Source organism: Nelumbo lutea, chromosome 8 (assembly GCF_056320005.1).
Source record: "Nelumbo lutea isolate HS-2025 chromosome 8, American lotus-T2T, whole genome shotgun sequence".
Taxonomy (NCBI): Eukaryota; Viridiplantae; Streptophyta; class Magnoliopsida; order Proteales; family Nelumbonaceae; genus Nelumbo; species Nelumbo lutea.
In genome coordinates, this window is record NC_142691.1 from 8,030,353 (window position 1) to 8,156,876 (window position 126,524).

A 126,524-nucleotide genomic window follows, 5' to 3' on the forward strand; every position below is an offset into this window, starting at 1 on the left:
TACTCCGGGTCTGCTCATACTCGGGCTGGGCCCTCAGGCTCGGGAGCTCAAGGGGAGTTTAGGAGCGTGTTGACGCCGAACTACGCTCTTCAGAAGAGTAGGGACGCTACTTTCCCCGAGGAGGTCGCGGCGTGGACCGATCTTCCCTTGAATCAGGTCGCTTGCCGCGCCGTAACCCATGCCATGGTGGTAAGTTAGATTCTGTCTTCCTTTTTTATTCTGTTGCTTCTGCTGTCATTTTGCTCACTTGTTTCTTTTGGTAGGTGAGTTCTTCGATTCATGCCTTGGCGGCCCAAGTGGAGAGGAGCTTGCGACAGGCGCGAGCTGCTGAGGCTGCCGCTCATGCTGCTGAAGAAGCCTTCCGTGCTGCAGAGGCAAATACCCAGGCTGCTGAGGCGGCTGCTTATGCTGTTGAAGAGGCTGCTCGCGTCGCGATGGCCAGACAGGCGATGTCTCAGCGTGACGCCGAGGCCATGGGGGTAGTTGTCAAGCATATGGCGGACTTGAAGTTGGATTTGCAGCATCAAGTCGAGTATCTTCAGGAGGACATTAGGGAGAGAACACAGATTTTTTCCCAAGGCATTGAAGATGCCAAGAAGAAGGCAGTTGAAGACTACATTGCCTTCCCGCGTTTTGACGATCTGATGGTGGACTCTTACAAGAGGGGGTTCAAGTTGAGCCGGTGGATGATCCGGAATACATACCCTGACCTCGATGTAAGTGCCATAACCACTTCGCGTATAACTCAGGAGATGGCCAATGCTGTCGATAGCGAGCCGGACTCTGAAGGAGAGGCAGGGCCTTCGAGTGTTGTTGAAGTGCCTTCCGATGACGAAGAAGTGGCTCCGGGCATGTAAATTTTTTTTTTGACAATGTACTGTTTCTTGCAATGGTGTGTCTTTTTACTCGAGCTGTTTCTTTGCCGGGTTTTTAAATTTCCGTGGTCTTTTATGCCGCGAACTGATTTTTTGTCGAGCTGATAATGTGCTGTCTACGCCGAAGTTCCTCGGCTTGCCTTGTGGCACAAAGGGCCTGATTTTGTCCACTTCGCTAGGTGGTTTATAGGTAGTATCGCCTCAAGTTCACGATGTTCCACGTTCGGGGTACTCGTTTGCCTTCCAAGGTTTCGAGTTCGTATGCGCCCCCGAGCGCTGATTTTACTTTATAGGGCCCCTCCCAATTAGGTCCAAGCTTGCCGATGCCGGGTTCGAGCACCATAATCTTACGAAGGACCAAGTCGCTAACTCGGAAGCTTCGTTGCTTTACTCTGCTATTGCAGTAGCGAGCTACCTGCTGCTGGTATGCCGCTGTTCGGATGTGCGCGAGGTCCCTTACCTCATCCAGTAGGTCGAGGTTGGTGCGTAACTCGTCTCCGTTTGTCCGATCGTCGTATGTTTCTAATCGCAACGTTGGTATTTCGATTTCCGCCGGGATCACTACTTCAGTGCCGTATGTGAGGTTGAAGGGGGTTTATCCCGTGGCTGCTTTTTCGGTCGTTCGATGAGCCCATAAGACACTTGGTAGCTCTTCGGCCCACAATCCCTTAGCTCGATCCATACGTGCTTTCAGTCCGCGCAGGATGGCTCTGTTCATTACTTCCGTCTGTCTGTTTGCTTGCGGGTGCGCGACTGACGTGAAATTTTGTCGAATCCCCATGTTCTGGCACCACTCTTGGAACTTGATATCCTCAAACTGTTTGCCGTTGTCAGAGATTAGAACCCGAGGTAACCCGTACCGACATACTATGTTCTTCCAAAAGAAGTTCTGTATGTTTCGAGCCGTAACAGTTGCCAGAGGTTCGGCTTCTATCCACTTCGTAAAATAATCTACCGCAACAACTAAGAATTTTCTTCCTCCTGTTGCTGGTGGGAATGGCCCTAGGAGGTCGATGCCCCATTGTGCAAAGGGCCACGGGCTGACGAGGTATTTGAGGTCGGAGGCAGGTTGATGGTGGATGTTAGCGTGCTTCTGACAAGCTTGACAGCTTCTGCCTTCACCGTTGGCCAGTAGTATCCTTGTCGAAGTGCCTTTTGGGCGAATGCTATGCCCCCCTTGTGTCCGTCGCACAGGCCTTCATGAGTGTCGCGGAGTACGAACTCGGCTTCGGTAGGTTGCAGGCACCGCAAATAGGGGAGCGTGTACGACCGTCGGTATAACCGTTCGTCTATTATGACGTATTTGGCCGCCTGGCGCTGCACCCTCTTGGTCGCATTGCGTTCTACAGGGAGGGTTCTGTCTATCAGGAAGCTCGCGAGTGGATTGATCCAGCTCGGCTCTTCTTCTAAGACGGGAGCGACCTCCTCAGTCCCTGCGAGAATACTAGGCCGAGGTAAGTCCTCTATGTACACAGTTCTCATATTGTTGTGACTCGTACTGGCTAACCGGGACAGGGCGTTGGCCTCAATGTTTTCTGACCTCGGAATTTGCCTGATGATGTGTGACCGAAAGTTGAGCAGGGCTTCTTTTACTTTGGCCAAATATGCGATCATGGAGAAATCGCGTGCTTCGTATTCGCCGGTAACTTTGTTTACCACGAGCTGAGAATCGCTGCAGATGACCAAGTGTTTTGCCTTAACCTTTCGCGCTAGGTCCAGCCCGGTGATCAGTGCTTCGTACTCTGCCTCGTTGTTGGATGTCGCGAATTCAAAGCGTAGTGCGTATTCTACTTTTGTGCCGCTCAGGCCGCACAAGACTATTCCAGCTCCGCTGCCTTGCCGGTTCGAGGAACCATCCACGTGAAGGATCCAGGGCTCCTCATCCCAATTCGCTCTTCGCCTGACCAAGAGAGATGCCACACCGGCTGCTACTTCACGGGGTTCGGACTCTATGGGCTCAGGAGCTCCGGGTTCGCCGCAACTGGGGACCTCGGGCTCGACCTGTGGGGCTTCGTGGCTGAAAGTGCACTCGGCAATAAAATCTGCCAAAGCTTGGGCCTTGATAGCGGTTCTCGGTTTGTACTGGAGGTCGTACTCGCTGAGTTCGATGGCCCATTTCGTCAGTCGATCGGAGACTTCGGGTTTGAGTAAAACTTGTCTAAGAGGTTTGTTAGTTAGGACGATGACGGTGTGAGCCTGGAAGTACGGGCGGAGTTTCCGAGCTATTATTACTAGGGCGTATGCTAGTTTTTCTATCTCCGGGTACCTTGCCTCTGCTCCCTGTAGAATTTTACTAACATAATATATGGGTCGTTGGACCCGGTCTGTTTCTTTTATTAGTACCGAACTGACTGCCTCGTCGCTCACCGGGAGGTACAGTTCTAAGACCTCACCCACCTCGGGCCGGGCTAAGGTTGGCACACTAGCGAGGTAACCTTTTAGTTCGTCGAACGCGAACTGGCAGTCTTGGGTCCACTCGAACCCTTTGCCTTTGACTGCCTTGAAGAAGGGTAGGCAGCGGTCTGCTGACTTGGACAAGAAGCGGCTTAGAGCGGCTATGCAGCCGTTTAGCCTCTGAACCTCTTTTACTTTCCGAGGTGGTTTCATATCTAGAAATGGCTTTTATTTTGTCCGGGTTGGCCTCAATACCGCGCCGATTGACAATGTAGCCTAGGAACTTGCTCGAGGTGATGCCGAAGACACACTTGTTGGGATTCAACTTCATGCTAAACTGACGCAGGATTTGGAAAACAGAATCTAAGTCTTGTATTAATTCTTGTGAAAACTGAGTCTTGACGACCATGTCGTCTACATAGCACTCTATCTTCGTACCAATCAGGGGCCGAAATAGCTTATTTACAAGTCTTTGGAAAGTTGCCCCGGCATTTTTTAGTCCGAAGGGCATGACTTTGTAGCAATACAGGCCGAACTCGGTTATGAAGCTGGTTTTTTCCTCATCGGATGGGTCCATCCTAACTTGGTTGTAGCCCGAGTAGGCGTCCAGGAAGCTTAGCAACTCGTTTTCCTAGGTCGCGTCCATTAGGCGGTCAATTCTGGGGAGGGGGAAGCAATCTTTCGGTTCAGGTCGGTTCAGGTCGGTATAGTTGACGCACATGCGCCACTTGCTGCTTGCCTTTTTTACCAACACCGGGTTGGCCACCCAGCTCGGGTAATGGACTTCCCTTATGAAGTTTGCTGCGAGGAGCTTCTCGACCTCCTCGTCAACCGCTCTCCAGCGTTCTGGGGCTAAGTTGCGTTTCTTCTGTCTAACGGGTCTGACTACAGGGTCAGTATTAAGTTTGTGAGTTATCAGTCCGGGGCTAATGCCGGGCATGTCGGCCGCGAACCAGGTAAAAATATCTAAATTTTGAAGTAAAAAACTCACCAGTTCGGCTCGTAGGGGGTCTTCGATGGACGCTCCGATGCTTAGTGTGCGAGCTGGGTCCGTAGCTGAAGTCGGGATTGCGACTGTTTCCTCCGTGGGCGAAGCTCGCTCCTCACCTTGCTCCGTCGGCCGCTCCAGTTCGAGGTTCGTCGGCCGCCTTGGTTTTTCCCTTCAGGGCGGCAACGTAGCACTTGCGGGACTCGAGCTGGTCGCCCCGCGCTACCCTATACCGAAGTCCGTAGGGAACTTCATGGCCAAATAGTAGGTGGAGACCGCCGCCCGTAGGATATGCGTGATCGGCCGCCCTATTATGGCATTGTATGGGGAGGGGGTCGCGACTACTAGGAAATCATGGTTGAGTCTGACCGCACAAGGCCATGTGCCGACTTCCACAGGGACAGTTAATTTTCCGAGGGCCCTAACTTCCTCTCCGCTGAAACCTACCAGGGGAGTGTTCGCGGGCTTCAGCTCGCTCCTCTTTAACTGTAGCTGGTCAAATGCTGATTTGAAGAGGATGTCCGCTGAGCTGCCCGAATCTATGAGTACGCGCCTGACCTCGAAGTCGCTGATCCTTAGCTTAATGACAAGCGCGTCATCATGGGGGTAGTGGACTCCTCGCGCATCGTCCTCCGTGAAAAAGATTGGTTCTTCGGTCTTTGGTCTCTTTGGGGGGTTCCGTTCTTCGAGGGCCGCTTCGCGAACTGAAGTTCGGGCTGCTACCGAGGTACACCCCGCTACCACCGAACCTCCCACTATTACATGGATGGTTCCCCGAACTGACCTCTCTTCCGAAGGCTGCTTCTGCAACGCTTTGGCAGGTCTGTTGCTAGACTCGGGGGCATCTTTTTCGTGCTCCCTTTGCCGACATGATTTATTGTTATTGCTGTGTTGTACAAAGTTTCTCAAGTATCCGCGACGGATGAGTCCCTCTATCGTCCCGGAGGTTATTACACTGTTCGGTGCTATGACCATGGTCTCTATGGAAAGTACAATACAAATTCTTGTTTCTCTCGTTCGGATTTCCTTTTAGGCGAGGTGGCCACTTAACGTACGGAGCGTCTTTGATCGTCATTAAGATCTCTGTCCGCCTCGTGTTTAACGGCGTGTAGTCCATCTGAACTACTAGGGGGGCCCGGAAGGACTAGTTTGGCTTCGGCTCCCAGGTCGGGTTTTTTCTATTCACCGGGTTGGAGAGCTCACCTTCTCTCTTTCTTTTCTCGTTCCCGCCTTCGGTTCGTTGGTTGATTTCTTCCTCTGTCCTCATGAACTTATCCGCGAGTTTGAGGAATTCGGCCACGGTCGCGGGCTGGTTGGCCACCATGTGCCATTTGAACTCTTTGTGCGTCACCCCTCTTTTGGCCGCCGCGAGCTGCACTGCGGGGTCCAACCGCGGTATTTGCAAGCATGCTTCGTTGAACCGCTTGATGTAGCCTTGAATAGATTCTCCTTCTCTTTGGACCACTCTGAAGATGCTTTCCTCTGTTCTGGGGCACCGTCGGCTGGTGACGAAGTGTGTGGTGAAGACTTGCACGAACTGGGCCCAACACTTTATCGACCCGGGGGCCAAGTTCATGTACCAAGTGCGGGCTACCCCCTGAGGGTGGTGGTAAAGGCCACACACATGCACGATTCGCTAGCCCTGGCGAGGTGCATTTGCGACTGAAAGGCATCAATGTGGTCGTTGGGGTCGAAGGATCCGTCGTACTTGTGTAGAGGTGGGAGCTTGAAGTCTCTGGGTAAGGGGACCGCCAGGAGTTCCGATGTGAGGGGGGAAGGAACGGAGAGAGCCGGGGCAGCCCCTACCTCGTCCGAGCTCGTGTCTTTGCCTCTTAATTTTGACAAGGCGCGGGTGGCGGTTTGGCGACTTTGCTGGCGCCTTCGCCGTTGAGCGGGCCTTGTGTTGGCGCTGCTGGCCTCCGTGTTACCGAGCTCGATGGACCCGGAGTGCTGGTAGTCTGCCGCCAGGGCGCTGAATCGGTTTTCGATGAGCGGGAGCTCAGGCTTGGAGCGCTGGGGTGCCGACCTCGCGGGCGAGGTTCCCGACCCGCCTGCGGGTTGCGAGGCGGGGATGACATTTTTCTCTCTTCGGCCTGGGGACGAGGCCTGACTGTTGGGGTGGTTCTGGGGCCGGGAGGCCTTCGCCTGGCGGGGGCGCCCATCCTGCGGGGAGGCCTTGACCGGCCTCAGAGCGGGGTGGCGAGGTGGAAGTAGTGGTTGGTTCAGTGGCAGTTGGGGGAACTGCTGTTGATAGTGATACTGGGAGATGTTGTGCAGCACTTGGTGCTGGTGAAGCTGGTGTTACTGGAACTGTTGCATTTGGGCTTGCATTGCCCGCATGCATTGCATCAGGTCCTCCAATCGGTTTTGGCTAGCTGCCAGGGGGACGGCAGTTGGTTCAGTGAAGGTTGTCTCAATGGGGAGAGGAAAGGGGACGTTTGTGGTAGGAGGGTTTACGGGTGCCACTGCTTGTGGCGTGTTCAGGATGGGGATCCCATCCGCCGAAAGGGGGATGGTGAACTGTCCAACGCACACTACGGGGACCTGAAGTTGCTCCCCGGTGGTGTTTGTCTCCGTGCCACGTCCGGTGTTGCTGGAGGAGGCCATGAGTGTTGGGTTTTTTGAAGAGAAAAGGGGGGTATCGAAGTTTGGAGGGAGGCTTTTTGAAGCGTTTTCCCACAGACGGCGCCAATTGATGGAGCGCGATCCGGCCGGTCTTAGCTGTCCGCTGCCTTGCTTCCGAACGAGGTAGCAGGGAACCTAAAACGGAGGAGATGGGAAAGCTCCGGGAGGAACCCGGTGTAGAGGCTCCGAAGCTCAAGTTAGAATCTTTCAAAAGCAAGGTAATACCAGATAGCGCAAAGTTTGCATACCTCCGTTGTCGGGGGGCAGTGGGCTCTTATAGTCACTTCGTGTAATCGTCCTGAGGCCCTTGTCAGATCGGGTATGATTACCCTTGTGCTTGTCAATTCGACCGTCGTCCTTTCTGCTGAGACAGAACCATCACTGCCTAACCGTCTAACTGGAGATGGCTGCGTCAGTGGCGGTGGCAGGTGACCGTTTAGAGTGCTGCTGCCAAACGTCAGATCCCAAGTTAGTCAGGCGTGGCGCCCTCGGGCACGGACTTCCCTAGTGTCAGGCATGGTACGACTTGTTTGGCTTTGGTGCCCAGAAGATGATGCGAAGTGCTGAGCGAGGCAGTCTTGAGCTCAGAGGTATCTATAGGGCAGGTCAGTTTCGGCGAGGTGTATCCCGAACTGTTACAAGGTGGGTCAGTTCGACGAAGTGTATCCCGAGCTGTTACAAGGTGGGTCAGTTCGGCGAAGTGTATCCCGAGCTGTTACAAGGTGGCAGTTCGGCGAAGTGTATTCCGAGCTGTTACAAGGTGGGTCAGTTCGGCGAAGTGTATCCCGAACTGTTACAAGGTGGCAGTTTGGCGAAGTCTATCCCGAGCTGTTACAAGGTGGGTCAATTCGGCGAAGTGTGTCCCCTTGTTCCCGCCTAGGCTTGGCCCCTTTTGTCAATCTGTCATTTCTGCCACGTATCACATAATAGAGAGTTCGAGCCAAATCTTCCTTCATGAGGAGGAATTGATGTTGTCGCCAATTATACATCTCTATTATCTAAATGCTTGCCAACTCCTAGCTTCATTATAAGAAAACCAACCAGACGTAAAGTAAATACAAATACAAACAAACAAAAAGTGGTGATGAGTGATGATGATTTTAAGAGGTTTGTGGTCTGTGTGACCTGTTGTTACTGTTAGTGCGAGAGAAGTTGATACACACACATATACACAAACTGCGTTGTCGCCATTATCCAAGTCTAGGTTGATTCCCACTGCTAGCTGCTGCGTGCATAATACGATCATTGTATTCAAGATGAAGGACAGAACTCAGAAGGGAATTGCTGATCATTGATCAATTGACCATCTACGTCCACTTAATTAATTTACAGACCCTAATTAAAGTACTTTTCTCAGCTGTTATCTTTAATTTGCATATTCCAATGAGACGAGGAGGATTGGATTCACCATTCATCACATTCACAATTACAAGGTCTCTCTCTCATTGAGAGGCGACAAGATCCGAGAGTGGGGCCTGGACCAAAAATAAACAATGGGAAATTGTGCCTTCGGGTTTGTGCTGGTACGACAAATACAGTCTGGATGATTGATTGCTCTCCCCTTTAGGCTCTAACAATAATATAATTAAGTAAAGGCCTTACATTCTTACTCTATACTTTTTAAGGTAACGGGAAGCTGCGTGGTTGCTTAATCTAATAATATATTATAGGTTGTAGTAGTAGTAGCAGTAGTGGAGGGTCTCTACTATTGCGATGGTGTTCATTATTAACACAATTAACAGAAGAGAGCTCTGCCAGTGCCATCACATTTCAGTTCAGACTTCAGACACGCCTTCCAGCGCACTCCACATGTAGATCATAACACGGGGACAATGCCCGTGTCCAGCGGCCCCACCCTCGTGTAACCCTGCTACCCCCACTTCCACTTCCCCCTTCCTTTCTTTAATATTTATTTCAATTATCAATATATATGTCTCAAAAACTTGCTTCTCATCTTTTCGTTTTGACTACTCTAGTCCGGTGAAGTCTCTCCACAATGTTGTTTTTTACTCTTTTTTGTTTGTTTGTTTCAGGCAATCAGACTGGCTTCTTCTTTCCACATTGATTGCCCTCAATTTTCTCATTATTTTCACGTCCTTGCTGCTTCGATTCGAGATGGGATCGGATATCCTCTGGGTCTGAGATTGTCCTACGTGGATGAGATCACCCATGACCCAACCAGCCAGATCCAGCCTTTCTGGTTCTACCATTAGCAACGCTTGAAAATACAAATGGAAACGACAAATTGGAATTTACTCCTCACACAGCGCGCGTCTCACGCAACGAATACGGTAGATGTTTCTAATGTGAGGTCGGTGTGAGGAGCCGATCCGGACTCAAACCATCACACGAAACATCCCCCCTGGCCCCTGCGAGGGTTTTCGCTTTTTCAGTCCAGTTAGAGCAGTTTCATATATATTTTATATCGATTACATCCAGGTTGTTCCTTGTTTGCTTTTTCTTGTGGCCTCGTGGCCTTGTGGGTAGTAGGTAGGTTGGGGCTTCTGTTCAGCGTTGGTGCCCTTTACAATTGTTCTCTGTCCACGTGCCGGACTACCCAGAAGGCCAGACCATCATGGACTAAATACTAACCATTTGATTGATAATCAACTGATCCACGGTGCCCCTCCCTACTATCTGCCTTATCAACCATCTTCAGTCTTCACACTGTAGTTGCCATATCCACGGTGTTGATAATATAGACCGACGACACGACGTCAACGGTCAACCATGATAAAGCGGGTGGATGTTTCACTTGTAGCCTACTCAGGTCAAGAGCATGTACCGAAATTCGTGGATTCAACACCATACTTTTGATAAAGCAGCAATCCAATATCTAAGATTTCTTGACCGCAGATATTATTCTCTCTGCAATGCATAGCCCGTGCAGCCGTTACGACCGTCTGATTATTAGACCCTGGCCTTCGATTAGTCAATCGTCCACACTTCCCGTTATTAAGTAGAGTACAAGAGTTTTAAAGGCTCGAATTTCTAAGGCATGGACACGTCAGTGTCTGTGTTCAGCAGTGTCGAGTCTTTCGGTGGGTCGGATTCCACTATTCCAGTCGCATTTAATTACCATGATACCCGGCGTATGATATCAATGTTATGTTATCTAAGTGTTGACTCTCATTAATTGCGATTAGCATCATATAAAACATTTTTAGTCACCGTTCCTGAATTAATCCCCCTCAACTGGCAACATTGATTTTTATTGCCACGTGGCAACTGTCATTCTCCCTGCCAGCTCCTTGCAAGCACTTGTGCCTTTCTTTACGCCAAATCGCCAGCTCCAGCTCATTCATATGCCGAAAACCTAGAAATTTCCTCCTTTCACTCATACAGTCAGATAGTTTTCCAGATGACGCAAATGCCCCTTCACGTTTGTTTCACTATAGCTTTCAAAATACAAAATTACAAATCAGATGATGGATGACTGGTAGACTGAGGCTATTTTGGTCATTTTCAAAGGCTAGAAACAAAGTTTAAAGGGTATTGTGGGATTTGTTGGGCATTCTGGTAGTAATTGTTAAAAGGAGGGGCGTTTAGTTAGTTGATTGACCCGAAAAATCTCCCGGAGTTTCTATTTCTTCCTCATTTTACCCCTTTCCAACTCGTCGCTTTCTCAATTTTACTCTCTCTACTGCTTCTCCAGTTGGCGTTGGGGGTGTTGAAGGTCTGAATGAATGAAAGGGAATGCCGAGTTTACAGTCCCACCCTCTCTGTCCTTCAAACACCCCTAGTACTTGGTACTTCTTTCCCTCTCTCTCTCTCTCTCTCCATTCACTAGTCGTGGTCTCTTTTTTTCAATACTTCTCTAGATTTAGCGGAACCTTCTTCACTTCTCCACTATCCAAAATTTCCTTGTCTTCCAGGCTTCAACTCTGAAATCTTCCTTCTGTACTCGAGTTTTACTTACTTTTTTGCGAACAACTCTATTTTTCAGGCTATTTCGCTTCCAACATCGTCTAGTTCTAGCCTTGACTTCACTAAAGCTGCCAGCTTTGAGTACGGTCTCATTACTGCTCTGTGTTTACTTCTCGCGATTTCTTCCATTTTTTATCTTCAAACTTCTGTTCCGGTTCTGCTTACTTGTGCGATTTTTGGTTTGAGATTCCGTTTTTTATTGAATCAGCTCAAATGAAGCTCGTACAGACCTCTTTCTCGATTCTAGTCTTTCTTCTGAACCTGCACTCTGCCTTTTCGTATCCTACGCCGTTGAATTGCTCGGATACCACCCGCCTCTGCACTTCATTTCTCGCCTTCAAGCCAAATCAGAACCAAACTCTACCCATCATACAGAGCATGTTTGATGTTCTTCCAGAAGATGTGACGGTCGAGGGGAACAATCGCGATTATCTATTCATTAAGAAGAACTGTTCTTGTGCTGCTCCGGCTAAGAAGTACATGACCAACACGACTTTTACGGTGAGGGAGGATAACGGATCGGTCTATGACCTGGTTATGGAGGCGTACGGCGGGATTGCATTTTTACCCAATTCCACGCGCAGAGCTCGCGCTGGTGCGGTAGTTTCCTTGCACCTCCTCTGTGGCTGCTCGAGCGGGTTGTGGAATTATTTGATGAGCTATGTCATGCAAGACGGGGACACGATCGAGTCGTTAGCTAGCAGGTTTGGTGTGAGCATGGACAATATTGAGATGGTCAATGGAATTTCCAATCCTGATAATGTTTCTGTTGGGGCCCTTTATTATATTCCGCTGAACTCAGGTGAGGCTTTTCCCTACATCTGGTTCTTCTTTCGTCTGAAATTTGCAATTCCTCTGGACTTAGGTGGCGTTTGGCGACATTCCATCGGAAGGTCTATGGTGCTCTGGGAACAAACAAGCAACTATTTCTTTTGTTCCTAGGAAACATTAGAGACTTTCCAAATGAACGTTGTCAAGCGTCGCCTGTACTGCACAATCTTCAGCAGAGTTTACTATGGTGCAATTGTTAAAAAAACGTCACCATGTTGCTCTTGGTCTACAGCACACTTTGCCCAACCTAATAAACTTGCAAATTCCGAACCCATTTAGTAAATAGGGGTAATTATGCCGTTTTTCCTTTCAGCGTGAAATCAAGTTTGGAAATTTATGGCCTACATAGATTAAATTTAACTGCTGACCAGGCGAAAATTTTCCCGGATAGTACAAACTACAAAGCACACATAATTTTTGCACAAACCCAAATTGCAGCCTCCTTTTATGAAATCATACATGCCATGCTTGGAAAAACTTGGGACTCTTTGGTATCTGGGGATTGGTAAGCGTTCCTAGAGCAATGGAGCTTGGACGGGATTCTCTTGAGTTGTGCATATACCATTTTATTTCCAGGAACCAACATGCTATTTTTTTCTTTTCATCAGGAGGTTATGTTAAGAAATGCATTAAGTATCTGGATTTCCTACATTCTGGCTCTGAAAGTTTCCTGAGTTTTTTTCTAGAAACACAATTTTGATTGTTACCTTGTCTTTCTTCTCTGGTGACGGTCCAAAATGTCAGCAATGACCGGTATTATGTAATGTCCAGAACAATAGGATATCCACATTCTTACAATTTCTGCATCGTCACCATGTTAAAATACAAGGATTTATTGTTCCTTTTTCTTCATCAGCAATAAAAACATATATCATATCGTCATCAGAATTGGAAATGAAAGAAACCAGAAAATGGAAGTGTTTACCAACTTAAGATGGAGGAATCATTTTTTTAGATGTTGATGGACTAGGCAAAGAAGTACATGGACAGAAAAGGTCTGAACAGATTCAAGGGGACTGTAGAAAATGTTGTCATTGAAAAGAAGCTTTGGTTGCTTCTTACATTCTAGTTTAAGTTGACAAGGTTTATTATGAGATGCCACTTCTAATAAATGTTGGTTTCATTAGAGATAGATAAAGAGTATATCGACATATAGGTGCAGCAGCACGAAGAAGAAAATAAAGAAAAAAGAAAGAAAGATAAAAAGGAACTCAGAAGAATTAAGGGCATGTAAGAGGAGTACATTAGAAAGGTTGAGTCTTATTTGTCAAAGGAATTCAAGCACATACCCATATATTTAGGATACAGAACTGAGATATCAAGAAGAATATCAGTCACTAGCGATGACTGCCAGTGCAATGGGATTTGGAAGTTTTGTCTTAGTATGTTGGAAAGTTAATATGATATGGTTGAAGGAAATAGGCATAGGCATTTTAACTCTTAGGGTATATTAGGCCTGAGATTTTTCTTATTCCCTGGATCATTTAATTTCCAAACCGGTATATGTAGCTCTATGTTCAGTTTTCCATTTGGATTGAAAATCCATATGCATTGACAATATTTTTTATTACTGAAAAATACAATAGGTTCAAAATGGAACAATGGGCCTTCCTGATCATTATCTGTTTGTTCCCATTCCCAAATATTTTTAGTTCAGTGCCAACCCAGAATCTCCAAGGAATTCTAAAAGTTCTTATATGTTCATTCCAACCTTCAACCCCTATTCTAGGTTCATTGATATTGAATCAATTGAATATGTGTATTAACACTTTTTCCATGTCTGGTAGACCCTACACGTCAGAACTCGATTTTTCATATATAAATACAACTATACTCTCTTGTAAAGGATTCCCCATATTAACAATGAATGGTTGCTCTTAGAGTGTCCATATAGGGGTTAGATAACCTTACTACTAGGGAGTCAACATGAAGAATTATAATCTGATAATTGATTAGGTGAATACCTTGTTCTTATCAATTTGACTTGATTTCTTTTTCTTTCTTTCTGAAGTAACTTTCATCTATAATGGTGCGAACTGTTATGAGTAATTTTTGAGATGACCAATAATGCAGCATGACTTATCAGGGGGTACCCTTGAATGCCTCTTTGGAGATATCCGGTAATGTAAATTGTGCAAATGCATATAGGAAGCACAATTTGAAGTTTCATGTTGATGGGATGGGTTTTCAGTTGAGTGGTAAAGGTTTAGTATCTATCGGTTAACCAAAGAGGATTTTGATGCTCAGTGATACAGTGATGCTTTTTTGATTGGAGAAATGCAAGTCTATTTTTCTTACATGGAAGCAACAACGGACTGACTAATAGGTGTTATAAAGTAGTGGAGAGGTAGCGCAAATGCTATTATGATGCACAGTTAAATGCTTCATCTCATTGACGAATTTTCTAGGAATCTAAGTTGTGTTTATGGTACAAGCACAGGATGGGCCAGGCCATAATAGACAAAGCACTTAGGTCATGTTTTTAGTCTTCCATTATGGTGGAATTTAGGGGATTTTGGTTTCCAGACTTTATATTTGATTCAACCCAAATAACATTTCATCATTTTTCAATGTATAGTTTATTTTTTTACAGTTGACTTCATATCTTTATTTATATATCCTTATCCTGTATATGGGATTTCTATCATTTATCTTTAATTCTTTATTTTTGTAGAATTACTTCTTACTTAGTAGGGGGCAGGGAAGGTGTTTAATTAAAAAGATACCTAGATTGCCATGCCAGCGATAGCAGTTATTCTCCATTATATTTTGCAGCTTCTCCTTAGGCTAGATCTTGAACATTGGCACCATAATGTCTTCTTTTTTCTGTTTTAAAGAGGATATTTTACTCCCCATGTGGATTCTCTTAACAAATTCAAATATGCTAAAGGAAATTCTATTTCCCTACAGAATCTTGAAGCCTTGAAGGCTTGATATGCCTATAGTTGTTAAAACACCTTAAAATGCATGATAGTATATTGGTGGGGAAAATGTAAAATAACCTCAAAGGAGATCTCACCCTTGGAGTGAGAAAGGAGGATAAAAATCTAAAATAAAGGAGCATGTATATGCAGCTTATTGTTTAAGTGGTAGTGTACTACATGTTGTGGATATTTAGTACTACAAGGAAATTTCTAATTATTTCATTGTCTAATTGGAACAATTGGATGTCATGCCAACAGTATCCCTTTAGTATGCAAGTATTCTGTATGCATAAATTCTCATCTACAATGTATGTGCCTTATGTATTATTTTTGTTGGTAGTTCCTGGTGATCCTTATCCACTAGAGAAGGAAATTTCTCCCACCCCAGCTCCTGCACCATCTGTTTACACTTTTGCAGGTATGATGCTTTATATTTTAGTTCATTGTTTTCAGACATTCTCTTGAAAACGGTGGCTGTAAATATTTTTGTCAAGTTATTAAACAATATAAAGCAGTTCCTTATAGTATGATTATTTGAGAAGTCAGACAAACTGGTCTTGCAATTGGGTTCTGACAATCAGGAATTATCCATAGCAAAAACTTGTAAACAAATGTAGTAGAAAAACTAAACAAATGTTTCTTCAGAAGCCTTTTTACAAGCACACTTTGCACAAGAGACATGGCTGTCTTGTTTTCTTCTTTTTTACATTCAAGGTCTTTCCATTCCTCTAATGTAATGTAAAAGAAGCCTTCTCATTCCTCTTTCCAAGATTTATATATATATATATATATATATATATATATATATATATATATATATATATTTTGGTAAGAGAAATGAGAAGGCTAATCAACGGGGCCTCGTGCGGCGCTCGACTGTTTTGAGAAAGCCTACGAAACAAAGCAACAAGCAACAAAGGCAACAACAACGACACACAAATTAGTCAAAAGGTTCTTTGTATTGCATAAAATGGTGGCAAGCACAAGCACATGTAGATGGTACCTACTACCTCATGCTTAACCTTTACATGTTCTTAGTTCACTCGACTACCTACCTCCCCTCAAAGAGTAAGTTAAGCTTTTGGGGGAGTGACAGAAGGAAACATCAAAATGGTGAAAAATCATACTACATAATTATAACATTGCCATATATCTATATATATATATGGATCTTCCCAATTAAGAATCAACTTTGATTCCAAAATGTTTCCAGGAGTTGAAAAGATGTTTTGCCATATTTACAATTTTGTTTTAATTTATGCTATGGTGCCTCAGTTTTATTGTTAAGATTGATTTATTTGCACCTGTTTTGCAGGAAATAAGGTGAACCATAAGGCTCATTTGCCATATGGGTGGATTATAGGGAGCTTAGCAGTTGGCACTATTCTGATATTTGTGTTTATATATGTCTGGGTGTCACTGAAGTCATCAATATTCTCTGCACCTGGCCCAGCTAATCATGCAAAAGATCCTGATGGAAAGGTCTCTCATAAGTTCCATATTCTTCGAAAAACAAGTTTCTGTTGTGCTTCAGGGAGGTCCACCTGCTGTGAATCAGGGAACCAGAGGCCAACTAATGGTGAAGTTAACAATCGCCAAATGAATATTCCTAAAGGTTTTACACTCTGGACAAAAATGTATAGCTGTAAAATTATTGAAATTATTGTTTCTTACCTTTCCTCAAATTATAGCCATATACATGTTTTCTTTTGTTCTGAAGGTTCTAAAATTGCTTGGCTTTGTTTCATTATTTACTTCATACTATCTCCTAAATTCAAAATTGTGTTAGTTGTTGACATTTTCATAGCAGTATGAATGAATGCTATTTAAATGTTCATGCACTCTGTAAACTGACTGACAGCTCTACTTTAGTGGCCCTAAAACGAGTAGTAACTGCAAAAGCATGAAGTTATTGAAATTGGCGCTATCTATATGAGTGATATCAGACTTTCAATGAAATGGAGTTGAAAAATCTTGTTCTAACAATTGATTCTTGCAATTAACAAGATAATAATAAGAATATTAAGAGCAAATACTGGCTTCATGCACATTAATGGGATGCAGGGTAAGCAAACACACTTTTGTGAGGTTCTTTGGTGGGGAGAGAGTCCTTTGTGTCAGCAATCCCTGAAATTGTATTCATTGTTCTAATTTAGAGTTCTTGTTTATTGGAAATGTCGTCCTTTTCCAAACTTTGTCTTGGGACTTTGATTCCAGGAGAGATCTTAGAGGACATGGAAGTGTTAAGGTTATCAATCTGTTAGACTGTTTCAATTATATCTTCCATGAACCTGTTGATAGGCTCTAAAGGTCGGTTAGCTGACCCTCTTGGACACTAATTTTCATATATAATATTCCTTTCCTCAGCAGATTTTTCTTGGGACTTTGGTTGTAGGATTGGTTTTAGAGGCCATGGAAGCGTTAAGGTTATCAATCTGCGGGAGTGCCTTAATGATATTTTCCTTAAACCTGTTAATAGGTATCCTCAGTGCACTAAACATCCTTGATGCTGTAGACTCAATACCTGTTTATACATAACATTAATATTTATATTGCCATATTAATTTAGTCTATTAAAATACAGCTATACACCAGTAAACAAAATTCAATGCCAATACTATGTTTTAATATATGTTAATGTCACTAGAAAAAAACAAATAAATTGAAGTTTCCTTGCCATACTGGTGAATGTGGGATGCATGGTCTTTTATTACATAGGTAAAGCACTGACATTTTGTAAATAACTTGTAATTGACAATTTAAATTGTAAAGAAATGAGTAACTCCCATTAAATTAGGGTACCTTTGCAGGCAAAGTTTGTGGACATGTTTTAGCTCAACCATGTCCCCTATTAGACCTGAGAACCCCTGTTTGCTGACCTCAGAGCTCTACCTACCCTCTCTGGACCCTAAATTGCTGATAGAGCACCGGAGCATCCATTAATTCTTGATCTTACTTTACCTGGATGGTTCCCAACACCTTAGTATGTGCTGCATAGATTTGCCAACTTTAACTACAGTCTCCGTGTGCACCCTTTGAATTCTTCCTTTGTTAGGACTCATCATGTAAATCTAATGGCTACATGGTCAATAGCTGTACCTATTTCTTCTAATCTTTGAAAATTCTTGCATTCTTTAATACCAAACACATCAAAAAATAGTTCCCTGGTCAACCCATGATGTCATCAGTTGAAAACAGCCCTCTTGAAGTATAGAACTGCTTGAGATTAGATGCAAAATTAGAAAACAAACAAGAGAAGATTAAGAAAATGAGAGAGAGAGTTGGCGCCAATGAGAGTTAGAGAGTGAGAGGTTCGAACTAAACCTCCTTCTAACACTCTAAAACATTTTATTAAGTTAATCTTTGAATTATTACAGAGAGGCCCTTGGGTGGGCAAGAAATTACAAAAACAGAGTATACAAGAGTATGGACCCAGAATAAGGCCCATTACAGAGGAAAACATAAACATAACATAGAATGATATCCTATAGGCCATTCGGCCCATCTCCTCTACACTCCCCCTCAAGCTGAGCATAGATGTTAACCATACCCAGCTTGCCAGTGTCATGTTGAAGCATTGCCTTGGAAATACCCTTGGTGAGGAAATCTGCTAATTGTCCTTCAGAAGTAATGAATGGAAGACGCACTTCACCGGAAGAGACTCCTTCTCGAATAAAGTGTCTATCAACCTCAATATGTTTGGTTCTATCATGTTGTACTGGGTTGTGATTAATGTTGATGGCAACCTAATTATCACAGTACAACATCATGGGTTTGTCATGATCAATCCCAAGTTATTCCATTAAGGGCCTTAGCCACAACAATTCAGAGACTCCATGTGCCATGGCTTTATACTCTGCTTCTACGGAGGATCGGGCCACAACTGATTGTTTCTTACTCCTCCAAGAGACAACATTACCAGCCACCAAACTGCAATACCCTGAAGTAGATCTTCTATCATCAATATTTCCAGCCCAATCAACATCAGTATAGGCTTCAAGTTTCAGATGACCATGCTTGGTAAATAGAATTCCTTTTCCTGGAGAGCCTTTCAGATAGCACAAAATTCATTATGCTGCTGCCATATGAGTATCTCTAGGGGCATGCATGAATTGGTTAATACAACTGACAGCATACGCAATATCTAGCCGAGTCATGCACAGGTACAGGAGCTTCGATGAATAACTCCCATGTCAGAGAGATACAAGGATAAACTCTTCTCAAAATACTCTTTTGCATTGTCAGATCTGAAAATCTTAATTCTGGTATCAAATTGAGTTAAAACAAGCTCATGAGATTGCCTCACAAGTCTTGGGACTTCATCACGGAATTTCATTAGGTATATCCAAGTGAATCTAGAAAAGTCATCAATAAACAGGATAAAATATCTGTAGCCCCCCATAGAAGATAAGTGGTAAGGCCCCCACACATCAGAGTGCACAATATGAAACGGAAAAGAAGATCTTTTATTGCTCACAGGGTAATTGTTTCTACAATGCTTTGACAACTGACATGACTCACAACTGAGACTGGACACACTGACTCCCTTAAACAATTTGGGAAGTAAACGACTTAAAGCAGAAAAAGGTAAATGGCCCAACCGACAATGACTCAACATAATTCGACTGACGGACTCAGAAGAAGTAGAACCAAAGGCAACATTCTTGGGATGATCAAAGCATTGGCTAGGAATGTCGAGCAAGTATATTCCATTTGCTTCATGGCCACTCCCAATCACCTTCCGAGACTCCAGGTCCTGAAACACACAGTGAGGAGGGAAAAATGTTACACAACAATTCAATGACTTGGTCAAGCTACTTACAGATAATAAATTGGTATTTAATTTAGGTACATGAAGAGTGGAAGATAAGAATAAGGAGTCTGTAGCCTTGACAGTTCCCTTGCTAGAAATAGAGGCAAGAGAACCATCAGCTAAGGTGATTTTGTCTCGACAAAGAAGCAAATCATACGAAATAAATAGAGTGGAAAGGTTGGTCATGTGATCAGAAGCACTTGAGTCTATGATCCAAGGGGTCTTAGGGTTACCTGAGGTGGATGCATGGTTAGCAGAAGCTCTTATACCTGAGTGAGCAAATGCGGTGGTGTCTGAATTTCCAGAAGGGTTGGATGATGAAGTTACACATTCAAGATGGTTGATCATCTTTCCAAACTTCTCATACTCAGCTTTCATGGCTGCTAACTGTGCACAGGCAGACTCAACTTCTGTATCTGTACCCATGGCTGCATTTGCACTCCCTGTCTTTCTATTATCATTTTTCTTCTGGAACCGAACATGGACAAGACTGGGATGCAATTTCCAGCACTTGTCATTGGTGTGTTTCGGCTTCTTGCAATATTCACAGACCACCTCCTTCTTTCTCGTGCCACTGGGAGCCCCTATAACCCCTTTGGGTTTAACCCCCATATTTGCAAAATGATCATTGATGCCAAGTCCTTGAACCTGTACTTGTCTTCTATTCTTTTCACTGCTGACCAAAGTATATGCTTGCGACAATGAAACACTTTCTTTGGACAAAATGTTATGCTTTGTGATATCATATTCAGGATTCAGCCCAGTTAGAAACTCCAAGACCTTGTTCATTTCAACTAATTTCCTGTATGTTTCAGCATCATTGGGGGTATCCCATGTTACAGCCTCTATCAGATCAATCTCTTGCCATAAACATTTCAGGGTTGAGAAGTATGCTGCAAGGGATTTCTCCCCCTGTCTTGATTCTTCACATCACTCTTCAGTTTATAGGCTCTGGCAACATTCAATTTTTGGGAGTAGGTTTTTGCAACACTACCTCGGATTTCCATAGCCAAGTTCATCCAAAGATAGTGTTGACTAATTTGTGGCTGCATTGAATTCACAAGCCACCCAATCATTGTGTAGTTCTCTTACATCCATCTCTCATAAGATGGATCGTCCTCTGGGGGAGCTTTCTTGCTTCCAGAAACAAACCCCCGTTTTCCTCTGCTACAAATATGGATTTTCATTGATTGTGGCCATGCCAAGTAGTTGGTCCCATCAAGTTTAACTGTAATTACAGCCAACATAGAATCGGCTGGGGTTCCCAAAGTCTGTCCATATTCAACAGCACTCTTGCTTTCAAGGTCTGAGAAGTCCATCATGAAAAGGTTCCAATTAGGGTTTTAATAAGTTTCTCAAAGTGCAGGGATTCTTGATGAACTTGGTTTGAGCTGAATCGGCAACACCACACAGCTCACAAAATCAGTTCAGTCTTGACAACCGTGACAACCAAGCTCGGTGGCAGCTCTTTCTAGAAGAAGAAATACTATTTCAGCCTTCAAGGGGTAACCAACAGACCTCCAAACACAAAGTATTCCAGGTCCCCAACAACCGTTGTCCCAAAGAGAAGAAATAACAGTCCACAGTCCTTAAGAGGCCTCTTAACAAACACTTTGTGTGCAGTAGTTAACACCCTACTGATAACTAGTAGAAACCACTTCAATAGTATTTCGTATAGGTCCAAGAAAAGGCTGGACTGAATTAGAGACTAATACCACTGAGTCCAAACCAGTTTCAGCAACTTGACAGTCCAACAACAATCGAACTGCTCCCCAAAATAACCCAGAAATCTCTGAGTTGAATCAGTCCAGCAACAGCCGAACAGTAGGGCAGAATGGAGAGGGGTTTCGAGTACTTTAACAGCCCTCCCAAGCAAAGAAAATAACTCAACAATAACTGCGGTAACTTACAATATGTGAATCTCTGATTTGAGCTTCAAATCAGGCCGAACACCTTTCTCTTTGATTCTTCCTGGTCACCGAACTATTCTCCAAGTGGGTAGAGACTTGGGTACCCTCCAATGACATCCAAGAACCAGTCGAATGACTTTAAACTTCCAACCCTAGAACATCCTCATGCGACTAGACTAGAACCACATGAGGGTCATGCCAAGTTCTAGCTTGCTCTGATACCAAGTTGAAAACAACCCTCTTGAAGTATAGAACTGCTTGAGATTAGATGCAAAACCAGAAAACAAACAAGAGAAGATTAAGAAGATGAGAGAGAGAGAGTTGGCACCAGTGAGAGTTAGAGAGTGAGAGGTTCGAACTAAACCTCCCTCTAACACTAAAACATTTTATTAAGTTAATTTTTGAATTATTACAGAGAGACCCTTGGGTGGGCAAGAAATTACAAAAACAGAGTATATAAGAGTATGGACCCAGAATAAGGCCCATTACAGAGGAAAACATAAACATAACATAGAATGACAGTCTATGGGTCATTCGGCCCATCTCCTCTACATCATCATATAAATTAAAATAATGCAAAAAAATAGCTGACCCATTGAGCAGGTCATACTGGCCATGTTTTAATGATCAGGTTGATGAGTCATTTACTAAATCAGCAGTTTCTTGTAATATATTTGGATTCACCAAAACCAGTTTTGTGACTGGGTAATTGGAGGCCAATGGTGGGTTGAAAATACTGGAACAAATGCATTTTTACTGTAGTTTCCTTGTTCTTGTTAATGACAAGAGTATACAAAATGTCACCTATAAACATCATTGAGAACTAAATAAGGGTATATAGTGGTTCCATATGGCTTTGGAGAAAGGAAAGTTCGGAAATATAATGGTTACCTGAAACAAAATAAGTAGAATTTGAGCAGAAATATTTGGGGAAGGGTTCTAAACATATTTGTTTGTGGGTTGTTTTCCAGATTCAGTTGAAGCTTTCTTGCTAAGATGGTATATCAATGACCTGAGTAGGCAAGGAAAAACTGTGTGGGAAGTAGCTCCTTTGGCTGTTTTCTGAGCTATTTGGAATTAGAGGAATACTTACATTTTTAAAAATAAGAGTGAAGAGGAAGTAATGGTGGCCAGTAAGATAGAAGGAATGCTATACTCTTGGTTAAGGGTTCACAAAGTTTTCAGAGGAAAACCATATTGTTCCTTTTTTTTTTTTAAAGGAGAGTCTTTTGTATAAACAGGGAGCTATAGGTTGCAAGGTTTTTTTTTCCAGGGCTGTGTTTGGTAAGAGTGCAAAAAGTAAATGCACTGACATGAATGCAAATTTGTTCAAATAGAAGGATGCAAACCTGGTTCAGTTTTGCATTGTCTTGTTTGGTTGTGATGGGTGCAAATATGAATCTCCAGACTGGAACCAACCTATTTTATATTTGACCAAGTTTGAGTGCAAAGTTTGCTCTGGTTCTGCATTTGCTTTCTTACCAAATGCAGTCTAACATACAGTTCCCTGGTGTACATGACTGCTGATTTACCTATACATCTGCTTATGATCTAATTACATACATTAGTTTCTTCAAAAGAAAAATGTTTTTGCATATTGATGCTTGACAAACCCAGCTTCTTCACACATCTTGATATTATGTTGGGAGATATACTATGATATTATATTAATTCATAAACCAAAAGCTTCCATTTTTTACCTTATCAAATATAAAGGTTAGAGTAAAATCTAAATAAAATAAAAATTCAATTAGTGACATCTCTTCAAGTTATTGTTCCCTTCTAAGCCTTTGCTTCTTTAGATAATCATCTATGCCCCAGCATTGGCTACCATTAGCATAGATCTATTGGCATGTTGCTTTAAAAGTTCTTCATTCTTTTAAAGATTTTATGTTCCCCTTTTATAGATACATGTATCAACCTTTTTTCCCCTTCTTGTCTTTCTGTTTCCGTCTTGTATCCTTATGGGTCTTAACCCTAGTCTTCGCATCTTATTTTTTGCAGTCGTGGGGCCTGATGTATTTGACATGGATAAACCTGTTGTTTTCGCATATGAAGAAATTCTTTCTTCAACTGATAGTTTCTCTGATTCAAATCTACTTGGACATGGAACATATGGTTCTGTGTATTATGGAGTTTTGCGGGAACAGGTTTGCATCATTTTGTGCTTTAAATTGGTCAGTACATTTTTCTAATTATGTTAAGTGATATGCATTATCTATCAACTAATGGTTAAAATTTGGATTCTTTAGGAGGTTGCAATCAAAAGAATGACTGCTACAAAAACCAAAGAATTCACAGCAGAGATGAAAGTTTTATGCAAGGTTCATCACGCAAATTTGGTAAACCCCCCTGTACCATGAATTAGAATTCATTTCTCTCAATTCTAAAGCTTATCTCTCACCAATTTTGACATTTTAAAGCTTTGACTCTTGGTTTGATTAATTTTGTCAAGGTAGAATTGATTGGCTTTGCGGCTAGTGATGATGAGCTATTCCTTATTTATGAATATGCACAGAAGGGCTCTCTTAGAAGTCATCTACATGATCCTCAAAACAAGGGTGAGAATTTTTATTTGGCGATGCAAAATATTTATATGGTAATAGTAATACCTGTAGCAATAATATTTTGTGCACTTATTCTAAGAGTTGTTCGCTCTTTCTAAAATCTACTTTGATGTTTTTCTTTTAGTAAAATAATGTGATAATAGACATTTGATAAAAAAAATGTTTTCTCATGCTTAGATATTATAATTCGCCTCCAATTGAGACCCCTTTATGGACGTGTTTTCACCTAATGTATGGCAGCCTCTTGTATGCCGGTGCTGCTTATTATCAAGCTATACCAATGAGTTTAACTGATGTTAATATTGTAAACAAATGAAATCTCCTGTGATCCCATAGAGAGAAGTCTATCTATTGGTACTAGATTACACCATTGGATGAATATTTGAATCCTATAATTATTCTGTGTTCTATTCTAAGTATTCTTTTAAGGAAGTATTTTCTCTGTTTCTATAGATTTCAGTTAAGCATGTTTATGTTCTAAGAATATCTTTTACCATTTTGAACAAAGAAAAGAAAAATGAAGAAAATAAATTGTACCACATTATTTTTCTCTTCTGTTGTCTTTAGTTAATACAAATTCCCATTTTAAGACCATTTTTTACTTCTTTGAAGTAGAAAATATATACTAGAGTCTTGAAGCCGAATAGAAGGCACAAGGTGAAAAAATCCGGGATTTGGTTTGTGAATCCTTTGAGGAGCTGATAAGGAGGGAGGCAGCAGATGGAAATTTGAGGAAGATTTGAATCTACAGGAGGCTAGCTAGAGAAAAGGGAAAGAAAGAGATGAGGGTGAGGGAATGGGGAAGCAACCGATGAATCAAGTGGCAGAAGAAATGGGTCTGAAACTGAAAGAAGTGGAGAGTGTTATAGTGTATGCTAAAAAGAAGGGGGAAGAAGGAAAAAGATTGTCCAAGAAAGAGGAAGCTATTGGAGGTAGAAAGATTAAAATCAGATGTTGCAGTAGACTTAGAGTTCAATGCTTGGGGGAAAGAAGGAAAGGGTTCAAGTAAGGGATGGTTGTTTCCAGGGTGAAACTTTAAGTGATTCAATGAAGATATTGAGTTGGAGTGTAAGAGGGTTGGGTAGTGCTAGGAAAAGAAGGATAATAAAGGATATGATTAGAAAGGAAAAGCCGGATATAGTTTTGCTTCAAGAAACAAAAGTGGCAGATTGGGATAGGAAATGGGTGAGAAGTGTGTGGTTCTCTAGAGGATTAAGATGGTCTTTTATGCCTTCATGTGGGGCTTCAGGAGGTATAGTGACAATGTGGAGTAAAGAGGTAGTGGAGCCAATGGAAGAGCTAATAGGTTGGTTTTCGGTCCTTTGAAATTTAAGAGTGTGGGAGAAGAATTTACCTGGGTGATGATGAACGTTTATGGTCCGAATAGATATGGAGAGAGAGGCAAAATGTGGGAAAAGCTCTTTGATATAAGGGGTTTGTGGGAGGGTCCGTGGTGTTTAGGTGGGGACTTTAATGTAATCAGGTTTACAAATGAGACCAATAATCCCAATCAAGTGATCACAATCAGCATAAGGAGATTCAATGAATTTATTAATGAGTGAACTTTTAGAAATCCCCCTCCAATAATCTGCCTTTACCTGGTCCAACCTACAATCCTCCCTGAGATGCTCTAAGCTGGATAGGATCATCTTTACTTCAGATTGGGGAGAACATTGGTTAGGGCTGTCAACTAGGGCCTTGCTAAGAGTCACTTCAAATCATTGGTCAATAAGAATTGGAACTAGGAACTTTTTGAGTGGAGATAAACCTTTCAGATTTGAAAATATGTGGCTAACACATCCAGACATAATAAAGAGTGGTGAAGTGAAGAAGTGGTGGGAACCCTTGGGATGGATGTCAAATTCCATAGGAAAATTCAGTGGCTAAAAGTGAAGAATTGAAGAAATTAAAGAGTGGAGGAGAAGAAATTAAGTGTCATCTCCCAAATTGAACTCTTGGATGAAAAAGGACACTGTTCTCTCTCAAAGGAAGAAAGGAACTTAAGATGGACCCTGAAGAAGTTGGAAGAAATAGTGCTTAGGGAAGAGATTTGTTGGAGGTAGAAATCAAGGCATCAATGGATTAAGGAAGGGGATGGCAATACTAAATTTTTTCATGCAATCGCTAATGGAAGGAGGAGAAAGAACTTTGTGGAAAAGTTAGAGATCAATGGTGAAGTTGTGGATAATCAAGAGGAGATTGCCAATGTTTTAATGAATCATTTCAGGGCAGTCTACAAAAGACAGTGTGATGTGAGGATTAGAGTGGCCTAGATTACCCTGAGGTGGAAAATTTACTGGAAAAGGATTTTGACTTGGAAGAAATAAAGGGAGTTGTGTTTTCAATGGATAGATCTAAAGTACCTGGACTTGATGGTTTCACTATGGCTTTCTTTCAAGATTGTTGGGATATCATCAAGTTAGAGGTGGAGTTTGTAGATGTTCACTTTATAAGTCTAGGGATCAACTCCACTTTCCTGGCCTTTATACCTAAAAAGGGAAATGCCATCCAACCGAAAGACTTTAGGGCCATCAGCCTAGTGACTAGCATTTATAAAATTATGGCCAAAGTGTTGTCATTAAGGTTAAAACTAGCCCTTTCTAATTTAATATGCCAATCACAAGGGACTCATTCAAGGAAGACAAATTATAGATCAAATTTTGATAGCAAATGAATGTGTGGAAGACTTCAAGAGAAGAAGGAAGAAAGGTTTTGTATGTAAACTGGACTTGGAGAAAGTGTATGACATGGTTGATTGGCTTTTTTTTATTAGAGTCCTTGAGGAACTTTGGGTTTGGAGAGAAATGGTGTGGTTGGATCGAGGCTTGTTTAAAACTTGCCATTTTTCAGTTTTAGTTAACGGAGTGGTTAGAGACTTCTTTCCAACCTCTAGAGGTTTGAGAGAAGGTGATCCCCTTTCTCCTTTCCTTTTCACTCTGGTACCTGACGTGTTTAGTAGGTTCATTTTTGAGAGCTGATGGTTTGGACATGTTTAGAGGATGGAGGGTAGGAAGAGAGGGCATTGTGGTGACACACTTGCAATTTACGGATGATACAATCATTTTTTTGTGAGACTGGAGATCCCTTAAAGGCTAGGAACTTGAAACGAGTAATAATGTTGTTTGAATGCATGTCGAAGTTGAAGGTCAATTTCGAAAAGAGTTGTGTAGTGGGAGTAAATTTGGATATGGAGGAGTTGAGTGAGGTAGTAGAGTCCTTAGGTTGCCTTACCTCTAGCTAGCCTTTGAAGTACTTGGGTATGTCTTTAGGAGAGAGTCCAAGAGAAGGAAGATTTTGGAATTCGATTGTAGAAAAATGCACAAAGAAACTGGTAGTTTGGAAGAGAAACTACATTTCCCTCGAGGGTCATATCACTTTAATAAGAGCTACTCATGTGAACTTGCCAACTTACCTTCTCTCGGTCTTTAGAATGCCACAAAAGGTGATTTTGAAGGTAAAGAAAGTCATGAGGGATTTCTTGTGGGAGTCAGGGGAAGGGAGGAAGGATCATGTGGTTAGGTGGGAAATAGTGTGTAGGAGGAAGGAGCAGGGGGTTTGGGATTAGGCAATCTAAGGAAGAAAAATACAGCCTTGCTAGGCAAATGGCTGTGGAGGTGACCTCTAGAAAGGGAAAGAGTTTGACATAAAGTTGTAAGGGGTGTGCATGGTGTTGCAGGCAATGGTTGGGATGCTGGTGTATCTCAGCAGGCTACACTGAAATCTCCATGGAAGGCTATTCATAGTATTCTTCCTGTTTTCTTGAATTTGATCAGGTATGACGCTTGTACTAGAGATAAGGTTTTGTTTTGGGAGGATGTTTGGATTGGTGACTTCACCCTCAAGGACCTCTTTCCCTCCTTGTATTCCATCTTGTGTTTTAAAAACGAGCCAATTCAAAGGTTTGTGTCCTCCTTTTCTTCTATCATAAATTGGAACCTAGGTTTTAGAAGAGATTTGAGAGATTCTGAGCTTGACTAGGTTGCTTTGCTCCTTAAAACTATTCATCCTGTTTGTTTGGACCCTTCTTCTCCAGATACCCATATTTGAGGTTCTTGTGCTTCTTTCTTTACTTCCTTGTGCTCCTCTCTACTGCCTCAACCTTTTCATAACAAGGAAGTTTGGTCCAAACCTGTCCCTCCAAAAATGGGAGCCCTTTGTTTAGAGGTGTAAATCAGGTCGTGCCACCGTGGCCCGGCACGGACCGGCCTGGCATGATCATGTGAGCTGTGATGGGCCTGGGGTTTTAGGTCTGTGGGCCAGGCCGAGCTGGCATGGCCCGCGTTACGGCCCATATATATTATTTTTATATTTTATATATATTTATATTTACATATATAATATATTTATATAATATATTTATAATATTATATAAGTTATAATTAAATAATAATATAGTATATAATATATTAATAAAATAAACAATTGTTTTCAATTTTATTATACTAATTTATTTAATTATTGCATATATAAGCATTTGTATGCATCAAAATTCATATAAAATTAAAATTTTAAGTTTTTTTCAATTTTTTAATTAAATAGTTTTGGCCTGATCTACAGACTGGGCCGGCCCGTGGCACAACATGGGCCTGCACGGGCTTGCTCCGTGGACCGTGTCGGGCCAACCCCCCAAGTTATCCTAAGGGAGGGCGGCATGGCCCATTTTACACCTCTACCTTTGTTGGGAAGTCTCCCTTGGAAAAATCAACACTTCGGATGTTTTGCAAAAAAGAAGACCTAGTCGTTGTATCTCTCTCATAACTGGTGTACCCTATGCAAAGCAAATGAAGAAAGTTGCTACCATATGCTAATCACTTACGCTTTTGTTGTAGGCCTTTGAGAAAGGCTTTTTGATATTTTTGGTTGCAGGTGGACAGAACTGGAGCAGATTTGCAATCTTTTTGACCCTACAAGTTTCAGGTGGCCAAAGAGAAGAGGAAGAGTTTTGTGGAGGTGTGCTAGAGCTGCTTTGGTGTGGACTGTGTGGGAGGAACAAAATGCTAGAGTCTTTAATGACAAGGAGAGGGATCAGACATGTGTGTTAGAAAGTATTTTATGTAGGGCCATAAGCTGGGTAAAATCCTTGGACATGTTCTCATCCTACTCTTTTGATGATATAAGTAGGAACTGGGAACAACTAGCCAAAAGTTCTGCAGTCATAAGCAAGTATTTGGTGGATTGGAAGCCTCCTGATGTAGGCTTCATTAAATCAAATTTTGATGGCAGTAGTTTGGGCAACCCGGGGCCATCTGGAATAGGGGGAGTCTTTAGAAATGCTGAGAGCCAGATTGTAGCTCTATTTTCTGGTCCTATAGGGATGGGAGATTCAGTTAATGCAGAACTCCAAGCTGTAAAACAAGGAGCAGAAATTGCAAAAGAGTTGGCAGTGGAGCATTTAATGATTGAAGGTGACTCCAAATTGGTTATTAGATGGCTAAAAGAACTGGAGATGGCAGCCTGGCCTTATAGAGGGGCTTTGAGAAGATAAGTGGCTAACATCAAATATCTCAGTCAGTTCAATGGAAAAGAAGATCGGCAAATGGGCTGGCAGATTTCCTAGCCAAACAAGTAGTACATAGGAATCAGCTCTTTTGGGCTCAATTGTAAGCTTTATGATGTAGTTTAGAGGCTGCACCTCACGCGTACTTGTGGGGAGTTGTATGATGTATACTGTGTTTTTATTCTAATTAATAAAATTATCATTATCTATCAAAAAAAAATACTAGTCTTTCTGTTTATAGGTGTCAGTTATACAAGTTTCTGGCTTGAGAAAATTTTACACTTCAGAATATGCCTTTTTGCAATATGTGGAATACAACATTACATTCTATTTAATTATTTATGTAACCTCAAGCAGATTAAAAAAATAGCAAATTGCAAGGTGAGAAATTGAGTCTAGCTATGCTTGTTGAGAGAACACTGTATATACAAATTTGGTTCTTACATTTTCAGACAACTGATGGATCTTCAGGTCATACATCCATATCTTGGATCATGAGGGTTCAGATAGCACTAGATGCTGCTAGAGGTTTAGAATACATCCATGAGCACACCAAAACACATTATGTCCACCGTGATATCAAGACAAGCAATATACTACTTGATAGCGCCTTCAGGGCAAAGGTTTTGACCACTTTATGCTCAATTGACTCCAACTCCTATTGTTCCTTTTTTATTGACTCCATCTTTTATGTGTAGATTTCGGATTTTGGACTAGCAAAGCTTGTTGGGAAAACTGGTGAAGGAGAGGCTTCTGCAACAAGAGTTGTAGGAACTTTTGGTTATCTGGCTCCAGAGTAAGCAAAACAGCTGTTGGCGGGTAACTTAGATTTACAATAAGTTCTTCTAGAACCAAGTTTATATTCACTGATCTTGTGGTGGTTCAACAGATATTTGAGTGATGGCCTAGCAACAACCAAAAGCGATGTTTATGCATTTGGTGTTGTTCTTTTTGAGCTAATATCAGGAAGGGAGGCAATTACAAAAACTGAAGGCGTGGTGATGAAAAATGCTGAAAGACGCGCATTGGCATCTATTGTAAGTCTTGTTGCCACTTGTAATGAAATGGCTTGTAAATTTACTGTGGATATAACTTTATGTTCAACAGCTTATTGTTGCTTGAGTTTGAATTTTCAAAATCAATCATCAGTCTGATCACAGATTCTACAAATCACTTTTGGCTTTGATTCAATGTATATGGATATGGTTATCTGTGAACTGTTTACTAGTGCTTCAGATTATTTCAAGGTATCTTCATCCCAAATTGGAGTTCACTTTGCATATCTTTTATGCCTATGGTCAAAATTCAAGTAGTTTTCTTCCTACTGTATCTATCTCCACAACCACTCACCACTCAAAGGAATTAACACCCTTGTTACAAATTGTTTTCTTCATCCTTTTTTAAATGTATGTAGAAAAGTCTGTTTTCATAGGGCATGATGATTGAAAGAACATTATGCTTTGTCTATTCTCTTCCTTGCAACAAGCTAGTTACTGCAACTGAAATTCTTAACAACGAGAGTTTAAGAGAAGGCCTTATCAATTACCCACAAAGAGGAGAAAGTTATTGTGGCATCACACTAGAGTAGCTATTCTCTGGAGTATCTAGAATAAATGGAAAGAAAGGATCTTAAGCCACAAGAACAGGATGTCAATACCCTTATTAATCTCATGATGGCAAGGGTAGCACATTGGGTCATGACCAAAGATGAATTCAAGGTTGTTTCTGTGGATTCCATTAAGAGATTTGGCAACAGTTTGGATATGCACCAACAAGGAAGAAAGATTTCGTAAATTTGACAAGACCAAAAATGGGAAGATTAATTCTAAATTTTGATTGATGCAACTATGAATCCTGGACTGTTCAGAAATTGGAGGTGATACCAGAAACAAGACCAGAACCATCTTACTAAGTTATATAACTCCATTGGGTGAAGCTAACTCACTGATAGCTTAAATACTGGCTTTCTTGCAATGGCATAAATTGGGTCACTTATCAGGTTGGACATAACTAACTATTAGGATACCGCCAGGTTATGATAGGCTGGCTGTCTTCAAAAGATGACGGATCCTGGACTATTTGAGACTTGATAAGGGAACCTAGGGTGGTGGAAACTCATATGAATTGTTTGTTCAATTTGGTTCCATGATATGCCAAAGCACGACGGGTTCCCTTGCAAGGGCAAGGATCTAATAGTCCATAAGGGATTTGTAAGTCGTATTACAATATGTTGTTGAAGCAAATATATTGAAATGGGGTCATCTCTTAGCTTTTGTTTATTTGTTTTCATCCTAAAAAATTTGGAATGAAGGGCATTTTATTTAATCAGTTAATGAAATCCAAATGTTGGAGTTGGTGATAGAAAGGCCTAGCAAAAATGATCATGATGCAAACTTTCCTGGGCATGCAGATTGACAGATTTCTTAAGCTAAAATGTTGACCAATCAGATTAACTGCATGGCACTCATGATAAAGTTGATTTTAACCATATTGAAAATTAACTAAAATTTTCCAAATTGTGCTGTACTGTTATATGAAAGATTCTGAATTTCTATATAAATGACTTCCATTTGCAATAAATGCTTAGGCTTGTTATGTATTTCTAAGGTCTCTAAATTGCAGTTACTTAGACCTCATTTTCTTCACACTGCAATCCATTGATAATAAGAATGTTCTGTTACACGGTGCATGTACTTTGTATTGCCTCTTCTGAACTCTGGTGTCTTTTGCAGATGTTAGCAGCTCTTAGAAACTCTCCCAACTCAATGAGCATGTCAAGCTTGAAGGATTGCATTGATCCTAATCTGATGGATTTGTATCCACATGATTGTGTATACAAGGTAAAATGAATAGAACGAATTCCCATCTGACCTAATTCTTTTTTTTTTTTTCTCTTCATGTCAACTGACAATACATCGCTTTGTTACATGTACAATAAAAGTTATAATCTTGACACATAAAAGATGAAGAATTGACAACAGCCTTGTCCACTAAGTAGTGGGAAGTGGGAAAATAAGAAATTACAAGAATTTGAGTGTAACCCATTTTTGTAGACTAAAATATGGAATCCAGCTTCTCTATTCTTAATCATACTGTCAAAGATACCATACATGATGCCTCACGGTCGAAAAGACACAAAACCAGGATTAACCCATATGCAAATAAAATAAGCTTAGTGATACTGTGATAATTTCAGAATAAGGAAGCACTTCTATATCTGTAAAAGCAAAGGATTTATAATGAACTTATGTACCTCTTATTTTACTTTGTTTTGTATCTGTTTGAGCAGATGGCCATGCTGGCCAAGCAATGTGTGGATGAGGATCCCATTTTACGACCAGATATGAAACAAGTGGTGATTTCCCTATCACAGATCCTCCTATCCTCGGTGGAGTGGGAAGCAACACTTGCTGGAAACAGCCAAGTTTTTAGTGGGCTGGTTCAAGGAAGATAGGTTATGGATCAGTTTCTTTTCCAACTCAGTACTATGACGACATTTTTCCTACGTCAACTTTTCCCTCTTTCCTTTGTTGTGTGTATAGTGTAGCACAGGAGATCCACTACTTGAGTGATCAAATATGTATGTTCGTCATCCAACCTTTCTGCGATTTTCTTTTCTGATATTGAAATATTGTATTCTTTTATATGTATGGTTTTTGTTCAAAAATTTTGATGTGCTGATATCCTCAAGTTAATTCAATCTATTTTGAGTAGATGATATCCAGTAGCATTTGGATCATTTTTTTGTCCTTTTTTTTCCTAAGATCCTTGTGGAATATAATGCAAATTGAGGAGTGGCATCGGAACAGGTTACTCTAAAAGAATGTCAGACCAAGTATACGTGCACCCTATGAGCATGAGTGATGTAATTTTACAGGTGGCTCAAATGCAACCCATGGTAGTAGATCTGTATTACACCTTAAGCTGGGTTTGTTTGAAATGCAATTTCATTTGTACTAGTACAGAATTACAAATCAGAAAAATGTAAATTCTGGTTCTTTTTTGCCTCAGCTAGAACGTCCCACTCTAGCGTGCGCTTCTATATGCCATTATATTAATGCTTGAATATCTTGTCTTTGAAGCCTTCCTCGGAATGATGTTTCTTTTCCAGAAGAATGGTTTAGCATTCATGTTTCTATAATCTAGTCAAGTTGATTTATTGCATAAAAAAACAACCGTCTCTCGGTTAAGAACGAAATTAATTGTTTGGCCCATCCATAAAAAAAAAAATAGTTGGGTTGGGCTTAAGGCTGTATAATTTTAATTAGAAAGAAAAAAATAGGAAATTAATTTTATGTTTTTGGATGGTCCATTTTCATCCCTCAATGATCCGAGGGTGAGTTCAATCTTCAGGTTCCCAAGCCCATCACAATCATTGATTGAAGCCTTGGATGATTCATTTTCATCTCTTGATGATCCGACCGTGAGTTCAATTTTCCGGTTCCCAAATCTATCACAACCATTGGTTGAAGCTCATTTACCCAAAAGCCAAGGTTGAGAGGACTTGCTTGTTCCTTATTTAGCACATCGGTGGATTCAAAGACACATATAGTATGATACGTATGGTTTTTAAAACCGAACCGGTCAGGGGTCTGGTTACCGGTTTGAATGGTCCAACCGTTCGACTTGAACAGCCAGCCCATTCTGACAAAAAAAATAAAAAAAATAAAAAAAATTAAGAAATTTGAAAAACGGTCAAAACTGTTCAAACAGTTCGAACGGTTAACCAGTTGGTTCAGCAGTTCGCTGACCAAAATCAACGGTTTTGGGGTCTAGTCTGGTCCGTTTTTGAAAACCATGATGATACGCATGAATATTTTTAACCTATTAGTCTTAAAATTTAATAAAGGAGAAAAATACTTACATCGACTACTATTGTATACTCATTATTAAGGCCCCGCTCGCTTTTCTGTAAGTTATTTATCTAGGTAAATGCACTTACCCGAGTAAGTGTTTCCCAGGAAAGACTTACCCAGGTAAATGCATTTACCCATGTTCTTTTATTTTCCAAGTAAATAAGGCAATGATCATTTTAGCTATAAAAAATCATTATTAAAAGGGGCATTTCTGTCACATTCAAGTACTAGCAACTTTCCCCCATGTGGGAAAGTTATTTACCAACCTAGGAGATAGGTATCACTTATTTGGGTAAGTGATCATCATGAAAATAAATTTTCCCTAGTCCCTACATAAATCTATACTGCTTTAAAAAGCATGAATAGCCACAAGAATATTTCTGAAATTTTTAAGGACAAAAGTTATCCCTCCATATTTAAATTTATTGATAAAAAATGAGGGCAAATAGGGTAATCAGTTATTGATATTAAATGAGTTGAAAAGATGTAAATTTAAGATATTCAATGCATTTAATTACCTCTCATTAAATCCAACATTTAAGGAATTAAATTGCATTCACCTTCATTAAATCATATATTTAAAACACTTTTGTTTCTTCTCATCATTAAGTTATATTAATCAAATCCATACATAATAAATTAATAATTCCAATAACATAAAAATTTATACTTTCAAAATATACATAGGAAAAATGGTGTTTTCATCTAGGTGGTGGTAAGAAATTAAACCATTTTGGATCAAATGGGTTAATCCATGCTGCCACAATTAAATAATAAAATTTAGAAATAGATAAAATGCAAAAATATAAAATAAAAAATAATTGGGAACATTTTATCATCATATATTTGACATATTAAAAAATAATGAGTATGATAAATAAGGAATATTTTTATTAATGGTGTAAGTTGAATGTAAAATGTAAAACTAATTGAATATATTCTCTCATTAAACCCTATATTTAAGATATACTTTTTTTTCATCATTAAATTCATTGGATTAAAGACACATTAATTTTAATAGTATCAAAATAAATATTTTGAAAAGTAATTTGAAACCAATTTTATCAAATACTTCTTAACAATATGAAACCCATGTTTTTTAAGGGGTAAATTTCTAAAACCTCCCATGAAGTTTTTGGCCATTGTTGAAAACCTCGCCTAAAGTTAGGTAATTGCAATAAAGGGGTGGATTCGAGCCAAGCCAAGCCGAGCCAAATACTTGGCTATTCGAGCTCGATTTGCAGGAATAGTATCAGCCTCGAGGTCGAGCTCGAACTCGATTCGAGCTAGATACTTGAGCTCGAGCTCGGCTCGGTTCATAACTCACAAGTTCGAGCTCGGCTTGGCTCGAGCTTAACTATAATCCAAGTTTTTTTAGAAAAATAAGAATTATATGTATAAAATTATTATTTTATTTTATTTTTTAGACAAAAAATTAAGAATTATAAAAACTATTTACTGTTATACATAAAAATTTATATTAATACAAATATTATTTTTTATATAATAAAATTATTTATTATATATATTTATGTATATTTATTATGTATGCATGTATATATATAATAAAAATTATTTACTTAATACTAGGCTCGCAAGCCTCATGAGTCGAGCTTCATTGGGCTCAAGCTCGACTCGACTACCAAATGAACCTATATATCGGCTTGAAGTTTGGTTTAAACTGAGCCAAGCTCAAATAGCTCGTAAAAGGCTCAACTCGTAGCTACCCTATGAGCTCCGAGAAGCTCATGGCCAGTTCAAAGAGATGGAATCGCCACCCATTTTTTAGAGGAAATGGGCCCTCATTTTCAGATTTGAAAATTTGATTTAAGTCTTTGATAGTGACTCCGTTCTCCATGGAAAAAGCACACAATCGAGAGATTTCGGGTCCCAAGGATTGGGAGAGGGAATGTATTAGGCACCTCTCTCTCCAAGCTAGTGTAGCAGCCCAAAACGGGAGTTGTTCAGGCTCAGTTTCTTTTGGAGAAAACATAAATGGTTGCAGGAATTTCTTAAATCTGGAGGAACATGCTTTCCAACTTCTCCTAAGACCGATTTTGAGGTCATGTTATCGGGTCTTAGGTATTGATTTCTCTAAGATCCTCGCCTCTCTACATTTGTTCTTAGTCAAGAATAAATTGCAAACGATGGTTCTCCAATATTTCATAACCCTAAGCAAACTAGAATAACTAAAAAAAAAAAAAAGACTTACCTTTCATATGTGCCTTGTCGAAAGTTTTCCAACAGCTAGGAAGAGATAAAATGAAGTTCAAATGGATTATTGAGCTAGGGAGTGCTTCTAGTTTGCAACAACTTTCACTTGAAAATGGAGAAAACAAATTTGAAATTTGAGGTTCAGAATACCTCCGAATTTCGGGTGAACAAGAGGCAGTATATGGGCTAGGAGGAAGCTCTCTCTCTCTCTCTCTCTCTCTCTCTCTCTCTCTCTCTCTTTCTCTAGGGGATTCTCCCGATGTCCTCTCTTCCCTCTCTTCTCTCTGGTCACCCCTTCCTCAAGTTGCCTCCCTTTGAGCGTGAATTAGATTTGTATTTATAGATAAAGGAAGGGGAGTCAGGTATGTATTTGCTCAGCTACAATGCATGGATTCAACAAAGGTTTTTCATACAAATAAGTAAAGATTCTTCAAAGAAATAGATGTTTAGTCAAGCTTTTTTGTTTGGTGAAACATTTTATTCGATTTGGGGGTGGTTTTCACAGGTTTTGTGCATCCAATGGGAGCTTAGGGCACGCCTGTCATGGTAGTCTTGTATTTGGGGGTGCTAGTGGCAAAAAAATGTAAAGTTAATGAACTTTTAAATGTAGTTTTGTATTTTCTTAACTTTAAGTGGGGATCTATTTGGTATTTTAAGCTTTTTAAGCCTATTAGACTCTGTTTCATTGGTTCAGGTGTTCTAATAAGTCAAGAATGAGTTTGACATCAGCCATCACCCTTTTAAGGCTTCAGGTTAGGATAAATGATGTAATAATTTAATCTGGTGCATCAAAATGATATCTTTCTAGTTTAACAGTCAAACAAACGAATTAAGATGTGAAATTTGATGTACTAGGTTTTTTTGGGTCTTTGAACATAATGGTTATGTCTTATTGGTCAAATATGGCCAGGATAATTGAGATCTATGGCTAACAAGCTTATGCATTTTGATTTGAGTTAATAATCTTTTTAAAATAATTAATTACTTTTAAAACTCCAGGTTTTCATTTTTTCTTATGTATGAATGTTTTTTTTTTTTTTACTTTTTTTTATTTGTTTTTTCAAAAAAAATCTGCCTTGCTTCATGTGGGCCATGCCTCACCTTGCATAGTGCACCTTGCACCTCAAGTGCTGTAAGGCTTTGTTTTGGTGCTTTTCTTGCACACTTAGTTTTTAAAACCCTACGAATTCCAAATGATTTTCTTGCACACTTAGCTTTTAAAACCCTAAATAGAGAAAAAAATGAAGAAAAAAACTTTGCACCCATAAAAAGTTTGTTGCACCCTTTCTTCTTCCACAATCCTTCTTATCCACTTTTCTTTTTACAGGAGTCTAACACACTTCAAACTCTTTCTCACAAGTGAATACTGCCAGCCCACATTAAGGTTGATGGTTCAAACTACAATATGAAAATACAAAGCTAATTTTGAGCTTTCTCAGCTGAAGCTAATAGAGGATCCCACTTGCCAAGGAAGAGGAAGTTGGAACCCAACAATTTTGGTGCATTAAGTTTATCTTAATCAAATGATTGGGGGGGCCTCTCTTTTTTCCTTCTACATCATTATTTTTACCATTAAGCTTATTTCCTGCTTGTTATCTAACATTCTCTTCAAGACTGAGCTTAGAGCATGTGAAGTTCTATAAAAATTACAAACTATATTAGGTTTGCATTTTTCACATATTTGTAAGCAGTTTTGACTCTTTTCCTCTTTTGTCCTGTATATCACTTGAGATTATTACTGTTTTCTGACTATTGGCAGCTGTATTCGGTTCATTCTGTTGCCTTGGTAAATCATGTTAATCTGCCAAGCAGAGTTTTTTTTTTCTTTTTTTTTTTAGATTTTGCTTTTAAGGTGATAGCCTTAGCCCGTATAAGGTCAGAGTCAATTCTTCAAAATAATGAACATGGCAAAAAACATTAACACTAATATTTCAACTTGTGTCTACACTTGGATGGCATGCCTTTACTTGGCATATAGCATGACACTTGTAATAATCCAATGATGTTCAAGCTGAAGTCAATAGAAAATTTGGCACTTTGATTTTTAAGTTCTTTTAACTTTTGTAATTATTATATTCACTTTATTTGATTTGACTATTTGTATAATCAGAGTATTTAGTTGCAGCCACTTCCTTATGCCATGATTTCTAGAGGTTGATGTTCCAGACTTTTGTGAACATCTTAACTTGGCACATGTACCATGTATTGAAGTCACACCCCTTAAGCTGGCTATTCTGCAGTTTCTCGGTTGAAAGTGCTTTTGCTGGATATGGGCACAACAATGGAATGTGTATCTTGATGTGACCCATTTTTGAGCTACAGTTTCAATTTTGAATGGCTAGTGCTGTCATTGCATTTCTATGTGTGTAATATATCTATATCCAGTTTGTTTTGGTAAACTGTGAGTCTGTGAAGTTAGTTTCAAAGTATATATTTGCAGCTATTTGTGTCCAACATCCTATTCATGATGATCGTGCATTGAGATTTTAACATATAGTGACTCATGCATGTAAAAAGAGAATATGGCTTGAGCGCTTTTTTGTTTCTTTACCATGCAAACCATTAAATTGATTCATGTTTATTCTCTTAATCTCTTTCGTTTGCAGATTGATGAATTGGTTGTGCAGGCATTCAGAGTTAAACTGACAAATAAGGAGAGAAAAGAGATTGAATCCTTTACCAGTGTCTTATCTGACATGCATTCTTCTTTAAAGGTTGTTCTGCTAACTGGTTTTGATAGCATTTCATAGTTTCATATACTTAGGGTTTTGATTCAATAAGAGGTCTGTCATATGAAGGGGCATTTTTCACCAGTGGATTGTTGTTGGATGGGAAACGTGATAGATATGTTAACCAGATATGGCAAGGGCAGGGCTGGACGAGGTGCTCCCTCTAGGCCTGCCCATGGGCTGCACTTCAGCCCAGGACTTGGCCCATTCAAATTTTGGCAAGAGATAAGCCTGAGCCCAGTCCACGAACAGGTCTGGTTCCCTCATGTGAAGGGCCCTTTATTGAATTGAAATCTTAATTTTTCTTGCAAGATTCCCAAGATTCCATTGGTACAGTTCAAGAATAAGACAGCAGAACCCTTATCCAGTAAAGCAATAGCTGCAAATGAGGAAATAACCAATTTTGTTGAGAGTCCCAAACAACCAGAAACTGGCTCCCTCGTCTCTCCTTCACCCCCTGTTTCTTGGCGTGCTGACTGCACTGTTGAAAGAGGAAAGCAATTATTTCTGCTCACACCACTTCCAATATCAAAAACTTTATCTTCCAGGAGTCAAGGCACATCTAGACCAGCATTTGAAAGAATTAATGATATGGATCCTCCAAATACTACAATTGGCCCACCTCCATCACTGACTATTTCTAAAAACAAGAATGATGATTTGCTGGAAAAATTAGAGTTGAAGCCAACACCAAATAAAAATCCTCGTTCTCCTGCTACCCAGATGGAAGGTACACTTGGATGTGGGCTAATTACTCCATCAAGATTTTTGAAGAAAGACCACTCTATGTTTCTAATGACCCCATGCTTAAAAATGTCACCTCCAAAATCTTGTTTGTTGCTTGAACCAATCTCTGAATCCTCTCACCGAGTCAATGATGAGTTTCCTAAATCAACCTCTTTTGTGGTTGGAATTGAAAATTGTGGTGACTAGATCTCTGAACTTTCAAGCAACCAAGTTTCAGAGAATTTGGTGTTAAAGTATCCAGAGCTCTTTGGACCACAGCCACCTCATAAATGGGGAACTGGAAGGAAAGAAGTACAAACATCCCCAGGTCGGTTTATATCACCTCCCCAAACTTGTGTGTTAATGGAGCCACCTGACAAGATGTTACCAATGCATTCAGCTGCTTACAGAGGGTCTTCAGGTATCATGCTCGATGAGCAAGCGAGTCTGAAAGCTAAAAGAGGAAAGGGTGTGCGGGGAGACTGTAACATAGCCAGAACATCATGTGATCAAGGTATTATCAATTAAATTTTCTTGTTTGTTTTCATATTTTAGTGTTCCTTCAAAATTCCAACTAAGGACATCCTTGAATTCACTACTCCCTGTTTTCATACTTCCAGAACATTTTGGTCCAAGCTTAGGACTTTTAGAAAGCACACCCATGTGGAAGGAGTTAGACAGTGTCAACTAAACTAGTAAGCACCCTGGCGAAAACACTTTGAAGAGGGAATTGTGGACTAAATTTGAAGCTGCAACCACAAATTCTATGCATTTTAATATATCAATTTTCCGAGAGACAGGCAGAAAAGGGTTTCTTGATAGACTTGATGAGGTTTCATGTGAGGAGGCACCATCATAGGTGTTGTGCATGATGCAAAATCTTGATCTGTAAATTGGGATGGCTCTATTTTGTATTTTTACTGCCACAGAAGCTAAAACTTATACTTTTGTTTATACTTGGTTGACAGATAATTTTTTTTGTTTTAGTCCTCGAGTTGAAGCTCGCAATGATAAAATCGTCATGCCATATAACTAACTAGTAACTAGGCACCCTCACTGTTTTCTTTTTTTTTTTTGTGTCTGTAGAACAGAAGGTGCTACACAAGACGGGGTAGCCCGTCCCCAGAAGTCAAAGAAACATGCAGATATTGTTCAAAAGGGCCATTGCTTGGTGTGGTGGTAAAATCTTGGGCTGAAGATCATGAAAAATATGGATTTGAGTATGAAAGTGGTTGTTTAATGCAAAAAGGGTCTGATTATGATATCAGAAAGGGAGGTTTGATTTCTCAAATCTTTATGCTGTTTGTCTTCATTGAGTTCACCTCTCTCAAGACACCAGATAGATGGGACTAGCATTGAGTATTAGTCTTTTTAATGCCATGATGTTGTTCATGCATGTTTGATGTTTCTACAATTTGACTATGATACATGATACTTGCAAACTGATAACCAATCAACTGGTATTAAAAAAGTGGTAACCAAGCTGAAGCCATCAAAATTTACAAGAACAGGAGTTCTGATTGGTCAAAGTTCTACCGGAAAGGCATCATTGAACTTGCCATGTTTCTAATATGATTGTATATACCATCTATTTTATTTGCCTATTTTGGGTCTGATCATGATAAAAAAAAGGCATGGTATTTTTTTGGTAAACAAAAAGGGCATGGCATCTAAATAAACTTATAACCAATCGACCAGTATTAATTATAAGGAGCTTTTTAGTACTTAACATGATAATTTTTCAACGTGGGATTTGAATCTGCGTTTCTGTTGGGACCAATGTTTTTAAAACCAAATCAGACAGAGAATGGGTCCGGTTCTCAGGTCGAATGGCCTGACCATTTGAACCGAATGGAAAGCTCATTTTGACAAAAAAAAAAAAAGTAAAAAAAGCCAAAAACCATTGTTTGGGATGACGGGTTGATGGCCCAAGTCAGCTATTTGCTGACCAAATCAACAGTTTTTGTCCAAAAAAGCGGTTCTAAGTTGAAATGAAATCACTTAGGTGACTGGTTCCTGTTTTTTCTGGTGTGATTTTAGAAACGTTGGTTGGAACTACCCAACAAACATGCCAACCAAGCCACTACTCGGTTGCTAATTATGAGGAAGTTTGCACTTAGAACCTTCTCCACTGGCCACTCACCACCAAAAAATGAAAATAACTTCAACTGCTATGCGTAAACAAGTGCATCTTTGGGCCACCGCTACCAAAATTGATGTTTTTGTTCCAGCCATGGTAGAATCTTGGTAGGAGGAAGGTGATGCCATTGACAATGGAGTGTTCACTTCGGTAGCCCTTCTATTGCTGAAAGATTATAGAGACAAAAAAAAAAAAACTTTTATTTAAATGTTTCATTTTGAAAATTTAAAGAATAATGATGGGTAAAATAGTATTTTTTTCTTTCTTTTTTTGGTAATGAATGCTAACAATAGTAGGATTTAGTCAATTCTCATAAAACTTGAGAGTACTTTTCTAAACAGTAGGGGTGAGAATTTTCTAAAACCTAGGGTACTTTAGAATATGACAATGGGAGATATTTCCAATGTAAAGCTGTAAGTTGAATTTGGTTTGTGTGGAAGCAAAAATAAGTTGAATTTGGTTTGAATATGTTTTTGAAAACATACTAATGATGATTTTTAAAACAGAAAAAAAAGGGAGCAAAAGGTATTATTGGATGAAAGCATTCTTTTCAAACCAAAATTTCAAGAACACGTTTTGAAAACAAAGCATATATATAGTAAAGAACACACCTTTTTTTTTATGTTTTGGTGTTGAGAATCAATTTGTAATTTTGTTTTGAAATAATATGTTTTTTATTTGTTTTTGAAACTCGGAACAAGAAAATCTATTCAACACTGGAGAAAACCCCCTTAGATTGGTTATCATTTTTTGTATCATTTTATTTGTTATTATCCCACGAGGGAATAAAAGATTAGCCTGAAATTATCATTTTTTGTATTCTCTTATTGCTATGATCCAACGTCTTTGGGTTTAGGCCTTGGGGTGGGTGGGACGTGGGAGGTAGTTGGAAAACCGTTATCTAGATTCTAGTCTAGACTACAGTGGGCCATCATCGTACTGTCCATCAGGCAACTCGGGTTGGACATTGCAGTTTGCTGGCTAGCAGAGTGTCAAAAGATGGCACGTCCATAATGAGCAAAGAAAACAAAGGTGTATGATTGCGCGACATACTTTATTAACATATAACAGGAAACAGTGTATAGAAAAAGTTCTTTTAAATACCCTTTTCTCGCGGCATCTCCTGCTGGTTCTAAAACCCTTGCTCAGTTGCTCTGGCATAAACCTTCCGAAAACCTTCGAAGTTCGAATCCTCCTGCACTACTGATGGCGAAACCAAGCTCTTGGGTCCCGCACATTGAAGCCTTCGTCGATTCCACCCGCTCCTCTAATCAGCAGGTTAAGCTCCACTTTTCTTCTAGTTCTGACATACTATCTTCCATTTTTTGTGTTTTGTTATATTTAATTTGTTTTTTTTTTCAATCTCGTCGACGTGGAAGTCATGAAATCTTCTTATTTTATTCTGGGAGAAATCTTCTTCTTTCAATATATTAATTTTGTGTTCGTTTATCTCGGATTGCTTGAGTTAAGTCTTGTTTTGCTTTGCAGAATGAAAGTCTAGAAGCACTTGCTTCACTTTTGAGGAATGATGTCCTAACCATGGAATTACTGGTGAGTTGCTTTGGGTCTCTGTATCCCTATAATTAGGTAATTAGGTTATGCATCCATGTATTGGTAATTGCTCGTCAAGTAACTTTATTTTTTCCTTGTTTTTTTTTTTAAATTTTTTATTTAGGTTAGAGAAATGGAAATGTATTTGACTACTACAGATAACGTCATTCGATCAAGAGGTACCTTTTCCTTGCTCAGTGTTGATTTTGTCATGTCTTAATAGCTTGCTTTTTCTTTTTTGTTCCTTTTCCATAATACGTATTGAACATTATTGTTGGTATAACACCTAATTCGTGATCACATGCTCTTATATTACCTCCGAAGGGAACATGGCACTGGTACCCCTTGCATCACGTTGACTCTAGACAGCCGTACCATTTCTTTTTAGGACTTGTTAGTCTTTAACAATGGGTGGTGTTGGCTACCGGGTGTAACATTGATTATATGCTTCACTTCTAGAGAGGGTGGAATTAAGGATTTAGTGGGAAGATTTATCAGAAGGGCAATATTCATGCAGTGATGTGGGATGTGTGTGAAGAGGGAAATAAATGCATTTTTGAAGACAAAGAAGCATCTCTTGGGGCTCTATGGAGCCATTTCCTCCTCCTCAGTTGTTGGGCGTTGGTCACTGATTAGCTTAGAGTGATTTTATTCAACAATTTCTGGAGGGACTTGCCTGGAAGTCTACACTTTTTACCTAGAGAAACCATCCTTAGAACAGCTCCCTCTCTCATTCCAAATGTGGAATTTAACCTACATTTGTTTGATGGAAGCTAAGATGCAGATCGAGTTCATCTAGTCATGGAGGGGTTTTGCTCAGGAGAGGTTGGAGCATTTGTTTGGACCTTTAATGGCTCTATTGGTGATGCTGATTCTATAAAGATCGAGGCATGCACTGTAAGTATGGGTGTATTCTTATTGTTAACCTATTGCAGGTTTCCTTTCTTGTCCTTGAAGGGGATTTGGATAGGGCTAATGCAATTTGTTGGATACAAAAGGTTAAGAATGTTCCATGGAAGTTGGCTCACTATGTATACAAAGTGAAGGAGACTGTGACCAATACCAATAGAATACCTAACTCAGATGGATTACTGTGAAGCCTTATATATAATGATTGCAGTTACCTTTTCCTAGAAAAAAGAATAAGGTGCAGAGAGTTCTTCATGGATCCTTTTGTAAGAGGGTAGATATACAACCCGTTTCAACCCGGTCTAATATCCAAACCGAAAGTGACCTGGTTGAAAAATTGTAGTCAGGGGTCAAGTAGAAAAAGCAGTTTACCACATGCTTAACTGTCTACCACTGGTGGCTAGCAGGCATAACAACTTGCCAACTTACCAATTCACCTGAAGGCAGGCTGATCCTCAGACTTTCAGAACCATTGGCCACCATCATGATCTCTTACACCTTCTCTCATTGCTTTTTATTGGGTAATTGCCTTTTCATGGGGTGCATGTTCTTTAAAAGAAGGCTGAGTTACTTGAAACTAAGATGAAAGGAGTCCTAAAATGTTTGGGGGATTGTCACATGCCCATTAGTGGGCCCACCTACCTAGGTGTTAGGGAGAGAATAAAAATTGTTAGCTAAGATCCACACAAATATTTATTTGAGTCAGTTAGAGTCCATGTGATGCGTCCAAGTTGAGTCAATTAATTGGGTCCATAGTGGATAGTGTAGAGAATGGGTGCATTGAGTTGGAACACGTATATTAGTGGGCCAAGTATTTAGGATATAGTTATAACAATGGATCAGTAAGTGGTCTATTTAAGTTGCAATTTTTCTCTAAATCAGATTATTATGAGAACGATCCCTTCTTAATTGGGAGTTATTCTCTTTGGAGGTCTTTGTCTCCCTTGAAGTAGACAGAATTTACGCTATGTCCTACCTGGGATTGTAACACATGGTATCAGAGACAGCCATGAATTTCAGATTTTAACACTGGCTTTTCCAGCTACAAGGAAAGGTTCAATTGTTGGTGACAAACAAAGAGAAGTTTAGGGAGAGAATGTTGCAGATGTTTGAGGCTCTCTCTTCTTGTCTCGATCATCTGGAAGCCTCATACTCACCTTGTGAGTTCAACCACTCTGTTGTTCATGCTTCCATCCACCAGTTGGATGGTGATGTTGATGACAAAGACATTAAAGCCCAAGTGCCCAACCAGCCAAGACGGTAGAAAAACAAAGGCAAGAACTGCTGGAGGAGCAAGCCAACTTTGAAATCGATGATGAAGAGGTAGAATAAACTGACACCATAGATTCCGAAGATGAAGAGCCCAACAAACAGGAGGTCGTTGCTGCTGTTCCTGAATATGCCAATGCTTCTTCCCCGTTTCCTCTCTCACCTGACCCAAAAAGTAAGAAATGGGGTTTTGAATGGGATAAGGATGTGCTGGTTTTGCAACTCAAAGATGGGTTCTCATTGGATGTCGAGGACATTGGATGCTTGAAGGCTGGAATTGATTCGTTAGAGAAAAACAAGGTGGTACACTTTCCTTTTGAGAAGTACCACCCTTTTTCTTCATCAGAGACATACAGAACACAGTTAGTGGTTACTCATACCGTTTCATCCTTGCAGGAACGAGCTTTTGAAGAGTTTGAGCTACTTAGGGAAGTGTTGGTGGTTGACAGCTTCCCTTTAGGTGTGGGAGACTCCCACAAGGGCAGAATTACTAGTTGCCCTTCAAGGGGGTGCCGTTTGTAGTACAGCTGGGAGAGGGACAACTAATCATGGAAGGAGACTCTAAGGTGGTTGTGGGATGGCTGCAAAAACTCGAATCTGTGATTTAGTGCTTTAAGACTGAAATAAAGAAATTCAAATGGCTGACAAGAAGTCTGTATGTCAAAACACAGTGGGTGGGGAGATCGGCAAATGCCATGGCTTGTTGTTTGGCCAAGCAAGGATGATTAGGGAACACTTGTATCGGTCACAGATGTAATTTTTTTTTGGTTTATATTGTGTGGGGAGGTCACAGCTTGCGCCTCTCCATGAGATACTTGCACCTGATTTTATCCACTTTCTAATGAAACTACTTCATTTTGTCAAAAAGAAGTGTTGATGGTTGATAAAAACGGGGTTCAGTCATCTTTGTTAAAACGTTGCAGAGCATCTATGCCCCAACAATCCGTAGTGGGACTAGAACGACAGATGATTCAACAACTTGTTGGTTCAGGCTTTCTACCAAGAGAGTTACACTATGTTTACACTACTGTTTGTTGCTGTCAGAATCTCAAGTTCCACTCTTCTCAGAGACCCAATTCCTCAAAAGAAATGCCTTCTAGACAGTTGGGCTTGTGGGGCGTGAAGGCCGGAGCTACAGATGGAATCGCTGAAATGATATCATTGTCAAAGTCTGTCAACAACATCAGTATAGGTTTCAGTTGCAGGTATCAAACTTCCTCCCCCTTGTACCCCAATGGGAGCTCCTCGTAGGTTAATCACCCGATGGCAGGGGAGGGAATTGTTGGCACTGCCAAAGCTGTACAGATTTGCAAGCAACAAGTAGTGGAGTCGAAGCATTTAATGAAATCTCTTCTGGAGCAAAGAGATGCTCTGGCATGGAGAATTTTTGCAAGGGCTGGCATTGACAATGTATTAGTCCTAGAACCTCTCTGGTTTTCCTTCCAACTGACTGATTGGACTAGGGTATCTGAAAGACTTTCAAAGAATCCAATTGTTCAGATCCTTGCAAGTGGGAAACGCCTGGATTGCTATTTCGTCTCCAAGCTCTTGAACAACGTCTTTGAGATCCAAGCATGTGGAGGTTTTGCATATACCGGTCCATATGACTATTTGCTTCTTAATGTCAGTAGAGCTCGAGCAGAACAAATCCGCCACTCAGTCGAGAAGGGATATGGAGTAAAGTCAGCATGGCAAGAACATCAAATGGACAAGAAAAGCCTACATGTGTTTGTGTAAATTCCTCAGTGTATTTGTATATGATAGGTCCTCATCTTCAGTGGAGATGCTGAAGAGGCATTTGCTCGTATCATAACTAAAGTGGAAGTTCCACTATATGGCTGTGACAGCTATGCCTATGTTCTTTTTTCACCTGGTTATGTGGGTCTTCTTATAATCTGCTGGAGACAAGCAAATTTACCAAAATTCTGTAGAGGTGCAGGCTCTTGTTAGGGGCAAGGGGTTTTTCTTTTACAAAGATGGACATTGCATAAGTTCTACTGTTGTATATCTGATTACTGCATCTGCTATTTCTTACTTGTATTCTCAAACATGGAGCGCTTTTTCTGTCAAATCTTCAAAGGCTGATGTTATGAAGGACTCACTGCATGGGTACATGGAAGCTAGAGACAATGTCAACAAAATGAGCCCAGAAGTATCTACCAGTGGCAACTACCAATGCTGATACAGCAGTGGTTGCAGCAAAGGAGGTTTGTCCAGCATTGGTTTACAACAGTGGCGAAGTAAGCGATGAATGCATGTTTGGAGACTTTGACCTTGAGGACAAGGCCAATTTCAAGGGCCAGGGAATGTCACATATCCATTAGTGGGCCCACCTATTCTAGGTATTAGGGAGTGAATAAAAATTTTTAGCTAAAACCTTTATGCACAAATATTTATTTGAGTCGGTTAGAGTCCATGTAATGTGTCCAAGTTGAGTCAATTAATTGGGTCCATGGTGGGTAGTTATGTAGAGAGTGGGGTGCATTGAGTTGGAACACGCATATTAGTGGGCCAAGTATTTAGGATATAGTTGTAGCAATGGGTCGCTAAGTGGTCTATTTAAGTTGTAATTCTTCTCTTAATCAGATTATTATGAGAATTATTCCTTCTTAATTGAGAGTTATATCTTTGGATGTCTTCATCTCCCTTGACATAGACGGAATTTATGTTACGTCCTACCTGGGATTGTAATAGGGATCAGTTCTCAAATCCTTGATTACTGTTGATTTTAGTAAAGCAACTTTAATTTTATGGCCATGAATAGTTTTACTTTTTGTTTGGTCTTGAGAGGCTTTATTTTTCCAAGTTGGAAAATGGGTTAGTTGTACTTTGTTCTCTTTAAGTTATTCATGTGAATTGGCACACCTAAGTGAGACTAGAACCAAGCTGATCCTTGATAGATGTCCATTGAAGAACTCAGGTTCTTTTGGCATGTTGGTTGTTTTCATGGATTTGGTGAGTAAACTTTCTTTGATTTCTTGGGTTTAGTTGATATCTATGGTTCTAGCATTGTACATGATTTAGCTTTCATTATTTGGATATTATTAATCTTCAATGCTGTGGTGGTGGAATGTGTGAGACTATTGTTGTCAGGTAGGAAGGTTACTTGATAATTTTCTAGTTTTGGAAGAACCTAAGAATTATGCTCTAATAAAAAGCCATTGTGCTCATGGCTTTCTTATTTTATTTTATTTTTTTTAAATTCCTTTTACTTTTGCCCTTTTCCTGTGTTTTCCACCGGAATTATATTCAATGCCTTATGCTGAAATTTCAGGTATCCTTCTTCTTGGAGAACTGCTTGCACGTCTTATGGTAAAGCCAGTTGAAAATGTTACTGTCCATAGCTTGATTGGATTCTTCACAGACAGGCTGGTGAGTTAGAGATATCTTTTGCACTGTTAGAATTCTTTTAGATCTATGATCAGGATTGGTATGTTCATTGTTTCATTGTATTTTTCATCTGCCCTAGGTCTTTCATCCCTTGTTTCTTCTCATTTGTTGTTTTGGTCTGTTTTTTTTTTTTTTTTGGTTGTGTCTCTCTGCCCTTTGGACATCATTGATGACTTGAGGACTTTTTCTTGCGCCTTTTTTGTTCACTAACTTGTCTATATTTAAAGCTCAAAATATATAATATCTAATCCATCTCAACTTAAAGGCTTAAGATTTTAAGAGTAAGTAAGAAGCTTAGCCAAATTCAGTTTTGTATTTCCAATGACTACCCTTTCTCAGGGAAATATTTTTTCTAAGTGGAGCAATCTAAATCTAAGCTCCTATTCTTCAGCTTTCATTCTTTGAAGTTGGCTTTGTTGGCATTCAGCTTTCAGCAATGTGACAGCTGTTGTTACATTTTATATTTATGATGTACAGGAAAATGGAGAAATGTTCTTTTATGCTAGAGATAATTACAGTAATTGCCTTGTTTTCTTTCTTTCTTTCTTTTTTCTTTTTGATAAATGACAAGGGAGAATTGTATTACTGTAAAGAGGGTAAGAAACTCTCAGAATTGACAAAAAGTATGACTATAATATCCACATGACAATATGGTATATTAAAAAATGATGGAGTTCCACTGATTCCGGGGATAATAGCCTCTGTGAATTAAATTTACATAATCTAATAATTGAAGGTGACTCCAAGGTAGTTATTGGCTGGCTGGAAAAAGAAGATAATGGACCTTGGGAATATGCAAATGAAAAAAAGAAATTCAAGTGGTTGTCAAGGGGTATGGTAGTAAGGCTTCAGTGGGTTAAAAGGAGTGCTAACTCCTTTGCTGATGCCTTAGCTAAACAGGGGGTATGAAGGGCTCAATCATTGTGGGCTTTGCTTGTAACTCTTTGATTGTACTTTGGCTGTCCTTGGGGAGGGCTAAGAGAGTTTACCCCTTCTCATGGATACTGTATTTGTAATCTTCATTTTTTAATGAAATCTTTGTTATTGATAAAAAAATCTGCAACTCCTCTCCTTCCAAATGGTCCAACAAATGACAAAGGGTAGTCACTTCCGTAGCAGCTTTTAGGTCAGAAACCAACATCTCCAACAAGACGTCAGCTCAGCACTAGAAGGGAAGATCCACTGTCTGTAACAACTGAAGAAAGTGGCACAAAATCATATAGGATTCAGGGCAATGTATAAGCAGATGAGTTAGCTGATTCAGGTGCCTCTCTGCACAAACAACATACATTCTCTAGCTCCATACCCCTTCTCAGCAAGGCGCCAATGGTCTGAACCTTTTCTCACTTGGCAGACCACACAAAAAAGATTGTCTTCGGAGGAACTTGCACCTTCCAAATATGCCCAAGGAATTGTAAGGAAGGAACCACTTAAAGCTCTGTAACAGGATTTGGTGAAGAGACCTGATTTCTCCAGCTTCGAAATTCTTGAATTCCCTATCACGAACATTGAAGTCGGGTAAATAGTAACTATTGAATATGCAACCAGTGGAGTTATGCTGAAACTTTGACCAATAGCAATCATGTATATATGGTTTTCAGATTATTTCTCTTCCCTCAGATGCTCCCCAAGATGGTGCCTACACTTTACTTTACCAGCCGGGACATTTTATCTACCTAGCATGTAACTCTTTCTTGAATCAGAAGTTTATTTGGTTTTGGTTTCCTCAAAAATTCTTTGATTGTTCTTGTTTCTGGGCATTCCCAATTGACTGAGGCCCAAGTCCTGTTACAGTACAAGCCACTATATTTGTCGGAACTGTTGCATTCGTTTTGATCGTTTAAGGGTGGATGAAAGGAATTCATTTATTTGCAAATGTCCAAAAGTGAAAAATGTGGGACCTTGAAATCATTATTTACGGGTAAGGAACAAAGGGGGAATGAAGAAGAATGGGTGTGGGTGATCTTCAGATATGACAAAAGAAAGAAGGAGAAGGGCATTGAGAAGTCTGAGGCGGAGAGTGTTGAACATGAAGTTGATTGAAGAGTTGTTTCTGATGATTGTGTCCCAGTTTGCTGCAACTGTAGCAGAATCGATGCTGGTTTGATTTCTGGAGCAGTGAGCCAGAAGGTGACTGATGCTAAAAATAATGTTCCCCTGATGGCGACGGAGGTTGGAAAGATTGAGTTCGGAGAAGTTGGTAAATGGAGGAAGGCTCCAGGCAGTGAGATTGGAAACTAAAATTTTCCTGTTTGAAGAGATAAAGGTAAGAAACCAGATCACGTTAAAGGTGCGAGAAGATAAGAAAGCAAAGATCTTTCTTCAGTTTGATGCTGTAGCATGGTTAAAAGGTTTTATGGATGTGGCAATAGTTTCAAAGAAAATCCACACTTGGAGGAATTTCTTCAAGATTAATGAAAAGATTTTCAAAGTGGAACTACGATTCAATCCTAGAGGTTGGTTCATCATGTTAATGGAATGGTACAACCAAGGAAGAAAACAAATAATTTGTGTTCCAATTGGAAAACATGGCAGAGGATGGGCTTCCTTTGCCAAGATGTTACAAGATTTCTTGTGAAAGGTGCTATGGGTGGCAATCTCTCAAGTAGAGATGAATGTATGTTCTCACAACCGACAACTGTTAAGCTGGGGGAAAAATTAGTGGTTTATGCTAATAAAAAGGTGATAAACTGACGAATGGTTGCAGATGACATGAAAGGAAATTTAACCCATATAGTGATTTGAAGCTCTTTCCATTCAAAGATGATAAAGCCCTCCTGGAGTTTGAAAGCTTATTAAACATGGAGATTCATGTTCCCTTAGTTCAGACTAAAAAAGGAGTGGTGACCACCGGGCGATGGAATCCTAGTGCTAATGCTATTGAACCAAAAGGAATCCCTCATGTTACGGTGCTTGGACTTCCCCTTCCATGTCAGATCATCAAAGACTTTCAAGATCATAGTAGAAAGGTGTGAAGGAGATTTAAAGGAGTTGGACACTTCAGATTTGAGTGTAGCAACCAGTTTGTTGGAAAGGGTACAACAAGACTCTATCCCTCACTCTCTGGATCTGGACTTCGATGGTGTCACTTTCAGAGTTTGGATTCTCTCATCGTTGGAGGCTTAGTTGTAGGAGAACTTGCTGAAGGTAGAAGAAGATGTTGACGTGGTAGAGCAATGAACATGTGGCACTGAGGGGTTGGGTGAGGAAAAAGCTCCTAGAAAGCAAACTCGTAGGTTACTATTTCTTCGAACGATCTTGCTTCATCCAAGCTAAATTGAAGGGAGGAGAGGTCTTTTGGAGAAGCTTTGGTTAACCCAAAAAATTCTTTGGAAGTTGAAAATGCGCCATGAGTTGAACCTTTAGGCGAACCAATACTCTCGTGTGAGTCACATGCCCCAAGTAGTACATCATGTGACTTGCAAATTGGCAGGTTAGAGGCTTTAATTATGCGATGGGAGATGGTAACTTTGATCCATTGTCATTGTCGATTTCATTTCATCGTGCCTCTATGAAAAAATAGGGGACATGTACTCCTAATCCTTTTGGAGGTGGATTTCAGGTGGATCGAATGAATGTAAAAAGCTCCTAGATGTGGAAACTTGTGCCGCCCCAGAATGCCATGTCTCCAAACAAGCCTAACCCAAGTTCTTCAAATGCTTATGAGAAAACTCAGAGGAAGAAAGTAAGTGGGATGATTGTTTTCCAGAGGAAGATTATGAAGCTGATCAACCATCAAGCATAGGAAGTATGGGTGCCACAAGACCTATAAAGTTTGGGACGATGATACCTTTGGAACAAAGTTATTGTTCGAAGATTCTATGGGTGTAACGCAGTCGTTGCCAAAGGAATCAGGTCTGGTTGCCTTAGATATGATGGATGTTACATCTAATGTCGACAGAGAAGAGTTGAAACAACCGAAGGACTGGAGGAGGCTTTGGAACATGGAGTCAAAACGTGGAATTTGGGTTTCATTAATGATCCTTACAACAAAGCATAGGAGAAACAATCCAAGGATGCTGTCAAAGTGTACCTATTAAGGATAATTGCGGACAAGTCTTGAACAACAAAAGGCTTACTCTACCGTGGAGCAAGGAGTCTATCATCCCCGGATCCCCCTTCTTGTTCTTTGCCTGATTTGGTTCCTTGTCCTTTCGTTTCTCCTTCTAACCTTGCTGTCCCTTTTAATGCAGATCCGGCTAGAGGCACTCCTATAATTGTTGATACTTGCTTTTATGCTGCCAACCTATTGTCGAGACTAGCATAGGAAACAATATTGAGGGTGAAAGGGGCCGAACTATGAACCTAATCATTGAAAATCTTATTGACAGGAAAAGATTCCTTTCCAGCTAGTATCGAACATGAAGACCCTTTATCCACTTTCCTTTTCACCCTAGTGGTAGAAGTGTTGAGTGGTATGATTGCGACTGCAAACACACAAGGTCTTATTTGGGGGTGGAGAATCAATAGAAATCAAGTATTTGTTTCCCATCTCCAATTTGTTTATGATACAATCTTGTTCTATGAGGATATTAATTTAGAGATGGTGAAAATTATGAAGTCATTGATAGACAACTTTGTGGGCATGTCAAGACTAAGGATAAACTGTAGCAAAAGTGGAATAGTTGGTGTTAACATGGAAGAGGGGGAACTCTCAAGCTTAGTTGGGGTGTTAGGTTGTGAGGTGAGGAGTTGGCATGTAACCTACCTAGTATTTACCTTTGGGGGGAAACCCAAGAGCTGATGGTTTTTGGAGGTTGGTCTTAGAGAGGTTTGCCAAAAGGCGAGCCCTTTGGAAAAGAAACTACATCTCTTTAGGAGAAAGAATCACTCCTAATTAGAGCCACCCTTGCAAATCTACCCATTTATTTCTTATCCACTTTCTAAGTCCCTTCAAGAATTGCTAGATAGATGGAGAAATTTATGAGGGATTTCTTGGCGAAACCAGGGGACAAAAAGAAGGATCATCTAGTTAAATGGGAATAGGTTTGCAAGCGTAAGGATCTAGGGGGTTTAGGGTTAGGAAATATCTTTCTCGAAATACCTCTCTCCTGGTTAAATGGTTATGGAGGTTCCTTCTTGAAAGAGACAAGTTATGGCACAAAGTTATAGCAAACATTTATGGTCAGGAAGGGTAATGGTTGGGATGCTAAACTCAACCCTCATTCTACTTTAGCTTCCCCTTGGAAAGTAATCAATGAGGTTTACCCCTTTGTTCCTAAGCTCTACTCGATTTGACTTGGGGAGGGGTGATGAAATTCGGTTTTGGGAAGACCTTCGGGTGGGGGATGCTCCTTTAAAAGATCACCTCCCAAACCTTTTTGCCCTCTCTAAACTTTAAAGATGCTTCTGTGTCCTTTTTTTACGCTTCCTCACCCTCGGGTCTCAATTGGGACTTGGGTTTTAGGAGAGGTTTAAGGGAGAGTGCGTGTCCATCTTTGGTTAACCTTCTTAATACCTTGGAGTGTACTTTTCTGAACCCGCCTTTGGAAGATTCTAGAACCTGGGTTCCATCACCAGATGGACTCTTCATTTGTTCCTCGTTTTTAAAGTTCTTAACTTTGCCTACTTCACAAGGGGTAGACTTCATAGTGAAAGAAGTGTTTTCTAAGCCTATGCACCTAAAGTTCAAGCGTTCTACCAGATATCTTTCCTTGGAAAGGTTAACACTTGTGACGTGTTGCAGAAAAGAAGGCCTTTTTGTTGCCTCTCTCCTCATACGTGCTTGCTGTGTAGGGAACATGGAGAAACCCTACCCCATTTATTTATTTCATGTCTCTTTGTCTCTCTTATCTGGGAGTTTTTCTATGATCTTTTCGGCTGCAGGTGGATCCCTCCTCAGGAGGTGGCAGATTTTTCAGGCCTAACTTTCTCAGGAGGGCAGATTGCTGGCCCTTTACTCTAAGTCAATTGCTGTGGACAACTCCATTAAAGCTGAAGTGCTGAACTATTGGCTTTACTATAGGGTCTTAGGATAGCGAAGCAATTGGGCCTTAGACAGGGGATTCCAAAGTTATCGTCCCTTGGGCAAGAAATAACAAACATATTCCATGGACTCTCAAGAATGCTTTCAAGGAAATAGAAAGTGCTGCAATAGAGCTGAATGCTGAATTTAAATGGGTTAGAAGAAGCGCAATGGGCTAGCTGATTCCCTTGCTAAACAAGGGGTAGATAGGTAGCAATTTTTTGGGCATCTTTGTAACATAGTATTGGTTTTCGGGCTCATGTTATGGTCATTAAATTAAACTTGTAATGTTTTCTCATATTTTAATATATTCAATATAAGTTTCATTGATCAACAAAAAAAGGCGACTGGTGCTGTATTGTCTTGGGTTGATTTCTCTCCTGAGGTGGAATATCTGGCTAGCCAACAAATAATTGTAGCTGTAATCTGTTTGCTGTTTGTTGGGAGGTTTGGGGGAGAGAAACAAGAGGATTTTTGAAGGAGAATGAAAAGCTTGGAAGAAGTTGGGGTGGCAATCTCTTCATTATCTGTTGGCTTGGTGTTGGTACTTCCAGTATTTGAAGGACTAAAGAAAGAAGATTTTGGTTCTCACATTTTTGCATACTTTGAATGCTTAAGATTGTTGGCTTAGTTCATGTACTCGTTTTTTTTTTGTGAGACTTATTCTTTGCTTGTTGTTTTGTTGTGGTGACTCCTGATCACCTATGTTAAATGTATCTTTTATTTTTACTAATAAAATTTTCTTTTTTATTTATCTTAAAAAAATTCTAGGGAAATTCTTAATTGAGCAAAGGATAGGTCAGGGGAGAGGATGAAGGAAGTTGCAATAGGGGTTGGGCATGTTGAATCTGGAAAGGTTTTAGGAGATGGTGATGGAGGAAATGAGGATAATGATGCCGTTGTTTGCGAATCTTCCTAGGTAAAGTGCTCTGATGCCATTTGTAGTCCTTCTGAGGAAGTGGTGATTGGAATGTTAGGTGTGAGTTTAGGTAGGAGGAGGGTGGCAGAGAATGATGTGGTCACAACTAAAGAGGTGGCTCCCAAGAAATCTTGTGGAGCAAGGAATACACACATTGTTCACATTACCGAGGTCATTTGTTGGATGAATCTTGGTTTTGTGGGGGCAAGACCTACAAAAAATTACAAAAAGGTTTATAAGAGGAGAGGGGGGAAGACAACCGTGCTAACATTCGAAGATGCTGGTGGCATGAACTTTCGGGTTAAGGACAATTCGGTCTCTTAGATGGGAATCTTTCAGCATGAAAAAGACAATGGTTGGCAGAAGGTCTGGAAAGCTTGATGATTAGGTGGGGAGGTCTGGAAAGCTTCCTATTAAGAAAAATGTGGAGAAAGACGTAATGGTTGGCAGAAGTCTTGGCTTGTTTTTTGGTAAGGGGAGGAGTTTTCTAGGAAGGCCTTTGAGGAGTTTGAAGAAAGTGGTAATTGGGGAGGGAGGAGAGATGTTGGATGGGAATACTAACCAGCAAGAGGAAGTGTTTGAAGGGGAGGATTAGGAGTTGGTTGCTTGGGTCTTGTGTGGTCTCGGAGCTCATGGAGGTGGGTGGAGGTATCCGGAAATGGTGCTTTTGGGTCTTCATTTTGATGATTGTTTTTAGTTTTGTGTCGTTGGTTGTAAGTTTGTATTAGTGTTTTTTTTTTATGTCTCTTGGGTGATTTCTTACCACCTTCGTTTTGTATTCTCTTTTTCTTTTTATTGTTGAAGATTAATTAGTTTTATGATGTTTTTCTGAGTAGATGTTTTATGTTAGTTGTTAGATAGGAGGTGGGGACCACAGTAGTTATGTGAGTCCAAATTTTATTATGTTTTTTGAGTGTTATATATGTTGTTTTATGTTTTGCCGCCCTATAAGGGCATAATTGTCTTTGTACTGTTCTATTATTTTAGTATAAATAATAAGTTAAGGGGGCGGCCAGATTATTGCTCTTTTCTTTCAACTTCTCTTCTTCTCCTTCTCTCTTCTCTCTTCAAGAAATCACCTTCTTTCATATTTTTTAATTCAACAGATTTCTATTTGGTATCAGAGCATCGACTAGGGTTTCTTGAAGCATTCTCATGCAGCCCTAGATCAGCCGATTGCATGAAGTAGTAAAGGGCTGATCGATTTGCTATAGATTGCCCAATTCTTGGAGTTTTTGGTGGGATCTAGTCATTAGGAAGGTGATCAACTGTTCGGCATCAAAATCAGGAAGAACTGGAGTATGGGGAAGAGTCCTAGAAAAGTTGGACTCTTTGTTTTTGATCTGATCTTGGGCGCTTAGGTATTGTTAGTTTTCTTTTGATTTTCTGAAGAGGGCGGTTTGGTTTCTAAAATTTTCTAGGCCTTTAGGAGTGATCGATTCACTTCTCTCTGTTGGGAGGTGTGGGGAGGAGAGAGATTTCCCTCCATCTAGGGTTTTCTTCTTCTGGAAGGGTTGGTTTCTGTGTGTGTGGTATTAAATTATTTTTTGAAGGTCTCCAATCAATTTTTTTCTTACTGTTGAATTGTTTGAAGTAAAATGGAGAGTTGGAATACAGAGATGAAATCTATCAGTATTGTGGGTCTGGGTGTTGTAGGTAGTAGTGATGTTTTTGGGTATGGGATCATTACTACAGTAAAACTTGATGGTACAAATTATTTGGAGTGGGCACAATCAGTAGATGGCTATTGGTGCCCGTGGAAAATTAGGGTATCTCACTAGGGAGGAGAAGAAACCTGATACACTCTTCTCGATGGGTGCAAGAGAATTACATGGTAATGTCTTGGCTGTGTAATTCTATGTTACCTCATATTGCAAAAAATTTTCTATGGGCTAATACTGCTAAGGAGATTTGGGATGGAGTGACTGAAACCTACTCTCAGAAGCAAAATGAAGCTAGAGCCTATCAGTTAAGAAATCAGGTGATAAGTATGAAGCAGGGAGAAAAACCTCTTGCTGTGCATTTCTCCATGCTGAAAACCCTATGGCAGGAAATAGATCACTAAGAAACTGTGGTATGGGAAAGTGTAAATGATGCAACAACTTATCACAAACTGGTAGAGAGGAATAGGGTTTTTGAGTTCTTGGCAGGGCTAAACCTTGAATTTGACATCGCTAGGCAACATATTTTTTCTAGGGATGGTGTGACACTCTCTTAGGCCTATGCTTTTGTCTTTGGAGAGGAGAGTAGGAGGAATGTAATGTTGAGACAGCCTGGGATTGATCAGTTGGCTATGGTTGGTACAACAAAACCTAAGCCGAATGGAGACAGGGGGAGTAGTGAGACTAGAAGGGAAGATAAGAAGGACTTGGTGTGTGATTATTGCAAGAAGCCTAAGTATACCAGGGACACTTGTTGGAAGCTTCATCCAAATCTTATGCCTGCTCGGATAAGAAATAAGAAGGGAAATACAAATGTAGCCACTATAGGAAACTCTTTAGCCCCTCTCTCCCAAATCGATTGGGAATCCATTGTAGTAGCAGCAGTGAGAACAGAATTGGAGAGGTTTGGACAGCTTATGAATTAGAAAGATTCACCCAGCTCTAGCCTTCCAAATGGACAACAGAATGTAGGAGCCAACTACACCACTTCCTTTGCACATATAGGTAGTTCATATGCAATTGCGAATCTTGCATCCACTTCAGGTAAGGAGGGACCTCCCTGGATTATAGACTCAAGAGCATCTGAGCATATGACTAATGCCCCTACCATTTTCAGTTCCTATCAGTTGTGCTCTAGTAGAGACAAAGTCTCTACAGTAGATGGTTCACATATGTCCATTACTGGGAAGGGGACAGTTAGAGTGACCAATGATATAACTTTGTCCTCTATTTTACATGTCCCTAGACTTCATACCAACCTATTGTCTGTTAGTTCTTTGACAAAAAATTTGAATTGTTCTGTGTCCTTTCTTCCTGGTAACTGTGTTTTGCAGGATCTGGAGTCAAAGAAGATGATTGGGAGTGGTCGTGAGGTGAATGGAGTCTACCTTCTGGATGAGATTTCGAGACATCATGGCCATCATGTTAGTAGCAGCAGTAGTAGTGGGTCAGAGTCAGTAAGCCAGATTATTCTTTGGCACAATCACTTGGGACATCTTTCTTTTAATTCTTTAAAATGTCTTTTCCCAAAGTTGTTTGATTCTGTTCAATTATCAACTTTGGAGTGTGAGAGTTGTTAGTTAGGAAAGCATTGTAGACAGTCTTTTAAACCAAGTAATAAAAGAAGTACTTTTGCTTTTAATATTGTTCACACTGATGTATTGGGGCCATATCAAATCCCTTCCATGGGAGGATTCTGTTACTTTCTCTTGTTTGTGGATGATTATACATGATATTCTTGGATATATTCGATGAGATCACGTGATGAGGTTCCTAACTTGGTACGACAATTCCACCAGATGGTATCACACAAGTGAGAACTAAGGTTTTTAGATTAGATAATGCCAGAGAGTACCTTGAGAAGGACCTAACCACGTATCTCTTAGAACATGGTGTAGTTCATCAGAGCAGTTGTGCATATACACCGCAACAGAATGGAGTTGCTGAGAGGGAAACATACACATTGTGGAGGTGGCAAGGAGTCTTGTGGTGTGTGCTTCAGTTCCTGTGCAGTTCTGTGGAGATGCAGTTCTTACAGCCGTACTTGTGATTAACCGTGTTCCTTCACGGACTTTGGGGTTTAAGGTGCCATTTAGCCTCATTTTTCCAGATGGAGAGATATTTCATATACCTCTGAGGTTTTTTGGCTGTGTTTCTTTTGTTCACATTCTTGGCCCTCATCACAAGAAATTGGATCCTAAGGCCAATAAATGTGTTTGTCTTGGGTATGCTTAGAACCAAAAGGGGTTTTTCTGTTATGACCCGGTGTCGAGGAGCAGATTTGTCATTATGGATGTTACATTTTTTGAATTCACATTCTTCTTCTCGAGTGGTTCTCCTCAGGGGAAGAGTTTTGGGGAGGAGAACTCACAATTTGTTCCTCTTCCTATTTCTGTGATGCCTCCATCAGTTCAGCCACCACCTGCACCATCAGTTCAACTTGCATCGGTTCAGTCAACACCTGCACCTCCAATTTCATTACTCGAGCCACTACGGGTAGCCTCACAACAATATTAGCACCGGCAGATAATGGTTGACTCCACATATCCTCGACCCACACCACTCACTGTCAGTCCTTATGAAACTTCATATTTGGTAGATTCAGTTCCAGGTATTCCTCTTGAGCCTGTTATGTTTTCTGATGATAATGTTTCTGTCCCTAACACCATTGTTGCAGCTGATCCAACTGACCTTGATCTTCCCATTGCACTTCGTAAGGGGAAGAGAAAGTGTACAACCCACTGCATTTCACACCATCTTTCCTACAGTGCCTTACCACCCTCCTACCATGCTTTTCTTTCTTCCCTGGATTCTGTGTCTATACCCAGGAATGTTACTGAGGCTCTCTCCAAACTTGAGTGGAAAACAACGATGCAAGATGAGATGGATGTTTTGTTTCAAAACCAAACTTGGGAAATAGTTGATCTCCCCCTAGACAAGGAGACAATCGGATGTCGATGGGTATTCACAGTGAAGTATAAGGCCGACGGCAAGATAGAGAGGTACAAGGCAAGGTTGGTAGCAAAAGGGTATACTCAGACCTATGGTGTTGATTATCTGGAAACCTTTGCACCAGTAGCTAAGATGAGTTCAATTCGTATTATTTTATCTCTAGCAGCCACCTATTCATGGCCCTTGTTCTAACTTGATGTCAAAAATGCTTTCTTCAATGGTGACTTACAGGAGGAGGTATATATGGACATTCCAACAGGCTTTTATGAAAATATTGGTAAAGGAAAGGTGTGCAAATTCAGAAAATCTCTGTATAGACTGAAATAGTCACTTAGGGCTTGGTTTGACAGGTTCAGAGGGGCGCTCATCCGTTTTGGATATACACAGATATAGTCTGATCACACCCTCTTTGTGAAGAGGAGAGATGCTTTGGTGTCAATTTTGATTGTGTATGTGGATGATATAGTGGTGACAGGAAATGATTTGGAGGAGATTGATGATCTCAAAAAATCATTGCAGCAAGAATTTGAGATCAAAGATCTTGGTGAGCTCAAATACTTCTTAGGGATTGAAGTTGCAAGATCCAAGCATGGGATCTTCATTTCACAGAGAAAGTATGTACTTGACCTACTGCGAGAGACTAGGAAGTTGGGGACCAAACCAACAAACACTTTTATTGATCCAAATCACAGAATTAATGGTGTGGATGGTGAATTGGTAAAGGATGTGAGGAGATATTAAAGAATGGTGGGCCGACTGCTGTATTTGTGTATGACACGACCAAATTTTTCTTATGCTGTCAGTGTTGTGAGTCAGTACATGCATGCACCTCGGGTTCAACGCTGGGAAGCTATTGAGAGAATACTTGCATATCTGAATAAACACCATGGCAGAGGCATTCTTTTCTCAAATCATGAGAATCTGAAGCTAGAATCCTATACAGATGCAGACTAGGTAGGATGCTTAGATGACAGGAGGTCTACATCAGGAGTGTGTACCTTGGTAGGTGGAAACTTGATCTCCTAGAAGAGTAAGAAGCAAACGGTTGTGGCAAGGTCAAGTGCAGAGGCTGAGTATAGATCCATGGCTCATGGTGTCTCAGAACTTCTTTGGGTTAAATATCTTTTGAGTGAGATTGGGGTAAAAGCAGAAGAACCTATGATGTTATACTGTGACAATTAGGCTGCAATCAATATTGCCCACAATCCAATTCAGCATGATAGGACAAAACACATCGAAGTTGATAGACACTTTATAAGAGAAAGGGTAACAACCGGAGAAGTTTGTTTGCCTTATGTTTCTTCAGAGTTGCAGTTGGCTGATGTTCTCACTAAAGGGGTGGAAAGGAACAAGCTTGAACATGATCTACGCAAGTTGGGAATGTGTGTCATTTACTCCCAACTTGAGGGGGTGTGTTGAAGATTAATTAGTTTTATGATGTTTTTCTGAGTAGATGCTTTATGTTAGTTGTTAGATAGGAGGTGGGGACCACAGTCGTTATGTGAGTCCAAATTTTATTATGTTTTTTGAGTGTTATATATGCTGTTTTATGTTTTGCCGCCCTATAAGGGCATAATTGTCTTTGTACTGTTCTATTATTTTAGTACAAATAATAAGTGAAGGGGGCGGCCATATTATTGTTCTCTTTTCTTTCAACTTCTCTTCTTCTCCTTCTCTCTTCCTTCTCTCTTCAAGAAACTACTTTCTTTCATATTTTTTAATTCAGCAGATTTCTACTTTTATGAATTTCTTTTTATCTTTCAAAAAAATGTTTATTGGAACCAGATTCAATGAGTCCCTAAGAATAACCTACATTGCATGAAAGAAGTGCCAAATCTTGTTCTTACCTGCTTATAGGGTATTAGACTAGTACTCATTTTTCTGTTATTTTGAAATTGCTAATATAACTTTCTGGGACCATTTATAATTTTTCTTTTCTGATTATATATCTATTACCTTTGCTGCATTTTCCTCGTGTTTTGTTGTGAGCTATGTAATGTTCATATTTACATCAGGCAGATTGGCAAGCTCTACGTGGTGCCCTTATTGGCTGTTTGGCACTGCTGAGGAGGAAAAGTAGTGTTGGAATGGTTAGTGGCAGTGATGCAAGATTGGTTGGTCAATCTTATTTACAAAATCTACAAGTGCAGTCTTTGGCGCAGCATGACCGTATGGTAAAACTTCTATGCACATTGTGCTATATCTTAGAACTTTTTAGCTGGTGCTAATCAGCGAGCTTCTTTTCAAAGTCTTAGCAATCTGACATTTTTTCCTTTATGTTCTTGCAGCTATGCTTTGAACTTCTTGAGTGCCTTCTTGATCGCTACTCTGATGCAGTTGCAGCTCTGGTATTTTCCTTCAAATATTCTTTGTAGTCTGTTCACATATTGCATAATCCTTTTTCTCTGTTGGCATTCCCTTTTCATTACTCTACAGTCTACACACTGCTAGGGGTTGTGGCAAGAAACTTTAACTTACTCGGTAGTCTGTTGCCCCCTTCATTTTACTGCAATCATCTCTCCCCTTGTTTGTTATGATATGTTACATTACCATCAGGTCTTGATGATCTTGAAAATTTTTAGGGTCAACATTAAAGTTCAATATCATTTTTCTGCAGCTTTCAATATGTGGGTTTATTTCCAGTTTTTACTACAGATCTTGTACCCCTCTATGATAACTTTGCAAACAATTTCCTTATTGTTTCTTATTGTTTTTATTGTCCTCTAGTTTTATACTCAATGTAGTTGTACTTTGTTATTATGTTTATCAATTCAAAATGTAACTCGGATCCTGCATTGGAGGGAACCTTGTGCACTGGGCTGCCCTTTAAATCAAAATCTAAGTTCTAACTCAATCAAGTTATTTCTTTTAGATAAATTTTGTTTAATATGTTTCCTTGTTTTTACATTTTTATATTGATTGAATGACTCATGGTGTAGGGTGATGATCTTGTCTATGGAATATGTGAAGCAATAGATGGAGAGAAGGATCCTCGATGTTTAATGCTCACTTTTCATCTTGTGGAAGTTTTAGCACGGCTATTTCCAGAGCCATCTGGTCCACTAGCAAGTTTTGCTGGGGATATTTTTGAAATTTTAGGGTGTTACTTTCCCGTTCATTTCACACATGTAAGCTCGTGGACTACTGGAATGTTTGTTACAAGTTACAGCCAGTTCCTGCTTCTTTGTTATGTTTGTATTAATTATAAAACTAAATGTATGGAAGATTGTATTATGGACAGCATTTATGGTAGAAGCATATACTGCAAGGTGCCATGAATGGTTACATGTAATCTTTCTCTGTAGTTCTTCCAAGACAATGTTCTTGTCAGAGTCAAAATTACCTATCTAATTATTAGTATCTGACCCTTTGTACGTAATTTGTTTTCCTAGATGGGACAAAAGCTTTCTAAGAACCTCATGTTCTGTTCCTTCTAAAATACCCATTAATGGCACCTGGAAGTAGGGCCCAAAGAATGTTGCCACTAGCACCAAGAGGGTCCTTCTGTTGGGAAGAACAAACTTAAAGAATCCCAAGATGAGGAACCTGTTCCAATACAAGCAACAACAAGAGAAAATGATACATGATTTTGGTTATGTAACAAGGAATAAACACATTATTTATTAAGCTGATTTTCACCATGTTAAATTTGAAGGAAAACTGGAAAAGTTGGCTTTGGTTTGAGACTAAGGGTCTGTTCGTTTGCTCTGAAGTTTGACATCTGAAAGTGCAATAATTACATTAAGCGGTTATTTATCAAAAAAAAATTACATTATGAGGTATATTGGTATTAGTGAACTTTTCTTTCCTCTAAACTCTGAATGCAGAGAATGTTGTTCTGAATTCTGAATTCTGAAAATTATCAAATATCCATTTTTGACCCCATATATGAGAGTTTTTATTTGTCTTTTTGGGGGTATAATTGGAAAACAAAAAGTTGTATGATTGCACTTTAATAGATAAGAGATAAAGAGGAAATGAACAACCATTTTTCTCTTAAAGTTAAACGATTCCTCTTAACAGATAAGAATTAAGAGGAAATGAACAGGCCCTAACTTTTTTCTTTCTTGTTTTAGTAGAAGAGTTAACCTTTTTGCTAACTAAAATGGATGTTTTATAACTGAGAATGGAGTATGGCCTTGTTCAATCTAGAGGTGTGGATTGGCCTTTTATATGGTCAATATTAAAAAAAAAAATTCTGTTTTTTAGTCCAGTTCAGAGGTTTAGCAGGGCGGTTTGATTAGTGCTGTCAATGGGTCTGGTATGGTCTGTGTCAGGGTGGACCTGGACACGACTGATAAGTAAATGGCAGAACTAGTTCAGAACCAGAGTCTAAAGGGTCTGTAATTCGGACTATCAGGTGTGTGGCCTGCTAAAGTCTTGATTATTATCGAAAGCTATAGTTTTAAGCTGTTATTGGCCTGCGTATTTGTTAAATTGACACATTTGGACATCATAATATGATAATATTACAAGATTATTATGAAAAAAATACTTTTTTAATGGCTTGTTGGCAAGGTCTCTGGCTGGTTGTAGCTGAGACTTGGGACGGATTCTGCCCTAGAAGAATAAATATTAGACTGGGAGTATCTTTGTAGTATGCCAATAATACATATACATGATTACATATACAATTATATTTATGGTCGATTTAGGTCTGAATTGGTTTGGAACACCAAAACCAATCCTGATTCAATTATAAGTGGGATGCATAGTGCAGACCCAGGCCCTATATAATTCAATCAGTTTTGGTCGGGTCTGTCAGCTCTGCCCAACCCATTGACAGCCCTATGTTTGATCAACTTGTCATATTCTTTGGTTTAATCTGGTTTTGTGTCTTTGGCATTTGATCTGCCCCCAGGTCTTCAATTATACTTACCCATGTAATTGCCTGGTTCTTTGATCATCTAGTTTAATCATCCATTTTGGTTTTACTTTTGAAATATTTTGTGAAATGTTAGAATCAACATCTCACTCTTTCCTAAGGCGGTCTTTTGGTATATAGTAGTTGCAATGCATGTGATTAATACCCGGTCAAACTTGGAGTCCTCTTTACTTGTCTCTTTAGTTGTCAGTCAAGTATCAAATTGTCAATACCTTAATGCCATTTTTTTAGGTCAGTAAGAAGAAATGGTTTTATTAAAACAAGCCAGATTAATTACATAAAAGAGGGTGTCATTTTTTTTTTTGATGAATTAAGAGAGGGTGTCACTATCACCCAAGAACCAGGAAACTGAGAAGCATATCCCAAGAAATTACAGTAGAGCCCTAAACAAATGCTGTCTATAGACCTCACACTCAATATACCTCAACTCCCTCCTAAAACCAAAATCCCAAATCAAATTAGAAGTAGAAAAAGTGTCAAATCTTGAGATAGGTTGGCTCTTGTATCAGAAATTGAAAATGTGCCAGGGAATAGGGTACTGAGGGGATTTCCATCCAACCAAAGGTCTTCCCAAAATGGGACTTTTGATCCATACCCCACATCAAATATGATGAAATTAATAAAGGTTGGGCATGCCTCTTGGATTGCTTCCCACGAAGAGCTCAAGGTTGAAGAAGGAGCTACCTTTGCATCCCGGCCATTATTCATCCCTCCATGAATGCTTTCAATGACCTTGTGCCACAATCTGTCCCTTTCCAATAGAAAATCCAAAGCCACTTGTTTGTTTTTTTAATAGATAAAATCCAAAGCCACTTCCCTAACAAAGAAGTGTTCCTAAGAATTAGGTTCCCCAATCCTAGCCCTCCCTTCTCTTTTGTTTTGCTAACTTGTCCCCACTTCACTAAATGGTCCCTTTTCTCCTCTCCAAGATTCGAAAGAAAGTCTCTCATCAGTTTCTCTAATTGTGCTGCTACCCTAGATGGAATCCTGGATGCATAGAGATTTTGTTCCTTTTCCAAAGATCCACCTTCTTGGTAACTCTTTCTACTATCGGCTTCCAGAAAGCTTTAGATCTTGGGTTTCCTCCTAAGGGTAGTCGTGAATATTCCATTGGCCACTGCTTGATTTCACACCCTAACATCCCAGCTAAAACTATTAGCTCTTCTTACACATTGATCCCTGCTAGACAACTCTTGCCCCAATTTATCCCCAACATGGCCAAAAAAAATACTCCTCATCCTTAATCACCTACCTGACCCCTGATGCAATTGAGCTCTGTCTCTTTACATATATCCTCTCCCAACTCCTCATCTCCTTCTTCATATCAGCCTATATTTTTTACTAAACTTTCTCTTATTCTTATCTTCCTTCTTGGCATTCTCAAATTGCTTGAAAGCACTCCTTGCAATCTTCCCCTCCCCAAAAAACAAACCCAGAGATTTGCCCACTGTCACCTCCTTCTCAGCTAGTGTATTAATCTCCATATTACCTTTGTGAAGTCTATTTGAGGCCCCTTCTCACCCCTTCCCTGTTTCTTCTTTATTCCCCCTCATTTTCTATGGGCACCCTTTCCTAATCTCCTCCTCTCCTCCCTTCTCTCCTTTCATTCTCGTATCAAGGCCCCCAACTTTTCTTTTCCTCTTAAACACCATTTGCCTTCTTGTCTCCCTTTCCAACTTCCTCTTCCTACTGACAACCCCTTCTTCTCTAGACTTGTTCCTATGGTGCTCCACCGAATGTCTCTCCTCCACCGACTCCTCTTCCCTCACAGAAGAGATGATATCATTTGCAAATTGCAAGTGCATAACTGCCACCTCAAGCCTTCCTACCCTCCACCCTGTAAACAAATTGTTATGTCCGGTCTTTGATATCATTCTGCTCAGAACATCTGCAACTAGAGTGAACAAGAAGGGAGATAGTGGATCCCTTGCTACACCATTTTCCAATATGGAATAATGTACCGAGCTCAAACAACCTTTAATTGATGCCCACCTCTTACCCAGACTTATTTTCTCCACTATATCAAGGAGGAGTGACCAATCAATAAAACCATAGGCCTTCTCTAGATCCAATTTACACGCCAACCCTTTTCCTCTTTTCTACTACATGCTCATTTGCCACCAAAATTTGATCAATGATCTGACATCTGCAAAGGCATTCACTGTGCTTTTCACCCACTGAAATTGGATGTCCATCCCCCTAGTTAGCCATTTGATTTCCCTTCTTCCATTAGCAAACTTCCAAAGACCACTTCCCCTCTGCAGCCAGTTCAACACTAACTGAGTCCCCTTCAATAATTAATTTTTGTACATTCAGTTCCTTACTCTTTTTAATACCCTCCAATACAGCATAGGTATCAGCTTTCAGAGAGTCCCCAACCCCAATGGAGCCTGAATACATTGCCATCACCTTCCCCTCCTCATCTTTGAAGACACCTCCTACACCTTGAAATTGTGAAATTACCAATGGTAACACCTTCTTCAGTCTCACAGCTAAGACCTTTGCAATGATTTTATAGAGACTTCCCACTAGACATTAGTCTAAATTCCTTTGGTTCTTTTACCTCCTTCATGGGAATCAAAGCTATGAATGTTGAGTTTAGTCCTCTGGAAATCTCCCCTTCCTAATAGAGCTCATTAAAGACTTCCAACAGATCACCTTTTAAAATGTCCCAGCACTTCTGATAAAAGGCTATGGAGAAACCATCTGGCCCTAATGCTGTAGATCTTTCCATTGAAAATACAGCTTCTGTAATTTCCTCAAGAATAAATGCATTTGCCAGGGCTGCTGCTAGAGCTCCAGGCATTCTATTCCACTCAAGATATGGGAATGACCCAATCGTCTCCCTTAAATTCGTAAAAAGACCCTTAAAGTGGTCCACAGAAGCCTTGATAACCTCCCCTTCCCTTGTTACCTCTTGGCCTTCCAGCTCTAGCCTTGTTAGTAGATTTTTCCTTCTACCCCTAGCTAAGGAGTGGAAGAATTTTGTGTGACCATCCCCCTCCAAGAGCCACCTGCATCTGGATTTTTGTCTCCATGAGATCTCTTCCTTTGTTAGCACTTCCCACCTTTACTCTCTTTCCTCCCTACTAATATCTCTACATGCTTCTTTTTATCCAATTCCTCAATCCTTAGAGAAATTCTTTCCTTGGATTCCTCCACTTTTCCAAAGAGGTCTTTATTCCATGCTTTTATTTTTTTTTTCCTCCAGCCTCTTTAAACTCCTCAAAAAACTGACACCTTTCTTTGAGCCCCTATGACCTATCTCTTGCCACCAGGATTTAATTTTATCTACAAAGGTAGAGTCCTCCAACCACATGTTTTCAAACATCCTTGATCTATGGTAAGATTTGGTGATGCACAATAAACATTCATAAAGCATTAATTAGCAATGTGTTGAAGGCCCTAAATGGTGGGGGATATTGAAAAGGTCATGACTTGATCTCTTGTAAGAGAAGCTAGAGCATTTTCCAACAGAAAGTTTTGCCTAAATAAGGTTGGTAATTTTGGACATCACTCATATAGGATTTGAGGGTTGACCTCAGATATGGTTGCACCACTATTCTAGTGAATTTCCAGTTTGTTTGCTTTTCTGTCCAATATTTGTGATGATAAATATGGTGCTATATTGTAAGGCATTTTATTTTTCAATGCTTATGCTTTTCTTATGACATATCATGGTGCATTGTATTTTTATTTGCTTACACAATATATATATATATTTTCTCACCTTTACTCTGATGCTGCATTATTTGGAAGAATGACTTTATTTCGTAATACATGCAGCAACAGGGTGATGATTTTGATATTAAAAGGGATGACCTCTCAAGGGCTCTGATGGTATGTAAGTTGCTGTTTTTGGAAATGTCAAATGACTTGGAGCTGTTTTATATTCTTTATGAGCTTATAGTTATTGGCAGAGTCCTTGCCTTGTCAAATGATAAAATCCATTCTTTATATTTTATAAAACAATTGCCATTTATTTCTGATATAATGTAAATTGTCTTTTGGGGTAATTCCCATAAACACCATCTTTCCTAATATTTAGGTAGGACTGCCGGATAAAGATGATATGGATGGAGTTCATTTGATGTTTGTCAACTAAAATGCAAAGTCACCAGATTAACCAGAGTACAGTGTTCATCTTTTATGAATGAGTTACTACATGCTAATTCAGGTTGTTGGATCAATTTGCCAAAATCCATTAATTGAAAGCCATGGTTCATGGGAGAAAAAGGATGGGGTGGGGACTGGTAGAGATAAAAGTCTACAATTCTACACATCATTTAGGTTCATTTTCTTATCGGGCATGAAGTTTGTTCCATATTATTTGGGTCCTTGGTGACAGGTCAACCAGCCCAAGCCAATTAGCTCTAGGGTTTGAAACATTGGTATTGTTTGAAATGATTTATTTTTTATATATCCTAACAAAAACTTCATTTTGCAGCTGGCTTTCTCTTCATCTCCTCTTTTTGAGCCCTTTGCTATCCCATTGCTACTTGAAAAGCTTTCTTCTTCTCTACCTCTAGCTAAGGTTAGTGGTATTAAACTTATCCATCTTGGAGGCATCTCAATCAAATTGCTCCAGAATTGTATTTTGTTTTTCTAATCTGCTTTTTAACTATTTGGAGCAATGGCTTTGTATTTTTACAGGTTGATTCTTTCAGGTATCTGAGCCATTGTGTATTGAAATATGGAGTGGACAGAATGGGAAAACATGCTAAAGCAATTTGGTCTTCATTGAAAGATGCAATTTTTACCTTTTCATTACAAGGAAATATATTCTCACTGGCTTCAGACTTGCCGGATACTATGGGATTCCAGGAAAATGATATTACAAAAGAAGCTCTTATATGTTTGGAAAAGGTCATATTGCAAAATGATGGCATATTTCTTAGTTTAATTGTTGATGATGAAGACATAGAAATGATTCTTAGGTCTGTTACTATTTCTAATAGTTATAACAGTCTTTCAGTGGAAAGCAAGCAGAAGCTACTAGCATTTGGCCGAATTATTTTTGTTTCAGCAAAAATCTCCAGTTCTTCCTGTGATAGGATTTTCCATTTTTTATTTCCGCGCTTGATGGATATCTTGGGACTTTCCTCAAGCAGTTTGTCTTTGGAATGTATTCCATATGGAAGTCCTGTGTCTTTTGGACAACTGAATTTTGGAGCCATTTATCTCTGCACTGAACTCCTTGCTGCATGCAGAGATTTAATTGTAGGTTCTGAAGATATTGCCCCACAATCTGTTTTAATGCAAGTGAGTTGGTGCTGCTTACTGCAAAGATTTTCTGGTCCTTTAACTACTTTTCTCAGTTCCTCCTTGGTAACAAGCATGAAGCAAGAGAACTGTGATGCAAATATTTATTCTGGAGGTAGAGGTCAAACTCTTTTTCACTATTTACTCCTAGTCTTTCTTGAGACGTTTTTCCCCTTACCCGATCAGTAAGACACTTAATGGTTAATGCTCCTTTCATGGCATAACATGGTACTTTGTACCTATTAATGTGAAAAATTGAGAAAGCTTCTCAGCATCCAAAATTATAGAGAGAAGGCAGTACAATCAGGTAAAGCTGCCAAGAACATGCAAGATTTAAGATTTAAGCAACCAAGTTGAAAGTACATCTATCCATAGCCCTGGTGTTGACACAGAAGTTGGTTCCTAGTTACTCTATTTCTAACAAGAGCATCATCTGGTTTTGTATATCACTTTTTTTTTTCTTATTATCTTCATGTTATGATTCATGCTAAGAATACCTTTGCATACACCGGGAAAGGAATTAAGGCGCACATGAATATAATGAGGTAAGGTGCCATGGATAGATAGGCTTTGCATAATATTTTAATAATCCAAACATTTTTCACAGAAGACAATCATGTATAAACATGTGAACTCTAGACAATTAAAATGTGATTGTGGCATCCATTCATAAAGTTAACACTAATCATTTTATAGTAAAATGTAAAATTAGAAGCTTTTGTATATAGTCACAAACAAACCATACTCATGTTAGAAATGACAAACATAATCACAAGGATGGTGACTAGGACAGCTGATTTGGGCGAATTGAGGCTTTTTTAACCAGAAACATGTATCCAAGGTGTTGAAGGGATTATATAGAATTGTTATTGATATTTTTTAACCAGAAACCATACTCCTGCTCTAGTTTGTACGCATTTCTAAAAATATAGAATTGCTATTCTTATTTTTTAGATATATAATCTAAAAACTCTTAGTGATAAGTACTTATAAAAATATCTTAATGAAGCCCGATTTTAAGATGACAGGAGCAAGGTGTTGAAGGGATTATATAGATACTTCTCTTGTTAATACTTTTGCCTTTTCTTTTATGTGGACTTACCATATCTATAATCTATTAAGGCACTGAAAGTCCTGCCCATTTCACTGGGAAGCTGGAAGTTAAGGGGAGAAGTAGAGATAAAGGGTCAGAGAAGGAAAAGGGAGATAATTGTAATGAGGAAGCAATGGCAGAATTTGTTGGGAAACTTGGGTGTGAGATGAAAGATCCAAATGACTTGAAGACAAGGGGATAAGGAATAAGGGGTATAAGTTGAGAAAGAATAAGGGGGAATTGGGGAAGGAAAGGCAAGGAAGAGGAAATTGAGTGAAGTTGAGAGACTAAGGTTGGATGTAGAAGGGGATAGGGAATCTAGTGGGAGGAGGGATAGGACAAAAGTGAAGAAGTAGATAAAGAAGGATCAAGAGGGAGAAACAATGTAGTGGAAATGAAAGTAGTTAGCTGGAATTTAGAGGATTAGGGAGCGCGGGGAAAAGGTCAATTATTAATGGCTAGGGGTATAAGTTGGCAAGAGTTTGATAGAAGATGGGCAAGAAGCTCATGGAGGGCTAGGGGTGTTAGTTGGGTAATGGCTCCATCTTGGGGCCTTCGGGAGGCATAGTGACATTACAGAGAGATGAGGTGTTTTGATTGGGTGTTAGTAAATGTTTATGGACCTAATGGATATAGAGAGAGGAATGAACTATGGGAAGAATTGGGAGATATTAGAGGGTTGTGGGAGTGACCATGGTGTCTAGGAGGTGACTTCAATGTCATTAGATTCTTGGAGGAGACAAATAACAATTGACAATGCATTTCTATTAGTATGAGTATGTTTAATCAGTTTATAAACACCTTTGAACTTAAGGAATTGCCTCTCAGGTCTCGTAGGTTTACCTGGTCCAAACTTTAAGCCAACCCGGTTTGTTCAAAAGTGGATAGATTTCTATTCTTGGTGGATTGGGAGGGGCATTGGGGGGTCTAATTTCAAGAGTTCTGCCAAGGGTAACATCAAATTGGCCAATTTCCATCTATAAGGAAGAACAAGGAAATAGAGTAACCCAAGGGTAAAATGGAACATTCAACATTTTAGGAGACTTGACAAAAGGAAGATTATGGTTATCAATAAAATAGAGGAGTTGGATGCCAAGGAAGCTGGGGAGAATTTTGAGTAAAGGGATAAAGAAGCTAGATGGGAGTTTAGGAAATAGTTGGAGGATTTATTATATAAAGAAGAAATTAGTTGGAGCCAAAAATCAAGATTCAATTAGCAAGGAAGCCATCATTGGATTAATATATGTTAGGGTGGCTCACTGGGTCAAGTCCTTGAAGCTTTTTGAAGCCTATTCAGTAAGAGACATCATTAGAAATTGGGAAGAAGTGGCTTGGTCTGCTCCCATGTCTACTGCCCTTAGTCCAGCTTGGACTCTGCCAGCCTCGGGATTCATCTAATTGAACTTTGATGGCAGCAGTGAAGGAAATCCAGGCCTTTCAGGCATAGGTGGTATTTTCAGGGATGAAGATGGTCGAATTATTGCTATGTTCTCAGGACCTATAGGTTGGGGGGATTCATTGAGAGCTGAAATTTTGGCAGCTCTAGAAGGGATCAAAAGAGCTAAGCAGATGAAAATCAGTAATCTGTTGGTGGAAGGTGACTCTTGGCTGACTGTTAGATGGCTGCAGAAGGAAGAGTCCAGCCTGTGGAAGTTTTCAAATGAAAAAAAGAAAATTAATCATCTTACTCAAAATATGCTTATTAGGGTTCAATGGGCCAAGAGGAGAGCTAACTCTGTGGCGGACACTTTGGCTTAACAGGGGGTGGGAAGAGCAAATTTCTTTTGGGCTCTCTTGTAATCTGTATTTTCTGTTTTGACAGGGAGGGTTAAGAATTTTTACCCCTCCCTTCTGTTTGTAATTTTCTATCTTCTTCTCTTAATAATAGTTGCTGTTATTGATAAAAAACAAAAGAAAAAAATCAAGATTCAAGACATAAATGGGTAAAGGAGGCAGATAGAAATACAAAGTTTTTTCATGCAATGGCTAATGGCAGAAGGAGAAAAAAAATCATATTTCTGTCCTAGTGGTGGATGGTGTAACAATCAGGTAGCAAGATGAGATAAAGTATTTAGAGAGCACTTCAAATCAACTTTTAGAAGACCCTTGAACAATAGGATGTGGCTGGAAGGACTGGATTGGCCTAGGTTAACAATTGAGATAAAAAATTAGTTGGAGAGGAATTTTGAGTTGGAAGGAAAAAAGAGGCAATGTTCTCCATCGAAAGATCTAAAGCTCATGAGTCAGATGGATTCATAATGGCTTTCTACAAGATTGTTGGGACATCTTGAAAGAGGATTTGCAGGAAGTGTTCTATGAATTCTTTGGGAGAGGGATGATAAATCCAGGATTAAACTCAACTTTCATTGCTGTGGTGTCTAAAAAGGCTGATGCTTTGCATCCTAGAGATTTTAGACCTATCATCTTGACGAATAGTTTATATAAAATTATAACTAAGGTTTTGTCTCTAAGGATTAGAGCTGCTCTTACCAGAATTATTTTTCTGGATCAAGGGACATTTGTGAAGAATAGACAAGTAACTAATCAGATTTTAATTGCAAGAGAGAGTGTAGAGGAGTTGAAAAGGGGTGGAAAAAAGGGTTGTTATTTGCTGATAAAAAAGGATTGTTATTTAAGTTGGACTTATAGAAAGCTTAGAATTTGGTGGATTGGTCCTTTTTGCTAGTAGTGATGAGAAATTTTGGTTTAGGGGAAAGATGGTGTAAGTGGGTAATGGGATGTGTTAGGACTTGTAAGTATTCCTTATTGGTGAATGGAAAGTGGTTGGTTTCTTTCTAGCTATGAGAGGAATTAGGCAAGGGTACCCTCTATCACCTTTCCTCTTCACTCTAATGGTTGTGGTTCTTGGGAAAATAACCACTAGGGCTGATTCTGGGGGTTGGATGAGGAAATGGAAGATTGGGCATGAGGGGTGTCAATAACATATTTGTAGTTTGTTGATGACACGACCTTGCTCTGTGAGGCAGTAGATAGAAGATGGATTAGAAATATGAAATTAGTTGTATAGTTATTTGAGAAAGTGTCAAATTCGAAGGTGAATTTTGATAACAGTTGTGTAGTGGGAATCAACATGGAAGAAAGAGAAGTGGTAGTATATGAATATTTTAGGATGTGGGGTAGCATAGTGGCCTTTGAAATACTTGGGTTTACCTTTGAGAGAGAATCCAAAGAAGAGAAGTTTTTGGGACTCTTTCGTTGAAAGGTTTAAAAAAGTCTTGCATCTTGGAAGAAAAATTATCTTTTATTTGGTGGTAAGATTACCTTGATCAATTCAACCCTGACTAATCTGCCTGTGTATTATATGTCTGTATTTAAGATGCCAGTTAGAGTGGGGCAGAAGTTGGAAAAGTTAATGTGGGATTTCCTATGGGAGCCAAGTGAGGAAAAGAGGGACCACAGAGTTATATGGGAAGTAGTGAGCAGAAGTAAGAAGCTTGGGGGCCTAGATATTGGAAATTTGCAGAAGAGAAACAAGGTTTGTTGGGCAAATGGCTGTGGAGGCTACTTGAAGAGACAGACAAATTATGGGCAAAAGTAATTGTTTGTAAAGAGACGGCCGAATGGGCCCTAACAGCCTCTCATGTGATATCCTTTATTTTATCTTTTATTTTATGTTGATGGGCCTTACTTAATGGGCCTGTTATTTGTTCTTATTTTACTTTCTTTATGTAACTGCCATGCGGGCCGCCCATTTAAGGGTATACTTGTCATCATCGATTTTTAGAGATTAATAAAAATAGGGTTAGAGGAGAAGGGTGATTAACTTGACTTCTTCCTCTCTACCTCTTCTCTTCGCTATCTTCCTCTCTTATACAGTTATTCAGATCTGTTCTATTCTGCTAATCACTAAATTTAATCTTGATATTAGAGGACTGATTTACATCTTTGTTAATATACACACACTTGGAGCTGAAGTAGACTTGGCAATTGGGTTGGGTGGGTAGGGTTCGGGTTGGATCAAGACACTTCGGGTTGATTTTGGGTCGGGTTGAATTTCAGGTTGGGTGGCAAATGCTAGACCCTAACCCTAAATGTTCAGGTTAGGGTTGACCCAGGGGTCAATTTGGGTCATCCCTAAAAATAACTAGAATTTTAAAAATTAAGAAAAAATACATGAAAAGTGTCAAGATTAAAGGAATTAACCTTAAAATTCTAAACATAGAATAAAAAACTCAAACATTCAACAATTCAAAGAGTAGACCATAAAGAGTAAAACTAAATCGTAAAGATTAAAGAGTGGAAACTTCTAATAATACATAAATAATCCCAATTAGACCTGACAATCAGGTCACTGGGTTGACCCATGACCCAACCCAACCCAACCCAATTTTTTCTGGGTTGGGTGTTGCTATCACTTATTAATCTCCACACTGGTTTGTTCTCTTTAAATTCAGTGGGGAGCCTTGCTATCACTTATTAATCTCCTGCCCCTTTTTATATTCCATTTGGGATTGGCTTTTCTCTTTATATGGATGTAGGTGGAATCCTCTGCCAAATGCGCAAAGTTTGTTTGCCTCTTTTTTAGTTGGCCAAAGAAGATGGGAAGATTGTTGTGGAGATGTGTAAGAGCTGCATCAGTTTGTACTATTTGGGAGGAAAGGAATGCTAGGATATTTTCAGAAAAGGAAAGAGTCAAAGAGGCCATTGTTGAGGCCATCATTGTCAAGTCTGTTTAATGGGCAAAATCCTCAGAATTGTTTGACGAGTTTTTAGCAGGTGACATTATGAGAAAGTGGAAGGAGGTGGCTTGCTCAGATAGAAATAAGCTTGTTATTAAACCTGCTTGGTCCCTGCCAACTTATGGCTAAGCTGAACTTTGATGGGAGTAGTGCAGACAACCCTGGTCCCTGAGGTATTGGTGGTGTGTTCAGGAATGGGATGGGCAACACCATTGGTCCATTCTCTGGGCCAATTGGTGTTGAGGATTCTATGAGGGCTGAACATCAACAATTTGATTATTGAAGGAGATTAAAAAATAGTGGCTTTTTGGCTACAAAAGGAAGAAGCCTGATTATGGAGCTATAGTAATGAAAGGAAGAAAATTAAATGGTTGACATGAGAAATGGATGCGAGATTTAATTGGGTCAAAAGAATAGCTAATGGTTTTGCCTATGTCTTGGCAAAACAAGGGGTGGAAAGATGTTAAATGGGATACACATGCTTGCATCCCTGCCCAGGATCTCAGAAAATGGAGGGTTTTAAAACTTTTCAGTCACAAGGTCTGCATCAGGGATTGATGTCTAATCCATATTTGTTTGCATCAGTCAGGGATTGATTGATTAGGTTCCCTACCGTATGCAGGGTAAATAAGGAGAAACATTCATTTTTAGGATACTAGTCAATTTCGTTTTTTAAATTTAGAGCTGAGCCTAATATTCTGATCTATAATTTTTTACTGTTCCTTTTTCTTTGTGTTTAGCTCTAATAACATTTATTTTTTTCTGGATTAATAAATATGAAGCAAGTAAAGTTTAAGTTTCATATACATTTATGCATCTTTATTCCCATTAATCTGCAGTGAAAGGTTTGAGGACTCTGGCTACATTTCCAGGATGGTTCTTACCAATATCAAAGTCAATATTTGAGAATATTTTGACAGTCTTCATGTCAATTTTAACTGCTGGATGTGAAGAGACACTGCTATGGAAACTGTCTTTGAAGGCATTAGTGCAAATTGGTACATTCACTGAGAATTTTCATGATTCTGAGAGGGCGACAAGTTATATGAATATTGTTGTTGGAAAGATTGTTTCATCAATTTCTCTTGATGATTCTTCTATGCCTTATTCACTGAAACTTGATGCAATTGCTGAGATTGGTGGATCTGGGATGCATTTTATGCTGAAAGTAATCCAAGGGTTGGAGGAAGCTATATCTGTCAATTTCTTTGAGGCTTCTGTATGTTTGGGTTGAATTCTTTATCTGACAGTTTGGACATTATCTTTTGTTTTGGGACCCTATAAATCCTCACTACAATGCATTTTATGTCTTGGTTGGTTCCTAGCATCTTATGCAATCTTTTTGATGTGATGGGACAGCCAAGAGGGATTCTTAAGTTATGGAGATTCCTTTTTAGGGACTTGTCTTGGATTTGATGGCATAACACCGTCGAATGGTGTAAGACGTGCTATGACGAATTTTCCCTTTATTCAGTCATTCAGTGAGGATATTATAGGTGTCCCTTTTGCTTTCTTTCTTTGGCCTCCTCATTGTCATATTCTTTTTTCTTACTTATAGGATTTGTAGTTCTTTTTTCACCTTAATGATACATCAAAGCCTCATTGTGTTGCTTGTACAGAGCAAAGGAAATCTGAAGTCGGTTGAGGTTTTAATTCCTCTTCTGGAGTGTTTTTCCAAAAAAGTTCTCCCATGGTATGCAATTCTATTGTGAAGATATCTGTCTCTGTTTTCAGTCTCATCATGCTTATCTTATAACTTAAAATATAATGTTTGGGTCAGGTGCCAATATGAATACCTTTGTACATAACTCTTCAGAAATTTCTAATGGTTAACAATGTAGTTTGCCTTTTACTGAGATATCTTTTGATGTGCTGTTTATGATGAAACTGTGCATAACCACTTTTGTTTTCAATGAAATTGCATTTTACTAAAAATGTTTATTATTTTCACCTCCTATATTCTAAGGATTCTACATTCTAGGAGTATTGTGCTTGCCTCTCCATTTACCTTTGATTACATGCTCAGAATTCATTAACAGTGAAAGCGACTAAGGTATGTCTAGAATTGTGAGTCAATTTGAGGGATGTTAAATTTCTTACTGCACACTTGTAAATTGTATTGTGGTGGAATTCTAGGACAACAGCATGCTTTCTCCATATTGAATATGATCATATCGTTTAACCATATTATGTATACACGGAATTCTTTAATATGATGAGTGAGTCAAATTTTTAATCCAGTGTAGTTTTATTCATAGGATCTGCTCTCACTTCTGGAACTAGCAGTCTTCTGTATATCACAAAAGGGGTAGAACCATGTGTACTTGGCACTCTTTTGGGAACAGTGTGGCACTTGTGCATGGGAAGAACAATTGACTTCTCTTTAGATGAGCTCTCCTAGATTTTTTACTTTATTTTGATCAAGATTGTTGGATTATGGCTTCAAGTTGTTTGAGGGTACTCCTTGATCCTTTTTTTAATAAATGTACTCCTTGATCATTATGACTCAGCTATAAGAGATTGGGTTGCTATCTCTGGATCTGTTACCCTTGAATCTTCAAGTTATAAACCATTTATTCTTTGCCACCAGCAAAAGAGAACAGTATCAAACTTAGATGGCTATTCACTTGGTAACTATTTTACATAGATGCAATGAGAAGTAGGAATGGACTAGGTGAAATTTCTAATACTAACAAAATATGCAAGCTGAATGTCCATCTAAGATTGATTGGTGGTGTCACCTGGGTTGGAGAGGTGTTCGTGGCTGGCAAATAACTTTTTTCATGTGGTATGCTGGCCCCCAGATAAGTCTCCCTAGATTGGGGATTCTCTCTCTATTTTGAAGTTTCTCTTTTGTACCCTTGTGTAGCTGCAAGAGCTTGGAAATTGAAAAGATTCCAAGTGGTTATTTAGTGGATATAGTTGTGATTGAAGGATGAAAAGAGGAAAAGTAGAAGTAGAAGATTAAGAGAGAACATTAGGAAGTTTGAAAGGCAAAAAGTATTGGTTGCAGCCTTCTCATAAGGTTTTGAACTAATTGCTAATATATGCATAATTACAGTTTTGCCTTAGTAAAAATTAAAAAGGACAAGCATGACTCTAATCGGCTGCCCTACAACATATATTAAGTTGAAAAATATTTGGGGAAATCTGAATTCCAGTCTCTCCAAGAGTGGAACTGTTTGTCATTGATGTCTCCCTAACTATATATCATTTTTAGAGTAGAGGATTCTGGATGATTTGAGTATGGTCTTTTGTTTGCAACGGGCATGATGAAAATGTCAGGCATATTCTCCATCCATTGCATGGCTGCAGTTTTCATTTGATCTTTTTCTTGTTGTTGCTTTGGGAGCTACTTTTTTTTCTTATTAATTGTCATGAATTTTTCTTGCTATACCTTCCATTTTATGGAAATAGAAGGAAAAAATAGTTTGGAGTGTCATCGCCTTTGCAGTCTTTTGGGGAATTTGGAGAGAATTGGAAAGTTTTCTGCAGACAAGAAGAGAGATAATAGGAGTATCTGTGCTGTTACAACTTCCCTTTTTGGTTTATAATTCATCTGGACTTTGAAGATATTGATAGGTCTTCATTTTATTCTGGTTTTACGGGTCTACTCATGATATTTGACTACATATGTATAGGGATTGATGGACTTATTAATCTTGTATTTTGTTGTTTCTAAATTTGTGGTTGGGATGTTGTGCAAACACTTCTTTTTCAATATTTTCTTCATTAGCAAAATGTTTTCTTTTCTACTACTAAAAAAAAGTAGATGATTAGGGAAACTCAAGTCTTGGTAGGGGCGTCACTTGCATTTTGAAGGAAGCATGGGCTCATTTGTATATTGAAACTCAACCAACAAAGATTTAAGGGTGTAAATGTTTTTTGAGATCTAGGCTAGGTTGCTGGGAACTTAGACTCATAAATCAATTAGTGTAAGGGTGGCAATTTTCTAACTCAACTCATCAAACCTGCCCAACTCACCCATTTATAACCTGCCCATTTACTTGGTGGGTTAAAGATGGATTGGATGACCCATTGGATAGAATTAAATTGGTTGGGTTGGGTTGGATTGTGGGTACCCATTCAACGTAGAAACAAAACCACCTTCCTATGGGTCAATGGTTTAACTATTCAAGTCAAAAGAGTTAACCTGTGATGCCATTATTAAATAATAAAAATATAAAATAGATAAAATACAAAAATTGTACAAAATTTTAGGAGTTGACTGGTCCAACCTGACAGGCTTCTATGAAGATGGATTTTGATCGGTTTGGAGTTTGGATTGGTCAGTTCTCTGAACTGCCAGCAAGGTTAGACAGTCCAACTGATTGGTTGAACCATCCAATTCAACAGGTGACCGTCATTAGACAAGTCCAAGTGGATGGGTTGCTAATGGAGTTGACTGCTTTGGACTGGTCAGTTCGTTGAGCTGCTGGCAAGTTTGGTTGGCCCAACAATGAGATGGAAATACACCATTGCTTGTGTAAAAGTTCATGCTTGCAATGTGACTTCTCAGAACACTCAAATGAAAGATAATCACTTTTTATGAAATAAAAATTGTTAAAGTGTTAATGGTTTGGCAGTTTGGGTTGAATCAACCCATTTAATTTCATTTAAATGGGTCATTAATGGGTTGGAAGGTGCTAAGCCCAGGAAGGAGAAGACCTAGGCGGAGCAAGTCAGGCCCAACATGCCCATGCATCAGTCCAGAACACCCCCACGAATCACGCGGGTGGCTCCCCCATTACATTCGTATACACCCAATGCCACGTATTAAAAAAGTAATCATTGACTGTTTAAATGCTCAGAATAGGTTATAGGTTGCTAGTTGGCTATTTACTATATAGGCCAATGAATGAATGCATGAAGGACAACGAATGAATCTTTGAGATTTCTCTCTCTCTATCTTCCTCTCTTTCTCTTCTCTCGTCTTCTTCCTCTCGTCCATTTCAGGAGGGCGAGCTCCCTCGAACTAGCTCACCGGTGACAGACAATAACGGGCCTTATCAATTGGTATCAGAGCCATCCAGATCCATGGATGCGCGGATGATGAGGCTTGAAGGCCGTCTCAGTCTTCTTGAGGAAAATCAGGGGATTCAGAAAGGGATTCTGGCCTAGTTGAAGATGATTTTAGGCAAGCTGGACACGATGATTGGTCCTCTAGAAGAGTGTAGTCGGCGAGCTCCTTCCGTCAACACTAATTCTGGAGAAGATGGAGGATTGAAGCCTATAGAGGGTGTTGGAAAACCAATAACGACAACAAGATCATCAACAGAAGTAGAGACTTCAACCCCATCACCGAGCTTAGTGATGTTAGGTGACAGAATAGGGGAGGTGGTTCAGAAGGGCAGTGTGAAGAGTATACCCCCGACCAAGATCTACCAACATCCCAACCCTGGTCAATTCGTCACCCCACCCATTGAAATCCCTGAAGCTCAATCACTGGTCCCCGTTCTCTTCCTTCTCATTCTCTCCCTTAAATCGAGCATGTTCATACCCAGCCAAGGTCTGTCTCAGTTGCTCAACCTCTGGACATCATGTTCGTTGGCAGCAACCATAACCCGATCCATCCCACCATGCCTCTTGAAACCCATATCAGCCCACCTCTCGTTTTACAGATCCCTTTTCTTTTCCCCTTCCATTTCAGTGGATGGGACCCTCTTTGGTATAGTGTCCCTTGGCATCCTTCTATCCTATTCACAGCCCGAATTATTATTTCCAATACAATTCAACCAAACCTTATTAGTAGACCTGTTCATGGGCCGAGCCGATGTTTTCCCTGTTCCTCCCTTTTTTTGAGGAACTTATTTTGGCGCCTTAATGGTGATTTGTTCAAGAGATCACCAACTCTCTTCACTCTTTTCTTGATTGAAATTTTCGATGATCTTATTTAATATTCTCAGCTCCTTAAATAGGAGATTACAAGAGATAAGAGTCCTACTTTTAGGAAGACTCCCTACTAATCTATCCTACTAAACTGATAAGATAAGATAAGACTCCCTTAATCTATCCTACTGAACTGATAAGATAAGATAAGATAAGACTCCCTTAATCTATCCTACTGAACTGATAAGATAAGATAAGACTCCCTACTAATCCATACTAGTGAACTAATGAGATAAGAACACTGAATAGATAAGACTCCTACTAATCCCTACTATTGAAAGCAGATAAGGCAAGAATACTGAATAGATAAGATAGGATGAGAACACTAAATTGCTGCTGCTGAGAACACTAAATTACTGTTGCTGCTGCACTAAATTACTGCTTGCCGGCGTCCACATCAAGGTGGTGGAAAAAATTTCTTTGTATTCATCAAACAAATCATGGAGAGTTTTAATTATAGCACTAACATGCTCCTCGACTTCATTCCCATAAAGTTTATCAAAACAATACTCCACTAACCTAATTTTGCAACGAAGATCCAACACAGCAACACAAGACAAAGTCATACTATATTCAGCCCAATATTTATTAAGTTTCTCCTTCATATTTCTAACCATGTCAGTCTTAAAATTCTGAGATTCCTTACTCACTAACATTAAATGTTTGTGAATCATCCACACTCCCTTGAAGTAAATGTTTGAAGTAGGGTACTTAGTGGTAGAAAACATGCAAGTAACATCATAAAAAGCCTTTAAGAATTTGTGAAGCTTGTCCACCTTTCCCCATTCTTCTTCCTAAAGCATAAACATTTTGAAATTATTATCCCTTTGCCCCCAATGTTGTAAGATTTGCTTATAATAAATGGCATGTTCAAGCATCGAATAAGTTGAATTCCATCTTACACACATATCTAACCTCAATCTTCTAGTTGTGTTTAAGTGATAACTTTTTTTAGCAAGTTTATAAAATCTATGCTTCCGACAGCTGATTTCTTTATATTTTTCACACCATCACGAATATTAGAAACAACATCATCAACAATGTTCAAACCAGCTTGTACAATAAGATTCAAAATATGGCTACAACAACGAACTTTGAAAAAATCACCACACACCAAAGATTTATGTATTGAAGATCTCAATTTCAAAGAGTTAGCCATCACATCATTGTAACTAGCATTATCTAATGTAATGCTAAAAATTTTCTGATCAATATTCCATTCGCTTAAGCACATGGCCACCTAATCTGCTATAGTCCGTCAAAAGGAGGTGCCAAAGCTTTAAAGCGAATAATTCTTTTTTGTAACTTTCAATTGCTGTCAATCCAATGAGCAGTTATACACATGAATTCATCATCAGTGTGCTCAGATCTCCAATTATAAGAAGTTAAATAAATTCGACCAAGTGTATTAGACAAATCACTTTTCACAGCCTCTCTCTTTCACATAGTTAGACATGATATCTCTTTTAGCAGTATGCCTACTCACTTTTTTAAATTCAGGATTTATAGATTGAATAAAGAATCTAAAACCAGGTTCTTCAACAGTAGTAAAAGGGTGTTTTCCACATATAAGAAAAAACTGATAATGCCCTACGAGACTCTTGTTGGTCAGACTTGTAGTTTTTAAAAGAAGTACTCCCATCAGTGTTTGATTGAGTAGTTACTTTGTACTGTCTAATATCCTAAATTGTACATCTAGGGCAACGCTCTAAATGACGCTTCAAGTGAGTAGTTCCCTTACTTGACTTACCTTGTAAGATTTTCCTGCAGTGCTTACATTGTGCTTTCTCCAAATTAATCTTTTCCATTTCTTCCCACACCTTAGATGTCAATCTTTTCTTGGTGGAAGTCTGGTCAAACTCTTGATAGTTATCATCAACTATATCTACTCCTGTAGCCGCACTTTCACTTGCCATTGACATGCTAGTAATTATTAAATATGAAATAACCTGCATAATGCATTCTAATTTTATCAATAAGACAAGCACATATTAAATAAAAAACTAAAAGAAAAATAATTTATCAAAAAAGCTAAAAGAAAAATAGAGTCAATTTTATGTACTAAGAAATAGATGGGACCAAGTAAAAAAAATATATCTATGAGAAAAAGTGAAAAAATAGGAAAAAAAAGAAAAAACAAAAAAATATATCCATTTTTATGTATTAGATCAATCATGGAACAACTAACTAACTCAAATGGTATATAGATCATTTTTCTATTAAGAGATATTACATAAATTAATTATTTTATTTACATTAAAGAATTAAATATAAAGTTGGATTCAATCTAAATTCTGAATTCAATATAAATTCAGAATTTATTTACATTAAAAAATTAAATATAAAGCTACATTCATTATAAATTCAGAATTTATTTACATTAAAAAATTAAATATAAAGCTGGATTCATTATAAATTCAGAATTTATTTACATTAAAAAATTAAATATAAAGCTGGATTCAATATAAATTCTGAATTCAATTTAAATTTAGAATTTATTTACATTAAAAAAAGAATATAAGTTCAATATAAATTCTGAATTTGCAAAAAATAAAAAGGAAAACCAATTGCAGATTTGCAGCATTACCAAAGCCAAATACAATGTTTTTTCTTTAGGAATTAAGATAATCAAATCTAACAGTTTTAGCACTTTTGAAAGACAAACTAAGCCAATAAATATGTGTAGTGAATCTCTAATGCATCAGGTTGTTTTTATGATTCCCTAACAAATCCCTAATAGCATTCAGACAAACAATAGCATTTGGATTTAGGACAAACAAGAGCATTCGACTATGTAAACACTAAATAATAATTTCGTAATACAACAAAATTGCAAAGAGAACTCACCGCCAGTGATTGTGTTCGTCGGTGCTGAGTTCACGGTGAGCTGCGATTTTGACAATGAAAAGTGGAGTCAGTTCGCATCTAAGAGAGAGAGAGAGAGAGAGAGAGAGAGAGAGAGAGAGAGAGAGGACTCACTGCCGCCGTCGGTGCCTGTGTTCGCTGCTTCGCCGGTGTCTGAGATTTGAAAGAGAAGTGAGAAGAGGAGAGAGAGAGAGAGGGCTGCCGGAGTTTACTTGTTGCACCGGTGAATGTTCGTCGGTTCTGCGGCTGCCTGAGAGTGTGAGGAGGATGTGAGTCACTGTGAAGAGAAGAGAGGTTCGACAGTCTGGAAAGAGATGAATGAGAAGGGTTACTTAGGAAAATCCTGAGCCCGACTCGAATTTATTGCGGGCCGGGCTTTTTGGCCCGAGGTCAAGCCTACAGGTTCAATTGTGTGTTCAAGCCCGACTGGCCCATTGGGCCACCTGGCCTGTGAACAGGTCTACTTATCAGATGCAAGGTAAGGATATTGCTTAATGACAAACCAGTGATGATGAATGCACCCTCGCTCCCTAGTGGCAATCGTGAGTTCGGGTTCATTATTGGAGTTAAACCTAGTGGTCAAGGAACCTTCGACAACGAAGATCACGTAGGACATGTGCTTGCTTCCACCAAGATGTTAACTCTTTCGATCATTGACAGTGATGTCAAAATAGCTAAGGTGGACTCAATGATTTGGGTTTTGGTTCCAACAGGACCTCAAGACACCGGTCTACAACGAAAGGGTGAAATGATAGGTAATGGTGAGAATCCAAGCATCCTTAACGTAGTTGTTGTTCACCTTGTCCATTCTAGCATCTCCGGTGGTGCCATATTCTATATCTGGATGGAAAATGTTGTTGTGAGTATGCTCAGGCAGTTTGGAGTTGGATTAATTAGTTCTCGTCTTGTTGCTACAATGAAGAGATTTGACATTGTCGTCATTGTCCCTGCCTTAGCTATGCCCTCACCAAAGAAGACTGATGGGCAGTCCGAGGTAGTTAATAGGTGCCTCGAAACGTATATGCGTTGCTTCATTGGGGAGGAGTCCAAACAGTGGGCCTACCGGTTGCCATGGGCCGAATGTTGGTATAATACCACGTTCCAGGTTTCAACTGGAACAACTCCCTTTAAGGTGTTGTACGGTTACGAACCTCCTTCCATCCTACCTTATGAGACGGGCACTCCACCGGTAGCCGAGGTGGAGAGACAATTACAGGCAAGAGATAGTACACTCAAGCTCCTCAAATTCCACTTACAACCAACCCAACAATGAAGGGAATTAGCCTATGACAAGAGGCATCGGGAATTAGAGTTTTCAGTTGGGGACCCCAACTGAAGAGGGCATCCCAAAAACTATCTCCTAGATACTTCGACCCATTTCAGGTGGTAGAGCGAATTGGGCTTGTGGCCTACCATCTCCACTTGCCTACCGAGTGCTAGCTGCACCCCGTCTTCCATGTCAGCCTTTTGAAGCCGTGCTTGGCTTCCACCGATGTTATCAACCCCACCCTTCCACAATTCATAGAGGCCGGGGAAGTGGTGTTCGAGCCACTGGTGATCAAAGATTTGCATTGGGTTCGCAAGGGCAGTAAGGTCCTTAAGCAGGCTCTAGTCATATGGCGTGGCTTGCCTCAAGAGGATGCCACGTGGGAGGAAATAACCAACTTACAGAAGCAGCTCCCCACCCTCGACCTTGTGGGCAAGGTCATTCTCAAAGGAGATGGGAATGTTAGGCCTAGGGAGGAGAAGACCCAGGTGGAGCAAGTCAGGCCCAACAGGCCCATGTGTCAGTCCAGAACACCCCCACGAATCACGTGGGTGACACCACCCATTACATTCATATTACACCCGATGCCACGTATTAAAAAAGTAATCATAGACTGTTTAAATGCTCAGAATAGGTTACAGGTTAGCTGGCCATTTACTATAAAGGCCAATGAATGAATGCATGAAGGGCAGCAAATGAATCTTTGAGATTTCTCTTTCTCTCTATCTCCCTCTCTTTCTCTTCTCTCGTCTTCTTCCTCTCGTCCATTTCAGGAGGGCGCGCTCCCTCGAACCAGCTCACCAGTGACAGACAGTAGCAGGCCTTATCAGAAGGTTTAGATGGTTTGGGTTGAAGCTTGACCCAAACCCAACCCACCCAAACCAGCCCATTTAATTTTCCTCTCCTAGTTTACACTCTTCTGTCTATTTAGATATCATGCTTTCTATAAACAAAAAGCACAAGAAATCATCCATTGTTCAGTTGTCATCAGACACTGTTCTTCCTGTCTAATGTGTTACCATAATCCAAAGCGAATATCTTAGCCCATTCGTGTTTGTTTTCCTTTTTCACCATCTGAAGGAGTGTTGAAGATTAGGTGTTTGCAATGATGTGATTGGTTAAATTTCTAGATGTGAATGACTGAATGTTGGTTTCTTTTCTTGTATTTTCTTTATGCTTTTGCATTTTGTTAAACTGGACTTCTATGTACCCCATGGGAGGGGGTTTGCTGCTTTTTATTGTAGGACAGAAAAAGAGGAAGGCTGTAATTCACCCGATTTTTGCAATTGGGAGAGGAAATGCTTTATTTTATTACACTTCCCTTTCTTTTCCCACCTTTTGGATAGGAGTGGGTTGGTTTATGGGTGATTAGAAATGAAGAGTATTTTTTCTAGCCTAATTTATCTAGGTTTCTCTTTCTAGGTGAAACTTCTAATTTATTCTTTCTATCTATCTTTCTAATTCTTGTTGTCTTGTGGCCAGGTTCCATAAAACCAGTCTATTTGAGGACGTTGTGTTCCATTTTGTGATCAATATTTGGAATCAAATGGAAGCTAATACGACTTTCAACATTGGCATCAAAGCAAATGTAAGTAGAGCCACCAGTGTCTTTTTTTTTCTTGTCTTTATCTTAACAGCTGGCAAAGTACCAATTTATTTAGGATTTTGAATTAACTTGTATGTTTATTAGCTGGCTTTGTTCATTGCATACTGCTTTAGCATGAAATAGGTATAAACCTGGAAAACATAGCAATTATCTTTTCTATTTCAGGAGCTTCTTGATGTGACAATGATGGTAATGAGGCAGGCTGTTGCGGATTGTTCAGAGAAAAATCAGGGTTTGATTGTCCAAAAAGCTTATAATATACTGTCGTCTAGTGCTTCTTTCTCACTGAAGGAGCCAATGCCCTTATCCATTCCTCTTAAAACGGAAGGGTTACAACTCACTCAAAGTTTACAAGATTTCTCATGTAGAGATGAATGGCTTATTTCTTTATTTGCATCAGTAATTATGGCACTTCGTCCACAAACATGCCTTCCAGATGTAAGAGTAGTACTGGAACTCTTCATGAGTGTAGTTCTGAAAGGACATGTTCCAGCAGCTCAGGCTTTGGGTTCTATAATTAACAAATTGCCAGCAACAATTGACTCGGTAGAGGTGTCTCGTGCATGTACCTTAGAAGAGGCAATGGTAATAATCTCCAAGATGAATTTATGGAGTGTCAATGGTAATAGTTCCTTCAGGAAATGCAATGTTATCTGTAAAAGTGTTGAGAATCTCACTGATTTGGACATCAGTGCAAACAATAATGCAATGGTTCAAACCAATGTGCTAGTTGGACTGGCATGGATAGGCAAAGGTTTGCTTATGCGAGGACATGAAAAAGTGAAGGATATTACAATGACTCTATTGAGATGCTTGCTATCGACAATCAACACAGAACTCTTACCTATCCAGCAAGGTTTGTCAGGAAATGATAGTGGACAGGATATGCATCCTCTTGTCATGAAATCTGCAGTAGATGCATTCCATATACTTATGAGTGATTCTGAAATTTGTTTGAACAAAAGGTTCCATGCAACTGTAAGGCCACTTTACAAGCAACACTTCTTCTCTATTATGATGCCCATTCTTTTGTCTTCAATAACGGGATCCGATTCATCAATTACAAGGTTGTACTTCAATTTTTCTTCCATATACTGCTTTATTTCTTATTACAATTGTAAATGATGATCTGGATGTTGTGTGGGATATAAAAATCTGCCTGTTGTTCTTAATGAACAAATTTAAACATGGCAACCAATCTACATATTGAACTTCACTGTGTTTGGTCATGGTTTTGTTATGATAATTAATCTAAACTGCTATACTGGTTATCTTTATTGTGTCAATAAGAGGCAGTCATTGTAGCCACAGGAAAAAAAGGATCATTTGTCACATTCATGATTTGATGCTTGGTACTTGATTCCTCATGCCACTGGTCCTATAAAATTCCGTCGTTAATGGGGATCTTGGTTCGTTGCTGTTAATTGTGTTGTTTTGAGAGTGGTGATCCTCTTGTTTTTTTCATGTTGGATTTTGTTGCATTAAAGCGATAGTTTCTTTAACAAACTTCTGTTTTTGAAGCTCCAGATAAACTGGAATTAGTCAAACTGATTGGTATCCATCTTTTCCAGCATTGCAACACATTCATCTACCTAAAAGCTATTTAGTTTTTTCTAATACAACAATAATCAAGAAAACTAGAGGATAACAAAAAATGAAGGATTATTATAGTAAAAGTAAAAACAGAACAGCATGTGGAAAACAGCAACCATGACTAGGAGACATGTGTCTGTAAAAGGTCCTTGTTTGCTACAAGGACCATTGACCGACTATTCGTGAAGGGGTTATTAATAGTTAGCAAAACTAGACCAAGCCAATGGTCTAGCTGACCAATTAGTAAAACAAGGGGTGAATAGGGAACAGTGCTTTTGGGTTCGGTTGCAAGACTAAAAAATATTAAGGCTATTCTTGCTTTTTTCAGGGAGGTAGCCGAGGCTATCCATGATTTTTACATTCTTTTTTTGCTTTAAGTAATAAATTTTGATTCTGTTACTGATCAAAAAAAAAATCATTGACTGAGTTGAGACTTAGCTTAAGCAGACTTGGGTTAGGTGGATAGGTCCTGAGTCCACACATGGATTATATTGATAACAGGCTGAATTGATGTGCTTAAGTCATTATTCCTTGCCAGTATCTCGGTATATCTCTAAATGTCAATTGGCTAAATTGAAGTAGGAAATATATCATCTAATCTGGGGTGGTTGAACCTTGGTTTGCAGTAAATTGTCATCTGTTTTGTAAATTTTTGTCTCCCTATAAAAAGATGTGGATATATATACTAATACTGAAATGTGTTCTCAGATCTTTTCTCTATAGGGCTTTTGGACATGTTATTTCTAATACTCCACTAGTTGCTGTTATTACTGAATGTAAGAAGGTTAGTTCTGAAAAGCTTGGAACTTTTTGAGCTGTTCTTCCTGTACCCTTTCTATCTTGGGAAGTTTTTGAACTACAGAGTTGATGGTATATATTGTTTCATTGTCACTGATTATCATTCTCTTTGCAGCTCATTCCTGTTTTATTGGATAGTTTAGCTGTATCAAGTGTGGATATTCTTGACAAAGATCTGACCTATAGCCTCTTGTTGGTCATATCTGGGATCATAATGGATGAGAATGGTGAGAGATGGTTGCATGTGTACTTGAATGCATGGCCAATTTCTGCTTTAAAGCGTATTATATTTATTAATAGTTAGTCTTGCAATTTCTTTGTACAAGTTTTGACATTAAGAAAACATTTTCAGTGATTCAACATAAATGATTATTCTGACTTGTTAACTCTTAGTTGAGAATTTGAAATGTTGCATGTAATATCGTAGACAGAAAGAAAGCTGCATGTAATGATAACTCTTGTAATTATGTAGTGAGATCCTTCTAATTGAGTAATATTTTATATATGTTAGTGAGCAATGCAAAGGTGTAGCCTCACGTATGCCACCCCAGTGCCCCAATGGAAGAAGTGTAAACCAGTTGACCTGTTCTTTATCTCTTCCAGGCTTCTTTTTTATCCCTTTTCTTTTGATCTTTTACATTCAAGAGTCTCAAATTTTCAATCAGCAATCATAGATCCTCTTCTAGTTCTTAGTGGTGGCATTGGTTGGGTAGTTTCTTTCTTGTCAATGTTGAATATGATGAATAATACCAATTATGTGTGTTTAATATACCTCTGAGGAAAAAGGGTGCTGTGGTGAGGAAAAAAAAACTTTCATGCTATCAGATTTTGATGCCGCCTTTGTTGTCAATTAGTGATGTCTTGACTATTGACATTTTTCTAGATGTTCTGAATCATTTCAGGACTTCTCCTCTATCAGTATCTCGTGGGGCCCCATCTTTACCTGAGTGACTGACTTCAATTCATTTCTTGAATCAGGTTGCAAAGGTGTTTCAACGCCTTTCTGTTGCACACTAGTAAATGTTACATGTGAAATATGTTCTAAAGTTGAAAAAGAAATTATATTCTTAATGTAATTTAATTTGACATAATCCTTGTGGGTTAGATAAACTTTGTTAGTGAAAGCTTCTTTGATGATTTAATAATTGCAACTCTTGTATACATTATGATTATTGTCCAATTATCTAATGGATTTTCCTTGTCTATACAGGAAGAGAAGCTGTTACAGAGAATGCACATATAATCATAAACTGCCTTGTTGGACTTCTCTCCTACCCCCACATGATGGTATCTTACATGTGTTTTAAGTTATCTTGGAAAGTAACATACATTTTCTTAAGTTTTTTTTTTTTTTTTCCAAACTAGGTTTTACTTTTAATACATAAACACTGACACATACAAAAGGTTAAAATGATCCAGGGAAACTTCCACCTGGCAAGTTGTTTTGTGCTGAAAAGAACTTGTTATCCTTGCTCCATTTTATTCATGGTATAAATTTCAGCGTAAAGCCTTACCACATGTTCAAGATATACCCTTTGGGAAATGTTTAAAACATTTTTGCAGATATACTTGATAGAACTCAGCATGATATGGCTGATGCTATGTTACATTGACACTTGAATATGGACTTCTTGTTCATGGGTACATGTGGATACCAATACCATTATACCAAGAAGGCATTTGAGGAGACCTTTCTAGTTATCCCAAGGGCTGTTGGATAGTATATTGAAATCTTGTTGGATTTTAGATTTGGAATTCTATAATTCAGGCCCCAAATATCAAGCAAGTAAAATCCCATATAATTTGGGTTTTGGGATTCCAATTGTTCTGCTGAAATCCATTGCCTGAAATTCCCAGAAAAGGAATGCAGGTAGATTCTAGAATCGGGTTGGTTTTAATTATAATTATAGAAATATATGCCTTCGATTCTAACAAGAATCCAATTGGGCACATTCCAGATTCTGGAATGCTAACCAGCAGTTTGACACAGATTCTTAATTTGCAATACTTGATAATCCATTATGACCAACTAAATTTTTTTTTCGAATGTTTGGTGTTGTCCCATTTAATTTGATCTATATTTCTACATTTTATTAAAAGGTAAAATGGTATTGTGTTAAAGGAAATTGCTTCACAATTGACCCCATTATTTCTACATTTAATTTGTTCACATTTTCAGCAGTAATTCCATTATTTATAGGAAAAGGTCCACTTTTTTGGGTCAAGCAGGGATCTTGTCTACACAACTGACTCATTTCTTCCATGTCGAGAGATGATACAGCTAATCCGGGCCATTCCCCATGTGGGTAGCCCTCTTGATTGGATCAATCCTACAGTGTACATTAACCTGTGGTTCACCTTTTATTAGTGTCTTGCACAAGTAATATTGGCTTTTGAAATTTTGGATTTTTTAATATAAACATTCCTAAAAGGAAGGATTTGATCTCACCACTTGGTAAGGCTTTTTAGTTCAAATTTACCCCATTAATAGGGGAGAGTGAGAGGAGCTTGTAGGGCTATTTTGGGCTCCTAACCAATTTACCATGTTTAAGATTCCTTGGTCATTCAGCCTTCTTTACTAAATGACTAAGTGGACCTGCTCCCTTATTTATGAAGTAAGAATATTTTATTGAAGAATGAAACTGGAAAGATTAAACCTACCTAGTACCTGAATCCTCATTTTTCTTAGGCCTACTGATATCAACACCTTGCACCCTTGTTATCTCTGATGCCTATTCCTGCGTGCGTTTTATTAGGGATGAGGTATACCGTAGGATTCTTTAATTTGTACTCGAATGGATTAGGAAACCTTTATTTATGACTTATCCTTTCGTTTCAATTATATTTTTTACCAGTGTGTTTTGCTTTAAGGGAAATATTTTGTTTGGATTTTCCAGCTTGTTCGGGAGACAGCAATTCAATGTCTTGTTGCCATGTCAGGGCTGCCCCATGTGAGGATTTATCCCATGAGAACACAGGTTGATTTTACTATACCACATGCAGTTATCCATGCATTTTATTTTTGCCATTTACTCGGTTCTGATTACTGATGCTTTCATTTTAGAGTGATTTTGTAGCCGACTGCGTTGGCAGTTGTATAAGAGGTCAATGGCATCATTATTTGCATGTGCTACTGCTGGCTCTTGTTGTTAGGATCATTAAATTGATTATTTATTTAATTATCAGTTTGATCTGGTAATGATCGTTTGTTTTGTCTTTATTCAGGTACTACGAGCTATATCAAAGGCTCTTGATGATCCAAAAAGAGTCGTTCGTCAAGAGGCTGTTAGGTGTCGTCAAGCATGGTTTGAACTTTCTTCTCCGGCTTTGTTTTGTTTTGTATTTCCCTAATTGTAAATGACATATTCATCTCCAAGATTGCTCAGCCTCATGGTATTATCTGTCACCATTCCTTGTGACTACAACAACAGGGCATCAATGGCATCAAGAAGTCTTTATTTCTAGGGGATGTGGCAAAATTGGCTAGCCTTCCTCGGTACTGTTCTTGCAGGCCGGCCAGGTTTGCTTCCTAAAAAACTATTTCACGTAAAACCTATTGTTGAATATTTCTGTAATTTTCAATTACATGCTAATTTATATATCAAGGAAATATATTTGCAGAATGTATCCATGAAGGGGAAAAGGAGTGAAAAAATAAATCCCGTCACTCCCTGATCCCAAAGGAAGCCAATGTGTGCCAAAGGGATACAAAAGAAGCCCAGGGGTGCAACTCGGATTGGCCCGAGTTAACCTTTTATATTGTTTTGGGTTGGACTTTGGGCGAGGCCCATTCAATTTTTGACAAAATCCCAACCAAGCCCACCCATGTTGCATCCGTTGCCATTCAAGAGTTGGCTTGCACTTGCACATGATGGAACCTCAACTTCTTTTTGAGGTTGTATATGTGCTTCCCTGATTATTAGTAAATATCAAGAACAGGCATAGGAAATGTATCTCTAGGAATTTTATTGGTAGTAAAGGGGAAACTAATTTCTAGGAGGGGAAAATGCCATATTTCTCTTCCACTTTCCTCATTCATCTATAAATTGGATACTGCTGAAAGCGTGATCCAACTTATGAAGAATGTTGTATGGATGGTTTTGAGTTTCTGATAAATTCTTAGGTAACTATTTTTTATGACAATTTTGTTCACTATCATATTCGTATGTTGTCTTTTATCATGACTTAAGAAGGAATTCATTATCATTTATTTAGTAGGAAGACATTTTGCTTTTTTTTTTTTTTTGTTTTCTGAGGATCCTCTTTTCACATCTGTTTGCAGCCATCAGCTTCCAACCAAGAACTGAATGAAACAACTTCAACATGTAGATATGCATAGCCATGCTAGAAAGACGATGTCTCGTTTCATCTGTACAGTATGTCAAGGCATGGGGCGTCTTATCCTTATGCATCGGTCCTTATTTACAAGTTCCATCTAATTGTCACCCCAACATAGAACTTTCTGGTTTTGACTTGCAGACTGGATATTGTGATTCAACGGAGTTTGTAAATTGTAATTATTTAAATCTTTTTAGAGAAAAGTACGAATACACATGATGCAGAATTCTGAATTCCAGCCACCCCCTCCGACTAGCCTTCTTCCCCCCTATAAACCACATCCTGCCCGTGAATTTGGCATCAATTCACGGTCAGGATGCATTCCCCCTGTACTTCGTGGGCTGATCGGTACTTCTCCCATCTTTTTGTTGTATGAATAATTGGAAGTAAACAACGATGCTCATGCTTTCTCATTCTTTCAATATTTTTTTGTAAGCAAAGTATTTTTTTTTTTATGGATCAAAGGAAATATATTCTATAAAAAATAAAGTTTAGTCCACTTATCCCAAAAATAATATAATAAAAAAATTATTGGAGCCGACCGTACGAAAGGCTTCGATGATGATTCCGAATCTGCTGTAAAGTACAAACTAGATGTGTACCACTAGCCGTCGTAAGAATACAACGAATTCACATGAATGTATAGCAATATGCTACACCAGCCTATTTTCTCCATTTCAAAATTATAGTTGGTTTTTAAATGGTGTGGCCGAGTGCTATAGGTCTGGTAAAAAAAATTTAAGGATTTTTGGGCTCTAATATCAATAAAAATAATATTTTTAATATAATTTTTAAAATAGGTTAATTTAAAAAAATATATATTAAATAAGAGTAAAAATACTGTTCATCTTTTTCTCTTTCAGACCACTTCTGCCCCAGGCCAGCCTTGTAAACATCAATGACCATCCTCTAGCGTCCCTTTTGTCCATCTCCAATAGGGTCATTTGATTGGCGTTGTCGTAGGTGGGCGGAGGCGGTAGCGGCGGCATTATTGGATGGTAGTCATTGAGATTCACAAGGTTAGGGTGGAGGTGGGCGGAGGTGGTGGTATTTGGCGGTGGCGAAGGTGGGCGGTGGTGCTGATGGATGGTTTGTAGGAGGAAAAAGATGAACAATAATTTTATTTTTATTCGATATATTTTTTTAAAAAAATAATCTATTTTAAAAATTATATTAAAAATATTATCTTTATTAATATTAGGGCCCAAAAATTGCCCTATAATTCCAAAAATATTTATAGAAGATTTAAATATTTTGAAATGTAAAACAGTCACTTTAATTTTGAAATGTAAAAACATGCTGATGTAACATATTGCTATTGAGCTTGGGGTCCATCGTGCCTACGTCTCCTCCCTATTCCCGTATGCCCACATCACTCTTCGGCTGTACATTGAGAACATCTTCAATGTTTACAATTCTATATATTACCATTCTATGAGAAGATGTTATCAATGCACAGGTATAATGTCACGTGGGTAGGATTCCTGTGTGTAAGTGATCCATTATCTACTACAGAAATTTTTCTATACTAAGGAATGGATGATGTGAATTACGGATTCGGATGAGGTGGGGAGCATTTCGAAATTTTTTTTGACATTTTTCTCTGAAAATGCTTTCACCCCCTTGAAAAATATTAATAAACTCTCCAAAATTTCCTGGTGATGAATTGTGAATTATTCAAAAAGAAAAACTGTGAATTATTGGGTCATCGGGGAAGTCAACTTGAACTTCGGGCATACCAACAAATGTAGAAATGCATTAAATATCTGTCATGATTTATGGTTGTCACTTTTTCCTCTTCTTTGTGTTTTGCTTCCATGGAGAGGATAAGGATCGACTCTGTACCATCCCTGCTCACACCTCCCTTTACCATCACTCTAATAATTTCGATCATCTGTGTCTCTTCTTATACTCCTAATGAACAAATCCTCCTTGATTGCGGTTCTTCCGCTCTAAAGGCAGCTGGTGATGGACGGAATTGCGTGCCCCTAATCCCGTACGTAACAGCTCGTATATTCCACTCACCTTTCACCTACACATTCCCTGTTGCTGCCGGTCCCAAATTTATTCTGCTCTACTTCTATCCAGTTTCCTATTCTGGTCTCGACAAAACTAAAGCTTTCTTTGACGTCTCCGCTGGTCCTTACACTCTACTACTGCACGAGGCCTAGACTACCTTCATACTGGTACGAGGCAGACGATCATCCACCGTGACGTGAAGACGACGAACATACTCCTGGATGAGAAATTGGTGGCCAAGGTTTCGGACTTCGGTCTATCTAAGGTGGGGCCCAGCAGTCTGTCCCACTCCCACACCCACGTCAGCACATCTGTCAAGGGCAGTTTCGGGTACTTGGACCCAGAGTACTACCGACGCCAGAAATTGACGGAGAAATCTGACGTGTACTCATTTGGTGTGGTGTTATTTGAAGTAGTATGCGGCAGACCAGCGTTGGATCATTGGCTTGCGGACGAAGAGGTATTTGTTCGATTTTAATAGGGATTAAATCCAATGGGTTTGGTTGGTAAGTTACATGAGAAATTGTATTTGCATACTTCATTGAAAAATCAGTTTTTCTCTTACAAAATTTAGTTTTGAATTTATTCTACATTGGAAAAATATAAGTTTGGAGCTGATTTGCACTCCTTAGAATTAGTAGAGGAGAGTATGGGGATTCGATATCGCACAACGCGCGCGGATGCACACGCATGTGTGTGACGCAATTAGACCTGTTCATGGGCTGGGTGGCCTGACGGACCGGCCCGGCCCAACTCCTAGATGGGTTTGAACAAGCTTTTTGGCCCGAGATGCGCACGCATGTGTGTGACGCAATTAGACCTGTTCATGGGCTGGGTGGCCTGACGGACCGGCCCGGCCCAGCTCCTGGATGGGCTTGAACATGCTTTTTGGCCTGAGATGCGCACGTATGTGTGTGACGCAATTAGACATGTTCATGGGCTGGGTGGCTTGACGGACCGGCCCGACCCAACTCTTGGATGGGCTTGAATAGGCTTTTTGGCCCGAGGCTTAAACTCGGGCCAAAAAGCCTGGCCTGCATAAAATTCGAGCCGGGCTCGGGCTTTGCCAAAATAGCCCGACCCGAGCCCGGCCCGACCCGACCTAATATTAAACTTAAAATGAGTTATGTGATTATGTCCATTTGAATAAATTTTTTGATTTAATAATGTAAAATTGTGTTTTAAAATATAAAAGAAAGGGAAAAAATACCATCTTGTAGGCCTATTGTTCATTTAAATAGAAAAAAAATACTATATGAATTTTTAATTCTAATTTGAATAGGAAAAATTGTTTTTTTTTTTCAAATACGGTCAGGCTTCGGGCTTTTTATTAGTGACAAGTGAAAGCCCGACCTGAGCCCGACTCGACCCAGCCCATGAACAGGTCTAGGCGCAATGAGGCGCTTTAGAGGCCCACTTTGCTCGCACCCCGTGGCTCGCGATGGGCGGCTTTGGTTTTGTTGCGTTGCTGACCGTTGATCACCGTTGATGAGATCAACGGTCACGATTCGATCAGGTGTGATCAAGAGGCACAATTCAAAGTTAACAGACTGTTAACTACTTTTTAAACAGTCACAATGTTTGAAATCGTGACTGTTCAAGGTGCCTTATTTAAACTAGCAACTACTTTTTCTTCACACCTCTTCACAAATTATTTAAGGAGCATGAATCAGACTCTAAAACACACAGTTTCGAAATTCTCTCTCTCTCTCTCAGTCCGGTCTGCTATAGTCTCACAGAAGGTTTCTTTGGAGACTCTTCAACTTTGCTGGTTGCAGATTCTTGTCCAAGGCTCTGTTGTATCCTGGAACGAATTTACTTGTAATCTAACAACAAACTCAATAAAACTAAGTGGGGGCAAATAACGTTCTAAAGACAGTGTCTTCAGACGCGCCTCAGAGCTTCTCCTCCAAAGTTACAGTAACCCCATCTTCCCCAACAGTATCATTGGCCCACTGGCCACCCTTGATCAAATCATTGATCCTTATTTGAGGGGCGAGATTGAAGCTGAGTGTTTAAGCAAGTTTATAGAAATCTTAGACAAGTGCTACAGGGAAGTAAATGTGAAGATAATAATAATATTGACAATATGAGCGTTGAGTCAGTCAACAATGGTGGCGTGATGTCCTTCTCCGAAGCTACAAATGTAGAAGGCCGATAGCATGATATATATGGGCATGGTTAGTAAGAAGATATTAACATATTTTTACGATCACATTTATTACATCTTGGTTGGTGTTAGCAACCCGATAAATAGGTTGAGTTGGTTTTATTTTAGGGTAAATTACAAAGACCCTTTCTATTATGGGTTTTGTGACAAAGACCCTCTGTACTTTATTTTGTTTTGTGATAAAAATCTCCCTTATATTATGACCCTGAAATAAAGACTTTCTTCCATTAGTTTTTCGTTAAAATTTGCCGTTACAATATTTTTTAATTCCTATACTACCCTTTAAAAAAACACTGTTCATTTTCTCTGACCTTACCATATAAAAATAGCAGGGTCGTATTCCTTTACATTTTCTCTTTCTCTCTCTCTCTCCCCCGATCTCTTTTCTTCCCCTTCTCCTTAGAAAGGAGCTCCGTAGAAAGCAATGACAGCATCAACTTCAGGAATCAAAACAGAACCTGCAATTGAGAGAGCACTACCCATGCAAAATCCTGTCACACCTACCATATATGAACCATTTGCCTTGAGCCAACTAACTGAAGCACGAATATGCTTAACAGCACCTTGTCAATCAAGACCATCCATTAAATGATGTGCTTCAGCAACATCTAAACCAACCTTTCCACGATACAAATTTGGGATGAGTGACCAGGATTCATCTGGGAAATTTTCAATGCATGGTTCTTGACCTCATAATCAACCCCCCACCACTCTTGCAACACCACTATGCCAGGAGCACCTTCTTTGCCCACCACATAAGCATCAAATGTAATATCGTCTCTCTGAATCTGAATTTTCTTCAATTCGGAGGTCGCAGAACCCACCATCGAGCGGATTTGGAATCGGCAACAACAAGAAGAAGAAGATGAAGCGCAGAGTGGTGTGGGCACTCGGGCTATGATGGAGGCTGCTGGTGCTGGTGCTGGTGCTAGATCTGATGAAAGGGGAAGGGGAAGAAGAGAGATCCGGAGAGAGAGAGATGTGAAGAAATATCACCGCTGCTAATCCTGTATCATGAGGTTGGGAAAGATGAGCAGTGTTTTTTTTATAAGGGTAGTATGGGGATTAAAAAATATTGTAACGGTGAATTTTAACGGAAAGCTAACGGAAGGGGGTTTTTGTCTCATGGTCATAGTACAAGGGGGGTCATTGTCGCAAAACAAAGTACAGGGGGGTCTTTGAAATTTACCCTTTTATTTTAATTTTGTTTTATTCTTGTTTTAGATGAGCATATGGATGTGATTGTGTTTGTAAGAATTTTTGTTGCAGGTTGGTTAAGAAATTAATAAAACTTTGACATTTCAAATTATAGGGGTGAGCAAAAAAACCGAAAAATCAAATCGATCGAAACTGAATCGAAAAATCGGCTAATCGAACCGGTCAGTTCGGTGTTTTCAAAAATCGACAGTTTTAGTTCGATTTTGGTTAACCATTTAAAAAATCCAGCGGTTAACCGAACCGACCGATATATATATATATATATATATTATTTTTATTTATTTTTTTGAAAATCGAATAACAAAGTTCTATTTTCAACCTTTCTCTTCGAAAAATTGAACCTGTCATTGCCAGTTTGGGTTGTCCGGCAGTTTCTTAATCTGACTATGATAGTCTCTTCGAATGAAGCACCTTTCAAGTTTCTAGTGTAAGAGAGTATAAACTATTGAACTAAGAAGGACGCTTGGTGATCATTGTTCAAGAATTACTTCAAGTCTCCAATAGCTTCTCTGAGTTCTCTCGGCGTCTTGAACCCCATGATTGAGGGATGCTGAGAGAAGGTCGACCAGAAGGAGGAGAAACTAGGCACTCTACAGTTGGCTAGAGCTGTTGTTCATCTCAACAACTGTCTCACTCTTTGTTCTCTCTCTCTCTCTCTCTCTCTCTCTCTCTCTCTCTTCTCTAGACTCTTCTTCTTCTTCCCCAACGGGCCAGACCTACTCTCTGTTCTCTCTTTGTTCTCTCTCTCTCTCTCTCTCACTTGACACTCACTTAGTCTCTTCTCTCTCAGTAGGTTTTTTTCCTTTTTTTTTTTAATTTTTAGTGCATAAAAAAACCAAAAAACCAAACTGCGATTAACCAATTGCATCGGTTCGGTTTTAGTTTGATTAAATTTAAAAACGGAATAGGTCAATTCAGTCTAGAAAATTACCCCACCGAACCGTGGGCACCCCTAGTCATGTCATAGAGACTTATGTGGTTGTTGCCAACATGAGATTCTTAATCCATGTTGGACACAATCATTTATTGATACAACATGGATTATTTGAAAATAAAAAAAGAGTTTACATTTTCTCTCCTGTTCCCTTTGTCTCTCCCACTCCCTCTGCCTCTCAATCTCCCTTCCACTCTCTCACTCTCACAATCATTTATTGATATCCAACTCCCTTTTCACTCCCACTCTCTTAGCCTTGGTCTACAACCGAATCAACTGTTTGTGTGTGTGCCAATATCTCATTCTCCATCAATCTCTTCTATCGTTCTCCCTTAGTCTTTCTCCCGCTCCTTCAATCTCATTCTCCCTTATTTTTCATAGAAACATACATAGTATTAATCAGATTGTATGAGTTATAAGTTAGTCAAGGGACCAACAACTTGTACAATCAAGTTATAAATTTCTATCAAGTTGGTATAGATTTCATAGCCAAGAGTTTCTTGTGATTTTTTTTTTATCAAATTGGGTTGAGGGAGTTAGAACCAGACCAAGGTGGTCTTATGTTGTTTAATATGGTCTGATTAATATTGTATAAGTGTGTAAGATAAATAAAAAAAAACAACGAGAGAGGGAGCAGGAAAGAAACTAAGAGAGAATGATAGGGGTTGAGGGAGGAGAGATCGACCAAGAGAGAAAATGAGGGAGAATGAGAGATTAAATGAAAAAAAATGAGAGAGATTGAGGAAAAGCGATTGTTTGACAAAGAAGGAAAAAATGAGAGATTGATTGAGAGAATGTAAAAACCTTTTTCTTAAATCACACAATCATTGAGCAAGGAGAGATGATTGTGAGAGTGAGAGAGTGGGAGGAAGATCGAAAGACAGAGGAAGTGGGAGAAAAGGTGAAAACTTTTTTTTTTCAAATAATTCATACCGTATCTAGCATGGATTAAGAATCTCATGTTGGCAACATATATATCATGTTTATTATAATAATATTGATGAGCAAAATACAAGTAAAAAATGTGGGTATGTTAGATGAATCATAAAGCATGATCGGAGGCTCATTAAAAGCTACATATATATTATTTTTTATTTCTTTATATATTTTATGTGTAGAAACTTGCTTCACCATATATTTTATGAGTAAAATGTTGTGCTGATACACGTAGGAATGTGATTACCCCATAGACCCGGATAGTTGGGACTCACATTGGGTTATGATTCTTTAATGATTACACACCTACAATCTCTATTGTCCCTCTAAACCCACACCCACACAGTTTGAAGTTCTTTCGGCAAGGGACAACTGACAATAATTGCTTCATATTATAGAATCTCCGCATATGAGAAGATGGCAGCTTTATGGGCTTCCGATCCATAAAAAAAAAAAAGAAAAAAAAGAAAAAAAAAGTGAAGTAAAACCATGAACCTGTTTATTGTTGATCATGTGCAAAACATAAAGCTGCAAAGCTGTGGGCATGAAAATTTATATCCTAGAGTCCCTTTAAATGGTTTCTTGATTCAGTGGCATTTTAATACAAAATACTGAATTCTATGACGAGGGGAGAAAAATGTAATTATAGAAGATTCCTTAAATTTTTATTTTATTTTATTTTTTGTTCTTTATGTTGTTCTAACTAACGTGAATTAGAAATATATCAAGTGTCTGGATGAGCTAAGTTGGATCCGATGACCTATTCATATAGAACGTTAGAGGTTCTAAGGTGGTTCCTTGGGGAGGAGCACTTCAATATATAAGTTAGTAAGCGAGTTTAATAGATTGGCGATTGAACTAGTTAAGATGAACTGATATCTAGGGGTGAGTAAATGAATAGGTTCTACTTAGAACTGAATAGAATCGACCTTGAATTGATTCTATTCAATTTATTACATGGTAAGGTTTAGTTCCAAATTCTTGAAACGAATCCTCACTAAGATTAGTTCCTGGGTCAAGGTGTTTACCCTATCTAAACTGACCCGATGAACTGGCCTTGAAACTACACTTGACTTGAAATAAACCCTAAAATATTTTTGAAGATGTGGAGATTTGAAGTCAAGCACTTATGGTTACAAAATCCATAGTCTCATTTGACCATTGAGTTACTAAGTGGTTTGATAATTTGTTTTCATTTTAATATTTAAATGTATATAATAAATAATGCAAAAGGTAATATTTACAAAATTTAAGTTATAATGACAAGTTTTGAATCATATGTTAATATATATGTTATGACAAACTACAATATAGATAATATAAGTTTTTAATTATAGTATTATTAGGGTAAATTACAAAGACCCCCCTGTACTTTATTTTGTGACAAAGGCCCTCCTGTACTATGACCATGAGACAAAGAACCCCCATGACAGTTAAGTCAGATGATAGAATGCGTTAAATTACTAAAATACCCTACCAAACCTTTTTTATTTTTTTTTGTTTTGCCCTTTTTCTCTTAAAACCTATTTAACCTATTGTTTTATCTTTCTTTTTCTCTCCCTCACCGTCCTCTCTTTGGCCATGAGGAGAACTAAAGGATGGATACGACCCTTCAGTTCAACACCTCATAACTCGGAAAACTGTGCCTCCTCTATCTCTTATTTTCTCTCCTCAGAAAAATAAAAATAGAGGAAGACACCGAAAGAGTGAATGACTGCGCCTCCTATATGAGGTTGGTGTTGGTCTGGGAGTTACTAATTAGCCATAAATATGGCTATGGCCTGCCATGATTTAACTGGATTTCTTAGGAGCTCTACTGTTAGATACCCAATGCTCTTTTTTTCCCTACTTTTTGCTTTATCTACTTTTCTTGTATATTCAATTTCCAAATATAATGTGGAAGTGTTCTTTGATGTATTTTGTCTACTAAAAAAATTCTGTAGTATTAATTCCTCCTTTGTTCCCATCGATGGGATTGAAGACAAAATACAAGAAATCGACGCCGGCTGTTTTGTTTCTTCGGTACTCCGATATGACCATGATTCCTTCTCAAAATCTTTTTAATCATCAACACTACGACGGTTATGATGGTGGGAGTGGTTGTAGAGAAAGTTGTTATACCGGAAGTTGCGTTGGTCTTATGAGCCGAATATCAGGGTATGGCCCTTGTAACCAAGCGTGCTTAGGATCGGAATCTGATCTGGTGGTCGGTCAAATGGCTGAAGATGACTCCAGAACCAGTAGCCTCAATGAAGCCGGTTCCAGCTCCAAGGGATTGCATTGCAATTCAAAATAGAATTGAAGAAAACAACGAAATGATGGAAACAAGGTCCCAGAATGCAGAGGCCATATGGAAGCGAAAATCGGAGAAACAATATACCTTTCATTCTCTGTATGCGTTTTCGGATTTCTTGAGCGCAGGCTTCGCAATGCATGTGGACCTTCAAAACTACTATAATCACTTGCAGCTACATAAAACAAACACCAACTTATGTTGAGATGGAATCTTTAGAAGCTAATCAGAGAGATCTGAAGATCTTTCTCTTTACGACCATTTTATGTTAAGATGAACTAACCTCTTCTTTCTTCTCCTCTGGTTTAGCGTTTTCTTTGTTCTCTTCATCCTTCTTAGGTTCTTCGGCCGGTGGTTTCGGGATCGGAGTAAGCAGCTCCACCTGCTTATGATTTTTTCTGAACTCTGTCCAGCACCTTCAACGGATCTGCCCCTTAACCACCACCTTATGCGTCCTGCAATCGGTCTGAATGTCCTGCAATCAGTGATTACATGACGGGAAGAACCGAGTTTAAGCATAATCAGATGGAACCAACCACTCCAACAGTCAGATTGGTGGAGCTCGATCTATTACCACCCAGCGGCAGTGGCGGCGACAGTAGTGGTGGTACCAATATCATCGGTACGCCTTTGTTCTTGCCGCACCAGAGGACCACTTTGAGTTTTCCTCAACCTGAGGTCCCATGGGGATATAGGCCTAAACCCATGGAATCCAACGGTTTCATCATCTTCTTATTCTCCCATGCTACTGCCTGCAACTTATTCGCCCGACAGTTTCAACAACCGACTTTAGATGTTGTTAGTCCGAGCTGATGAAGATAACAGAAGAGAGAAGAGAGAAGAAGAAACAAAGTACAGGGGAAGGGCAAGAAGAGAGATTGGGGGAGAGAGAGAAATTGAAGGAACGAAAGGGTAATATTGGAAGGTCTGGGAAGACGAAGAATGTTATAACGACCTTTTTGGATGAGAGGTTAACGGAAGGGGGGGTCTTTGTCTCACGGTCATAGTACAAGGGGGTGTTGGGATTAAAAAAATATTGTAATGACCTTTTTGGATGGAAGGGGGTCTTTGTCTCACGGTCATAGTACAAAGGGGGTATTTGTTGCAACACAAAGTACAGGGGGGTCTTTGTCACAGACCCCAGTACAAGGGGATCTTTATAATTTACCCATATTATTATTATTATTATTATTATTATTGAAAATTAAGTTTTTAAAATACATGTTTCATTTTTCTTTTGAAGGGGAAGAGTAAAAAAGGAACAGGTTCCATGAATAGATTTTGGAACCAATTCTGGAACTGTCAAGTCTAGAATTGACCATATAATTGACCTTTATAGGGTACGTTTTACTTATAAGAACTAGAATCGACCCTTATAGGGTAAGTTGTAGGTTCTGCCATGAAATCAAACCAAACGGACCCATATTCATCCCTACTAATAGCCAAGTTAGAGAGTCCAAAAAGTTAATGAGTGAGAGGATGTAGAAAAGGGAAACACCTTGGGCAGCATGCTCTTAAATACATACTAGGAGTACCTTTCTGCTTCTCATTTGAGGGACATTTGTTGTATCTCAAGCTTGTCCTTGATTGAGGTTCTAGGAGTGAGTTTGCACTTTTTTGCGTGAGAGATTGGGTAGTTATGAGTTACAACCTCTTTAATTGGGTCCAATTATGGTGTGAAAAATTTAATGATGAACGGAAACCCTTGGCCTCTCAAAGCATGGAAGCTGAGGTCATACAGTGGGGGAAGCGGAAATGAAATTATAAAGTGAGGAAGCATGTCAATTAACAGTGTGCATGTGGTTTATGGTCGTTTCCATATCATGTGGGAAAAACTTTTTGATTCAATTATGATATCCAAAAAAAAAAACTAAAAATTTAGGGGTACAAAACTCTTTCAATCTCATGCCTTTAATTCTATATATCTTTTATCAAGGTATCGTGTCTAAGACTCAATGCGAACATTTCATGAATTCTTGAGGGGGTGTGCTCATTGCAAGTTTGGATCCCCTACCCACACTCTCATTATGATTATACGTTGAATTCCCTCGCCATTCTCCTTCTCATTGATCAACATCATTAAATATTTTCAATTTAATTTATTGGAATCTTTTTGATATTAACATTAGGGATTATAGTTGATAAAGGTAAAATTTGGGTCAATAAAAATAATTTTTTAAAAAAATAAGAAAAAGTATAAAAAAAAAGGTAAAAATACTGTTCCTCTTATAGACCACCGAATAAATCTACCCACTGGCCTCTATTTTTTTTCTTTCCTCTTCCTCCTCCTCCTCCTCCTCCTTCCTCTTTCTTCTTCTTGGAGCAAAGCTGCGATGAAGAAGAGAATGAAAGAGTTTTGTCCGCCTTTGTCCTCCCCTTTGGTCATCCTCTTTGCCATCTTTTCTGCACCTTTGGTCATCCCCTCCACCTTCTTCTTTTCTTCTCCTTTGAAAGAGCTTCGTCCACCTTCGTCCTCCCCTCTGGTCCTCCCCTCTGCCTTCTTTTCTACACCTCTGGTCATCCCCTCCACCTTCTTCTTTTCTTCTTCTTTGAAAGAGCTTCGTCCACCTTCATCCTCCTCCTCCTCCAAGTAGTGCTTGATGAGGAAAAACAGAGACCATGCATTCCATTAAACTGGTTTAAAGGTGGAAGGCGGATGAAGATCTTTCAATGGCGATCTTGGCGATGGCCATCGAAACTCCTCCAGGTAGTGCTGAGCTCTAGGCGCCGAGCATACTCATCTCTCAAAGTCAGGGTTTAGGAGGGTGGGGTTGAGGGGTAAAGACAAAAGCAGTGAACTGATTGGACTCTCCTGGAATCTGAATTTGGGACTCCGGAATGGTAAAAGAATTCCTTGAAAGTTGGAATCGGCACAAAACGAAACGAAGCTAACCGAACGGTGGTTAACCGAATGAAGCTAATCGAAAGAGCCCATCGAAAGAAGAAGAAGAAAAGAGTGGTGGTTAACCAGTGTAGATGTGAACACCGATGGCGATGAGGAAAATGGTGATGAGACCGAAATAGATGATGGTATGCACCAGAATGGATACACCACTTGTTTGCATGTTCCCAAACTCTACTATTCTGTTCCTTCCTGGTAGCTGGAACAACAGCCTCGACCTCAACAGCACGAACAACACCACCGCTACAACCACCAGACCCCAATCCACCATTCTCTCTCTCTCTAGTATCTCTCTTCTTCGTACAAGCAATAAAGAGCTACAGGTAATGATAAAAAATAAAGACAACAAAATGGACTGACAAAGCAGACAAGAAGAACAGACTACAAAAAAGGGAGGGGAGAAAATCTCCTGTCCGGTCGGGGCCGAATAACACGGGGAACAAAACTCCTCTTCTTCTTTTGCTTGACGATGAAGCGCTTTCATGGCCATCAATAAGGAGGAAGAGGAGGAAAGAAAAAGAGACCAGAGGTGGGGAGATTTATTCGGTGGTTTGAAGGAAGAAGAAGACTCAAAAGTTGTCTTTATCACCTATAATTCTTTAACATTACAATATTACATACCAGAGATGGGAATCGTGGGTGGTTATTCCTCATAGAAACATTCCTCACACTGATCTCACAGCGCATCTCACCTTGCACCAGGAATATCTCTTCATGGACAATAACATAAAAGGGAAATGTTTCTTGATATGCAGCTTAGGCTTGTGAGATTGGTGTGAGGAGCAGATCTGGACTCACTTGTGACTTTGTGAGGCCCATTGGCCACATCATTGAGATTCGAGAGGTTCGGATCTCCGTATTGATAAACTCTTCCCACATCTTTTACCTAAGGACGCGCTTGTATTAGGAATGGAATATCTTGCATATCATTTGTGGGAGATGTTCCAAATAGGGCTGTCAATGGTGTGAACTGATTGAGCCTGAACCGGTTGGGCCGATTTTGGTTTTTAATTATTATCAGTTTGGGACTGATTTCACCTAATCCCTAATTGTTTCAGACCCGACCCAATGTATGTATTGGCTCCGGCTAAAAGACCCCATAGGGTCTGGTTAGTTGTACCCAGTCCAACCCATACCCAATCAGTTGACAACCCTACTTCCCAATTCCGTTCGGCCGGTTTGATCCGTGGCCGTGCCCTCTATTTGAAGGGTGCCAACTGCCAACGCTAGTGACCATCTCAACTACTGGGTCACTTGCGTGTCAACAAGTCATGGTTGGTCCGACAGATCGGTTCAACCGCGGGTTGAAAACACTGAAATGGTACTAAGGTTCAGATTCTAGAATTGTGGTGTGCAGTGCAATTGTAAAGCACACAAGAAAATAGATTTGTGCGCGTAGCAAGTCGGTGGCCATAGCACTAGGCTACTAGCCATGGGGTTGCCGAAGAGTTTTTTGCTGACTGTAGCACCAACACGTTTTGCTTTCGCCGGCTGAAAGACGGAGGCCGCGAGCGGCAACTGACATGGCTGCGGACGGAAAACTAAGCATATACAGAGCTTCGAGAAGCATAAAAAGGAAGGAGAACTCCCTATATAATGCTCTTCGGTCGATTTACGAGGACTCTATCTTTGTCGGAGAAATCTCTGAGCTCTGGCCTGACCTTCCCCTCCTCGCCAATCTTCGATGTGGCCTCTGGTACTCTCCCAACTTCGAATCCACCTGTTATTTCAAATCAACCGATGGCCATTGTAACAACTGGTCCTTTAACACCTCTCGCCTCAATCTCCATGTTGCTCATCTTGCCGGTACATCTAATCCCTCTCCTCTCTATTTCTCTCTTTTCAAACTTCAAGCTTATAATCTCTTTTCGTTCCTAAGACGCTAAGTGGATCGAGTAAAAGGGATACTTGGAAAGATGCTTGCTTTATTTGCTATATGTTTTCAGTGCTTATTTTGATTGATGTTTTATGGTATTTTTCCTTTTTCATGGTTACAATTTTTTAGAATTGAGTGCTATCTTTTCGTTTTTGTTGGATAGGACAGAAGGGTGGGTGTATCATAGTTGATTCTACACGAAGAGGAAAGCGGTTTCCGGACAGCATGTCGAAGACGATACCCATATGGACCTGTGTCCTGAACAGGGCACTTCGCAATTATTCAAGGAAAATGTGCGAAAATGAAAACATTTGGAGGATGGAGACGGTAAGTACTGATAATATTTGTGAGGTCATGGCTCATGATTTGATGGTCATATATTTTGTACTAGATTACCATATGTTACTCATAAACTAGACTAGAAAGACTGAGTTCATAAATCTGGTAGCTAGGGTATGCCTCGTTGCAAGATATACGTGGACCACCCGTATTTGTATGTTGGAAGGTACGGATCTTTAATGTTTTTTTTATTAAGAAATTGTCTACACCCATTCATGGCTAGAATATTTTGTCATATTCAGTGTTTTAAAAGTTGCACCTACGCACACTGGGAAGGCAAATTTTTTGGCATGTGCCTCGCTTGAACCCTGCAACACCACTTTCAAACCACCTGAAATAGGAGTTCACCTCTATTCCTCCTGTAGGATTTACTTATTTTATGGTGATTAATGTTGCTGAACACTTAGGTGGGTGGCATGTTCAAAATATGAGCAAGAGAGACAGGTCAGTTTGGGCAGTGATTCCCCTGCCCGTCATTTGGGCTACATGGTTGGAAAGAAACGTTTGGCTCTTCTACAACAAAAAGAACTCACTAGAGTCTGTAATTAACTATGTTTTGATATGATTAGGGATTGATTCTCTGCTAGCAATATATACAATGGAGAGTTCTGCCATTCTTTTTTGTCTATAGACTTTTTTTGGCTCTTAATATAATGCAATACCTTACTTTACCTTTTTCGGTAAAAAAGTTAAATTATGAATACACTGTTACATCATCATTGGGAGCTTAGCATGCAATCAGTGCTGAAACATCACATAATAGATACCCGGGTAACACCCTCAACATGCTGTGAAGAATGTAGACAGAAACCTGAAGGCATGCTCAGAAAGAACAAGAGCATTATGGATTATTACCTTTTTTCTTTTTGTGTTGTTGGAACTTTAGTATCCCATAAAATAAAACTGACCCCATGGAACAATATCAACTCAATTCAACTGAGTCTTGCCCCAACTATATTGGGCCAGCTACATGCATCCTATTCTTCCAGTTTGCTCTTTTTCAGTACCATGTCATTGTTAAGTTATGGGCCCTTAAATATTTTCACTCCAACACATGAAAGAATCTGCATATCAAATTAGGAAAAAACCAAATGTCCATCACAAGTTCGTTAATTTCCATAGTAGAACACCCAAACCCCTCCTCAAGAAGGCATTTGCAGATTTTTTGTAAGAGTTAGAATCAAGGTTCTGCTCCTGCAAAAAACAAGCTATTAGTATAAACCAAATGCTCCGCATTCGAATTTGAGGTGCATTCTACCCTGTGGTAACCTGCAGAGGTAAGAGTTGATATTGTTGAACTTCACTCATAAATGTTTATGCATTACCTATTGGTGCCTATTCATTTTAACAGGAGTTGAATTCTAACGTGGCTGCCAATACTCAACTTGTATCTCTTGATTGGGATTGTTCCTTGCATCTTCCCCTCTGGATCTCCAAAACCGAGAGAGCATCTATTGAGGATCGTTTAGAGCAATGGACCAAGCAGTTGGAAGCTAGTGGTGCTGATGTTGGCTCTCTTGCTTTGTCCTTGAAAAAGCCTCTACGCCCCTTATGGATTTCACAAAAAACTGTTATCTGGTTGAATGAAGTTCCTGATTGTGATTCTTGGGATTTCACACCCATCATCCTTGTCTCTGCATCCTCATCAAGTAGCATATTTCAGCAGAGGACAACTTCAGAGTTCAGTTGGCATTATATATCAGGAGCAGGAGATGATGAAGAAAGTTGGGCAAGGGGCTTAACACCTAATCTTTTCCGGAAGCATATGTATGATCTGATAAACTCAGGGCCTGATGTATGCAATCAGAAGGTAGCTGATATTGTAGAAAAGGATAGAGTTTATCGTTCTCAACGAGGACAGAGTGCTCCCCAGGTCACTGTCAAGCCTCGGAAGTTGCCAGTGAGTAATGGTCATACTGATAATGAAGACAAGTTTCTAACCAGTAACAGCCATATATCCGATGAGGATTCGTCGTTGTACTCTGAGATTTCAAACAGGAACACTGATGTGGAGTCCTTTGGTGAAAGTCATGCAATTTATTGGCTTGGTTCAACCAATCTTGCTGTGGGGGGAACTAGTCAACTTGGTATGCATTGTGCTGATGCAGATAAGTTTTTTTGTTATCTGCTAGAACATGTGAAATTCCTGTAATAACGGTTTTGGTTATAAAATTATATACTTAACTGCAATTTTTGAATATTGTCAACTGCTGCATCTGACATTTATTTTAAAATGCTGTATGATTTTAATTCTCTTAAGGCTTTATGTTTTTCCTCATTGATAGTTGATAAAAGGAGAAACGACTTTTTATTACTATAATTTTAGGTTTTTATTTGATACTATTTTTATGCCTCCTTTGATATGTTAATGAAATAAAATGGTTTACACATGAGTTCTGACATTTTTGTTAGTTTCACCCCCACCACCAAAAGAAAAAAAAGGAAGGGTGCAACTTGGGTGGGCTTGGGCTGAGAATTTGTTAAAATTTGAATGGGTCTGGTCCGAGGGCCTTGGCCTGATGCTGTGTGAATTCTTCAAATTGAGTGCCCCCTAAAAAGGATCCATAAAGAGATATTAGTTGAAATTATTTTGCTACCTGTTTGGGATATTATCCCTTTTGCCATTTGTTGGAATTTGGAAAATATTGAAAGAAAGAAATAGATGGGTTTCTGACTACCAAGAGGTTTTCTTTTGCTTTAATGTGGATGTTGGTAAGTTCCTAATGGATTGGGCTTTGGTTGTTGGAGAGTTTAAGGCAGTCAAGCATAGAGATTTTGTATATAGCTGGTATATAATATGGAGTGTAGGGAGTTGTATGCGGTAAACATCACATCTGACTTTGGGCTGGTTCTATACATTTTTATACTCATTATTTAAAAAAATTTTTGGGTTACCCATAGAAGATGCTAAAAGTCAAAGAAATAGAGAATATTTTACCATATGATATTTCTCTGCCCTGTCCAAAAAATAAAGCACCCCTATCTTCACTGTAAGATTTTATTTATTTTTATTTCTTACTGCACATTAATCATAGAATTGCATGTGTACTTAGAAATCTTTTTTGGCAGCTTGGTCATGCATGACCAACCAGAAAATCCAATGCTGTTTTGTCCCTAATAAATAATGGGAAATTTGTATTAGATAGAATAGAGAAAATAAAAAAAAATGTACAAAAAAATCTAAAACAAGCTAGTATACTTTAGAATGGGCAGTCCTGCATTTTCTTTTTTTTTTTTTTTTCTTTTTATTGTCTGAATATTGAGGAGCCAAGACCATTCCAATGCTCCTTTTCATTATTGGTAAACCAACAATTAGGACAAGAATGAAAATTAAAGCTTCTATTAAATACATGTAGACTCAATGCATAGACTCATTATTCATAAAAAAGATGCATATAAACTCATTGCCCTGTATTTCAAGATTAAAAAATAAAAGAACTAGTGCAAATATATAATAACAGATTCAGATGCTCGAGAAATGAGCACTAGCTGTTAAGTGATACTGTGAAATCTTTGATTTTGTGAACTCAGAACCGGGAAAAATGTTGCAGGGAGGTGAGAATTTAATGCTGATAAATCAATCAGCCTCCTGGAATTATTTTCATTCATAATAGCATAGAACAATTTGGGTATTATTTCTTTCAACTTGAACATTGTTTACTGGCATGGTATAAACAAGTGGAATTAAAAATAATTTGCCTGCTCATTCTTAACCGATAAGGGCTGCACAATGCTTTTCCTCCTTGTTCATGGTCACATAAACTACTATGATCTGTTTACTTTCTAGTTTTTTTTTTTTTTGATAAATTACTTTCTAGTTTTTATTATTATCCAGTAATCTGACCCTTCTCTTCATTCTGTGATGCACAGCTGCAGATGTGTCTAATTTTGATTGCATATTGAATTGTGACAATGAGTGGATATCCACCTTTCTTCAGGATGGTGAATTGTATTTGCATTTACCTATGATGGTGTGTAATGAAAATGCTAAATGTTCATGAAATAATTGCTTATTTTGTACTTGCAAGTTTCAATCATAGGATTTTGATATTCTTTTGCTTTATCTTGTTGTGTTTGGTCAGACCTCAAAGTTGGATCGGTTTTCCTTGCTAAGCAATCTTCCGTCTGCAGTTCATTTTGCAAAGTTGAACCTAAGAAAAGGGAAAACACTTCTAGTTTGCTGTCATACCGGTGAGAGAACAACTTATTGGATCTTAGCTTGTTATGTTAAATTGTCATTGAGTGTGCCAAAGGGTTATGTGTTAATACTCACTAGTACCTTTTATTTGCAGGGGAAGATATTAGTATATGTGTATGCCTTGCCATTTTAACAACCTTGTTCGATGATAGAGGTCAGTCCTTTACTGTACTTGCTCCCTCTTGTCAAAATTTCTGAATAAATTTCTAAAAACCACAGTGCCCACATATATTATTGATTTATTTTACATCTCATTTCTATTGTTGATCCCTCTTGGAACCCACAGTATGGTAAATATAAACTGGTGCCGTTATGTTTGTGACAAACATAATATATCATGAGAATCTTGTCACTCACTACACGATACTAGGAAAAAGTTGCAGTTTGTTTCTGTATCTCTGACTTGTACATTAATGCTGCATTTTTATATCCACCAGGAACTTTTGATGATGGGAAGTCCTTCAATGAAACATGTATAACCAAATTAGAAATGCGGAGGCGGTTAGTGTTTCTCTGTAAATATGCAATAAATGCCCGACCATCTAGAGGAAATCTGAAGCAGGTCTTTAGTTTTCTTAACAAAGGTAGAATTGATTCAGTTTTGTAAAATAGACATCCGCATTTGAAAACCCAGTTGGTAGTATACTTTTGTTATGACTTTGATTCTTATGGAAATTGCTGGGGAAAATATGGGAAATGAAAGGAAATGGTATCCGGTACCCCCCCCCCCCCCAAAGGAAAAGAAAAAAAAAAAAAAACTCCTGACATTCTAGAATTCATAAAAAAATTCCTTGTCATGTTATCTATTTTGCAAGTAAACTTGTGTTAGGAGCCATATGGCGCTGTGGTCCAGGTCATTCCCAAAGACCTGATCCAGCCCTATTACACGGTCTAGTAGTTTAGTTGTGCAGAATTTTGGGGCTGGTTTTACTTTTTACCTGTTCTCACTTGTGTATGTGTGTATATATGCATGTATTATGTATCGAGATGTATGCATGCATGTATTATGTATCGAAATTATAACCAGGATTTATTGAATCAGATTGGACTGGATAAACATATTACATAGAGGGTCTGGCTCAGGTCCGTATGTTTTGATCTTTTTCTACCCTGACCCAGCAAAACAAACCCACCACGAGTGACCAGATCCATTGACCCATATGTTAGCAAAATGTGGTACTGTTGGGATGCCCTTCTATAACCACCACGTGCGCCATTTACAGAATCTGAACCCACCATCAAGGTTGATTTGCCCTAGAAGATTACCTACCTGAAAAATATAAGATCAAACCACTTTAACTATGTAAATATGTACAGCGTAAATACATATAAAATATAAAGTTTTGCACTCTACATATTTGCATTTGCACTCCTTACAAACTCAGTCTTAGGAAAAATCCATGCTGCCTGGAAGACATGATTACCCGAAGGGTTTTGGCCAATCAAACCCTCTCTTCATGAAATTTTGATGAATACCACCTGATTGGTTGCTTTTTTTTGTGACACAAGTGGAATTTTAAGTCCTCCATTTGAACTCTAGTAGTAACTTTTCACCATCTGATGCTGTCCAGCTTGATTGAAGTGAGTTTTGGTGCAAGTGATCTTTAATGTCAAATTGATGTATAAGATCAATTTTTCCATCCGAAACCCCACAAAATTAGACCAAGTAAAATATGGGATTGGTTCAAGTGAATTTTGGTTGGGCTTGGGCGGGTTCGGATTGTTTAGGGTGGAAAGTTATCGTACTCATGTTTTGTATTCTTTTTATCTTTTATTTTGGCTATAAAGTTAGATACCATTATAATTGTAAAATCAAAGTAAAGCTATGTAAGAAGATGGATGGATTTTCGTTTTATTTTTTGCCTTTTTATTTATTTTAATATAAATATTAGTTATACATAATCATTTAATTTCACTTATTGCATGTCATAATTATATATATAGAGAGAGAGAGAGTACAATCTTCCCTGCTTATCAGAACTCTTTTTTTATTGAAATGGTAAGGAACATAAAATCTTTTTCCGACGCCTCTTACGGTCTTATCAAATTTATAGTTGACTATGCATTGTATGGGTTCAGTCACTAATGGCTTTACATAGAGAAATCTGGTTAATAGAGCATTTAAGACAAAATTAACTGTTAGAAATCTGCTAGCAAATTGGCTATTAGAAATCCATTAATCCAATTAGCTGTTAGAATTTCTTTTGATGAGTCTAAATGTAATTCCAATATTCTTTCCATATAAAAATATTAGTTAACTAATATTAGATTTGGTTGAAAATTAACTAATATTTAAAATAAAATCTAAATATTTTAATATAAATATTAGTTAATTTTCAAAAAAAAAAGTTGCATTTCCTACAGCTGAGTCACCCATACTCCAACATTGACATTTCCAAAAGGAATAGCCACATGGTAGATGGAATGGAGGCGTCCTGAAAAATCCAGCAACTGCAACCCAAAATATGCTGTCATTCGGCTAAGAAATGAGATTGGATCTATTCCCAATACAGGGTCTCAACAATCAGTCCCAACGGCCATTGCAGCCGTGCATTGGGAATATCTCCCAGGTGAGGTGTTCCCCATGTACAACTGCAATGGCTGTTGGGACCACATACAGACTCCTATTTTTGGTAGAAGCTTTTTTTCGTAGCATGACTCAATTAAAGCAGTTCAATCAAAGCCTTTATGCTTCCAAAGGGGCCCTATATAACCTTGTCTCCTTTTTTTATTATTGCGGAGCACTGTATCACACTATCACCCTCTTTATGTGGTGTGGTCATTTGATGCTAAGAAGCCCTTTTCCCCCTTTTTCACGTGGGAAAAGAAGCCGCCTCTTCAAGAGTTCACTTTTGCTGTGACCACGGTCCCAGTACGCACATGTACAAGGAAGGACAAATACATCAAACCACTGTTTTCAAAACCAGATCGGACCGGATGGTTGGACTGGAAAATTGGGACCGATTCCATTTTCTTCTAAAACTGTTTTTTCCCCCAAAATTGTTTATTTTGGTCAGTAAACCGCTGAACCTGCCAATTAACCGTTTGAACTGTTTAAGCTGTTCAGACGGTTTTGGCCATTTTTTTGATTTTTTATATTTTGTCAGAACGGGTCAATCGTTCAGGTTGAACAATTGGACCGTTCGAACCGGTAATCAGACCCCTGACCGATTCGTTTTTAAAACTCATGCATCAAGCGATCAATTCTTTTTTTTTTTTTTTTTTTGTGTGTGTGTGTGTGTGAGTGATAGTTAAAAGCAGATCTGCATATGCCATCTTATTCAAGGCTTGCCTAAGTTGATTGAGGAGGAGGAAATCCCATTGCATTATTGGCCAATATAACGTGTGTTTGAGCATGTGGTCGATATAAAGGGTGTCCCCCCCTCTACATTGCAATTAATGCTTGTTCCCTGCAACATTTCTCCCTTCTTTCTGTCATGCGTCTACTCAATGTAACAGTAACAGTGTAATACATACACACCAAAAAAAAAATAAAAGTCCTGTCCTTCAAGAAACAAGAGTACATGCAATATGCAAGGTATGAACGAGCTGGTTGGTAAGGTTTTCTGAATCTCGCCTGTACCTGGGTTGGAGGATGGGGTAGGGCTACCCCTGTTTTGTAGCCCTTCAAAAGGTATGAAGAAAAGAATGTAGATATATACTACCAAATCTAGGTACATAGTATGAGTTAGACAACTCCATTTTATTTTAAACAAGTATTATGGAATACTATATGAAACAAAGTGAGGAGTGACATATCTACTTATTTGTGGTTTCCAAATAGTCTTGCAAGGGTCAATACATTTCATCAGATGAGAATTAGTAGTGGCGGCACAAAGACAATCTAATCTAGTGGAAATTAAATCACTAGGATTTACTATCCTTGGCTCCACTTTAGCTAATGGCTGGTATGGCCAGAACTCTTCATGGGCCATCATCCTGGATTTACATGAAGCGTGTGCCGTGGATCCACCAAGCCACAATTAATGGGAAAACCAAGGTCCATGCTAGCCCCATTGGATGTTTTAGATCAATTGATATTTTATTTATATGGAATTGGGAACTTGGAAGCCGTAATTTAGTTTTAATGACGTAGCCCGACTTGCCCCTAAACCATACTTATCTTCATGAAGAGGGCATTAAGACATTATCCAAGCTTGCACAGACGTATACACAACCTCAAACCATCGAAATTCAGCTTTCAATGCAAGTACAAAGTATAGTATTATTGTAAAAATTTGAAAAGCAAGCGAAGCGACTAGCGAGGTGCTCTTCTGTCTCTAATAATTTAATCCCACCGCCCACCGCCCACCGCCCACCGCTTGGGCCCGGATTACCACTTGAAGTCCCGTCCGTATTAAGAGTTTCATATAACCTCCTGGGGGAGGAATCCATTTCATGCACCCATTCCATTCAGCCTCTTTCTGCACTCTTTTGTCAGGAATGGGTATTTCCAATCCATCTCTTTTCATTTATATCTGGGCTGGCAGTATATGTATTCGCACCCTTAGTTACTACATATGGGTCTGTTATATAAAAGATCATTCACCATACAATCAAAACGAAAAATAAAAACAACTATATATTGATGGCATGAAAACTGGCCTGAAGATGGATCTTTTTATCTGGAGTGGTAATTGCTTAATTAACTTGTAAAGGTGATGGCAATCAGTTTTGCTCTTTCTAGTTTAATTTATAGTCTGTTTAATTAACATACAAAGAAAACCAAAGGAAAGAAAGAATGGGGGACAAAAAAGGAAGGATACATGCTTTTGTTTGTGTCAGTTGGTGAGGGGATTGGGTGGAGGGGTGGTTTCAAATGCTTCACATTTTTAGCCAATTGTTGATGTTGATTTGGTTGCTCAAAACAAGAAGCAAGGAGATAGCGATGGTTGGGATACAAATTTGCATTTCTCTGTAAGAGATGTGATATGTGAGAACTCGAGCCATTAAAAGTAAAAACATTGTTACTTAGTTCATCAATATTGTCACAGAACAGACTAGTACAGGAGTTACAATTAATACAAGTATATATGGAGAGAAGGTAATCAGTCTGCAGATAATGTGGAGTATGCATCCAGGGGATTTTGTTTAATTGCCATTTGAATTAAATGATCCAGCACAAATTAAAACAGCTTCTCATTCACCTAGCTAGGTGGATACTCCACATGCTTAGATTTATTTACATATTCAAAATTTTCAAGTTTTGAATTTCTTCCATGAACCTTTGTACATCCCATTTTGCTGCACTGCTTCTTCTACAATTAAACTTAATTTACAATTTCTTGGAAGCTGGTCTGATATACGAGTTTTTATATATTATTAGTTGAAACTCTCTCTATATGTATATTGTTTGCTTTAGTTTATATTTTTTCATTCAATATTTATATTTTATTTGCTTGTAAATCGAAAAAGATAATAATTATAATGTGTTTATAATAAATAGGTGCCACTAGACTATAGTAAAAAATGTCTAACCATTTGTAAAAGCTTTAAAAAATAACTTTTCCCATACAAAAATCGAAGTTTACTTTTATCATTTTCGATGCGTGGCAGCATTTATTCCAAACACCCCCTCTGTATTATTGCCAATCATTATGTGTGTTTGACCTTATGTGACTTGTACATGCTTTCTGTGTCTCCCATTGTTTTCCCTTTTTTTTTTTAACAAAAAATTAAGAAAAAAAAATGTACGTTTTCTAGTTCGATCCAACTCAAAATGTGGACGCGTATTGCTTTCCAGATTTGAATGGGAATCTGTAATGTACTAGTATTTCCACATCATCCTATAGACCAATCCTGGATTATCCTTGGTTCGAGACTAGCATCCGTATGTACTAAACCCATCTAAAACTACCACGTTTTTTTTTTGTCTTTGTCTATTGATAAGCAGCTAACATTAATTCAAAAGTAGAGGTTTGGTACCCGGCCCTCCATCCACAAAAAGAAAAAAGGGAAAACAAAAGATAGAAAGAAGGGGTAGTGGCCTGGGTCAAAATATCCACTCTCGGAGTTAATTAATTAATCTTGTTTTTATCTTTATTAGATTTCAAATGTTTTTTTCTTTTTGGATGGAACATGAGGAGGAGATTGCATATATACATGATCTATATGGTGGAATTTTCTGGGGTTGATTTACAATTGTTTCCAACTTAAACCAAGAAGTTAATAAAAGAAAAAAAAATGGTTCCAAAAGTTTATCGAATAAAAAACAATTACGTAATTACTTTTTCCATAACAAATGAAACAATTAATGGAGTTTAAACCTCGAAGTATGGCTTACACTTATCATAAATCATTACTTCGTTTATTGAGCATATAAGCACAGTAGTAAACTCATGCAAATGCGCATGGAAATTTGATAAGACTTGGATTAATAAATTTAAGTTTTGACATCAGGTTTGATTCTAGGTCAAGGTTTATGTTCAAGGTTGGCTCCTAACCCACTCAATCCATCTAATTTATATCAATATTTTATTAGATCAGGTCAAAGATATTTAATAATAAATAAGGGATTTAATGAAAAAGGAGGGAAGGGGAAATATAAAACAACTATTGAAGAGAGAGAGAGGAGAGGGAGAATTAATAATAATAATGATAGATTTTAATAGAGAAAATTAAGATATAAGGTTTTTAATATTTCATGGAGAAAATGAAACTTCATATGAAATCTTATTGATGAAACCTTGGGCTATGTTTGGTTTGAGAGAAAATGTAAAGAAAGAAAAGGAAAAATAGAGAAACCTTTACAACCCGTGTATTAAATTTTTTGTTTTTCCCTTATTTTATCTATTTTTTCTTTTAAACCAAACATAATCTTATTGAAAGACCTTGGCTTCCACAGAGAGAGAAGACAAATCTTAATATGACAAAGTTGCCGTATTTGGAAGCCATTTTCTGGCGGTGAGAATTATTAAACTCATCGGTTGATTCGCGAGCAAAGTTAATGCTTGTACAATGTACCTGCAATCAGGTGGTTTATTTTATTATGCTAGACATGATTGTTATATATCTTTATTCGGTCGGTTAATTTGGATTACAGCATTGGCACATAAAAGAAATTCGACTTGTCTCTTGCAGCAAATATATGTTTATAATTATAAATAACCCCTTTAGAATAATTAGTATCATGATACATGAGATGGCTCCCATTAATTATATGACATCTCATGGAAAATTATACTTGCGAATCTTATTAAATAATAAAGATAAATATTAATTTTACCTGCAGCTGCATGGACGGATGTATTAAAATAATTTAATTATAGGAATGAAATGGTAGGATAGACTGCTAGCTAGAGATGATCAATTTTGACCCTTTTGAAAGCTTTAAATGTGGGCCATCTTAATGATGATAAAAGTATGATTATCATGGCCATGATGGGGATTATAATTTTTGGATTAGAGTGGTAAAGTGGGTCTATCTCAATCCATACCACTATCACACTCTCAGGAAAAAAAAACTAATATTTTATGAATCCAATACCATTCACAATCATCGCTTTACTTCATCTTTAATGGCTTCCTCCGCTCTTCATTAGCTACGCAGAATCTAACCTCTAAAAACTGAAATTCTATTAGAATATTTGTTGGTGAAGATGGGGTCACTGTAACTTTGGAGGAGAAGCTCTGAGGCGTGTTTGAAGACACTATCTTTAGAACGTTATTTGCCCCTACTCAGTTTTACTGAGTTTACTGTAGGTTATAGGCAAATTCGTTCATAGGATACAATAGAGCATTGGGTGAGAATCTATAGCCAACAAAGTTGAAGAGTCTCCAAAAAAACCTTCTGTGAGATTGTAGCAGACTGAACTGAGAGAAAGAGAGAGAGAGTGAATTTCAAAATTGTGTAATTTGGAGTCTGATTCATGCTCCTTAAATGATTTGTAAAGAGGTATAATGAAAAGGTAGGTACTGGTTTAGAGAAGGCACCTTGAACAATCACAATTTTAAACATTGTGACTGTTTAAAAAGTAGTTAACAATTGGTGACTGTTAACTTTGAATTGTGCCTCTTGATCACACCTGATCGAATCATGACCGTTGATCTCATTGAGGTAAACAATCTCTAGAACTCAAGCTCTAAATCTCCTCTCCTACTTGGTCCGACCCCTTGCAGCCCTTTGCTAACTTGATCATCGAATTCTTCACCCCTAGATAACTCCTGGTGCCTTTAACATCTTTTTTCTTTCTCTTAGTAGGTTGGACCCGTCGACCTCGAATGCTAGAAATTATGTTGTTGCTCTCAACTCCACATTTGGCAGCAACAATTGGCATTGTCTATGGGAATGTCTTCAAAACTTTCCCTTAAGAAAAAACAAACATAATTTAATTAACTAGTGTCCCTGAAATGGATGACAAGCAAGACCCGTCCTTGATGTTAAGAACTTAGTAGTCACGAAATACAAAACAACGTGGTATCGACATCGGCCTAAAAGACTCTAATACGGAATGTCCTCATGAAATATTACGTAAATAACACTTTTATAATAAAGAATTACTTTACTAAATGATGGCAAGTTTCTTTACAAAGATGCCTCTTTGAGGGGATGCGTTGGCCCTTTGTACAAAACAAAAAAGAAGAAGAGAAAGAAGAGAAAAGAAGAAAGGAAAGACCTCTTATGGGGGAGGCGTCGGCCCCTTATAAAAAAAGGAAAGATGAAAAAATATACAAGTACAGGGGCACGTAGGCACAAACAAAAGAAAACGAGAAAACAATTTATTGGATCCGTCTAGCTTGAGCGGCGGTCCGGGCAGTGACGTTGGTAGTAGCATCGACGGTTGGGTTCTCGTCCGTCCCTAGTATATCTACCATATGTTGAGCTTCAATGGCGAATGGACCCAATTGACCGACGTCGAAGCTCAGAAGGAATTTTGTCACTTGAGCATTGTAGCCGTCGAAGCCCTCTAAGTTAGCTTGGGAGGCAAAGGTGGTTAGGTTCGTCTCGTGCTCCTTTGAGGTCTTGTACTTTTTTGATCGCCTTTGCGGCTGACTCCTCCAACTATTGCTCCACTGAGGCCAGTGATGACTTTAGCTCCTTCATGAACTCTTTGTTATTTGCCCCCTCGACCTCGACTTTCTTGCGACACTCATGCTCGGCCCTTGGTCACCTCCCAACCGGATTGCACCTCAACCGTTTGCTGCTTTAGGCATTCAATCTCCTTTACGCCTGTCGAAGTTGTTGGATCAACACCTTGACCTTATCGGACAAGCCTGCTGAGCAAGAGACCATCTGCACATGAAAAAGGAAAATCGTTAGTCACATACTACCAAGAAGACCTTGGGAACACCAAGGACTCGGTCGTGGGCTCCTCGACCTCTTCAACATCTACCACATAAGGGTGTCCAAGAACATTCCCTGGGGCGTTGGCTCTCGACCGTGTGGAATCGTACTCTCATTGGCAGAGTCTGCACTTTGCTAGTCGTGCTCGGCCCCGTGAGGCAAGATCCTCTCTCGCATTACTTTGGATGCTAGACGCCCGGTAGGAGCTTTTAGAAGCATTGCTATCATTTCCATCACTACTAGGAGTGTTGTTAGGAGTACTCTATTTAGGATGGTTATAAGCCTCACAACTAGAATCCGAGGTTGACATGTTGGAGATAGGAATTCTTTACCTAAAGATGTTAGTTAAAGAAGGTAGTTAAAGAAGGTCTAAGGGATTGGTTGTTGATAACGGAGGTGTCCTCAGTAGCTCCAAGGCAGGAGGTTTTGAGAAAATGGTGAAGAATCGCTCAACTAGCTTCTTTCTTTAAAGAAAAATGTATGACTCAGATCCAATTGATCCAACAGCCGTGGACCTGTCGACTTAACACCCGAACCAATGGGTTCCGTGTGGCATTGACCTTGGGAGACGAAATGATGCCAAGAGACGAGGCCGGTTTGTCTGTCGATTCCGGCTCAAGGATATGCCCCCCCGTATCATCTTGTGCATGGCTTCATTCATTCAACATCGATGCCTGTTTTTCATACGGAACTACGACGGATGACATCAGCACCCATACGGGGCACGAGCAATGCGCGTGGATATCCTACGCCCATATAGGCCACGGTCTACAACCTCGGCCTAGAGTGATCATTTATCAACGCAAAGGATGAATGGAGCAGACAAACTGCTAAGAAGAGTTTCGTAGTCAAGGCTGACGCCTCTACATGAATGTACTATAGTCTCTTCGGTCGAAGTCGTGGCCTTGATGCAAGCCGCCAACCAACCTCGATCACTATGGCCTCAAGAGTTCGGAGCAAGTGGTGTAGGGGTATTTGGCCAACCTGCAGATCTTGACACGTGACGTTGGCCGAGGCAACCTGGCCATCTTGTGGATCCTAACATGTGGCGTCGGCTAGGCACATCCTGATCACCCATTCTTAGGCAACTTCGATTTAAAAACTTTAGCAAAATAGGGCTTCAAATCCATCCAAGTCTTTACTTCTTGATTGGACATATGAGATTCATGCAAAATGAATGAACATGCATGTATCTGCTTTATTAATTTAGGTGCCATTTAGCAAGTTCTTTTAGGAAGATATAGTCAAAAGATGTAACAAGCTTTTGATCTCTTGTCTTTAATGATGTAGACTATTTGATAAGTATTCTTGTCTACCATGATCTAGAGAGGTGTTAAATGATAGATTTTAAATGCAGAAAGATGCGGAGTTTGATTTGAAGCTTTTTTTGGCCATTTTAGACTTTCATGAGCATTTTAGGGTGGAAAAATGTATGACGTTGGAAAGACATAATATTAGAAAGCCTTCGACCAATCACAACCCATGTTTTGGTGAAAACCCATCTGATTGATTACTATTTTTATGATGCAAGTTGATTGGTTATAAATTTTTCTAGTATTATAATAAAACCCATTTAGAACATACTCTCAGAGAAATACCAAATTTTAATCTTTCAAACTTTAAAAACCCAAAAAGGCCACAGAAAAATACTTGCCAAATACCTCCTTAATTTGTCGATCGATTAGATTGTTGTCGAGTATTAATTACCATAGACCATATATCCATAACATGTTAACCAATGAAGATATGTACGGGATTCGATGGTAGCTTAATTAGAAACAAAAATTATATATGTTTACACTGCACCAATTATTAAACTTTAGCACAGCAAGAATATATATATATATATATATATATATTATATTCTAAAGCATGTGTATCTCGTTCAAGAGTAAACAACTCAGAAACGCGTATATCCTTAGTTGTACTGAACAGATTAATTATAACATATAATAAATGATACACGATCATCGTTTGGTATTTTAGTTTCCAGCACATTTGAAAGAAATGGGTTCAGCCTTAGAGACTATATTTGCCATTACAGGGATTGGTTACTAAGGATGGAAGAAAGTGAAAAGTCATACTTTATATCATAATCTATTACTAAACCCGTTAAAGAGATATGGTATGGACAAAAAATTGAAAAGACAGACAGAGAATCATTCTGTAGCCATTCTTATTATATATTTATTGTTTTCAACAGTAACAGTTTGTTTTTTTTATTTATAACATGGTCTGTAGAGACACATGTGCAATATTAGATCCCAGGAGGTAGAATTATTTGATTAGACATGTCTTTTTATATCTTCAATTAGAGCAACGCACATTTTGTATAGTAATTGATGGTGGAGCAAATCTTGGATGATTTAGGGTGGTCGAGTTCACCTCAAAGAGTGGTCGATGTCAGATTAATTAAGAGTAAAATTTAACCTCATAATTAAGTTAGGAAATTGACTTCTTTATGATTCAATGCAGAAAAGTTGACAGGAAACATTTATTAATGAATTAATTGGGAATCGGTAATTGTGAATCAAGCATGAACAATACCAAATCGAACTATGAACCTGGCAATTATATAGGCTGAGCCATTTGGAATCAAGCATGAAACATATCACTTCATTCCAATTAATTGTTATCTTTCAACTTTTTTTAAACCAATTGTATTAATGATCATAAAAAAAAGGGCTATAAGATTTGACCCTCAAAATCATACAAGAGCAACGAGCCTTACAAATAAGCAAAAATCCAAAAACAAATAAAATAAAATCAAGAATAACAGTGATGATAACCTTTATTTATTTTTGACCATCTCAATTGGTTCTGATTGAGTTGTTTGAAATTCTTTTTCCCTTCTTTTGTTCTCCATGGTCATTTAGTCTTGATTTCGATCATTCTTCTCCTTGCATATGTCGCTTTTAATTTTTGACCATTTTTTTTATTCTTATTTTCGTAATTTTTATTATTAGAACAGACGTCCATTTAAACTGGACGATTGACTATCAACCCAAAAACTGATGGCCAAAATGGTTCTATTTCTAGGTCATTTTTAAAAACCATGGTTTTAATTGCTATCTTTCAATAACAGAAGTGTACAGTATACCTAAAAGAATAATCACTAATTAGATATCTTAACCTCCCTTAATTAATGTAAAGGCTTTCAAAATTTTCATTAAGGCCACTTTCTGGATCACTTCATCAGATCACGCCTAGGATTATTATTTTGGTATGGGACCATTACAGCCCTTCTTGTGTGTTTATAAAATGGTCGACGAAATCTTTTCTTTTTTAATTATAACTACTTGTTACTTGGTATCATCCACTGGTTGAATGAATTTGAAATGGATGTACAACTAGATATTGAAAAATACCAAATGACAAATGCAGATAGAATGCTTTCAATTAAAAAAAAAAAAAAACTTAAAAAGTAT

General features: G+C 39.0%; 6 protein-coding genes and 1 long non-coding RNA gene across 13 annotated transcripts; 4 read left to right on the forward strand and 3 right to left on the reverse strand.

Moving 5' to 3' along the window:
* The first annotated feature begins 10,503 nt into the window (after positions 1-10,503).
* On the forward strand, positions 10,504-33,064 carry LOC148842509 (lysM domain receptor-like kinase 3). Of its 3 annotated transcripts, XM_088958726.1 has the most exons (14): positions 10,521-10,631; positions 10,829-10,890; positions 11,018-11,611; positions 14,905-14,982; positions 15,880-16,179; positions 16,960-17,043; positions 23,292-23,437; positions 23,540-23,629; positions 23,743-23,848; positions 29,823-29,974; positions 30,050-30,147; positions 30,241-30,388; positions 32,084-32,191; positions 32,641-33,064. In XM_088958726.1, exons 1-14 carry the CDS (start codon positions 10,579-10,581, stop codon positions 32,803-32,805), a joined length of 2,184 nt encoding a protein of 727 aa, XP_088814852.1. In that variant the 5' UTR covers positions 10,521-10,578; the 3' UTR covers positions 32,806-33,064. The 3 variants fall into 3 exon arrangements, with proteins under 3 accessions (XP_088814854.1, XP_088814852.1, XP_088814855.1); XM_088958728.1 differs by lacking the exon at positions 16,960-17,043 and having other exon boundaries at positions 10,504-10,631; XM_088958729.1 differs by lacking the exons at positions 10,521-10,631; positions 10,829-10,890; positions 16,960-17,043 and having other exon boundaries at positions 11,017-11,611.
* A 3,721-nt stretch (positions 33,065-36,785) lies between these two features.
* Positions 36,786-40,083, forward strand: LOC148842510 (uncharacterized). Its single transcript, XM_088957861.1, has 5 exons — positions 36,786-36,823; positions 36,927-37,004; positions 37,116-37,173; positions 39,028-39,135; positions 39,487-40,083. Exons 1-5 carry the CDS (start codon positions 36,786-36,788, stop codon positions 40,081-40,083), a joined length of 879 nt encoding a protein of 292 aa, XP_088813987.1.
* Positions 40,084-43,094: 3,011 nt separating this feature from the next.
* Positions 43,095-95,350, forward strand: MET18 (ARM repeat superfamily protein). Of its 2 annotated transcripts, none has more exons than XM_088959180.1 (21): positions 43,095-43,294; positions 43,505-43,567; positions 43,692-43,746; positions 49,020-49,117; positions 62,648-62,806; positions 62,921-62,980; positions 63,572-63,760; positions 69,304-69,357; positions 69,965-70,051; positions 70,171-70,894; positions 77,412-77,791; positions 78,192-78,265; positions 88,076-88,181; positions 88,365-89,266; positions 90,501-90,576; positions 90,706-90,817; positions 91,801-91,877; positions 93,488-93,568; positions 93,816-93,895; positions 94,022-94,110; positions 94,873-95,350. In XM_088959180.1, exons 1-20 carry the CDS (start codon positions 43,223-43,225, stop codon positions 94,053-94,055), a joined length of 3,483 nt encoding a protein of 1,160 aa, XP_088815306.1. In that variant the 5' UTR covers positions 43,095-43,222; the 3' UTR covers positions 94,056-94,110; positions 94,873-95,350. The 2 variants fall into 2 exon arrangements, with proteins under 2 accessions (XP_088815306.1, XP_088815307.1); XM_088959181.1 differs by having other exon boundaries at positions 43,145-43,294; positions 62,652-62,806.
* A 4,166-nt stretch (positions 95,351-99,516) lies between these two features.
* On the reverse strand, positions 99,517-99,944 carry LOC148842512 (uncharacterized). Its single transcript, XM_088957862.1, has 2 exons — positions 99,767-99,944; positions 99,517-99,680 (listed from the first exon to the last, which is right to left on the reverse strand). The coding sequence occupies exons 1-2, from the start codon at positions 99,942-99,944 to the stop codon at positions 99,517-99,519; spliced, it is 342 nt and encodes a 113-aa protein (XP_088813988.1).
* Positions 99,945-104,421: 4,477 nt separating this feature from the next.
* On the reverse strand, positions 104,422-105,420 carry LOC148842513 (uncharacterized). The gene is made up of 2 exons (XR_016103642.1): positions 104,782-105,420; positions 104,422-104,673 (listed from the first exon to the last, which is right to left on the reverse strand). It is a non-coding gene; the product is annotated as an uncharacterized LOC148842513 (long non-coding RNA).
* A 1,405-nt stretch (positions 105,421-106,825) lies between these two features.
* On the reverse strand, positions 106,826-107,686 carry LOC148842514 (uncharacterized). Its single transcript, XM_088956648.1, has one exon. It carries the CDS (start codon positions 107,669-107,671, stop codon positions 107,462-107,464), a length of 210 nt encoding a protein of 69 aa, XP_088812774.1. The 5' UTR covers positions 107,672-107,686; the 3' UTR covers positions 106,826-107,461.
* A 1,067-nt stretch (positions 107,687-108,753) lies between these two features.
* Positions 108,754-114,515, forward strand: LOC148842515 (initiator tRNA phosphoribosyl transferase family protein). Of its 4 annotated transcripts, none has more exons than XM_088959336.1 (8): positions 108,785-109,206; positions 109,440-109,603; positions 109,725-109,781; positions 110,967-111,702; positions 113,486-113,586; positions 113,698-113,806; positions 113,908-113,967; positions 114,251-114,515. In XM_088959336.1, the coding sequence occupies exons 1-8, from the start codon at positions 108,924-108,926 to the stop codon at positions 114,418-114,420; spliced, it is 1,680 nt and encodes a 559-aa protein (XP_088815462.1). In that variant the 5' UTR covers positions 108,785-108,923; the 3' UTR covers positions 114,421-114,515. The 4 variants fall into 4 exon arrangements, with proteins under 4 accessions (XP_088815464.1, XP_088815462.1, XP_088815465.1 ...); XM_088959339.1 differs by having other exon boundaries at positions 108,938-109,206; positions 109,445-109,603; XM_088959338.1 differs by lacking the exon at positions 109,725-109,781 and having other exon boundaries at positions 108,754-109,206.
* The last annotated feature ends 12,009 nt before the right edge of the window (positions 114,516-126,524 follow it).

What these genes read in the sequence shown, in the direction of transcription:
- LOC148842509 (XM_088958726.1), top strand. Translation starts at nt 10,579, where the DNA reads ATGCCGAGTTTACAGTCCCACCCTCTCTGTCCTTCAAACACCCCTAGT. An exon ending in TTTGGTTATCTGGCTCCAGA is followed by an intron (nt 30,148 to 30,240) that starts GTAAGCAAAACA and finishes GTGGTTCAACAG; the next exon opens with ATATTTGAGTGATGGCCTAG. An exon ending in CACATGATTGTGTATACAAG is followed by an intron (nt 32,192 to 32,640) that starts GTAAAATGAATA and finishes CTGTTTGAGCAG; the next exon opens with ATGGCCATGCTGGCCAAGCA.
- LOC148842510 (XM_088957861.1), top strand. Translation starts at nt 36,786, where the DNA reads ATGTATTTGCTCAGCTACAATGCATGGATTCAACAAAG. An exon ending in AATGCATGGATTCAACAAAG is followed by an intron (nt 36,824 to 36,926) that starts GTTTTTCATACA and finishes TGGTTTTCACAG; the next exon opens with GTTTTGTGCATCCAATGGGA. An exon ending in GGTGCTAGTGGCAAAAAAAT is followed by an intron (nt 37,005 to 37,115) that starts GTAAAGTTAATG and finishes TCATTGGTTCAG; the next exon opens with GTGTTCTAATAAGTCAAGAA.
- MET18 (XM_088959180.1), top strand. Translation starts at nt 43,223, where the DNA reads ATGGCGAAACCAAGCTCTTGGGTCCCGCACATTGAAGCCTTCGTCGAT. An exon ending in TTCCCGTTCATTTCACACAT is followed by an intron (nt 63,761 to 69,303) that starts GTAAGCTCGTGG and finishes TAATACATGCAG; the next exon opens with CAACAGGGTGATGATTTTGA. An exon ending in TCCAAAAAAGTTCTCCCATG is followed by an intron (nt 78,266 to 88,075) that starts GTATGCAATTCT and finishes TCTTGTGGCCAG; the next exon opens with GTTCCATAAAACCAGTCTAT.
- LOC148842512 (XM_088957862.1), bottom strand. Translation starts at nt 99,944, where the DNA reads ATGGTGGGTTCTGCGACCTCCGAATTGAAGAAAATTCAGATTCAGAGA. An exon ending in AATTTCCCAGATGAATCCTG is followed by an intron (nt 99,681 to 99,766) that starts GTCACTCATCCC and finishes TTGATTGACAAG; the next exon opens with GTGCTGTTAAGCATATTCGT.
- LOC148842514 (XM_088956648.1), bottom strand. Translation starts at nt 107,671, where the DNA reads ATGGTGGATTGGGGTCTGGTGGTTGTAGCGGTGGTGTTGTTCGTGCTG.
- LOC148842515 (XM_088959336.1), top strand. Translation starts at nt 108,924, where the DNA reads ATGGCTGCGGACGGAAAACTAAGCATATACAGAGCTTCGAGAAGCATA. An exon ending in CCATGTTGCTCATCTTGCCG is followed by an intron (nt 109,207 to 109,439) that starts GTACATCTAATC and finishes TTTGTTGGATAG; the next exon opens with GACAGAAGGGTGGGTGTATC. An exon ending in ACATTTGGAGGATGGAGACG is followed by an intron (nt 109,604 to 109,724) that starts GTAAGTACTGAT and finishes TAAATCTGGTAG; the next exon opens with CTAGGGTATGCCTCGTTGCA.